General features: G+C 44.6%; 1 protein-coding gene across 1 annotated transcript; it reads left to right on the top strand.

Moving 5' to 3' along the window:
* Positions 1 to 78,277: 78,277 nt before the first annotated feature.
* On the top strand, positions 78,278 to 142,699 carry IYD (iodotyrosine deiodinase). Its single transcript, XM_073672680.1, has 5 exons — positions 78,278 to 78,548; positions 108,151 to 108,348; positions 117,953 to 118,112; positions 123,205 to 123,361; positions 141,623 to 142,699. The coding sequence occupies exons 1-5, from the start codon at positions 78,362 to 78,364 to the stop codon at positions 141,803 to 141,805; spliced, it is 885 nt and encodes a 294-aa protein (XP_073528781.1). The 5' UTR covers positions 78,278 to 78,361; the 3' UTR covers positions 141,806 to 142,699.
* Positions 142,700 to 144,179: the final 1,480 nt, after the last annotated feature.

The following is a 144,179-nucleotide window of genomic DNA, read 5'->3' as shown; positions in this document are numbered from 1 at the left end:
GCAGTACCAGGATCAACCACTACAAAATGTACAGAGCTGAGTCAGCATCCGATTTCTGTACTTTCTATTAATGTGGAATTAGATCAAACTTAATAACTTCAAGTTTGATAATCCTTCTCAGTACTGCACCCCTTGGATTATTTACTATGTCTGCCTATGTACCCGCTTCTATGTCTTTCTTTTAAACGGGTGGCCAAAATATTCACTGGGTGGTCTGTCTAGCGATTTGTATGGAGGTAAAACTATGTTCTTGTTATATGTATTGATGCTATTGACTGATTCTCCTGCAAAAGTAACGCATCTAATGGGACATGCCATGGATTACAAATCTAAGAAAAACTCTATATGCTTCACTTTAAAATTAGAGGCTTATGACTGAGATAAGAGTCTTGTGGCTCAAGATGAGAGTCTTGTGGCTCAGGGATATGGATTCACAATGCAGCTTTGTATATGATGGCTTCCGCACTTAGGAAATAGCAAGCAGCTATGGAGGCGGCTTATTGACTAGTTTGACAATATCACTATATATAGATGTCTCCACAGTCACCACATGTCAGTGGTGCTCTATAGTATCCGTAGACTTAAAATGCTTCGTGCAAGGGATCCACTGAAGTAATGAACGCTTACAAATATAAATAATGCAGTTGTAATGGCCTGTACCAGTGTGCACCCTCTAGTGTAAAAAAATGAAATTGCGGGAAAACAGTTTCTACATTTTTTTGCAACACGGTCATATGAAATCCTGTGGTGGTCATGCATAAGATGAGACAATCGTCACAAACAGAGAGGAGACAATGGCATGAAACAACTCTCTTTAAAAATGTAGTTTATACTTGCACAATATGCATTAAATCAGCCTGCAACATTTTTATCTAAAAATGTTTTAAAGTGTCAACAACTGTATAAGATATGCAGAAAGCATTTTCTGACATTTAAAAAAAATGTAAAAAGTGTATAAGGAAAATCATGTAAATAAAGTAAGTCTGTGTATATTACATACTCTAATGATCCTAAGCCAGTGGGTCCTTTCGCACCACGATTCTGAGCTTTTAGCCAGTAGTAATCATGTAACCATGTTGGACTCTAAAAATGAAAAAAGTGCTGCAATTTTGGTGATATGGTCCCCTCTTAGCTAATATACAGCTAGTACATGCTCTCTGATAACTCTCTGATCAGGGATTCTTGAGGGCTTTTGGGACTTTGATAGGACTGGCTGATGACAGGTTCTCGTGAATAGTTGTGTGTCAGGAAATTATAACCATTAAATTGGGAGAAAGAAAGATGTTCTTCATTTGACACCGGCTGCCTTGTTACATTGCAGAAACCATACTGTAGCACAAGATACAGGGAGCATACGGCCATCACACTAAAGCAGATGACTGTTTTGGGAGATTACATATTACCAAGGACAAGATACAATAATTGAAAGAAGCAACTGAATGCAATAGAACTTATGTGCAGCACTATTCTGGTTCAAACCGCACAAAGAGAACTGGCGTATATGTAGTTAGAATCATTAAGTGTTTTGGACAAATTTCCCACCTTACTAGACAGCTTTAAAAGGTGTTTAGAAAAGAGGAACAAAAATGGTGCTAACTAATGGTCAAAAGTAAGACACTGAAGAGATGGCTTAAGGAAAAGAAGTATTAGTGGAGTGGTCCAAAACTAACATTTAATTTAATCCTAAATGTCTGTCACTTAAACAGATCATCCAGTTTAATTTTGAAACTGGATGATCTGGGGAACGTCTTCACGTCCACTCATTTCAAAACTGTGGACGTGAATAGTTACCTCAGATTTGACAGTGGCCATCTTCCAAGGTGGATAAAGAACATTCCGTATGGCCAGTATTGGCGTATATGGAAAAATTGTACACAGGATGAAGATTTTGGAAAGGAGGCTGATGTCCTTCAAAAAAGATTTTTGAGGAAGGGGTATCCAAAGAAATTGATTAGGGATGCGCATAAAAGAACTAAGCCGCTCAGTCAGGAATCATGTTTGGCTGGGATCTCTGATCCTAAATGTGGGAATCCGAATACAGGATATAGAGATTGGAGTCTAGTGACTACTTTTAATAAATCTAGAATGAATGTACAGAAATTGTCAAACCGCTATTGGTGTGTCCTGTTAGGTGATCCGGTTCTACATAAGCACCTACCATGTAAACCCAGAATTGTTTATAAGAAAAATCGGAACTTACGGTCCTTCATATCACCCAGTAATACGAGGTTGAAATCTGTAGCTTTAGTGCGGAGATCTGAGAAACAAAAACAAGAAGAAGTAGGTTGTTTTGCTTGCAGATCCCCTGGATGTTTATGTTGTAGGACCATTAATCATGGAGCAATATCCTTCTCCTCACAAACCACTGGTGAGCACTTCCACATCACCTGTAAGGTGGACTGCCATTCTGACTATGTGGTCTACTTGTACCAGTGTGGGTGTGGCTTGCAATATGCAGGCCGGACTATACAAAGAATGCAGGCCCGCCTCTATAAACATCGTTCTAATATTAAAAATGGATATTTGTAGCATAGTGTATCCAAGCACTTCCTGACTACTCATCAGAAGGACCCCAGTAGTTTGAGACTGACAATTTTAGAACAAATCCCTGAAAATGTAGCAAATCGGTTTAATTACCTCATGAAGAAAGAGAATTTTGGGATTTTTAAATTAGGTACATTATATCCGGAAGGGTTGAATTTAGCGATTGATAATGTTTGTAGATGATTCATTAGTATCCCTGGCATTAAGAATCAGTAAATCTGTTAGGATTTTATGGGTATGATTCACTAATTTATATATTTTTTTATTATTTATTATTTTTTTGTAGTTATTTTTATTCTGTGATTGAAGTGTAAATGACTATTGTATATCATTATTATTATATTATCGTTAATGTTTACACCTGATGTTCTTATAGTAGGTTTATAATGTGTAGATGTTGGTTTTTAATGTGTTTTTAGGTCTCTTGATTATAAATTTGGACTGTTCATGGTGAATAGTAATCAAGGGGTTAAGGACAAAGAATTTTTCTAGCACCTCCCACCGAGTTCCTTTACTCTGTATATAAAGTGCCCGTTCTGTCATTTCCCCCTAATTCCACCTGGTGAAGGCAGCAGATCGCTGCAGAAATGAGTTGTGGGTATAAGAATATCCAAATAAAGAGGTTCGTTTCTTTTAAGTCATCTGTCCCAGGTGCTCTATTCAGTATCCGGCGCCCAAATTGACCACAACACTTTGCACACTTGCGGGGGCAGGGCTGGTCTCTGTTAACTTGGTTTTCTCCTTACAGTGCACACTGACAGTGCGCTCTCTTGCCAGCTCATCACTTCTCATTTGAGCCGCCGAGGGAGCGTACTGTCACTGTGCAATTGTGCAATGAGAAGAATAGTGCATAGTAAGAAGGAGCTCATACCGAGCATATGCTGGAATTAAGAATTGACGCATGCATGGTACAGCAGGTATAGGCCCAGCCCTTGAAATGGATGTCACTGATGACGCTTCATTTCATGGTGGGGGCATAGTCCTCTGCCCCCTGATGATGACTCATTTCAGCATCAAATATAGCATATTGCTATGTTTGATTTAACTATTGGGTAACCGCAAACACTATTTCTACCTCATTTCAGCATCCCAGCATGCACTGGGGGCTCTCAAACAAAGCATCATCAAACAACAAGTAAGTAAAAAAAAATGATGCAGTTAGATTGCATAATGATAGGAACTTTTTAATTAAAGTATATTAGAAAAGAAATTTGATTATGACATTAAATAGAGATTTAGGATTAAAATAAATGTTAGTTTTGGACCACCCCTTTAACATGTCTCTAGCAACATGCAACACGGTGATAAATTTGGCGCATCTTCTGCCTGGTCTAAATATAAATGCTTTATATTTAAGACTATAATTTTAAATCTTACCAATAGTACTAAATGTGAAAAGTGGCCTACACAATTAATCCCTAAATATGCTTTGTTAACGGCTTATGAGAGCTTGATCATCATGTTGAGATGCATGAATAGTTTATCCAAAAATGTAATTAGAGGTCGCTATTGATTTGCGCTTTTCCTCACTGAGCCATCAAAACAGCTATATGGATTATCAAATGAAAGGTCAACTGATTGCATGGCCTTCTTGGTAGAAATTTCTCACAGACAACAGCTGTTTCTGTAAACCACAGTCACTATGAAGCAGCCAATTAGTGCTACAGGCATCCATGTCATTTCTGCGGTCTCCTCCCTGACCATTGTCTGCCATCCATTGCTAGGACAATGACCTTTTGTCTGACTGCTTCAGTCTGACACACTGAGAAAAAAAAATGTGTTTTGAATGAATGTGACTATAAAGTCCCCAAAATGTAATCCCACTTGTATAATAGCTGTAATCTGAAGCAGGTTACAAACATTACTATCCAGGTCACTGACTATCTGGGCCACAGAGATATTTTCATGCAAGATTATTGTCAATTTTGGCCAAAGTGAGAGGCCTTGGGCAGATGTACTAACCTTAGAGGAGGTGGTCAGACAATGCTCCAAATCTAGCAGAGTATCTTACTGTTTAATACATTTGTTTAGACTCAGTTTCCTATTCTATGCCATCTCCTGGGTGGTACTTTACATAGTTATGCAGAAGAGTTGAGAAAGGAACACGTCCATCAAGTTCAACCGAAGAACAGACCAATACCTTGCACCTTAAAACTGGTGCATGTGAGTAATAAATCTGGCACATTTCGTAGATAGACAAGGTTGGGGGCTTTTTTACAGCCCCTTTAGAAACTATTTAGTGAGCCAACATATGTTCTTTTTGGTGCAAATTGTTAATAGAGTTGTCAGAAATGATTTGCACCAGAATTTGGGCTCAACTAAGTTCAGAATTCTGGCGCAATACAGAAAGTACATCTGCCATATTGTGGTTGAATTAATATATTATTTACACACTCAGTGCTAGAAAAATTGGCCATCTATAGCAACCATATATAAAAGAGATGCCCTCTCCACTAAAGTCTATTGGAATAATAAAGGCAACCAAGCAAGCAAAACTCAAGACTTAAAGGTCCTCTGTCAGTAGGATCAACCCTCCTAAGCCATACAGCCATGTAGGTCATAGTAAGCTAAATAAAATATTACTTTGATAGCTGTGATCTGATGTTTTGTTCCCGAGAAATCCACTTTTTCCTTTATATGTAAATAACCACTTAAGATCTATGGGCCAGCCATACTTCGATTTCCTTGAGACTCTGCCTTCTGAGCTTATTTTAAATGAGGGCATTACCAGTGTGAGGCATGTAATGACTGACAGTCTGCTCTCCTGATCTACATGTCTCACACTGGTAATGCCCTCTTTAATTTAAGATAAAACAGAATCTTGAGGAGATCTGTGTCCTGCCCATAGATCTTATCTCATTTATATATTAAGAAAATCGTGAATTTCTCAAAAATATGACATTATAGATCGCTGATATCACGCTATCATCTTACTCAGCTTGCTATTTCCTACATGCCCATGTAGACGGTTTAGTAGGGTTGATCCTACTGACAGATTCCCTTTAGCATTTTCATAAATCAGTATTGTAAAATCGTGGTGGTCATTACAAGCAGTTTTGAAATTTACTCCTAATATGAATTTTCAACTGTTCTTTTGGTGGCTTTGGAGACTGACCACCACTGCTAGGCAAAAGAACATGAGCAGTGCTTACAAACTCTTTTCTCTTGAGCATGTCAGAACTGTTTTTATTGGTTTTAATAACCAATTTAATAATCAATTCTTTGTGATAGTTTACTAGTGATACTGATATAAACCTCTACCATTACAGCACTAGACCACCATTGATGGTGTCATTAATCATTTCTCTGTCCTAGACCACCAGTCATCCAGACAATAACCTTGTCCTAGACCAGTAGTACCCAACCTTATGTTTTTGGAGAGCCACATTCAGCTCTGAGAGAATGTTGCAAGCCACCTCCTGGTCCCTCCCCCCAGGAGTAGTGACATTCTGCTCTCACCCTCCATAGAGAAGCTTCAAGCACCTTCTCTGACTGGCAGTGTCTTTCTATCTACAGATTACTATATTTAATTTATCTCTAAACCCCAAAGGCCAGTATACAGTGGGGAAAATAAGTATTTGATACACTGCTGATTTTGCAAGTTTTCCCACCTACAAAGAATGGAGAGGTCTGTAATTTTTATTGTAGGTACACTTCAACTGTGAGACACAGAATCTAAAAATAAAAACCAGTAAATCACACTGTATGATTTTTATATAATTAGTTTGCATTTTATTGCATGAAATAAGGATTTGGTACAATAGAAAAACATAACTTAATATTTGGTACAGAAACCTTTGTTTGCAATTACAGAGGTCAGATGTTTCCTATTATTCTTGACCAGGTTTGCACACACTGCAACAGGGATTTTGGCCCACTCCTCCATACAGATCTTCTCCAGATCTTTCAGGTTTCGCGGCTGTCGCTGGGCATTATTGAGTTTCAGTTCCATATCCAAATCAAAAGATTTTCTATTCGGTTCAGGTCTGGAGACTGGCTAGGCTACTCCAGGACCTTAAAATGCTTTTTACAGAGCCACTGCTTAGTTGCCCTGGCTGTGTGTTTCGGGTCATTGTCATGCTAGAAGAGCCAGCCACGACCCATCTTCAATGCTCTTACCGAGGGAAGAAGATTGTTGGTCAAAATCTTGCGATACATGATCCCATCAATCCTCCCTTCAATACGGTGCAGTCGTACTATCCCCTTTGCAGAAAAGCACCCCCAAATTATGATGCTTCCCCCACCATGCTTCACGGTTGGGATGATGTTCTTGGGGTTGTACTCATCCTTCTTCTGCCTTCAAACACAGCAAGTGGAGTTGATACCAAAAAGTTCTATTTTGGTCTCATCTGACCACATGACCTTCTCCCATGTCTCCTCTAGATCATCCAGATGGTCATTGGTGAACTTCAAACGGGCTTGGACATGTGCTGGTATGAGCAGGGGGACCTTGTGTGCCCTGCAGGATTTTAATTCATGACGGTGTAGTGAGTTACTAATGGTAATGTTTGAGACTGTGGTCCCAGCTATCTTCAAGTCATTGACCAGGTCCTCTCATGTAGTTCTGGGCTGATTCCTGACCTTTCTCAGAATCATCCTTACCCCTTGAGGCGAGATCTTGCATGGAGCCCCAGACTAAGGAAGATTGACAGTCATCTTGTGTTTCTTCCATTTTCTAATAATTGCGCCAACAGTTGTTGCCTTCTCAATTAGCTGCTTGCCTATTGTCCTGTAGCCCATCCAATTTTGTCCCTGGTGTCTTTAAACAGCTCTTAAGTCTTGACCATGATGAAGAGGAAGGAGTGTGATTGATTGAGTGTGTGGACAGGTGCAATTAATACAGGTAATGAGTGCAGAGTAGGAGGGCTTCTTAAAGAAAAACTAACACGTCTGTGAAAGCCAGAATTCTTGCTGGCTTGTAGGTGATTGAATACTTATTTCATGCAATACAAATGCAATTTTATTATTTAAGAATCATACATATGTGATTTTCTGGATTTTATTTTTAGATTCTGTCTCTCACAGTTGAAGTGTACCTACAATAATAATTACAGACCTCTCCATTCTTTGTAGGTAGAAAAACTTGCAAAATCAACAGTGTATCAAATACTTATTTTCCCCACTGTATGTGCATCCACATATGCGTGGGGCCACTCACAAAAATCACCATCTGTAGACCTGCTCTTCATAGACCTGTTGCGAAAGTACGAAGCTGGTAGACAGACGCGAGTCACACCTCATGGGTCTGTGAGCCACAGCTTTGGGACCCCTGCCCTAGACCAATAGGGAACCAATATTGAGCAGCGCCACAAAAAATATAAACACTAATAAAGTGAATGGGCATAAACAACATTGTTTTATTAGTATATATCAGTACAAAAATAGAATTGGGCATGATTAAAACTGATAAAAACAATATGTAGTCAAGGCAAAAATACATGATTAGAAAATATCAAAATGAAGTGTAACAGTTTGAACAGTAATATATAGTTTTAACCAGCAGGTGGCAGTACAATGATAAGCAGTACTGTTCAAATAAATAAAGAGCAAGTGCAATCATAAACAATGAATTCATTGATACATAAAATCAGAACAGAGTTGAGACATCGACCAATAGGGATCCTGATAGAAACCCCTTCATTGCTTCGGACCCAGAAATGTTATCATAATCCTATTAACTACCTATACTTAGGCTATCTGGCACTAAACAGCAATATAAATTTCCTGTTTTTTTAGACTATCTACAGGAACAAAACTGAAAATGCTAATTGACCAAATCTCTAGCTACAAAACCTGCCAGGGAACTTTAATTGGGAGTCATTCAATTTATTAAATAGTTAATTGTATCGGCTAATAGGCTAATATATGTGTCAACCATTACAGTTGTCAGGATCTGTCATTTAGCTTTTCAACACTCCTGAAAGACAAAACTGCCTAATAGATAACCTGTCAGCAGGTTTTTGCTACCACATCTGAGGAGACGGAGGATGCGGTGTCTGGATTAGGTGAGCATAGGGATTTTTAAATTTTTGGGCTGAGGGGTACTATCACACTATATAGGGCGCTGTGAGTAGAGATGAGCGTTGTTCTACTCGAACTGTTCGCCAATCTCAAATTCGAGCTGTTTTGGGCGGTGTTCGAGCCGTTCGGCGAACACGAACAATTTGAGAAAAATTCGGCTGTTCGAGGTTATGTTCGATAACTGTTCGTGCACCAAAATCATAACTGGATTTTTTCTCAGTAATGATGAAAATTAATGTTAATACGCAGTTTGAGTGTACAGCGGGGTGGGGGGAGGGGCAGGGGATGGATCTCTGTAGGAACAATGAAGATCTCCATTTTTTTTTCTCTTTCCCGCATTTACAGTGGGGAGGTGCAATCTGTCAGCCTATCAGCAGCGCACACACGGAGCGAAGTGCTTTTTTTCACACAAGCAAGGGCATGTGTCATTGGCAGTGTATGTCACATGTCCTTGCCCTATAAGACCAAGCCATTTTCCCCGTCGCCACCATTTTCTCACTGCTGCAGCTGCGTGTTAGACGGCACCGCTGTTGCTGTGTGCGCTATACCTTGTTAATTTCAAGCCAATTTTCGCACAAATATACAGATAGCTTGGGAGTAGGGAATAGTTGTGATTGCAGTCCTTTTAAGGACTAGGTTACAGCATTTCCTACGACTTTTATCAGGGAGGTCTGTGCTCTTAAATAGATAGGTTGTGGGAGTAAAGACTAATTGTAATTGGAGTCCTTTTCAGGACTAGGTTACATGAGTTCCTATCAGTTTTTGCCAGGCAGGTCTGTGCCAGTGATGTGCAAGTTTTTTTCACAGCATTTGGCTGAATCTAGCAAAGCTAATCCTTTTTGGCCTATTGCAGAGTGTGTTAGTCAGTGGAGTAGCCTATCTGTGTTGCAAGATATAACACCTGTGTATAGAATACCAATTTTTTTACTGCACCTAGTGAAGTAAAATCTTTTGGGCATAGCATCATTCTATTAGTCCATCTATACTGACCTCCATCAGGTTGCAAACTGAATATAATTTTTTTCTGCATCTAGCTCTGAAAAAATATTTGGGCTTCTAGCAGTGTGTGGGACTTGGTCTATTAGTCCATCTATACTGACCTCCATCAGGTTGCAAATTAAAAATAATTTTTTTCTTCATTTAGCTCTGAAAAAATATTTGGGCTTCTAGCAGTGTGTGGGACTTGTTCTATTAGTCCTTCTATACTGACCTCCAGCAGGTTGCAAATTGAATATAATTTTTTTCTGCATCTAGCTCTGAAAAAATAGTTGGGCTTCTAGCGGTGTGTGGGACTTGGTCTATTAGTCCATCTATACTGACCTCCATCAGGTTGCAAATTAAAAATAATTTTTTTCTGCATCTAGCTCTGAAAAAATATTTGGGCTTCTAGCAGTGTGTGGGACTTGGTTTATTAGTCCATCTATACTGACCTCCATCAGGTTGCAAATCAAAAATAATTTTTTTCTGCATCTAGCTCTGAAAAAATATTTGGGCTTCTAGCAGTGTGTGGGACTTGGTCTATTAGTCCATCTATACTGACCTCCATCAGGTTGCAAATTAAAAATAATTTTTTTCTGCATCTAGCTCTGAAAAAATATTTGGGCTTCTAGCAGTGTGTGGGACTTGGTCTATTAGTCCATCTATACTGACCTCCATCAGGTTGCAAATTAAAAATAATTTTTTTCTTCATTTAGCTCTGAAAAAATATTTGGGCTTCTAGCAGTGTGTGGGACTTGTTCTATTAGTCCTTCTATACTGACCTCCAGCAGGTTGCAAATTGAATATAATTTTTTTCTGCATCTAGCTCTGAAAAAATAGTTGGGCTTCTAGCGGTGTGTGGGACTTGGTCTATTAGTCCATCTATACTGACCTCCATCAGGTTGCAAATTAAAAATAATTTTTTTCTGCATCTAGCTCTGAAAAAATATTTGGGCTTCTAGCAGTGTGTGGGACTTGGTCTATTAGTCCATCTATACTGACCTCCATCAGGTTGCAAATTAAAAATAATTTTTTTCTGCATCTAGCTCTGAAAAAATATTTGGGCTTCTAGCGGTGTGTGGGACTTGGTCTATTAGTCCATCTATACTGACCTCCATCAGGTTGCAAATTAAAAATAATTTTTTTCTGCATCTAGCTCTGAAAAAATATTTGGGCTTCTAGCAGTGTGTGGGACTTGGTCTATTAGTCCATCTATACTGACCTCCATCAGGTTGCAAATTAAAAATAATTTTTTTCTGCATCTAGCTCTGAAAAAGTATTTGGGCTTCTAGCGGTGTGTGGGACTTGGTCTATTAGTCCATCTATACTGACCTCCATCAGGTTGCAAATTAAAAATATTTTTTTTCTGCATCTAGCTCTGAAAAAATATTTGGGCTTCTAGCAGTGTGTGGGACTTGGTCTATTAGTCCATCTATACTGACCTCCATCAGGTTGCAAATTTAAAATAATTTTTTTCTTCATTTAGCTCTGAAAAAATATTTGGGCTTCTAGCAGTGTGTGGGACTTGTTCTATTAGTCCTTCTATACTGACCTCCAGCAGGTTGCAAATTGAATATAATTTTTTTCTGCATCTAGCTCTGAAAAAATAGTTGGGCTTCTAGCGGTGTGTGGGACTTGGTCTATTAGTCCATCTATACTGACCTCCATCAGGTTGCAAATTAAAAATAATTTTTTTCTGCAACTAGCTCTGAAAAAATATTTGGGCTTCTAGCAGTGTGTGGGACTTCGTCTATTAGTCCATCTATACTGACCTCCATCAGGTTGCAAATTAAAAATAATTTTTTTCTGCATCTAGCTCTGAAAAAATATTTGGGCTTCTAGTGGTGTGTGGGACTTGGTCTATTAGTCCATCTATACTGACCTCCATCAGGTTGCAAATTAAAAATAATTTTTTTCTGCATCTAGCTCTGAAAAAATATTTGGGCTTCTAGCAGTGTGTGGGACTTGGTCTATTAGTCCATCTATACTGACCTCCATCAGGTTGCAAATTAAAAATAATTTTTTTCTTCATTTAGCTCTGAAAAAATATTTGGGCTTCTAGCAGTGTGTGGGACTTGTTCTATTAGTCCTTCTATACTGACCTCCAGCAGGTTGCAAATTGAATATAATTTTTTTCTGCATCTAGCTCTGAAAAAATAGTTGGGCTTCTAGCGGTGTGTGGGACTTGGTCTATTAGTCCATCTATACTGACCTCCATCAGGTTGCAAATTAAAAATAATTTTTTTCTGCATCTAGCTCTGAAAAAATATTTGGGCTTCTAGCAGTGTGTGGGACTTGGTCTATTAGTCCATCTATACTGACCTCCATCAGGTTGCAAATTAAAAATAATTTTTTTCTGCATCTAGCTCTGAAAAAATATTTGGGCTTCTAGCAGTGTGTGGGACTTGGTCTATTAGTCCATCTATACTGACCTCCATCAGGTTGCAAATTAAAAATAATTTTTTTCTGCATCTAGCTCTGAAAAAATATTTGGGCTTCTAGCAGTGTGTGGGACTTGGTCTATTAGTCCATCTATACTGACCTCCATCAGGTTGCAAATTAAAAATAATTTTTTTCTTCATTTAGCTCTGAAAAAATATTTGGGCTTCTAGCAGTGTGTGGGACTTGTTCTATTAGTCCTTCTATACTGACCTCCAGCAGGTTGCAAATTGAATATAATTTTTTTCTGCATCTAGCTCTGAAAAAATAGTTGGGCTTCTAGCGGTGTGTGGGACTTGGTCTATTAGTCCATCTATACTGACCTCCATCAGGTTGCAAATTAAAAATAATTTTTTTCTGCATCTAGCTCTGAAAAAATATTTGGGCTTCTAGCAGTGTGTGGGACTTGGTCTATTAGTCCATCTATACTGACCTCCATCAGGTTGCAAATTAAAAATAATTTTTTTCTGCATCTAGCTCTGAAAAAATATTTGGGCTTCTAGCGGTGTGTGGGACTTGGTCTATTAGTCCATCTATACTGACCTCCATCAGGTTGCAAATTAAAAATAATTTTTTTCTGCATCTAGCTCTGAAAAAATATTTGGGCTTCTAGCAGTGTAGCAGTGTGTGGGACTTGGTCTATTAGTCCATCTATACTGACCTCCATCAGGTTGCAAATTAAAAATAATTTTTTTCTGCATCTAGCTCTGAAAAAGTATTTGGGCTTCTAGCGGTGTGTGGGACTTGGTCTATTAGTCCTTCTATACTGACCTCCATCAGGTTGCAAATTAAAAATATTTTTTTTCTGCATCTAGCTCTGAAAAAATATTTGGGCTTCTAGCAGTGTGTGGGACTTGGTCTATTAGTCCATCTATACTGACCTCCATCAGGTTGCAAATTAAAAATAATTTTTTTCTTCATTTAGCTCTGAAAAAATATTTGGGCTTCTAGCAGTGTGTGGGACTTGTTCTATTAGTCCTTCTATACTGACCTCCAGCAGGTTGCAAATTGAATATAATTTTTTTCTGCATCTAGCTCTGAAAAAATAGTTGGGCTTCTAGCGGTGTGTGGGACTTGGTCTATTAGTCCATCTATACTGACCTCCATCAGGTTGCAAATTAAAAATAATTTTTTTCTGCATCTAGCTCTGAAAAAATATTTGGGCTTCTAGCAGTGTGTGGGACTTGGTCTATTAGTCCATCTATACTGACCTCCATCAGGTTGCAAATTAAAAATAATTTTTTTCTGCATCTAGCTCTGAAAAAATATTTGGGCTTCTAGCGGTGTGTGGGACTTGGTCTATTAGTCCATCTATACTGACCTCCATCAGGTTGCAAATTAAAAATAATTTTTTTCTGCATCTAGCTCTGAAAAAATATTTGGGCTTCTAGCAGTGTGTGGGACTTGGTCTATTAGTCCATCTATACTGACCTCCATCAGGTTGCAAATTAAAAATAATTTTTTTCTGCATCTAGCTCTGAAAAAATATTTGGGCTTCTAGCGGTGTGTGGGACTTGGTCTATTAGTCCATCTATACTGACCTCCATCAGGTTGCAAATTAAAAATAATTTTTTTCTGCATCTAGCTCTGAAAAAATATTTGGGCTTCTAGCAGTGTGTGGGACTTGGTCTATTAGTCCATCTATACTGACCTCCATCAGGTTGCAAATTAAAAATAATTTTTTTCTTCATTTAGCTCTGAAAAAATATTTGGGCTTCTAGCAGTGTGTGGGACTTGTTCTATTAGTCCTTCTATACTGACCTCCAGCAGGTTGCAAATTGAATATAATTTTTTTCTGCATCTAGCTCTGAAAAAATAGTTGGGCTTCTAGCGGTGTGTGGGACTTGGTCTAATAGTCCATCTATACTGACCTCCATCAGGTTGCAAATTAAAAATATTTTTTTTCTGCATCTAGCTCTGAAAAAATATTTGGGCTTCTAGTGGTGTGTGGGACTTGGTCTATTAGTCCATCTATACTGACCTCCATCAGGTTGCAAATTAAAAATAATTTTTTTCTGCATCTAGCTCTGAAAAAATATTTGGGCTTCTAGCAGTGTGTGGGACTTGGTCTATTAGTCCATCTATACTGACCTCCATCAGGTTGCAAATTAAAAATAATTTTTTTCTTCATTTAGCTCTGAAAAAATATTTGGGCTTCTAGCAGTGTGTGGGACTTGTTCTATTAGTCCTTCTATACTGACCTCCAGCAGGTTGCAAATTGAATATAATTTTTTTCTGCATCTAGCTCTGAAAAAATAGTTGGGCTTCTAGCGGTGTGTGGGACTTGGTCTATTAGTCCATCTATACTGACCTCCATCAGGTTGCAAATTAAAAATAATTTTTTTCTGCATCTAGCTCTGAAAAAATATTTGGGCTTCTAGCAGTGTGTGGGACTTGGTCTATTAGTCCATCTATACTGACCTCCATCAGGTTGCAAATTAAAAATAATTTTTTTCTGCATCTAGCTCTGAAAAAATATTTGGGCTTCTAGCGGTGTGTGGGACTTGGTCTATTAGTCCATCTATACTGACCTCCATCAGGTTGCAAATTAAAAATAATTTTTTTCTGCATCTAGCTCTGAAAAAATATTTGGGCTTCTAGCAGTGTGTGGGACTTGGTCTATTAGTCCATCTATACTGACCTCCATCAGGTTGCAAATTAAAAATAATTTTTTTCTGCATCTAGCTCTGAAAAAATATTTGGGCTTCTAGCGGTGTGTGGGACTTGGTCTATTAGTCCATCTATACTGACCTCCATCAGGTTGCAAATTAAAAATAATTTTTTTCTGCATCTAGCTCTGAAAAAATATTTGGGCTTCTAGCAGTGTGTGGGACTTGGTCTATTAGTCCATCTATACTGACCTCCATCAGGTTGCAAATTAAAAATAATTTTTTTCTTCATTTAGCTCTGAAAAAATATTTGGGCTTCTAGCAGTGTGTGGGACTTGTTCTATTAGTCCTTCTATACTGACCTCCAGCAGGTTGCAAATTGAATATAATTTTTTTCTGCATCTAGCTCTGAAAAAATAGTTGGGCTTCTAGCGGTGTGTGGGACTTGGTCTATTAGTCCATCTATACTGACCTCCATCAGGTTGCAAATTAAAAATAATTTTTTTCTGCATCTAGCTCTGAAAAAATATTTGGGCTTCTAGTGGTGTGTGGGACTTGGTCTATTAGTCCATCTATACTGACCTCCATCAGGTTGCAAATTAAAAATAATTTTTTTCTGCATCTAGCTCTGAAAAAATATTTGGGCTTCTAGCAGTGTGTGGGACTTGGTCTATTAGTCCATCTATACTGACCTCCATCAGGTTGCAAATTAAAAATAATTTTTTTCTGCATCTAGCTCTGAAAAAATATTTGGGCTTCTAGCGGTGTGTGGGACTTGGTCTATTAGTCCATCTATACTGACCTCCATCAGGTTGCAAATTAAAAATAATTTTTTTCTGCATCTAGCTCTGAAAAAATATTTGGGCTTCTAGCAGTGTGTGGGACTTGGTCTATTAGTCCATCTATACTGACCTCCATCAGGTTGCAAATTAAAAATAATTTTTTTCTTCATTTAGCTCTGAAAAAATATTTGGGCTTCTAGCAGTGTGTGAGACTTGTTCTATTAGTCCTTCTATACTGACCTCCAGCAGGTTGCAAATTGAATATAATTTTTTTCTGCATCTAGCTCTGAAAAAATAGTTGGGCTTCTAGCGGTGTGTGGGACTTGGTCTATTAGTCCATCTATACTGACCTCCATCAGGTTGCAAATTAAAAATAATTTTTTTCTGCATCTAGCTCTGAAAAAATATTTGGGCTTCTAGCAGTGTGTGGGACTTGGTCTATTAGTCCATCTATACTGACCTCCATCAGGTTGCAAATTAAAAATAATTTTTATCTGCATCTACAGTACCTCTGAAAAAATATTTGGGCTTCTAGCAGTGTGTGGGACTATTTGTATTAGCCAATCTATACTGACCTCCATCAGGTTGCAAATTCAAAATAATTTTTTTCTGCATCTAACCCAGCCAATAGTTTTGGCCTAATACCACAGTTTGGCCACTCAGCTCTGCTCGGTTACCATCCATTGTTTTTTTGTGCAAACAACTCCAGAGTTGTGAATTAGTTAACCACCAAAATGAGTGGAAAAAGGCCTGCTGCTGGTGGAAAGGGGAATAGGCGTGTTGGGAAGGGGAAAAAAGGTTGTGTCCGTGGGGTAGGTGTTAAAGCAACAGTAACATCTGCAGAAGAAAGACCATCTTCCAGCCAAACTAAAATGTCTACTTCTTTTAGCGGACAATGTGATAAGATCCCTTTCTTACGGCCACGCCAATCGCTACAAATTCCAGATGAGGCACAAAAACAGCAGGTGCTTCAACGGATATCAAGTGCTCCTTTAAGTGGGCTCTCCTCCACATCAACTTCAACATCACAAATACTCCAGTCCTCAAAGGTGTCACCCAAATCGCACTTGCTTCCTCACAGCTCCCAAATCTCCAGCTGCCCGTCTGAGTATGAGGTAGAACAGATGGTTGAGTCTGCAGAGCTGTTTACTCATACTATAGCCTGGGAATCAGAGGTCGACTCCAGCGCTTCTGTGAATCCAGACGAGGAAATGATCTGCACTGATGCCCAGAATCTTTATGAGTCGGATCCAGGACCAGACGCAGAAGGTTCTGACCATAATGTAGACCCTCATTCCCAAACTGTAACTCCTGTTGGTGGAGACAATGAGGAAGACGATGATAAGACTCAAATACCTGATTGGAGCGACAACTTTAGTTTTTTGTCAGGGCAGGAACAGGTTGGCTCTGAGGACGACGGGTGTGATAACGCACAGGGTGATGATGATGAGGTCGGAGATCCCACTTACTGTCAACCCACAGTCAGCCAAGAGATGAGGTCAGCAGAGGAGGTGGAGGAAGATGCTAGTGACGACGAGGTCAGGTTGCGCCTTCCTGGACAGAGATATAGTACTGGAAGCACGTCAACAACTGCATCCTCAAACACAACTCTGCCTCTCACCACAAGTCGTGGTGGCTCTTCAGGTCGCATGGGTGCTAAGCCTTGCATAGCCTGGGCATTTTTTCAGATCGATAAAGATGACCCAACTCGTGTTATCTGTAACATTTGTCAGCAAAAGCTAAGTAGAGGCCAAAAAATACATAGTTTGAGTACTTCATGCATGAACCGGCACATGGACATGAAGCATAAGTTGCAGTGGGAAGCTCAGTGTGCTACAATGCGGCCTAGCCGGCCGGGCCAATCACCGTCTGCCATATCTTGTGCATCCGCGGCCTCTTCATCCTCTGTGACTGGGGGGACAGCAGTCACACCTGTTTTGGGGCGCAGACCTGCCACCTCTTTACCCGCAACAGCCAGCGTGATTGGCAGGTCATCATTTTCTTTGGAGGTGGTAACACCAGCTGGTGTTGAGCGCTGTCCGACATCGATAGCACCACCTTTGGATCAAGGCAACCTAACATGTCCGCCTGCATCTTCCTCACAGACCGGCAGTTTGCCGGGGACACCCTTATCAACCCCGTCTAAGCACAATAGCCAGCCCTCGGTCCCTCAGATGTGGACAAGTAAAAGACCATTTCCTCCTAGCCATGAGAAAGCTAAGAGGTTGAATTTCACCATCTGCAAGCTCTTGGCTACAGAAATGCTGCCTTTCCGCCTGGTGGACACAGAGGATTTTCGAGACCTTATGTCCGTCGCAGTGCCCCAGTACCAGATGCCCAGTCGGCACTACTTCTCAAAGAAAGGTGTGCCTGCGCTCCACCAGCATGTCGCACACAACATCACCGCTTCTTTGAGAAACTCTGTGTGTGACAGGGTGCATTTCACCAAAGACACTTGGACGAGTAGGCATGGACAGGGGCGTTACATGTCGCTGACTGGGCACTGGGTAACTATGGTGACAGCAGGACAAGGGGCTGCTGTCCAAGTCTTGCCGTCCCCACGAGTTGTGCGTCAATCCTCTTTATGTCAAAGTTCCTCCACTGCTTCTGCCTCCTCAACCTCCTCTCGGTCTTCCACCTGCACCCAAAGCCTGTCTGGTCATGCCACAAGCTTTCTAACTGCGCAGAAGGGATCCTGCACACCTCCTTACTATGCTGGCAGTAGGGCTCAACGTCATCAGGCGGTTTTTACATTGAAATGTCTGGGAAATGTGAGTCACACAGCTGAGGAGTTGTGGTCAGCTCTGGAGAACCAATTTCATGAATGGTTGTCTCCACTGGACCTGAAACCAGGGAAGGCCGTGTGCGACAATGCTGCAAACCTGGGTGCGGCCCTTCGCCGGGGCAATGTCACACACGTGCCTTGTATGGCTCACGTGTTGAACCTGGTTGTCCAGCAATTTTTAGCCCACTATCCCAGACTAGATGGCCTTCTGCAGAGGGCACGGTCGCTGTGTGCTCACTTCCGCCGTTCGCATCCCGCAGCTCAGCGACTTACATCTCTACAGAAGTCGTTGGGCCTGCCACTTCACCGGCTAAAATGCGATGTGCCTACCCGGTGGAATTCAACTCTGCACATGTTGCAGCGACTGTGGCAGCACCGACAAGCCCTGGTGCAATACGTTCTGACGTATAGCCTGGGCCAAAGAGATTCAGAGGTGGGGCAAATCACGCTGGAGGAGTGGTCTCAGATCAGGGACCTATGCACCCTTCTGCACAGTTTTGAAATGGCGACGAAGATGTTTAGTGCTGACGATGCCATTATCAGCATGACTATTCCGGTGATTTACATGCTGGAGCACATGTTAAACAGAATTCGGAGTCAGGTGGTGGCACAAGAGGAGGTGGAGGAAGTAGAGGAGGAGGAGTTGTATGCGGAAGGGCTAACATCTGCAAGGTCCAGACGGTCGGCAGCACCAAGGCGGCAGGCATGTGAGGGTGGGGGAGATGGTTTTACCAGGGCGCATGGTAGCAGCCAAACTAGTGAGGAAGGTGCAGGAGCCCAGGAAGAAGTGGAGGACGAACTGATGGAAGACTCATCAGATGAGGGAGACCTTGATCACATTTCTGTTGTGCGAGGTTGGGGGGAGAGGACAGAGGAAGGAAGCATGATTGTTACCTCGCCACCAACACAACAGGGACTTGGTGCTCCTGGATGCGCAACACACATGAGTGCCTTCTTGCTGCACTACCTGCAACATGACCCTCGAATTGTGAGAATTAGAAATAATCCTGACTACTGGGTTGCCACACTGTTAGATCCCCGGTACAAAAGTAAATTTGCAGAAATTATTCCTGCCATAGAAAGGGATGCACGCATGCAGGAGTATCAGCAGAGACTGTTGCAGAATCTTACATGTGCTTTTCCACAAAATACCAGTGGTGCACGTAGTGAATCTCACAGTTCCAACTTGCCAACCGTGGGACCGTCAAGTGTTCAGCACTCAAACCGTAACAGAACCACAGTATCTGCTGGTAACATCAATTTTGCGGAATCATTTCACCACTTTTTTAGCCCATCCTTTGCAAGGCCACAGGAGACAAGAAGTCTGACACATAGTCAACGCCTAGAGACGATGGTACAGGAGTATCTCCAAGTAAACATTGAAGCCACGACTGTGTCACTGGACCCTTGCTCTTTTTGGGCTTCCAATCTGGATAAATGGCCGGAGCTAGCCACTTACGCCTTGGAGATCTTGTCATGCCCCGCAGCCAGCGTTCTGTCTGAACGTGTGTTCAGCGCTGCTGGTGGTGTGCTGACAGATAAGCGCACGCGGCTCTCCACTGATAATGTAGACAGACTCACGTTCATAAAGATGAACAAATCATGGATCCGAAACGACTTTTCTACCCCTGTGTCATCCTGGGGAGAGTAAAAGCTTGATGATTGGTTAAAATCACCCTACCAACCGTTTTAAGCTTTCAAATTACTAATCATGTTTATCTGTATCTTGACTGGAAAATAATTTGGGCTTTGTAGCAGTGTGCAGCACTGATCCTATTAGGCCATCTATACTAAAGCTTCACCAGATTTAAAATTAAAAATAATTTTTAGCTGCATCTAGCCCGGAAAATAATTTTGGGGCTCCGAGATGCGCAAGGCACATAAGTGCCTTCTTGCTGCACTACCTGCAGCATGACCCTCATATTGTCAGAATTCGAAGTAATCATGACTACTGGGTTGCCACACTCTTAGATCCCCCAAACTTTTCGATCAACCTTTTCATTTTAATAAAGACCAAAAAAATGGTCATTTTTGAAATTATAAGCATTAGCAGGTTGTTAGAAACTGAAATCAAACAGTTTTCAACTCAAAACTTTATTCTAGGTGATGTTACATTTTCACATAGGACCCCTTGTTCGAAAGGAGCTTCTGAACTCTCTCGTCCATTGAATTTGTCAGGTTTTGGATGGTTTCTGCTTCAATTGTTTTGCATGAGGACAGAATACCCTCCCAGAGCTGTTGCTTAGATGTGAACTGCCTCCCGCCATCATAGACACTCCTTTTAATGATGCTCCAAAGGTTCTGAATGGGGTAGAGGTCAGGGGAGCATGGGGGTCACACCATAAGTTTGTCCCCTTTTATGCCCATATCAGCCAGAGATGCAGATGTTTTATGTGCAGCATGAGATGGTGCATTATCATGCAGAAAAATGATCTTGCTGTGAAATACACGGTTCTTCTTCTTGAACCATGGCAGGAAGTGCTGTTTGAGAAAATCCACATACATTATGGAGTTCATCTTTAGCGCCTTCAGGGATCCTAAAGGGGCCGACAATCTCTCTCCCCATGATTCCAGCCCAAAACATTACTCCACCTCCTCCTTGTTGGCGCTGTAGCCGTGTTTGCGTGGGGTGTCCATCAACCAGCCATCCTCCACTCCATCCATCTGGACCATCGAGCGCTGCACGGCACTCATCCGTGAACAAAACAGTTTTGAAATCAGTCTTCATGTAATGTTTGGCCCACTGGAGCCGTTTCTGCTTGTGTGAAGTGGATAGAGGAGGTCGACAGGATGGCGCATGCACAGCTGCAAACCTCTGAAGGACCCTGCATCTTGTTGTTCGGGGGACGTTGGAGGCACAAGCAGCTTCAAAAACTTGTCTGCTGCTATGACAAGGCTTTTTTGCCGCTGCTCTTTCAAACTGACGTAATTGCCTGTAGGAAAGAGTCCTCAATTTGCCCTTATCAGCACGCACACGTGTGTACTGTGAATCAGCTACATACTTCTTGATTGCCAAGACACTTCATCCTGATCATCGCACAATGTTGATTGTAGTCATGCCTTGACCTAAACACTCCACAATTTGTTGCTTCTCAGCAGCCGACACATCCTTTTTCTTTCCCATTTTGGCAGAAAATGTAGGCTGCTTAATAATGTGAGAGAGCCTTCTTAAGTAGTCTTGCCTTTCATTGGACACACCTGCCAAACTAATTAGCACAGGTGTCTGCAATTGCTTACAGTGATATAAAGAGCCCTGACACACATCACCATCAATGAGTTTAACTGACAAACAAACAAATTCTTCCCTTATCACTCCTAAACACTTTTTGTATAATAATTTGGAACGCAGTGTACATGTGCTTTTCCACAAAACACCAGTGGTTCACGTAGTGAATCTTACAGTTCTAACTTGCCAACCGTGGTCTGTATGGAGTTGTTCAATAAAGGGCCCAAAATTAAGATAACATAGATGGGAGAGGTCTCTATGAATAGGAATTCCTAAGTATTTGATACCCTGTGAGGGCCAGGCAAAGGGAAAGTTGGACTGGATGGAATCCTATATGGATTTGGGGAGGGAGACATCGAGGGCCTCAGACTTCGCTGCATTGATTTTAAAATTTTACCATGTAACAAAGTGATCTATTTCAGCCATAACAGCATGGATGGATATATGTGATTGAGTGATATATACTAGGACATCATCAGCAAATAGAGAGCACTTGTACTCGGTGCCTCCCACCTCAATCCACCTAATATTGGGGTTATGGCCAATTGATGAGAGCAGGTGCTCCGTCACTAGGATGTATAAGAGAGGGGACAGAGGACATCACTGCCTTGTCCCATTGGTGATTGTGAAAGGTGATGAAAATGTTCTGACGCACCCCCTGGGCCTTGGGACACCCGGAGCCGGACCCTTTTTGGTGGATGCTGGTGGTTGTAGTCTTCGTGGCGGCGACCCAGTTCCGTGGCTCAGGGCGGTCAAACCAGTGGCGGAACTATTTATGTGGTTTTCATGTTTAAATGTCCGACTACGCCACCCGTGGATTGCGGTCAGAGTGAACCGCCGCTACAGGGCAGACCACTGAGGCTGGTGTTGTGGGTGCAGCAGAGCGTAGCATAACTCCCCACGGGAGGAGTATAGCCTCAGGGCAGTGTATGCGGAGGATGGGGGTGATGGTGCAGGGCAGCAGCAGTAACGACACGGAGTCAGTGATGCAGTTCAGGGCCTTTACTCACAGTTCTTATTATCCAGACCACGTCTGCAGGTAACGGCTGCCCACGTCGTACTGTGCTCACCAGGTGAGGGGCTCAGACAACTCCCAGATAACTTTGGAGCACTTCACAGGACCCCCTTTGTGTGTCCTTTGTCTGGCCTTTCTTACCAACACTTCTGTCCGGCTGCCTCGGGCCTCCTCTTGGTAAACTTGGCGCCAGTTTCCCTGACCCTATGTGGTGCCTTCCTAGCGGGTGTAGCGAGGGGCTGCGCCACATAAAATGTCAGAGCCTCCGGTTTCTAGCTGAGGGTCGTTTCCTGCCTCCACTAGTTCGGGGACCGGTCTCCCCCTTTGGCCTGACCCCTCCACGCAGGTGGATTCGGGCGTGCGGTGGCGACTCGCCCGTCCGCACCCCTGGGATCCCTTCATTCCTCGTTCCTGGAGCCTTCTCCGCTCCTCTTCCTTCCTTCTCCCTCTTCCAGGCCTGGGCCTCTGTTACTAGGCCCGCCTCCGGAGCAGAGCTCATGCAGAGCCCCTGCTCCCTGCCACTTCTGCTCAGACTTCTCTGCACTGAACTAAGATGGTGCCCACCTTTTATACTCCCTTCTCAATGCACCCAGGAACTGCTTCCTCCCTGCTCCTGCACTACAGGGTTCCCCTTCCTCAGTGTTCCCTCCCCCCACTCCAGCCAGGGACAGGGACTGTCGTGCCCATCTCAGGGGTATATTGGTCGCCCTGCCCCACGGCAATGTGGTGTAATGCATGCAGGTGTCGGGTCCTGATCCACACTCCATCCTTACCTGAGAGTGAGATATCACACCTCTGGGTGAGGTGCAATACGTCTGTAGCAACCGAGCCCTCAGGGTGCTACAGTTCCATTTATCTTCAGCCTAGGTGACGTATTGCGATACAGGGCCGTGATTTTGGCTATAAAAGGGTCCCCTAGACCCCTACCCCAAGCTTTTTAAGAGAATCATATATGGCGTGCCAGGAGACTTTATGGAATGCTTTCTCAGCATCCAACGAGAGTATCTAATTACAAATTTTTAACTGCATCTAGCCCAGGAAATACTTTGTGCCTAGTAGCAGTGTCTGCTAGTGAGCGGATTATCCCGGCTGTTAAGCAAGCTGCACCACCTGTAGTTTAGACACTTAATTTTTTCAAAGGAAATGCTTCGGGACCATGGGATACTTAGTGAAGAGCATCAGGAGGCACCCCAAGGCATAGGGGCTGGGACTGGCAGTAGGATGCCTTGCGGTGGACAGCCGAGCTCGATCCTTATAAAAGCTTTTTAACTGCAGCAGCTTTAGTGGACGCTACTGGAGCTGGAATTACCGCGGCTGCTGGCATGAGACTTGCCCTCCAATAGATCCTTGTAAATGGATTTAAAGTGTATTCATTCAAATTAGAGAGACAATTTAAATTAAAAAGCTTAGAGCTGCCTCCACCACAGGGGGGCTCGCTCGACCCACCAGCGGACAGGCACCAGTATTGGGAGAGGGGGGCTGGCCGTCAGTGTTCACCACGGCTCTGGCACAAACCCGGCGACACGGAGGTGGCACGGGCAGGAGCGGACTGGCCGTGTCGGCTTCTCACTTTTTGGATTTTAGAAGGGCATGACATGCCTATATCTGTGTCTCCCCCTCCTTTTACTCCTCCACCTCTTTTATTTTCGCATGACTATATGTACTTGTCACTTTTCCATGTGTTAGTTATGTCTTCTGAGCAGTTTGTCAGCTTTTGGACACCTTTGAAGGTGTTTTCTATGTGTTTCTATGTGTTTTTGTTTGCCTGCCATTGGTTTTAACGGTGTTCGAAGGTGTTCGACGAACAGTTCGACGAACAGTTCGGCGAACACACGGGTGTTCGACGAACCGAACCGAACTCGAACACTACGGGGGTGGCTCAACACTAGCTGTGAGTTGGACCATCATATTATTATTTATTATTATAGCACCATTTATTCCATGGCGCTTTACATATGTAAAGGGGTATACATAATAAAAAACAGTACAATAATCTTAAACAATACAAGTCACCAACTTGAGCAGGAGGAGAGAGGACCCTATTCGCAAGGGCTCACAGTCAACAAGGGATTGGTGAAGATACAGTTGGTGAGGCTACAGCTGGTCATGCAGTGGTATAGTGAAGCGATAGTTACTGCAGGTTGTAGGCTTGTCGGAAGTGGTGGGTTTTCAGGTTCTTTTTGAAAGTTTCCATGGTTGGCGAGAGTCTGATGTGTTGGGGTAGAGAGTTCTGGAGTAGGGGAGATGCATGGGAGAAATCCTGTATGCGATTGTGGGAAGAAGAGATAAGAGAGTGTAGAGAAGGAAATCTTGTACGGATTGGAGGTTATGTGCAGGTAAGTACTGGGAGACTAGGTCACAGATGTATGGAGGATTAAGGTTGTGGATGGCTTTGTATGCCAAGGTCAGGGTTTTAAACTGGAGGGAGGCCACAGAGCAGGAGGTTGCAGTACTCAAGGTGGGAGATGATTAGGGCATGCATTAGTGTTTTGCAGATTCTTAATTAAGGAATCCGGGAAAGATTTTTGAGTTGGAGTTGGCAGGAAGTGGAAAGGGCTTGGATATGTGGTTTGAAGGAGAGATTAGAGTCTAGGGTTACCCCGAGACAGTGAGCTTGCAGGACTGGGGAGAGTGGGCAGCCACTGACTTTGATGGACAGGTCTGTTGGGGAGGGGTTGAGTGAGATGGGGAAAAGATTATGAATTCTGTTTTATCCATGTTACGTTTTAGAAATCTAGCAGAGAAGAATGAAATAGAGGATAGTCATTGTGGCATTCTGGTTAGCAAGGAGGTGATATTGGGTACAGAGAGGTAGATCTGTGTGTCATTAGTATAGAGGTGATACTGAAAGCCGTAAGACTCTATCAGCTGTCCCAGCCCAATGATGGTCCTTCCGACAGTCCCCCACATAGTATGATGATTCACCTCAAATCTCCCTATATAATATGATGGCACCATAGTATATAAGGTGCTGTGGGGTGAACCACCATAATATATAGTGTACTGCTGGGGGGACCATCATACAACATAGGGGGCTGTTGGGAGGGAGTGGACAATATACTGTGTGGAGATCTATGGGGAACATTATACTATGTTGGGGACTGTGGTAACCATAATACTGTATAGGATAGTTATGGGGGACATTATACTCTATGGGGGTTGTGGGGTCCTCATACTGTACAGGGGGCTGTGGTGGACATCACACTTTATATACGGGGCAGTGGGGGGACCATCATATGGTATTGGGGCTAAAAGAGATCTTCATAGTGTATGGGGGATCTATCTTACTGTGTAGGGTGGTTGTGATGGACATCATACTGTGTGGGGAGGCTGTGGTGGACACCATACTGTGTTGGGGTCTGTGGTGACTCTCATACTATATACTGAGGGCTGTGGTGTATACCATACTTTATGGGAGGCTGTGGTGACAATCTTACTGTGTGAGGTGCTGTGGGACATCATACTTTCTGTAAGGTTTGTGGGGTAATCATATCATGTAGGGTCATCATACTTTGTGGGGGCATAATACTCCACGTAGGTCATAAAAGGGGTATCATAGCGAATGAGACCACTTAGGGGCTTCAGTAGGGGCAAAATAATTGTCTAAGTGAGTGCTGCAATACATTTCCTTTGCAGTTTCTTAAAATGTTGGGAGATATGCTCTTCTTTGACTGGACGTGATAGGATTTTTTCTATGGGGTGTCTTAATTCTATGTACGCCCCTGCTCAGGAGCATTATTACAATGAAGAGGCACTGAGGTTCATTATTAAAAGGAAGAACAATGGGAGGGGGGATTGTTATCATTTTAGGGGAAGTAAGGAGTTATTAAAAAAAGCACAGGCGATATTTTTATTGTTATAAGGAGGTACAGGATTATTATTATAAGAGGTCAAGGGGGAGCATTAATAAAGGAGGCACAGGAAAATTATAATAACATATCACAAGTTGTGGTTTGTGTAGAGGTGGTAGAATGTGAGGAAGGTCCTGGAAAATCGGTAAAGTGAAGATGTCTGTATGTTACGTTTTGCAGGGACGAGTTATGGATGGAAGAAGAGGTCATGGTGGTCTAGACCGAATGCAAAAGAAAAGGGAAAATGAATGACAACAATCAGTGAGAACGTCATTGGTGAGAACCTGCACAGTACACACATATATGGTCTGCATCTATGGTGGTGATATCAATCTTAGGACAGTGTTTTTGGTTAAAGTAGTTGTCCAACCTTGAAGTTAAAGTCTGCAGTGGGTCTATATGACTGCAGACTTCTGAATCTTCACAGAGCTCGCGCGATCTGAGGATTCTCAGGTGCTGGCTCTGGGAGTTGGGGATCATGTGCGGTGCCGTAACAGCATAGGCCCTAAAGCAAAAGCTCTAACGGGGCCTTCAATTATTGCAAGCCATTAATAACATTGGTCTTTTCATATAGGCCAAAGGGACTTTTGGGACCCCTTAGGCTCCAGGGCCCAGGTGCAATTGCAAGCCTCGCACCTACTGGAGTTATGCCCCTGATCATGTGACCACAAGTATTCAATTTGCATACATGTGGTCACGTGTTAACTAGATGTGCACAGCCTCTCTCAATACAAGTGAAATTAGCAAAGTTGTATACAATTAGTCGGAATGGGGATGGAGGTGTGAAAATTGCATACATTCGGTCACATGACGGCCACACCCAATGCCACCACCAGAGAATCCTCAAAGTGTACACTATGGGGATTCAGAAGTCTGAAGTTACTAGACTTTCACCTCAACCCCTTTAATGATCATTATGGTGGTATTATCAATACTGTATATGCTGGTAATATTTGGTTATGATTTGTTGGTATTTGTCTGTAATATTGCAATATTATTATTTTGATATTAGAATTATTTAATCTTATATAGCAATATTGTTGGTATTATTAGAAAGGGTAATATTAGTAATTTATCTCCATCTGGTCCTCAGGGGCGGGGACAGCAAGGGCCTGTGTGATTTCAAATGCTTTGGCTGAATTTCAGTCACAGTCCGTCCCTGATCAGAGTTCTTAGATTTAGCAATGCAGCAGAGCTGAGAAAGCTAACCCCACCCACACCAGACTCTGTATGTAAAAATTCTATAGACAGTGAGCTGCTTATCACAGGAGGCGGCAGAGTCGGACTAGCATGCACTCACTGCTGTAGCTGATGTAGTCCAGTCAATGATAATCTCAAGGTAATAAAACCTTCAGAATAAGTAAACAACAGCACACAGCTAGACATGTGACACATTGTTGAAATTTGTGTTTTAACCCCTACCTTATGCTATTCTCAGATTACATAGCAAAAACCTGTTGACAGATTCCCTTTAAATATTGGTATAGTGATTGCCACCCAGCTTTCCAAGAATTATTAAAAATTTTAAGGACAACTCGAACACCTCTTTGTACTTGTGAGCCTTTTACATTTTTTTGGGCCATGCTTTTTAAGAAAATGCAAGTATAATATGTTGTCTTTATATTCATAAATTTCATCTTTTACTTTGGAGACATAGACTTTCATTTCAGGTTATTGCTTTTGGAAATAAAGGCACCTTCCTCCCCATTTAGACTCATTTCAATATCTTATGATGATGACTTTTTTTATTTCAGCTCTTTACTTTTATAGGTATTTTATGTCTTGAGCCATATAATGAAATTTGTCATCAAGATGTTGAATATATTATGCTGAGCAGCCGCAGTACTATCATGTCTGAACAGGAAAGGATTTGTTTCTATGTAAACTATTCCTCGTGCACTTAATTGCATACTTTTATCCTTTTCTCAACCCTTGCTTTCGCAGATTTACTGCATTACTGCACCATTTCACTGCATCACCTCCTAAGTGAAATATGAGTGTTCTTTTCCTAAGGCACTGACCAAGCAGAACCAACTTGTGCAAAGTGTATAATACTTTACTGCATCTCCTAGTCTAAGTTACATAGGAGAATGAAGGTCATTTTCCTTCAATATCAATTTTTAGCTATAGTTGATTGTCTTAGTGTTCCCATTTCACAACATAAGCAATATTCATACCCTTCTGTTAAAATAAAATATTACAGTACTAAGTTTGCCTTTCCATGTGTATGCTGTATTCTGTATGAGTGAACTGATTCTTATGAAAATAAATCTATTGTCGGAAAATGAACCGAGTTTTGCTTTTTTTTTTTACAAAAAGTTCAGGACGGATTAAAGAAAAGAAAACAATATGTACCTCATCATTCCCATGCTGCTCCAAACTAAACTCTGCACTGTCCCCACCAGTCTCTACTGCAGTGATGACGACTCAACAAAAGTAAATGTGACTGCTGCTGTTAATTAATTTGCCGAGACATCATTAATACATCAGAAAGAAGGTAGTGACCGATGGGAGACCAGGCAACATTGGAATACAAACATGAGATTGGTGAAGTGATTATTGCTTCTTTTATTTTTTTTAGCCAATTATGTGCCTGAATTTTTATTATCACTTATTTTTTTAATAAAATACCCACCGAACAATACATTTCATTTTTTTAAATGAAATGTTGCATTTCCCACACGGGATTCAGCTTTCAAAAATGGTAACACTTCCTGTTACTTCTTGGATTATACTGTATACACTTGAGTGAAATGTTAAAATCATAGGTATTCTGACTCCATAACTATGCAGCGAGAATAGGGTGCTCTTGAGACACTGTTTCTAGGCTATCTCTATGTACCATTACTCATACAAAGAGATTTCATCACATAGCTTGACTCGACTGCAGGAGACATGTGTGATGCTGAGTCATTAGTCATGAACAAGCCATAAGGCACAGAAGTCAAAAGGTCCGGTGTCAGATACCTAGAAAGCTCATTATAAACAGTGGGGTGAGACAAAGGCTTAATCGGGTCACAGTCTGGGGTCAGAATTCCAAGAAGGTAGCAGATCAAGACAAAAGGGCTAAGCAAACGGGTGGTCAAAGGCAAAGTCCGAGGTCGGGAAGCAAAGATCAGAATGCAAGAACTCAGAGCACAGAGAAAATGCACACCACTGAACAAAGCTCAACAACTCGCAGTAATCAGAAGCAGCCAGCCAGCTAAATAGCCAGGGAATCACTCAGAACAGAAGACACCTGTAAGAAACCCAGCACACCCCAGACCTGACTGTCACTCACAACACTGACAGCTCAGTACGCCCCAGCCTTAGATTGGATGGCTGAGTTGTCTATCATAATGCTGACAGCTCAGCACGCCTCTTCCACAGATTGGATGACTGAGCTGCCACTCACTGAATGGAGGAATCGTGACAGCATGTATGAAGAATCCAAAGAAAGCTTGGAGGCGATAGCCAAGTGTTGACGCAAAGGCTTGATGCAGCCAAGAGTAAAGTTCCATGATCAGCTGGACCCAGGCAAGTGGAGATTTGATGCCACTGCTAGAGTTGGAAAAACTTCTGATGCACTCTACTCTATTGCTTATTGCTAACATAAACGTAGAGTTGTTTTGTTTGGTTATATACAGTACAGACCAAAAGTTTGGACACACCTTCTCATTTAAAGATTTTTCTGTATTTTCATGACTATGAAAATTGTACATTCACACTGAAGGCATCAAAACTATGAATTAACACATGTGGAATTATATACTTAACAAAAAAGTGTGAAACAACTGAAAATATGTCTTATATTCTAGGTTCTTCAAAGTTGCCACCTTTTGCTTTGATGACTGCTTTGCACACTCTTGTCATTCTCTTGATGAGCTTCAAGAGGTAGTCACCGGAAATGGTTTTCACTTCACAGGTGTGCCCTGTCAGGTTTAGTAAGTGGGATTTCTTGCCTTATAAATGGGGTTGGGACCATCAGTTGTGTTGTGCAGAAGTCTGGTGGATACACAGCTGATAGTCCTACTGAATAGACTGTTAGAATTTGTATTATGGCAAGAAAAAAGCAGCTAAGTAAAGAAAAACGAGTGGCCATCATTACTTTAAGAAATAAAGGTCAGTCAGTCCGAAAAATTGGGAAAACTTTGAAAGTGTCCCCAAGTGCAGTTGCAAAAAACCATCAAGCGCTACAAAGAAACTGGTTCACATGAGGACCGCCCCAGGAAAGGATGACCAAGAGTCACCTCTGCTTCTGAGGATAAGTTTATCTGAGTCACCAGCCTCAGAAATCACAGGTTAACAGCAGCTCAGATTAGAGACCAGGTCAATGCCACACAGAGTTCTAGCAGCAGACACATCTCTTCAACAACTGTTAAGAGGAGACTTTGTGAAGCAGGCCTTTGACTCGGCCAGGGGGATATGGGGGACTCGGTACCCGGGCCTTTACCTTCTTGGGAGGTCACGGCAGTCGGCTCCCGGGCCTGTGCTCTGGGGTCACTCTTTAAAAGGAGGCTTGTTACTTGAAGGGATGAATAACAGTTTTGTCTTGTGAAGCCACCTGTGGTTCCTGGTAATGGGTACCAGCGCTGCTGCAGACCTCCGGGGGTGATTGGATGGCAGCTGAGATGCCTCTGCTCCCCACAGGTGGAGCGGGCCCCCCCGGGGAAGGGTTGATGGAAGGGATACAGGTGAGAGGTGGCCCAGCCGGGCCAGGGGAGAATAACAGACACGCACACAGGGGATTCGCTTCAGTACCTTTACTGGTGAAACGGCAGGTATAGTCCAGGGTACTCAGTAAGAAGGGTGCACTTCTGGACTCTCCCCAGTGAGCGGGTAGTAGGCCTCCTGATCCATTTCTTCCTCTCACTCTGAAGCTTCTGACCAGCCTGAAACTAGGCCTAGCTTCTGTACTGTTTCACTCTCCTAACCTGTATGCTTGGTGGTAACAACTTTCCTCTGGATACCACTATCCCTGGATGCTGGGGCCTTCGTGGTTCCTAGTTCTTTAGATGATTGTAGCTTCAGGTTGACCAGGGGTTTAGAATCCTCCTGGTATACCAGTTATTCCTACTGGGCATAGAGGACCCTGTAGGCGCGGACCCGGTGTCCAGCTTGTGTTCTGGGGTGAGCCTAAGATGCTCCTCTGCCCCCATAGCTCCTCTCACTCTTCTCCTTGCCTCCGGCCACGCTCTAGGCCCTGAGGCTTCAGCACGTGCTTTAGGCCCTGGCTGGCCCTCAGCACAGCAGCACACATGCTGCTTCTTCACTGATCTCCAGTGCCAGCACACTCTAACTACCTAACTCCACCCTCCAGTATATATATCTCTAACAGGGCACCCTTTGGTGGTATGAGGTGGAAGGGTGGAGGTGTCTGTTATGTAATGAGGGCCTCTTGTGGAGAAGTCCGTCCGTGCACCCTTTTGGGTCCTGTGGTACCTGTGGTAGCAGGGTGCCACACCTTCATGGTAAAATAGCTACTAGGAAACCACTGCTAAGGACAGGCAACAAGCAGAAGAGACTTGTTTGGGCTAAAGAACACAAGGAATGGACACTAGACCAGTGGAAATCTGTGCTTTGGTCTGATGAGTCTAAATTTGAGATCTTTAGTTCCAACCACCGTGTCTTTGTGCGATGCAGAAAAGGTGAACGGATGGACTCTACATGCCTGGTTCCCACTGTGAAGCATGGAGGAGGAGGTGTGATGGTGTGGGGGTGCTTTGCTGGTGACACTGTTGGGGATTTATTCAAAATTGAAGGCATACTGAACCAGCATGGCTACCACAGCATCTTGCAGCGGCATGCTATTCCATCCGGTTTGCGTTTAGTTGGACCATCATTTATTTTTCAACAGGACAATGACCCCAAACACACCTCCAGGCTGTGTAAGGGCTATTTGACCAAGTAGGAGAGTGATGGAATGCTACGCCAGATGACCTGGCCTCCACAGTCACTAGACTTGAACCAAATCGAGATGGTTTGGGGTGAGCTGGAACGCAGAGTGAAGGCAAAAGGGCCAAGAAGTGCTAAGCATCTCTGGGAACTCCTTCAAGATTGTTGGAAGACCATTTCCGGTGACTACCTCTTGAAGCTCATCAAGAGAATGCCAAGAGTGTGCAAAGCAGTCATCAAAGCAAAATGGGGCTACTTTGAAGAACCTAGAATATAAGACATATTTTCAGTTGTTTCACACTTTTTTTGTTAAGTATATAATTCCATATGTGTTAATTCATAGTTTTGATGCCTTCAGTGTGAATGTACAATTTTAATAGTCATGAAAATACAGAAAAATCTTTAAATGAGAAGGTGTGTCCAAACTTTTGGTCTGTACTGTTTATATATATATCGATATATCTCTCTATATATATCTATATATATATATCTATATATATATATCTATATATATATATATATAGATATATATATAGCGCTGGCAAAAATTAAGAGACCACTGCACAGTTTTCTAAAAATCACCATCTGTACATGTCTGACAGCCATTCCATTCCAGTGTCAGTTGAAGTCCAACCAAAGTACACCGCATTCTACTTAATGTATGTCCGATTAGGTGATCACCTGAACCAAATCTTATGTAACGAGGGAAAGTATAAAAAACACTGCTGTGGTCTTCACAATCCTCTTGCAATAGGACAAGCTGGATGGAAAAAACAAGTGCTAGGAATAGCCCAAAACTAATTTGAATGAAAAAATAACCTTTAACCATGCCAAAGGAGTTGAAAAGAAAAGTCTTGAGTGCGAAAAAGAAGGGCTCAATTCTGGCTTTACTAGCACAGGGATACAGTGAGCGTCATGTTGCCTTCATCCTTAAAATTTCAAAGACAGCAGTCCATTACAACAAGGTCAAGCAGCAGACATTGGGGACAACAAAGCAACAGACCGGCAGAGGGCGAAAGCAACTCTCCACTGACTGGGATGACCGTCATTTTATTCGAATGTCACTCAGCAACCACAGGATGACATCAAGTGACCTACAAAGGGAATGGCAAATGGCAGCTGGGGTGAAGTGCACAGCAAGAACAGTTTGTAACATGCTCCTAGAGGCCTCAAGTCATGTAAAGCTAGCAAAAAGCCTTTCATCAATGAGAAGCAAAGGAGAGCCAGGCTGAAGTTTGCCAAAGACCATAAGGATTGGACCATAGAGGACTGGAGTAAGGTAATCTTCTCTGATGAGTCTAATTTTCAGCTTTGCCCAACACCTGGTCATCTAATGCTTAGACGGAGACCTGGAGAGGCATACAAGCCACAGTGTCTTTCACCCACTGTGAAATTAGGTGGAGGATCGGTGATGATCTGGGGATGCTTCCGCAAGGCTGGAATTGGGCAGGTTAATTTTGCAAAGGACGTATGAATCAAGCCGCATACAACGTTATCCTTGAAAAACTCTTGCTTCCTTCTGCTCAGGCAATATTCCCCAACTCTGAGGACTGTTGTTTCCACCAGGACAATGCCCCATCCCACACAGCTAGGTCAATCAATGTGTGACTGAAGGAGCACCACATCAAGACCCTGTCATGGCCAGCCCAATCTCCAGACCTGAACCCCATTGAAAACCTCTGGAATGTAATCAAGAGGAAGATGGATAGTCACAAGCCATCAAACAAAGAAGAACTGCTTAAATTTTTGTGCCAGGAGTGGCATAAGGTCACCCAAAAGCAGTGTGAAAGACTGGTGGAAAGCATGCCAAGACGCATGAAAGCTGTGATTAAAAATCATGGTTATTCCACCAAATATTGATTTCTGAATTCTTCCTGAGTTAAAATATGAGTATTGTTGTTTCTAAATGAATAAGAACTTGTTTTCTTTGCATTATTTGAGGTCTGAAAGCACTGTTTATTTTTTATTATTTTGACGATTTCTTATTTGCTGCAAATAAATACAAAATTTTTAGCTTTGAATTTCGGAGACATGTTGTCAGTAGTTTATAGAATAAAACAACAATGTACATTTTACTCAAAAATATACCTATAAAGAAAAAAATCAGAGAAAATGTAAATTTTGCCGTGGTCTCTTAATTTTTGCCGGAGCTTATTGTTTTGCTGCAGGAGGGACTGGTGCACTTCACAAAATAGTTGACATCATTAGAAAAGAATATTATGTGGCAATACTGAAGCAACATCTCAATACATCAGCCAGGAAGTTAAAGTTTGGACGGAAATGGGTCTTCCAAATGGACAATGACCCGAAGCATACTGTTAAAATGGTAACAAAGGATAACAAAGTCAATGTTTTGGAGTGGCCATGACAAAGTCCTAATCTCAATCCTATTGAAAATGTATGGGCAAAGCTGAAAAGGCAGGTGCGGACAAGGTGACCTGCAAACCTGGATCAGTTACACCAGTTTTGTCAGGAGGAATGGACCCAAATTCCGACCAACTATTGTGAAAAGCTTGTGGAAGGGTATCCCAAACGTTTTACCCAAGTTATTCAGTTTAAAGGCAATGGCACCAAATACTGATGAAATGTATGTAAACTTTTGACTTTGCAGTAAGTAATAAAAATAACTTAAAACATTCTCTGTCTCATTATTCTGGCATTTGGCAAATATTAAAAATCATGGTAATCCTAATTGACCTAAAACGGAAAAGGTTTATTCTGATTTCATGTCAAGTATTGAGAAAAACATACATATGTGTCTTTTTATATAGTGTATGTAAACTTCTGGTTTCAACTGTATATACATATACAGTATATACAGTATAGACCAAAAGTTTGGACACACCTTCTCATTTAAAGATTTTTCTGTATTTTCACGACTATGAAAATTGTACATTCACACTGAAGGCATCAAAACTATGAATTAACACATGTGGAATTATATACTTAACAAAAAAGTGTGAAACAACTGAAAATATGTCTTGTATTCTAGGTTCTTCAAAGTAGCCACCTTTTCCTGTGATGACTGCTTTGCACACTCTTGGCATTCTCTTGATGAGCTTCAAGAGGTAGTCACCGGAAATGGTCTTCCAACAATTTTGAAAGAGTTCCCTGAGATGCTTAGCACTTGTTGGCCATTTTGCCTTCACTCTGCGGTCCAGCTCACCCCAAACCATCTCGATTGGGTTCAGGTCTGGTGACTGTGGAGGCCAGGTCATCTGGCATAGCACCCCATCACTCTCCTTCTTGGTAAAATAGCCCTTACACAGCCTGGAGGTGTGTTTGGGGTCATTGTCCTGTTGAAAAATAAATGATGGTCCAACTAAACGCAAACCGGATGGAATAGCATGCCGCTGCAAGATGCTGTGGTAGTCATGCTGGTTCAGTATGCCTTCAATTTTGAATAAATCCCCAACAGTGTCACCAGCAAAGCACCCCCACACCATCACACCTCCTCCTCCATGCTTCACGGTGGGAACCAGGCATGTAGAGGCCATCCGTTCACCTTTTCTGCATCGCACAAAGACACGGTGGTTGGAACCAAAGATCTCAAATTTGGACTCATCAGACCAAAGCACAGATTTCCCCTGATCTAATGTTCATTCCTTGTGTTCTTTAGCCCAAACAAGTCTCTTCTGCTTGTTGCCTGTCCTTAGCAGTGGTTTCCTAGCAGCTATTTTACCATGAAGGCCTGCTGCACAAAGTCTCCTCTTAACAGTTGTTGTAGAGATGTGTCTGCTGCTAGAACTCTGTGTGGCATTGACCTGGTCTCTAATCTGAGCTGCTGTTAACCTGCGATTTCTGAGGCTGGTGACTCAGATAAACTTATCCTCAGAAGCAGAGGTGACTCTTGGTCTTTCTTTCCTGTGGCAGTCCTCATGTGAGCCAGTTTCTTTGTAGCACTTGATGGTTTTTGCAACTGCACTTGGGGACACTTTCAAAGTTTGCCCAATTTTTCGCACTGACTGACCTTCATTTCTTAAAGTAATGATGGCCACTCGTTTTTCTTTACTTAGCTGCTTTTTTCTTGCCATAATACAAATTTTAACAGTCTATTCAGTAGGACTATCAGCTGTGTATCCACCAGACTTCTGCACAACACAACTGATGGCCCCAAACCCATTTATAAGGCAAGAAATCCCACTTATTAAACTTTACAGGGCACACCTGTGAAGTGAAAACCATTTCCGGTGACTACCTCTTGAAGCTCATCAAGAGAATGCCAAGAGTGTGCAAAGCAGTCATCAAAGCAAAAGTTGACTACTTTGAAGAACCTAGAATATAAGACATATTTTCAGTTGTTTCACACTTTTTTGTTAAGTATATAATTCCACATGTGTTAATTCATAGTTTTGATGCCTTCAGTGTGAATGTACAATTTTCAAAGTCATGAAAATACAGAAAAATCTTTAAATGAGAAGGTGTGTCCAAACTTTTGGTCTGTACTGTATATATATATATATATATATATATATATATATATACATACAGTGGGTATGGAAAGTATTCAGACCCCTTTAAATTTTTCACTCTTTCATTGCAGCCATTTGGTAAATTCTAAAAAGTTAATTTTTTTCTCATTAAAGTACACTCTGCACCCCATCTTGACTGAACAAAAACAGAAATGTAGAAATTTTTGCAAATTTATTAAAAAAGAAAAACTGAAATATCACATGGTCATAAGTATTCAGGCCCTTTGCTCAGTATTGAGTAGAAGCACCCTTTTGAGCTAGTACAGCCATGAGTCTTCTTGGGAATGATGCAACAAGTTTTTCACACTTGGATTTGGGGATCCTCTGCCATTCTTCCATGCAGATCCTCTCCAGTTCCGTCAGGTTGGATGGTGAACATTGGTGGACAGCCATTTTCAGGTCTCTCCAGAGATGCTCAATTAGGTTTAGGTCAGGGCTCTGGCTCTGGCTGGGCCAGTCAAGAATGGTCACAGAGCTGTTCTGAAGCCACTCCTTTGTTATTTTAGCTGTGTGTTTAGGGTCATTGTCTTGTTGGAAGGTGAACCTTCGGCCAAGTCTGAGGTCCACAGCACTCTGGAAGAGGTTTTCATCTAGGATATCTCTGTACTTGGCAGCATTCATGTTTCCTTCAATTGCAACCAGTCATCCTGTGCCTGCAGATAAAAAACACCCCCAGAGTATGATGCTGCCACCACCATGTTTCACTGTTGGAATTGTATTGGGCAGGTGATGAGCAGTGCCTAGTTTTCTCCACACATACCACTTAGAATTATCACCAAAAAGTTCTATCTTTCTCTCATCAGACCAGAGAATCTTATTTCTCATAGTTTGGGAGTCCTTCATGTGTTTTTGAGCAAACTCTATGCAGGCTTTCATATGTCTTGCACTGAGGAGAGGCTTCAGTTGGGCCACTCTGCCATAAAGGCCCGACTGGTGGAGGGCTGCAGTGATAGTTGACTTTGTGGAACTTTCTCCCATCTCCCTACTGCATCTCTGGAGCTCAGCCACAATGATCTTGGGGATCTTCCTTACCTCTCTCACCAAGGCTAGATGGCCAGGTCTAGGAAGACTTCTGGTGGTCTCAAAATTCTTCCATTTAAGGATTATGGAGGCCTCTGTGCTCTTAGGAACCTTGAGTAATGCAGTAATTCTTTTGTAACCTTGCCCAGATCTGTGCCTTGCAACAATTCTGTCTCTGAGCTTCTTAGGCAGTTCTTTTGAGCTCATGATTCTCTTTTGGTCTTACATGCACAGTGGGCTGTGAGGTCTTATATAGACAGGTGTGTGCCTTTCCAAATCAAGTCCTATCAGTTTAATTAAACACAACTGGACTCCAATGAAGGAGTAGAACCATCTCAAGGAGGATCACAAGGAAATAGACAGCATGCGACTTAAATATGAGTGTCTGAGCAAAGGGTCTGAATACTTATAACCATGTGATATTTCAGCTTTTCTTTTTTAATAAATTTGCAAAAATTTCTACATTTCTGTTTTTTTTTCAGTCAAGATAGGGTGCAGAGTGTACTTTAATGAGAAAAAAAAGTACTTTTTAGAATTTACCAAATCGCTGCAATGAAACAAAGAGTCAACATTTTAAAAGGGTCTGAATACTTTCCGTACCCACTGTATATACATACAGTCATGGCCGAAAGTGTTGGCACTCTTATATTGTTCCAGAAAATGAAGTATTTCTCCCAGAGAATAATGGCAATTACACATATTTTGTTATACACATGTTTATTTCCTTTGTGTGTATTGGAACAACACAAAAAAACAGATAAAAAAAGGCAAATTGACATAATTTCACACAAAACTCCAAAAGTTAGCCAGACAAAATTGTTGCAATTTTTCAGTCCATTTGCCTTTGTTCATGGTTTTTACATTCCAAATTCTGAATCTGATCATATTTCTACAGCTTTTGATCTTTTCTTTCGACCAAGCGACATCAGCACCAAGACATCCTTGCAGCTTTAATTTTGGCACATCATGAGCATTGTTTATACTCAGGTTGACCATCAGCTCTTCTCCAGTAGCTTGTTGAGTGCCTTTTGACCTAGTGGTGCATCTTCCAGCACTATATCAAACTCCTTTTCATCAACTTTCTTGGCATAATATGGAATTAGATTTCCAGGTCTTTCATTCGTGCAATAATGTGGGACCTGTAAAGGAGCAAAACTGAATCAGCATTGTATGTTGTCAATACAATCAGCCTCATCACACACCGTCCTGCTGCCGACGCTGGGCAGTACACGTAGTTTGGCACCTCAGCTGAAACCTGTCAGCCTGGTGGCAAAATACACTGTTGATGGCATAGCTTGAAACATCACTGTGCCCCATGCCCCACCGGTTTGACAAACCGATACTGCCATAAATGGGGCATATCCAATATAGTGGCTTTCAACAAGCCTACAAAGCTGTATAATATATTAAGGTTAAGTAATGATGGTATTAATATATCAAACCCATAATATGGAATCCAAGATAACAGAGAGGGATGTCAGTGGAGAGACCCCACGCGTATTGCTGTTCAGGGCAGCTTCATCAGGGAAAGAAAACCTTAATATACAGCTTTGTTTGCTTTAAAGCCACTATATTATGTACTTTCTACTTTGATTATACATTATGGTATTCCCATACATATATGTACTTGGCATGTGCTCTCTTTACACCGCTTTCCAGATTATTATGCAAATTGGATTTAAGTGTCAAAAATCTGTAATTTTTTGTTTTTCAAATAAACTCATGGATTGTATTGTGTCTCAGGGCTCTTTGGATCACTGAAATCAATGTCAAATACGTGATAATTAGTTTGCCAGGTGAGCCATATTAAAGGAAAACTACTTAAGAAGGACATTCTACATTATTAACCAGGCCTCAAGTTTCAAGCAATATGGAAAAGAAAAGGATATCTCTGCTGCTGAAAAGTGTCAAATAGTGAAATGCTTTGGACAAGATATGAAAACATTAGATATTTCACGAAAATTTAAGTGTGATCATTGTATGGTGAAGAGATTTGTGGCTGATGCAGACCACAGACAGGTTCGTAAAGATAAAGGTATGATGAGGAAGATTTCTGCCAGACAAATTAATCAGATTAAGAGAGGAGCTGCTAAAATACCATAATACAGTAGCAAATAGGTATTTGAAGCTACTGGTGCCTCTGGAGCAGGGCCGGCTCCAGGTTTTTGTGGGCCCCGGGCGAAGGAGTCTCAGTGGGCCCCTTTAACATATACCACGATTCATGATGCACAGATACCACAGAGAAATATATATATAGTACAATGCAAAGATTTCACTTCTTACAATACATGAGTGATATCTATTGTAAATTCCACAATAGCTCAGAAACCGGTAAATCGCTCCATACAGAATATTGGCCCCCATATAACGCTCCATACAGGATACTGGCCCCCGTATAACGCTCCATACAGGATACTGGCCCCCATATAACACTCCATACAGAATACTGATCCCTATATAATGCTCCATACAGGATACTGGCAACCATATAACGCTCAACACAGGATACTGGCCCCCTTATAACAGGATACTGGTCCCCATATAACGCTCCATACAGGATACTGGCCCCCTTATAACGCTCCATACAGGATACTGGCCCCAATATAACGCTCTATGCGGTCACCCCTAAACAGTTCTCACAAATAGAAACTGTTGCAGTGGGGTCAGACATACATAATACTAATTTTAAAACAGTCCTGTTTGCTGATGAGCACCATGCAACTTTGCATGGTCCAGATCGATGGAGTAGTGGATGGTTGGTGGATGGCTACCATGTCCCAACAAGGCTGCGACATCAGCAAGGAGGTGAGGGAGTCATTTTTTGGGCTGGAATCATGGGGAGAGAGCTGGGAGGTCTTTTCAGGGTCCCTAAAGGTATGAAAATGACCTCGGCAAAGTGTATAGAGTTTCTGACTGACCAAATTCTTCCAAAAAGCAGAATCATGCCATTAGTAGGAAAATCATCTTCATGCATGACAATGAATCATCTCATGCTGCAGAAAATACCATTGGGTCGTTGGCTGCTGTGGACATAGTAGGAGAGAAACTCATGGTGTAGCCATCAGCCTCCCCTAACCTCAACCCTATTGAGAACCTTTGGAGTATTTTCAAGCAAAAGATCTATGGAGGTGGGAGGCCGATCACATCAAAACAGCAGCTCTGGGAGGCTATACTGACATCCCGCAAAGAAATTCAAGCGGAAACTATCCAAAACCTCACAAGTTCAATGGATGTAAGAGTTGAGAAGCTGATATCAAAGAAGGGGTCCAATGTTAACAAGTAACTTGGCCTGTTAAGATGCTTTTTTTATTCAAAAAACTTTGGATTTCAGTAAATGTGACCTCTTAATGCTGCAAATTCAAGAAATGAACATTGTCAGTTCTTTACAACCTATAAAATGTTTGGAAACTCTGTTGTGCATAATAATTTGGAACACCGTATTTTGAGATTTTTAGTTTTGAAAATGTGATTTATACTCTAACAGTTGATGATTTGAACATTATGCAGACTAATTTGCATCAACATTTAGGAAAATCAAAGAAAAATATAATTTGAATAATAATTTGGAACGTGTTGTATATTTGTATATATGCATTGGAACTTTATTAGTTTCAGTGATTGCACTTTATAACTAATAGCACATAGATGAACTTTGTTTAACTTACTCTTGCTCATATTTTTGCATTTATCTCATTACCTTATACACATCCAGCTTTGTGCAGGTCTATCATCTTGTCTCTGACATCCTTAGAAAGCTCTTTGGTCTTGCCCATGTTGTAGAGGTTAGACTCTGACTGATTAATTGAGTCTGTGGACAGGAGTCTTTTATACAGGTGACTATTTAAGACAGCTGTCTTTAATGCAGGTAACAAGTTGATTAGGAGCGTCTAACTGGTCTGTAGGAGCCAAAACTCAGAATGGTTTGTAGGGGATCAAATACTTATTTCTCACTGCAAAATGCAAAAAAAATTATCTAATTTATACAATGTGATTTTCTTGATTTTTTTGGATATTCTATCTCTCAATGTTAAAGTTAACCTACTCTTAAAATTATAGACTGTTCATGTCTTTGTCAGTGGGCAAACTTACAAAAACAGCAAGGGATCAAATACTTATTTCCCCCACTGTAAGTATGGGTCCTGGACCTCAGGGTTTATATCTTGTGACAAAGTCACTGACAAAGTACTGGAGGGGAGATATGTAGCACTGAGATTGTTAGCTCCAGTAATATAAACATAGAAAAAATGCACCAGATGTGATGAGAGGGGTTAATCAGTTATGCTTAGTGCTAGGGTGATTAAACACCTGTAGAGAGGGAGGAGTTGAGAGGATAAATTTCCAGCTTTCTAGAGCAGTGTGGGGTGAGTCTGGAGGCACAATCTCTGGAGCTGTATTTCCATGTGAAGAGAAGCTATACCTTGTGTTGTTTGTTCCTGATGCGGGCTGTTTCCCGTAGCAAAAAGGACGTTTTGTTTTGCTTTCCTGTTAGGCCAGGAAGGCCATGTTTGTTTTCCTAACATTGCCGTGGTTTATGCAGTACTCTTAATAAACTCACGGAAGATTTAAAGAGACAGTGTTCCTGTGTCTACCTCTATGTGCAGCCGACTGAACCGATCTACCACGATTTGAACAGACTGTATTTCATATATACTCATATAGGATTTATATTTGAATATATTGAATATATGTTAGTTTCAGGATGTCAGTGTTGTGGATATTGTGGTTTTAATTGCTTTTAATCATAGAATATTTATTTGTGGTTTTCAATAGTATTTATCATTTTAATTTCATATATAGGTGTGTACAGCGATATGATATTTCTTTTCCTCTTCCCCTTTTTTGTGTCTAATATGTAGACTCTATGTGTGTTCTGTATGTGTCTAATGTGTAAGTGATGTGTGTGGTGTATGTGTCTAATATGTAAGCGCTGTGTCTGTGCTGTTTGTATCTAATGTGTAACGGGTCTGGGAGGTGGAACCTCTGAGCAACTATACAAAGGGGCAGTCCTTGTAAGGAAGTGGGTGGCTCCCAGGGAAGGCGGGCAGGTAGTTACGGCAAGTGACAGGAACAGTCCCTGGGTAGAAGGGCAGGAGGTCACGGCAAGTGACGGGGACAGTCTCTTGACAGGCAGATGGTCACGGCAAGTGACAGCAGGATAAGAGTCTCTAGACAGGCAGGTGGTCACGGCAAGTGACAGCAGGGAAAGAGTCTCTAGATAGGCTAGCAGGCAGGTAGCAGGTGAGCGCTCCCAGGTGAGCGGGCAAGAGTCTCTGGACAGGCAGATGGTCACGGCAAGTGACGGCAGAGCCTCCAGATAGGCTAGCAGGCAGGTAGCAGGTGAGCGCTCCCAGGTGAGCGGGCAAGAGTCTCTGGACAGGCAGGTGGTCACGGCAAGTGACGGCAGAGCCTCCAGGTAGGCTAGCAGGCAGGTAGCAGGTGAGCGCTCCCAGGTGAGCGGGCAAGAGTCTCTGGACAGGCAGGTGGTCACGGCAAGTGACGGCAGAGCCTCCAGGTAGGCTAGCAGGCAGGTAGCAGGTGAGCGCTCCCAGGTGAGTGGGCAGGAGTCTCTGGACAAGTAGGTGGTCACGGCAAGTGACGGCAGAGCCTCCAGGTAGGCTAGCAGGCAGGTAGCAGGTGAGCGCTCCCAGGTGAGCGGGCAGGAGTCTCTGGACAGGCAGGTGGTCACGGCAAGTGACAGCAGAGCCTCCAGGTAGGCTAGCAGGCAGGTACCAGGTGAGCGCTCCCAGGTGAGCGGGCAGGAGTCTCTGGACAGGCAGGTGGTCACGGCAAGTGACGGCAGAGCCTCCAGGTAGGCTAGCAGGCAGGTAACAGGTGAGCGCTCCCAGGTGAGCGGGCAGGCAGATCCATAGACAGACTGACAGGTGTTGGAAGGCAGACTGTCGGACCGCAGGAATGCAAGCAGATAGACAGGAATCAGGTAGGGATCAAGCAGAGATCTGGCAGGTAACTGGCAGGTATCTGGTAACGGGACCTCAGGGCTGAAGCAGAGTTGAAAGGCTTTGCAACAACATTGCTCGGGCACCTCCATTTTGGTGGAGGTGCCTTATATATGGTGAGGTCCTCCGGCCATTGGCCGGGGACTCCTTAGGACGGCGCGCGCGGCCCCTTTAAGAGAGGGGGAGCGCGTGCGCGCTCTAAGCACAGAGGCCGGGAAGCAGTGCGCGCTGCCAGCCGAGCGGGAGGAAGCCGCCGGGCACGGAGCGGAGAGGTGTGGGGAATGGCGTCTCTGCCTAGCATGAGGCAGGGACGCCGACGCTACAGTACCCCCCCCATTTAGGCCCCCCCTTTTTTAGGCCAGAGAGAAATTTATCAAGGATGAGAGGGGCATGGATGTTCTCCTGGGGCTCCCATGTTCTCTCCTCAGGACCAAACCCCTTCTAATCCACTAGAAAAAAGGACTTTCCTCTTACCCTTTTGGTGGCCAGAATGTTCTCTACCTCAAACTCGTTTTCAGCGGAAACCGGAGCAGGAGGCGTACCTGTAGACTTGGAAAAAGAGTTAAGTACCACGGGTTTGAGTAGAGATACATGGAAGGAGTTAGGAATCCGCAAATTGGCCGGGAGTTTCAATTTATAGGCCACCGGGTTGATTTGTTTGATGACTTCCAGTGGACCGATGAACCGAGGCCCTAACTTATAGGAAGGAATCTTGAGCCGGACATATTTGGACGAGAGCCAGACCTTATCTCCAGGACGGAATTGTGGTGGATCCAGACGTCTTTTGTCAGCCTGTTTTTTCATCCGCTCGGATGACTGAAGAAGTGCGGATCTGGTACTTTCCCAAATGGAGGAAAATTCGTTAACGAGAGATTCCGCAGCCGGATTGTCCACCGAGGTGGAGACGGGAAACGGAATCCGAGGATGCTGACCGAAGACTACAAAAAACGGGGATTTGGAGGAAGATTCGCTCTCGTGATTATTGTAGGAAAATTTGGCCCACGGTAAAAGATCCACCCAGTCGGAATGGTGAGCATTAACAAAGTGCCAGAGGAAACTGGTTAAAATTTGGTCGATCCATTCTACTTGGCCATTGGACTGTGGGTGATAAGCAGAAGAAAAGTCCAAGGTGACCCCCAGCAGTTTACACATGGCTCGCCAAAAGCGAGAGGTGAACTGAACCCCTCGGTCGGATACGATGTGGAGAGGAAGACCATGAAGGCGGAAGACATGACGGATAAAGTCTTTAGCTAACTCTGATGCAGACGGGAGACCCGGCAGGGGAATAAAGTGAGCCATTTTGGAAAAGCGGTCAGCGACCACCCAAATGACCGTACAACCGGCAGAGACAGGGAGGTCCGTTATAAAGTCCATAGCTATATGCTGCCACGGGGCAGCAGGTACAGGAAGAGGAAGGAGACGGCCGGCGGGCAGATGTCTCGGAACCTTGTTGCGGGCGCAGGACACACAGGATGAAACAAAGTCTATTACGTCCTTGTGCAGGGTAGGCCACCAGTAATGCCGGGTAATAAGCTGGAGGGTCTTTTTCTGACCAGCGTGGCCAGCTAGCTTAGACGAGTGTCCCCAGTGAAGAACCTTCTCACGATCAGGTACAGTTACGAACGTCTTACCGGGTGGAAGACGATTTAGATTCACGGGGGCCACCTGCATTACTTTGGCGGGGTCGATGATGTGTTTAGGCTCCTCCTCAAGATCAGAGACCAAAAAGGATCGGGACAAGGCATCAGCTTTGATGTTCTTGTCAGCCGGGCGAAAATGAAGAATGAAATTAAAGCGGGCGAAGAACAAGGACCACCGGGCTTGGCGCGGGTTAAGTCTCTGGACACTCTGGAGGTAAGCCAAGTTCTTGTGGTCCGTGTAAATTATTACCGGGTGAAGAGCCCCCTTGAGCAGGTAACGCCACTCCTCCAGTGCCAGCTTAATGGCCAACAATTCTCTAGGAAGAATTGTTTGTTGCCGTCCGGACGATGCAGCACAGGGGCGGAGGAAAAAGCTTGTTTTAAGGAAAGGAAGGCGTCCTCTGCTTCGGGTGGCCATTCTCTGGGATTAGCGCCCTTACGGGTGAGCGCCGAGATAGGGGCAGTCCGGGAAGAGAAGTGCGGAATGAAGAGGCGGTAGTAGTTGGCGAAGCCCAGGAACCGCTGAATAGCTTTTAACCCCTCTGGTCGGGGCCATTTCTGGATGGCAGACAGTTTCTCAGGATCCATTCGTAGGCCGGTCTGAGAGATTATGTAGCCCAGAAACGGAAGCGAGGTCTGCTCAAAGAGGCACTTCTCATATTTAGCGTAGAGGTGGTTCTGCCTGAGCCTGAGTAGGACCTGACGAACGTCCTTCCGGTGAGTGAGGAGATCCGGAGAGAAGACCAAGATGTCGTCCAGGTACACCACCACGCAGGAGTAGAGAAGGTCACGGAAGATGTCATTGACCAACTCTTGAAAGACGGCGGGAGCGTTACAGAGACAGAAGGGCATTACAAGGTATTCATAGTGGCCGCCCCGGGTGTTGAATGCCGTCTTCCATTCATTCCCCTGACGGATACGGACCAGGTTATACGCCCCACGGAGGTCCAGTTTGGTGAAGATTCTAGCCCCCCTTAGACGGTCAAATAATTCAGGAATGAGCGGAAGGGGGTATTTATTTTTCACCGTGATCTGGTTAAGGCCTCTATAGTCTATAAAGGGACGGAGTGAGCCGTCCTTCTTTTTGACGAAGAAGAAGCCTGCTCCCGCCTTGGAGGTAGATTTCCGGATAAATCCCCGGGCCAGATTCTCCTCAATATATTCAGACATGGACCGGGTCTCAGCAGCGGACAAAGGGTAAATATGCCCACGGGGAGGAGTAGCGCCGGGTATCAGGTCGATTGGGCAGTCGTATGGTCTATGAGGGGGTAATGTTTCTGCTTCTTTTTTATTAAAGACGTCCGCATAAGACCAATAGGGAACCGGTAGGCCGGGTAGATTGGCTGGGGTAGGAGAAGGACAGGCAGGATGAACGGGAACTAAACAAGTCTTATGGCAGTCCTGTCCCCAGCGAAGGACTTCTCCGGTCTGCCAATCAAGCACGGGTGCATGTTTCTGAAGCCAAGGTAGGCCTAGCAAGAGGGCGTGAGAGAGTCCATGCAGAACATGAAAGAAGATGTTCTCAGAGTGCAGCATTCCCACCTGCAGAGTTATGGATTCAGTGATGAGTTGGATGGGATGTGGTAAGAGGCCCCCATCCACGGCAGCGACAGATAAGGGTACAGCCAGAGGTTTGGTGGGAATGCGGTATTTTTCTACCAGGGACTGAGAAATGAGATTTCCGGCAGCTCAAGAGTCAAGTTGAGCCAGTTCAAAATAACGGTTCTCCCCGCAGATGATAGAGACCGACAGCGTCAGAGATGGAGAGGGTTTACTCTTGTCTAGGATGACCTCTCTGAGCGATCCTAGACACAGGCGTTTCCCGACCTCTCCGGGCAGGAACGGATCCGGTGCTCCTTACTGCCACAGTAGAAGCAGCTCCCCTCGGCACGGCGTAATTCTTGACGGGTTTTGACCATCTTGGTCTGGTCAACCTGCATAGGTTCGGGTGAGTGCGCCTGGGGAGTAACGGAGGAAGTGACGGGTTTCTGGAAGGTAGGGGCAAGGCGTGGAAACCTCCTCTCACGGGTGACGTCTTTGGTGCGCTCCTGGAACCGGATGTCAATCCGGGTAGCAAGTGTCATTAAGTCGTCGAGAGTGGTAGGAATGTCCCGACCGGCGAGTTCATCTTTAATACGGCCGGACAGACCTTCCCAGAAGACGGACACCAGGGCGTCGTTATCCCAGGCAAGCTCCGAGGCAAGGGTATGGAACCGTATGGCATATTGGCCCACGGTGAGACTTCCTTGACGGAGGCGTAGCAGGGATGAGGCGGATGAGGTCTTATGTCCTGGTTCGTCGAAGACTTTCCGGAAAGCCGTGAGAAAGGCTGGCAGGTTGGACACCAGGGGGTCTCCTCTCTCCCATAGAGGATTTAGCCAAGCCAGCGCCTCCCCCGTGAGATGGGACATGATGAAGGCTACTTTGGCTCGGTCGGTGGAAAACTGGGGTGCCAACAGTTCGAAATGCAGAGTGCACTGGTTAATGAAGCCCCGTGCCTGGCCGGGATCTCCGCCAAAACGAGGCGGGGCGGAGAGGCGGGGACCGGGAAGAGATGCCATGGTATTGATGGGCCAAATTATGCGCAAAAAACCTTCATTTTTCAAAGTGACATTAGTCTAGATACAATATTTCTTATATTTTCATGTATGGAGTGCCAAAGTTCTTTTTGCAATTGAGATTACTCTTTTCTTCAGAGCACCCGAATAGACCAGTGAGCGACCCCTCTCTTTTTTCTATTAATCATTTTTGGGATCCCGCTCCTGGAGTATTGCAGCAGGTACGTGTTCACACTATTAGAAGTTTGACAGCCTTTTTTCTGACCATGTGTCCCTCCCATTCAGTCACAGGTGGTTTTAACTAGCTCTACCAGCCCATACATTGTAGGTTAAAAGCCCAAGCTAAGACATATTGTCCATACAGGCTTACAGCCCAAGAGTGGCATATCCAGTGGTAGCGTAGTGTAGTTTCCCATCATACGAAGGTGACCTTGTCGTGGTTGACGGGCACACATAAATTGGCCAAATTATGCGCAAAAAACCTTCATTTTTCAAAGTGACATTAGTCTAGATACAATATTTCTTATATTTTCATGTATGGAGTGCCGAAGTTCTTTTTGCAATTGAGATTACTCTTTTCTTCAGAGCACCCGAATAGACCAGTGAGCGACCCCTCTCTTTTTTCTATTAATCATTTTTGGGATCCCGCTCCTGGAGTATTGCAGCAGGTACGTGTTCACACTATTAGAAGTTTGACAGCCTTTTTTCTGACCATGTGTCCCTCCCATTCAGTCACAGGTGGTTTTAACTAGCTCTACCAGCCCATACATTGTAGGTTAAAAGCCCAAGCAAAGACATATTGTCCATACAGGCTTACAGCCCAAGAGTGGCATATCCAGTGGTAGCGTAGCGTAGTTTCCCATCATACGAAGGTGACCTTGTCGTGGTTGATGGGCACACATAAATTGGCCAAATTATGCGCAAAAAACCTTCATTTTTCAAAGTGACATTAGTCTAGATACAATATTTCTTATATTTTCATGTATGGAGTGCCGAAGTTCTTTTTGCAATTGAGATTACTCTTTTCTTCAGAGCACCCGAATAGACCAGTGAGCGACCCCTCTCTTTTTTCTATTAATCATTTTTGGGATCCCGCTCCTGGAGTATTGCAGCAGATACGTGTTCACACTATTAGAAGTTTGACAGCCTTTTTTCTGACCATGTGTCCCTCCCATTCAGTCACAGGTGGTTTTAACTAGCTCTACCAGCCCATACATTGTAGGTTAAAAGCCCAAGCAAAGACATATTGTCCATACAGGCTTACAGCCCAAGAGTGGCATATCCAGTGGTAGCGTAGCGTAGTTTCCCATCATATGAAGGTGACCTTGTCGTGGTTGATGGGCACACATAAATTGGCCAAATTATGCGCAAAAAAACTTTATTTTTCAAAGTGACATTAGTCTAGATACAATATTTCTTATATTTTCATGTATGGAGTGCCGAAGTTCTTTTTGCAATTGAGATTACTCTTTTCTTCAGAGCACCCGAATAGACCAGTGAGCGACCCCTCTCTTTTTTCTATTAATCATTTTTGGGATCCCGCTCCTGGAGTATTGCAGCAGGTACGTGTTCACACTATTAGAAGTTTGACAGCCTTTTTTCTGACCATGTGTCCCTCCCATTCAGTCACAGGTGGTTTTAACTAGCTCTACCAGCCCATACATTGTAGGTTAAAAGCCCAAGCAAAGACATATTGTCCATACAGGCTTACAGCCCAAGAGTGGCATATCCAGTGGTAGCGTAGCGTAGTTTCCCATCATACGAAGGTGACCTTGTCGTGGTTGATGGGCACACATAAATCGGCCAAATTATGCGCAAAAAACCTTCATTTTTCAAAGTGACATTAGTCTAGATACAATATTTCTTATATTTTCATGTATGGAGTGCCGAAGTTCTTTTTGCAATTGAGATTACTCTTTTCTTCAGAGCACCCGAATAGACCAGTGAGCGACCCCTCTCTTTTTTCTATTAATCATTTTTGGGATCCCGCTCCTGGAGTATTGCAGCAGGTACGTGTTCACACTATTAGAAGTTTGACAGCCTTTTTTCTGACCATGTGTCCCTCCCATTCAGTCACAGGTGGTTTTAACTAGCTCTACCAGCCCATACATTGTAGGTTAAAAGCCCAAGCAAAGACATATTGTCCATACAGGCTTACAGCCCAAGAGTGGCATATCCAGTGGTAGCGTAGCGTAGTTTCCCATCATACGAAGGTGACGTTGTCATGGTTGATGGGCACACATAAATTGGCCAAATTATGCGCAAAAAACCTTCATTTTTCAAAGTGACATTAGTCTAGATACAATATTTCTTATATTTTCATGTATGGAGTGCCGAAGTTCTTTTTGCAATTGAGATTACTCTTTTCTTCAGAGCACCCGAATAGACCAGTGAGCGACCCCTCTCTTTTTTCTATTAATCATTTTTGGGATCCTGCTCCTGGAGTATTGCAGCAGGTACGTGTTCACACTATTAGAAGTTTGACAGCCTTTTTTCTGATCATGTGTCCCTCCCATTCAGTCACAGGTGGTTTTAACTAGCTCTACCAGCCCATACATTGTAGGTTAAAAGCCCAAGCTAAGACATATTGTCCATACAGGCTTACAGCCCAAGAGTGGCATATCCAGTGGTAGCGTAGCGTAGTTTCCCATCATACGAAGGTGACCTTGTCGTGGTTGATGGGCACACATAAATTGGCCAAATTATGCGCAAAAAACCTTCATTTTTCAAAGTGACATTAGTCTAGATACAATATTTCTTATATTTTCATGTATGGAGTGCCGAAGTTCTTTTTGCAATTGAGATTACTCTTTTCTTCAGAGCACCTCAATAGACCAGTGAGCGACCCCTCTCTTTTTTCTATTAATCATTTTTGGGATCCCGCTCCTGGAGTATTGCAGCAGGTACGTGTTCACACTATTAGAAGTTTGACAGCCTTTTTTCTGACCATGTGTCCCTCCCATTCAGTCACAGGTGGTTTTAACTAGCTCTACCAGCCCATACATTGTAGGTTAAAAGCCCAAGCAAAGACATATTGTCCATACAGGCTTACAGCCCAAGAGTGGCATATCCAGTGGTAGCGTAGCGTAGTTTCCCATCATACGAAGGTGACCTTGTCGTGGTTGATGGGCACACATAAATTGGCCAAATTATGCGCAAAAAAACTTTATTTTTCAAAGTGACATTAGTCTAGATACAATATTTCTTATATTTTCATGTATGGAGTGCCGAAGTTCTTTTTGCAAATGGTATTGATGGGCAGCGGCGGGGTAGTAAGTGTGCGAGTGGAGGCCGCTCCCGATGAGGCAGTCAATGTGTCCAGGCGGGAGTTAACACTACGCAGGTGACTCAGGATGGAGTCCTGTTGGGACCTCTGACGGGAAAGTTCATGACATAGGTCCGAGAGCGAGGGAGCTTGGGTGCCACCGGGTTCCATGGCCCGAGCAAACTGTAACGGGTCTGGGAGGTGGAACCTCTGAGCAACTATACAAAGGGGCAGTCCTTGTAAGGAAGCGGGTGCCTCCCAGGGAAGGCGGGCAGGTAGTCACGGCAAGTGACACTGACAGTCTCTGGGTAGAAGGGCAGGAGGTCACGGCAAGTGACGGGGACAGTCTCTTGACAGGCGGATGGTCACGGCAAGTGACAGCAGGATAAGAGTCTCTAGACAGGCAGGTGTTATGATCTGCTACAGGGACTAAGGAAAGACAGGAGATCTGTCCCTACAATAGAACTAAACTAGATCCCTACGATGTAACGGGGAACCTGATCCTGCGATCAGACCCGCTAAAGTCCTCGGCTAGTCTGTACGAAGACCTATAGATGTGAGGGAGGGATCCCTACAAGAACTAGGGACTGGGATAAGTTGGACACCTCCTAGCAGAAATAGTAGCAGTCAAAGACAAACACACAACAAAAAGCATAGAGGTCAGAAGACCTAGCAAAACTAACAGAGAACGGCAACAGAGCACCAAGCTAGCTCAAGAGTAGTAAATACAATGAAGTCCAGCAAGGCCAGGAGGGCGGAGCCGGATTAAATAGGCAAAAATGGTCATGTGACCAGCAAACTAAAAAAAACCTAACAGGAGAGTTCTAACAGTACCCCCTCTTCTAAGAGGATCCTCCGGATCCCCTAGGCCCAGGCTTACCAGGAAACCTCCTGTGAAAAGCTCTGACAAGTCTGGAAGCAGAAACATCATCCGCCCTCACCCATGAGTTATCCTCAGGTCCGAAACCCTTCCAAGCGACGAGATACTGCAAACTCCCTCTATACCGTCTAGAATTTAGGATGCGGGAAATTTCATATTCCCCGTCCTCCACCACCGGAGGAACAGTGGCAGAGGAGTCACCATCCGACACATCAGCTTTTTTCAACAGAGAAACATGAGACACCGGGTTAATCTTCCAGGACATAGGAACCTCCAACCTAACAGCAGATTGGTTAACTATCTGAAGCACCTTAAAGGGCCCTACGAACTTGGGACCCAATTTTTTAGAAGGAATCCTCAATCGCAGATTCTTAGAGGACAACCAAACCATGTCACCAACAGCAAACAAAACCTCTTGCCGTTTCCTATCAAAGTACCTCTTAGATTTTTTGTTAGCCTCCTGAAGATTACCACGCACATCCGTCCAAACTCTCTCCAAATCACCGGAAAAACTCTCCTCCTCAGGCACAGCCGAAACCAATTTGGAGAATGACCCAAAAGACGGATGTCTCCCAGAACAACAAAAAAAAGGCGAACGCCCAGCAGAAGAGGATGTATGGTTGTTAAGAGCAAATTCAGCAAGTGGCAGAAACTCAGACCACCCCTCTTGATTGTCTGCCACAAAACAACGCAAGAACTGCTCAACATCCTGGTTCTTCCTTTCTGTCTGGCCATTAGACTCAGGATGATATCCGGATGAAAACGACAAATGAACTCCCAACCTGTCACAAAAGGCACGCCAAAAACGAGCCACGAACTGAGGTCCCCTATCAGAAACAATGTCAGTAGGAACACCATGTAGTCTGACAATTTCCTTGACAAAGGCCTTAGCGAGTGTCTTAGCGCAAGGCAGTTTGATGAAGGGAACCAAGTGACACATCTTGCTAAAACGGTCCACGACCACCCAGATGACCGTGAAACCTTCAGAGGGGGGAAGGTCAGTAATAAAGTCCATAGCCAGATTTGTCCAAGGTGCACTAGGAACCTCCAGAGGGCAAAGCAACCCCGCAGCAGGAGCATGCGAAGACTTGGATCTAGCACACACAGTACATTGGCGCACCCACTTAATGACTTCCTTCTGCCATCCAGGCCACCAAAAACTGCGACCCACAAGTCTCTTGGTCTCAGAAATTCCTGGATGACCTGCCAACCGAGACTCATGACACTCAACAAACAAATCTCTCCTAAAGGTCCTAGGCACAAACAACCTCCCATGGGAAGTGTTAGATGGGGCATTCTCCTGAGCTTTAAGAATCTCATCCTCCAAAATGGAGTCCAAAGCAGCAATCACAACACCTTCTTGTAAAATGCTCTCCTCTTCCTCCTCAACACCGACCATGGGAGAAAAGCTGCGAGACAAAGCATCCGCTTTAACATTCTTGGTACCCGGGATGTAAGTAACGGAAAAATTAAACCGCGAGAAAAAAAGTGCCCACCTAGCCTGACGGGCATTCAAGCGCTTGGCAGCATCAAGATAGATCAGATTTTTATGATCAGTGAAAACCTGAATGGGAAATTCAGCACCTTCCAAGAGGTGACGCCAGTGTTCAAATGCGAGTTTAATCGCCAGCAATTCCCGATTACCAATATCGTAATTAAGTTCAGTCTCAGAAAATTTTTTTGAAAAAAAGGCACAGGGATGTACTCCATCCTTGTTTTCCTGAGACAACACCGCACCGACCCCCACCGAAGAAGCATCAACCTCAACCAAAAACGGCTTAGTCACATCAGGCTGCATAAGGATGGGAGCAGAGGTGAACCTCTCCTTTAGAAACACAAAAGCTTCAATGGCCTCAGAAGTCCACTGAACCGCATTAGCACCTTTCCTGGTGAGATCGGTCAGCGGTTTGACAATAATAGAAAAATTTTTTATGAATTTTCTGTAATAATTGGCGAAACCCAAAAACCTCTGTTTCGATTTCAAACCAATAGGCCTAGGCCATTCCTGCACAGCTTGAACTTTAACCGGGTCCATCTCAAAACCTTCACTGGAGATAATGTAGCCCAAAAAACTAATTCTCTGTACAGCGAACTCACATTTCTCCAGCTTAGCAAAAAGCGAATTGTCCATTAATAACTGTAATACCTCACGTACGCTCCGCCAATGAGACTCCAGATCAGAATGTCATCCAAATACACAACCACATTTTTGCCGATTAAAGGTCTAAGGATGTCATTAATAAGATTCTGAAAAAATGCTGGAGCATTGGTAAGACCAAAAGGCATCACCAGATTCTCAAAATGACCCACAGGAGTGTTAAAAGCAGTCTTCCATTCATCACCCTCCTTCATGCGCAACAAATTGTATGCCCCCCGGAGATCAATTTTAGAGAACCATTTGGCCCCCACTAACTGGTTAAATAAATCAGGAATCAATGGCAGTGGGTAAGGATTGCGTACAGTAATTTTATTAATCTCACGAAAGTCCAGACAAGGACGTAAACCGCCATCTTTTTTTTTTACAAAAAAAAATCCAACAGCCACAGGAGACTTGGAAGGCCTAATGTGACCGGCGGCCAAGCTTGTCTGTATGTATTCCTCCAAAGCCTTTCTCTCAGGAATAGTAAGATTAAATAAACGACTTTTAGGAAGAGTCGCTCCAGGGACAAATTCAATGGTACAATCATAGTCTCTATGGGGAGGCAAAATTTGTGACTCCTCCTCAGAAAAAACTCTCCAAAAATCCTGAATAGGTACAGGTAATTCCCCTTTTTCCACTGCAGCAATACGTCCGTTACAACACTTGTCATAACACTTAGGGCTCCAGGACTTAATTTCATTGGTAGACCAATCCAGTACAGGATTGTGCAATTTTAACCAGGGTAACCCCAATATTACTGGAGAAGGCAAATTATCCAATACCACCAAATTCAAATTCTCTTGATGAATACCATTAATAGTGAGGGGAAATTCACAGACCTTATGAGTAACACTCTTCAAGGGAGAGCCATCAACAGAAACCACAGCAATAGGGGATGACAAAGTTTTAGGTTCTAATCTAAGTTTTTCCAAGAATCCCCCATCAATCACATTCAGAGTAGAACCACAATCCACAAATACCTGAAATTCAATTAATTCATCCTGAGCAGCGGTAGTAGCAGATAGGAATACTCCCTTAGAATTTAAACAGGCAATACGTGCATGACTGACCATTTTTTTTCTTTCTTCATACGAAGCACACAGTTCTTAATAAAATGACCAGAATTTCCGCAATAGAAGCACAAGCCTTCAGAAAGCCTGCGGTCTTTTTCCTGAGAGCGGGGTGCCATCGCCCCAATCTCCATCGGCTCTCCATTGCCAGCACAGACCCTCTCAGGACTCGGAGCTGACATAGCAGAGGATTTGCTCTCATTAACCCTTGCACGCAGTCTCCTGTCCACCCGTATAGCTAATTGCATTGCCTCCTGCAAGTTTCCAGGTGTGGGATAAGCAATCAGTAAATCCTTAACCCTTTCACCTAGCCCTGCAAGAAACAAGCTTTTCAAAGCTTAATCGTTCCACCCCACCTGGGCAGACCACCGACGGAAGTGAGAACAATATTTTTCCACATTACCTGATCCCTGCCTCAAACGTCTCAATTCAGACTCAGCAGATGAGACACGATCAGGATCGTCGTACAACAAACCCAAAGCAGAAAAAAAACTATCCACTGATCTAAAGCACGGATCACTAGGTTGGAGAGAGAAGGCCCATCCCTGAGGATCTTTGCGCAAAAGTGACATTATGAACCCTATGCGCTGTGATTCATCACCAGAGGATCCGGGTCTCAAACAAAAATACAATAAACAAGCATTTTTAAAAGAAAAAAAATCTTGTTGTTCGCCAAAAAATAAATCAGGCAGACGTACCTTTGGTTCCACAAAATGTGCTCCAGAACAGCTACTCACGTGTTGTTGGAGCTTGGCCACCTCCAGAGAGAGTCCCTGCAAGCGTTGAGCCAAATCTTGAACCGAGACCATGATGGAAAACTGGAGGTCTTTCCTTAGAGAAAATTTTTTTTTTTTTTTTTTCTTTTAGGGCTGGACTTACTGTTATGATCTGCTACAGGGACTAAGGAAAGACAGGAGATCTGTCCCTACAATAGAACTAAACTAGATCCCTACGATGTAACGGGGAACCTGATCCTGCGATCAGACCCGCTAAAGTCCTCGGCTAGTCTGTACGAAGACCTATAGATGTGAGGGAGGAATCCCTACAAGAACTAGGGACTGGGATAAGTTGGACACCTCCTAGCAGAAATAGTAGCAGTCAAAGACAAACACACAACACAAGCATAGAGGTCAGAAGACCTAGCAAAACTAACAGAAAACAGCAACAGAGCACCAAGCTAGCTCAAGAGTAGAAAATACAATGAAGTCCAGCAAGGCCAGGAGGACGGAGCCGGATTAAATAGGCAAAAATGATCATGTGACCAGCAAACTAAAAAAAACCTAACAGGAGAGTTCTAACAGCAGGTGGTCACGGCAAGTGACAGCAGGGAAAGAATCTCTAGATAGGCTAGCAGGCAGGTAGCAGGTGAGTGCTCCCAGGTGAGCGGGCAAGAGTCTCTGGACAGGCAGATGGTCACGGCAAGTGACGGCAGAGCCTCCAGATAGGCTAGCAGGCAGGTAGCAGGTGAGCGCTCCCAGGTGAGCGGGCAAGAGTCTCTGGACAGGCAGGTGGTCATGGCAAGTGACGGCAGAGCCTCCAGGTAGGCTAGCAGGCAGATAGCAGGTGAGCGCTCCCAGGTGAGCGGGCAGGAGTCTCTGGACAGGCAGGTGGTCACGGCAAGTGACGGCAGAGCCTCCAGGTAGGCTAGCAGGCAGGTAGTAGGTGAGCGGGCGGGCAGATGCATAGACAGACTGACAGGTGTTGGAAGGCAGACTGTCGGACCGCAGGAATGCAAGCAGATAGACAGGAATCAGGTAGGGATCAAGCAGAGATCTGGCAGGTAACTGGCAGGTATCTGGTAACGGGACCTGAGGGCTGAAGCAGAGTTGAAAGGCTTTGCAACAACATTGCTTGGGCACCTCCATCTTGGAGGAGGTGCCTTATATATGGTGAGGTCCTCCGGCCATTGGCCGGGGACTCCTTAGGATGGCGCGCGCGGCCCCTTTAAGAGAGGGGGAGCGCGCGCCCTAAGCACAGAGGCCGGGAAGCAGCGCACGCTGCCAGTCGAGCGGGAGGAAGCCGCTGGGCACGGAGCGGAGAGGTGAGGGGAACGGCGTCCCTGCCTAGCAGGAGGCAGGGATGCCGACGCTACAATATGTAAGCGCTGTGTGTGTGCTGCATATGTCTAATATGTTAGTGCTGTATGTGTCTGATGTGTAACCACTGTGTATGTGTTGCATGTATCTAAAACCAGTAAGTACAGTACACATAATGACTTAGTGTATAAAATGATCTTTTTATTAATGTACAGTGGATGTCATTAATCAAATGCCAGAATTTCATTTTATGTAATGTACATTTGGCAGTGAGTGGCTGTCTCCCTTCTGTCCAATGCTGTTTTTAAACAGAACCGGAGTCTACATGAACTTTAAATTTGTAGGTATAAGCCCAACAGAAGTAAGTTTGTTACTTTAGCTTATTTAAGAGGGTACGTATGTGCACGAATTTATAAGTGTGATCTACATAGGGAATTTACATGAAATTTGAACTACTATCAGTATGTCTTGTTGTCCTTTGAACTTAGGACGCCAACGCAGCATTCATAGTTCTTCAATATATAGGGAAATTGCATAATTTTTATGAAACAAAGAACATCGGTCTGATTTTATTGAAAATTTCCCAAGTTGTTGATAAAAGCACTAATGCTATAGTCCTGTGAATTTAACCACTAAAGGGATTTAAGTAATAAATATGCCGGAAAGATTAATAGGCCTCATACTGAAGCACTGGACATCCAATTACTCAGGAGCAGACATCAGTGTTTTTTTCTTTTATAGTCAGAACAATTATTGTAATTTCCCTTGCGAGTGAGACCAATGAAGCTAAATGCTGTGCAGACATTTGATAATTGATGTTTTTTTGCTTCCAAGTGTACTTCGTCCTTTGCAAGGTATTTTCTAATTACCAGTGGCAGGTGGACTTTGCATCTTTGCATAAATTCTATGCCAATTTCTTAGTACATTGCATGTACTGTAGTATCATTGCAGAGCCACATGAAAAGATCAAACCTGTATGGAGTTGAGAACGAAAAGTAAAACTTAAGGATCCATACATATTAGATTTAAGTCACCCGAATCTACTGGGACCATGCCGACCAGCTAATGTGTTTATCGGGATACTTCCTGAGAGTTCCCTGACAGGTTATTTAAATGTATGGTTAATTCTTATGGTTAGTTGAATGCACCTAAGTTATTATTTGTGCACAATTGAAATATAATCGTTGCGCTTCACATAGAATTCAGATACAAATCAGGGAGAAACCACTTCTGATTAATGAGCGTAGCGGACAATTCACACCAACCAATTCCAGTACTAAGCTCCTGTAAGAGGGTTGAAAACGGGTACACTACCACTTTACAAAAATACAGAACTTATTCCATATTAACTCCATTGTTTTGTTCTGAATTGTCCTTTACTGTTTTGTTCAGGACTGCTGTTGGTTACTGTTGACACTGTTATCTAAGTTGCCATATTACTATGTAAATGCCAATATTGCAACATTGTATGTCATGCCTTGTGATCTGGGGCATACATAGAAATCATGGGGGGCCCATAGCAGAAGTTCTAATTGGGCCCCCCTCATAAAAAATTAATAATATTCGGCAGATTCACAGAAGACCATACCCCACAACTTTAATGCCCTTACAAAGTAATTTTGCCCTTATTGAAGCTACTTAATGTTCCCACACACCAAGATACCCCTTCCATGGCCCCCATAAAGTATGATGCCAATAAATGTGCCCTGCCAAACAAATTAAAACACCCCGACAGTGAATTCCTCCACATGCACAGTATCATAACCCTACACTACCCCTTGCAAAGTATGAGAACCCCACAGTGGCCCCACCATAGTATGTTGGCACCCATAGTCCCCCCACCAACAGTATCATGGCCCCGACACAGTCCCCTACACAATATGATGCCCTCACACAGCCCTCCATACAGTAAGATGGTCCACCATACAGTATAGTAGCCCCCACACAACCCTCCACTCTGTATAATGGCCTGCACACATTATAATGGCCTCCACTAGCCCTCCAAACACTATAATAGCCTCCACATAGCCCTCCAGATGGTATAATGGCCCCACACAACCCTCCACATAGTATAATAGCCCCCGCCCAACCCTCCACACAGTATAATGGACCCCCACAGAACCCTGCACACAGTATAATGGACCCCAAAAAAATAGCAAAAATGGCTGTCGCATCCGTAAATAAAAGTCCTCAAGCTTTATTAGATCAAATTAAAAACAGAAACCACCATGGCGGTAAATAAAAACATACAGCAGCTCCACCATGGTGGTTTCTGTTTTGAATTTGATCTAATAAAGCTTGAAAACTTTTATTTACGGATGCGACAGTCCATTTTTGCTATTTTCTTGGATGTTTACCATTTGTCAGCGGTCATGGATTGACGCATGCTCATAATGGGAATGGCAGCCTACTTGTGATGCGTGTACGTGCTCGAATAAGGGGTTATTCAAGCATGCTTGGATGCTTACCGAACTGTTTGTTAGGCAATCCCTTCATGTGTTGCAGCTGTCCACAGCCGTGAGACATGCAGGTGCAGCAACTCAAACCTATTTTTCAAGCACGCCGAAGATACTCAATTAGCACCCAAGCGCGCTCGGATAACCCGTTATCCGAGCATGTTATAGTGAATCACACACAACCCTGTACACAGTTTAATGCACCCCGCAAGTCCTCCAAACAGTATAATTGGTCCCCACTCCCCACACATTCCTCCAGACAATATAATTGGCTCCCTGAAGGACTTTGGAAATGTGAACTCGGACAAAGAGACATCTCCATCGTCCTTATGATTGTGCTATTAATCTTGTCCCTAATGACAAATTACCTAAAGCTAACCTTTACAATTTGATTGGACCCGAATGGACCGCCACAAAAAACTATGTTAAGGGTCATATCCATCCTTCCTCCTCGCTATACCTGCCAAATTTTTCATTGTAAAAAAGAAAGATGGTGGTCTCTGTCCTTGCATCAATTTCCAAGAACTGAACAAAATCACGGTTAAGAATACATATCCCCTTCCACTCATCCTGGCCCTATCAACTTATGGGGGCGGTAATGGTTTTCCAAGCTTGATATAGGGGGGTTTACAATTTGATATGCATCTGGAAGGGTGATGAGTGGGAAACGGCGTTTTTAACGTCTGAGGGTTTATTTGAAAGTCATTTGTGTTATCCAATGCACCTGCTGTATTTCAAAATTTTATGAATTATATTTTCTCTGATGATATTCTAATTTTCTTGCCCAATTTGGACTCTCACAAGGAATATGTCCATGTAGTATTGTAATAGTGGGGAAGGGTGTAGCCTTCCCTTGGTACTGAGATAGTTAAAGGAAGTGTTCCTGAAGTCAGACCTCTCTGAACTGTTGGTAGACCAAGCTAAGGGGTTAGCTTTAGTGGTCCAGTCAGTAGAGTAAAGGGGGAACTCAGTGCCCTGATCAAGCCTTGAGTGACATAGAGCTTGTTCTTGGCATAATTCCTTGTGGGCTGCAGTACCCATAAACAGCCACAAGATGCCACTGTTCTGGGTGCAGATGTCAGGTTGGGTCTGCTAGCAGGGTTGCAGACAGTGATGAGTTAATGCTGTGTGATGACAGCTCACCGAGGGTGGGCACTTTAGGAAAATTCCTGCTTAAGTTTCCAAAAAGCAGGAGGAGTCACTCAGTAAGAGGTAGGATAGAGAATCCTACAGGCAGCCTGAGTATATTGGCTGCTAGGGTAGACGGGAGCTCCATACCCTCAGACAGTGGGATCACCAGTGTGCAAGTCTCCCTATGCAAGAGCACGAGTCCTGTTAGCCAGCCGGAGAAACTCATCAAAGGTAGTGAGGACCCGGGGCACTTCTAGTCTGCAGGAAGCAGAGGAAGATAAATAGGACTCCAGGCTAAGACATGGGGGAGAGATCGGATCCAGGTCACTATCAGTGTTACAGAAGAGTCTCTTGGGCTAGGGATAGAGTCATAGAGATGCTTCACTCAAAGAGGGAACCAGGGCTGAAGATGTTGCCAACGCCTGTGAGAGAGATGATAGCCTGTCGGGCCTTATCCATTATATCTGCCTGTAAATATTGTATATATTCCTCTTCCCCAAGTAAAGTTCAAGTTCTGGTTAAGAACCTCGTGTCCTCTGAATTTATTGCTGCCCTGGTCCCAGATGAGAAATGCCTGGAGACAGCCGCGATCGGATGGCTTGAAGTAAGTGAAGAGCACCACATACACAGCCACACTTCAGAGGGAGTACACGTATTGTCCATAGGGTGCCAGAGTGAGAGGGGGCTACAGCTCGCCCACGACTACCTCGCTGGGGCACGTTACAGTATTACAAAGGCTGAGGAAGAACTCTTTGTTTGCTAAATTAGAGAAATTAGTTTTCCTGTTCAGGAAATTTTGTTCCTAGGGTTTTTTTTGTCAGCAGAAGAGTTTAAGTTAAACACTGAGAAGGTGCAGGCCATAATTAATTGGGTTCAACCTTGTGACCTTAAAGCATTGCAATGTTTTCCTGGATACGCCAACTGTTATAGAAAATTCAAGGGTTTTTCTCAATTGCTAAACCTCTAACTGACCTTACACATAAGGGGGCGAATCTCAAGGTTTGGTCGCCGGATGCTATAAAGGTATTTAAAAAATTAAGAGTATTTCACGTCTGCTTCTATTCTAATCCAACCCGATCTCCAAGAACCTTTCATTGAGGAGGTGGATGCTTTGAAGGGGCCATTTTATTGCAGGGGTCCAAAACTCTGACCAATCTGCGTTCATCTGCATCTTTTCTAAGAAATTCTCGTCGGCTGAAAGAAATTATGATGTTGAGAATTGTGAGTTACTTGCAGTTACACTGGCCTTGCCTTTGAGGAATGGAGACATTTTTTGGAAGGGGCGCTTTATCAAGCTACTGTGGTTTCTGTTCATAAGAATCTAGTTAAAAATTGAATTAGCTAACGATAACCCTCCAGACAGGCCTGATAGTCCTTGCTTTTCACTAGGTTTAATTTACCTATCACATTCAGGCCGAGGTCCAAGAATGTGGAAGCTGACCCCTTATCTCGCAGTCTTGTTTCAGTTTACCCTTCAGAACCTCCAGCTTCCATTCTTCATCAGGGCATAGTCATTCGGTTTCTCTGGTATCCTCGGGGTTGAAAGCAAAGATCCGTAAAGTCCAGTCGTTGACTTCTTCCACCACTCTGGGGTCCAAATTATTTTTGCCTGTTCATATAAGATTGCGTTATAAGAGTTTCATGATTCAGGCTTGAGTGGTCATCCAGGGATCACAGCCACATGGAAAGTGATTGCTAGACCTTTTTGGTGACCATCAATGAATAATGATATTAAAGATTTTGTATCCGCTTGTGAAGTTTGCGCACGCGTTAAAGTCTGTCATAACCGTCTGGTCAGGAAATTGGCTCCATTACCAGTTCCAGAAAGACCATGGGTGGTTGTTGACCAATTCAGCAAACAGGCTCATTTTGTTTCTTTGTCATGTTTATCTAATGCATAGACACTCTTCAGGTTGTTTATTTCTCATATTGTAAGCTTACATGGGATCCCTCTTAACATTGTGTCTGATAGGGGACTACAAATTTGTCTCCAAATTCTGGTGAGCTTTTTGTAGTAAACTTGGGATTGACTTGTCATTGTCCAATGCCTACCACCCTGAAACCAATGGTTAGACTGAGAGGACAAATCAGTCTTTGGAACAAATTTCAAGGTGCTTTGTGCAGCTCAGCAGGAGGACTGGTCCTCATTCTTACCTCTCACTGAGTTCGCCTTTAACAGTTTGGTCAATCAGTCTACTGGAACCTCTCTGTTTTTCTGTAATTATATTTTTCATCCCCATTTTGGAGAATTTTCTAGGATTAGTTCTGAATGTCCTGTGGTGGAGATCACCATGCAGAAACTTGGGGATGTCTGAAGGGACTTTTAAAAGAATATTGGGGCCACTCAGACTCGCCAAAAAAACGTAGAAACTATTCGGTGGGTCCTGTCTTCAACCCATGAGGGTGGTTTGCACGTTAATGACCAGGCCAATTTTTACAATTCTGACCACTGTCAGTTTATGAGATAATTACTCTGGAATGCTTAAACAGATCCCACTGATTCTGAGGTTATTTTTTCATGACATATTGTACTTCATGATACTGGTAAAATTTCTTCAACATCACTTGCGTTTATTTGTGAAAAAAATGGAAATTTGGTGAAAATTTTGCAATTTTCAAACTTTGAATTTCCATGCCCTTAAATCAGAGAGATATGTCACACAAAATAGTTAATAAATAACATTTCCTTACTTTACATAAACACAATTTTGAAACCAAAATTTTTTTTGTTAGGGAGCTATAAGGGTTAAAAATTGACCAGTGATTTCTCATTTTTACAGCAAAATTTACAAAACCATTTTTTTAGGGACCACATCACATTTGAAGTGACTTTGAGGGACCTTTATGACAGAAAATACCCCAAAGTGACACCATTCTAAAAACTGCACCCCTCAATGTGCTCAAATCCATATTCAAGAATTGTATTAACCCTTAAGATGCTTCACAGGAATTTTTGGATTGTGGAAAAAAAAATGAACATTTATTTTTTTTCACAAAAATGTTACTTTAGACCCCATTTTTTTTATTTTTGCAAGGGTATCATTAAAAAATAAACCACAAAATGTGTTGTGCAATTCCTCCTGAGCACGTTGATACCTCATATGTGGGGGAAAACCACTGTTTGGGCGCACGGCAGGGTTCGGAAGGGATTGAGCGCCATTTGACTTTTTAAATGTATAATTTGTTTTGAATAATTAGCTGACACCATGTTGCTTTTGGAGAGCCCCTGATGTGCCTAAACAGTGGAAACCCCACACAAGTTGTCATTAGTCTTGAGTGCAAGTGCTTGCTACTTTTCATCGGGTACTCAGGTATGCACCAAGTATTGCGGGTGCTCAAGTGACATTCTCGAGTCCCCACTAGTTTTTGCATCGCCATATTTTGAGAGCTACAATTTTTCCATTTTTCGTCTGACAGAGTCATGTGATGGCTTGTTTTTTGCAGGACGAGTTGATGTTTTTATTGGTACCATTTTCGTGCATGTGACATTTTTTGCTCGCTTTCTATTCATATTTTTGTGAAGCAGAATAAACAAAAATCAACAATTCAGGAATTGTTTTTTTTTTTTTTTTTTAGGCCTTTCTGCCTCTGGTAACATTGATAAGGCAGTTTTATTCTTCGGGTCAGTACATTTACAGCGGTACGACATTTATATTTCTTTTTTATGTTTTGGTGCTTTTACACAATAAAAACTATTTTATAGAAAAAAAGAATTGTTTTTGCATCGCATTATTCTGAGAGCTATAACTTTTTTATTTTCGGCCGTTGGAGCTGTATGGCGGCTTGTTTTTTGTGGGACAAGATGACGTTTTCAGCGGTACCATTTTTATTTACATTCGTCTTTTTGATCGCGTTTTATTCCATTTTTTGTTTGGTGGTATGATGATAAAGCATCGTTTTATGTTTCGTTTTTTTTTTTTTTTTTTTACCGTGTTCATTAAAGGGGTTAACTAGTGGGACAGTTTTATAAGTCAGGTCGTTCCGAACGCGGCGATACCAAATATGTGTACTTTTATTGGCTTATTTTTTTTTTCAGAAGATTATTTATTTAGGGTACAATATATATATTTTTTTATTATTACTATTTTTTTTCATTTTTTTTAAATATTTTTTCAATTTTTTTTTCACTTTTTGACACTTTTTGATCTTTTACACTATGTCCCACTATGGAACTTTCACTTTTTGCAGCCTGATCGGCTGTATAGCACAGGAATGCAGCACCATCCCTGTGCTATACAGGCTGTTAGTGCTGCACAGGGAGAAGTTACTTTGGTCGCACACTGCTGATGACCAAAGTAACTTCCTGCCTCCTAGTGACCCGGATGTTGTCATGATGACATCGGGTCACCATGACAACATCCGGGACCAGACTCAGACGCCGCGGGACGCCAGAAGAAGGTAAGTATCGCGTTTACCTCCTCTTGCCACCAGACTGCTGCGATTGATTTCGATCACAGCATTTCAGGGGTTAATGTGCAGGGAGAGGTGCAGGACCACTCCAAGCACATAGCACCAGGTGTCAGCTGTGACAATCAGCTGACACCTGGCGGTGATCTCGCCCGCCTGTGTGCGGGCAAAATCGCCAAGGCGTACTAATACGTATCAGGCCCATAAGGCCCAGAGCACAGATACGTATTAGTACACCTTGGGCCAGAAAGGGGTTAAGGTAGGTGATGAGGTTTAGTTGTCATCTAAAAATATTAAACTTAAAGTGTCGTCAGCAAGTTAGGTCCAAATTTTATTGGCCCGTACGAGATTCTGGAAGTAGTCAATTCGGTTGCCTTAAGATTAAAACTTTCTCAGTTTCGTCGTGTTCCTAATGTGTTCCATAGATCGCTATTAAAAGAGTTTGTCCCTTTTGGTGTTGTCTGTCTCGTTCCCGCCTCCTCCAATTTCTGTTGATGGAGGTTTAGAATATGAGTTGCAGAGGATCATGAATTCTCAGAGGGTCCAAAATTCCCTTCAATATCTTGTTCATTGGAGGGAATATGGACCCCAGGAGAGCTCCTGGGCTCCAGCTCATTCTGTGAAGGTCGATCGTTTGGTCAGAGCCTTCCATCTCAGGTTTCCTAGAAGAAGGGGTACTTTCACTATCCCTCCACTTAGTGTGTCAGGGAGGCAGTGAGTGACAGTTTTACTGCCCTATAGAATCAGGGTCATACTAAGCTGTTAGTTTGGTGACAGCTCAGCCGTCCAATCTGAGACTGAGAGGTGCTGAGCTTCCTTCAGGTGTTCCCTGTTCTGAGTGATTACCCAGCTATTTAGCTAGCTGTCAATAACAGATCAATGACAGTCATAGCTTTCAGCTCAGTGGTGTGTTTGCTCTGAACTCTAATATTTTGATCTTTGTAGCCAGACCTTGAATTTGCCTTTTGACTATCCATTTGTATTACCCCTTTTGCCTTGATGCACTCTGACCTTGGAATTCTGACCCTGGACTGTGACCTGACTACGCCTTTGTCTCCTCCCTCTGTTTATGACGTACCCTCCTGGCTCTTTACCTCAGATTCCTTGACTTCTCCGCCTCACTGCTTGTCAGTGAGCAGTGACTCAGAGTTACAACTTCTGACTGACTGTAAGTCAGAGGTAATGGTCACAAGCTCTCAATGTAAGTCTATAAGATCCTCATTCTGGCTCTCATAGACTTACATTGAGTTGTGTCTTCCAGCTCGCCCAGCAAACACTTGTCACAAACTGCTTGAGACCACTCTAGCAGTAAAATAAATAAAACACTGGAGTGGTGCTTCAAAGAGAACCTTTCACTTGATTCCACGGGATGCATGAATCAGAGCCTGCCTGTCACGTTCTGGCAAAAAAAGGTACTAGAACAGCTAAATTATATATTGACTTAAACAAATTCACTTTAAATTATGACAGCCGTGTAATATCTACTATTTAACAGGAGTTTAAATATGATTGGCTAATTCTGAACACAATCACATCCTCAATTATAAAAGGGTGTTCACAATTGTTCAAAATGATAAGAAATGGAATGAGACTGTAAATAGTTTTGAAATGTTTTCAAGCTAACTGCTTCCTAATGGACATTGTAAATAAAACATTGATAACTATTTGCTTGTGTTGGCTTTTTGTTGGGGTACCACTGCAATACTCAGTTTTGGCTTCTGAGGGTGTTGTAATTACAGATTGTGCCTTTACTACTTCATTTAAAGGGAGTGTATCACCAAGTTTTTGCCATATAATCTGAGACCAACATGATGTAGGGGCTGAGACCCTGATTCCAGTGATGTGTCAATTACTGGTCTACATGCTGTCATTTTGATAAAATCACAGTTTTCTCTACTGCAGATCTAGCAATGCTCTGAATGCCCAGCCATTATAACCCCGCCCACACCACAGATTGTCAAATTTCTGTATACACTGTGCATAGGCAGAAAGCTGCTAATCAGTGGTGAAGGTGTAGTTACACAGAGCAGTTGACTAGGAGGCATGAAACATCTAGTCCAGTAGTGATCATCTCCTGCTGATAAAACAGTGATTTTATTGAAATAGCTGTTATGCACACGCCCGGACTGACTGGCGTGTGCGTGTTTAGTGATCCCACTGGACCATGAACCGGAGAGTGCCTGGAGGGGCGTAACTAAGTATCTACCCGATCCGACCAAGGTCGCATGATGGCATACGACGCCTGTGCACCAGGGAGGAACCGAGCAGAGGGACCAGGTGCGACTCCAGGTCAGACCCTGGACACGGCTGTTGACCCACACCGGGGAACACAGGAACAGGCAGGTTAGAGCACAGGCTGGGTAGGGTCCAGTACAGACTAGGAGACGGGTTCAGAGCCGCAGATGCGGTAATCAAGCAGAGTAAAGCGAAACCGCAGATGCGGTGGACAGGGCTGAGCAGAGCGAAACCACAAGTGCGGTGGACAAGGCAGAGCAGAGCGAAACCGCAGATGCGGTGGACAAGGCAGAGCAGAGCGAAACCGCAGATGCGGTGGACAAGGCAGAGCAGAGCGAAACCGCAAGTGCGGTGGACAAGGCTGAGCAGAGCGGGCAGAAACCGCAAGAGCGGTAAGTAAGGCAGAACAGAGATAAACCGCCAAAGCGGTGAGCAAAGACAGAGCAGAGGGGACAGGGCTCTGTTCACACGGAACAGACTGGAAGGGAAAAGCAGAACCAGATACACACAAGGTACTTGCAAAGAAGTAGCGAGTGGACTCCAAACTCACAAACAGAAGTACAGCGACAACGAGTAGGAGTTAGGTGCAGGTTCAGACTCTGCAGAAAAAGAGAGGAAACGGACACAGAGACAAAACAGGTAAGAGGCCAGGAGACAGTTCAGACAGGAACTGTTACTGCAACAGAATACAGGAACAAGCCTAGGTATAGCCAAGCGCTGGTTCAGACACTGCAGAAAAAGGGAGGAAACGGACATAGAGACAAAACAAGTAACAGGTTAGGAGACAGTTCAGACAGGAACTGTTACTGCAGCGAAATACAGGAACAAGCCTGGGTATACGGCCCCCAGAGGCAGCAACGAACAGGCTAGGAGCGTGTTCAGACAGGCCTGGAAATACAGCCTCCAGGAAGGCAGACAAGCAGGGAAAAACAGAACGAGACCTGGCACATTCAGAGTCTAGAAGCACACTGAATGTTAAAGTTGCTCAGGCATCAGCTTCCAAGAGAAGCTGGTTTAAATAGCCAGTGACTGACAGCAATAGGCTGAGGACGCATTAGGGGTGTGCCCAAGCAGCTACAAGAATCAGGAAGTAACCGGGCCGCTGCCCTAAGCAGTCAGAACAGAGACAAACAGATAGCATGGAAAGAAGCCAGGCTAGCAGACTGGACCAATGATCAAGTTTGCGATCTTGCATAGTGAGAGATGGTGCACTATGCAAGCCCACCACCAGGTATGTTACAATAGCAATACAGTCTAGTAAGTAATACATCACTGAAATCAGACTCTTCAGCCCCCATATCATGCTGATATCAGATTACAAAGCAAAAACCTGCTGACAAATTCCCTATAATATGTCATGTTGAAATGTACAGGTTATATAGAGAAATCTTTAAAAAAATTACTATCAGATAAAACTGCATGGTGATGATTTAGTGACATATTATTCTTGTTATGATTACAGGGTATCCATTCTGCCTGAATTAATTCAGCAGTTGCAAACATTAAAATAGCTCAAAGTTAGAAAACAGCTCAATGTTTTATATTGGAGAGTGTTGTTGGCAGGCTCTTTGTCATGCACAGAGGTTACAATACAGAAGAAGGCAGGAGAGACTTAGTTGTGTTCATTTCCCTTTTGATAATGGTGTGATTTTATTTTATCTGCCTTTAAATTTGCTATGAAGTTGTTACCCTCCATTCTAATCCTATTAATCTTTAATATTAATTTTGCACTATTGTAATTTCCCATGACTTGGAATCATACAGTATTGTATTGTTGCATTGCTAATACAATAAGGTTTGCCTTTTAAACGTTTGTCCTACCTCTCTCACTGTCTGCCTCCTTAGTTCTGATGTAAGCAACCCCCCCCCCCCATATTTTTCCCCATTCTGTGTCAGTTCTGGATCAGAATAGTCTTTTTTTTTACCTACTGCAGCTTTATACATGCCTTTGCAGTCCAGATAAATTATCTGATACAATCTCTTTGTGTGAGTAATGTTACACAGAGACATCCTAGAAACAGTGTCTCAAGAGCTCACTACACTCGCAGCCTAGTTAAGTAGTCAAAATAGTAAAGAATACTTCTTCCAGATACATCTGTAATGATGATTACAGCTTCTATATACTGTAGATACAGCACAGACATCAGAACGTCTTCTCCCAGCATATAAGAAATAATCAGTGTGTGTGTAAAGCATGACAGCACAGTCTCACTCAGCATACATCCTACCACAATCGAGCAGTTCACATCACTATACAGATCCATTTTGCCTGTGAAGTACAATGGCTGGAGGACTCCACGGTCTTTGCCAGATGCATGGTCAGATGAAGAATGTGCAGAGTTTAATCTAGAGTCCAGTGAGAAAGCTAAACTCTCTACCAAGCTTATGTGGCGCCCTGCTGTGCATTGGTGCCACAGAAAGCAGAAGGGTGCATGGATGGACTTCTCCACAAGAGGCTCTCACTACATTCAGACACCTCCACCTTCCACCTCAGACCAGCAGAGGGAGCCCGTTAGGGATATATAAAGGGAAGGTGGAGCCAGGCAGCTCGGTGATTCAGCAGTGAGTGTTCAGAGAGGAACACAGCTCAGAGTGAGCGGAGAGCATGCCGACGCTCAGAGAGCGGTGAAGGCGCAGCACGCCAGCTGCCAAGTAGTGAGGGCCCCGAGTGTGGTCAACGGTGAGGAGAAAAAGGAGAGTGGAACTTAGGGAGCAGAGGAGCATAGTAAGCTCACCTCAAAATATATATATACCGGACACCGTCCAGGGAGAGTGATCTCCAAAGAAAAGGCCCTACCACCAGGTTAGCAGGTGCAGAGAGAGACAGTAACCAAGCTAGGCCCAGCTCCAGGCAGGCCAGAAGCTTAGAGAGTAAAGCAACGGATCAGGAGGCCCTATACCCGCTCACTGGGGAGAGTCCAGAAGTGCGCCCTTCACCTGGAGTACCCTGGACCATGCCTGCAGCATCACCAGTAAAGGTACTGAAGCTTACACCTGTGTGAGTGTCCATCTTTCCTCCGGGATCGTTCTGCCGTCTCTCCCCTGCACCACCATCCAGTACATCCCCCACGCTGCCCTGAGGCCCGCTCCACCTGTGGGGAGCTGTCCCATCATTTGCTGCCCTAACATCTGCCTCAGAGGACTGTTGCAGCGCTGGTGATCCTCACCAGACACCACAGGTGGCGTCACGAATAATTCCAAAAATCCCAAATAATAGAAGGCCCCCCATTTCACTGACCACCTGGGTCACGGACCGGCCAGCCACCGTGATATCCCCACGGCCCGGCTGCCGAGTACCCCACGGCCCTGGGGGCGCGTTATGTTTTGGCGTCACGAACAGGATTGCGTGCCCGTTACCACCGGGTACGGTGCGCCTTAAAAGACTGTAACCCTTACTGTGGTGAAGTTTTCCCGTCATTCCTGAAGTCTTCCCGCCATATCCGCCATTTTTCCTGTTGCCGCGCGGGAAGAAGAGGGGCGTAACAGCTGGAAGCGCGCAAAGCCTAAGACCCGCCCTGCCCCGCCCCTGACGACATACCAGGAAGCGTCAGGTCCTGGAAAGAGCGAGAGGATGCTCTGACGTCAGACACGTGCGATGCAAGGTCCTGAAAGAAGACCGTCGCCCGCTGAGCTGCGGCCTACCTGTTGAAGAAGGTAGGCTCCGGTTCACTAGGGGGGGCGCAACAATGGCCGACGACCAGCAAGCTGCCAGAGCACCGGTTAACGCTCCTGATGCCAAATCTGCGCCCGGCGCCGCACAGGCCGGAGTGGCCGCTCCACCAGCAGGGGTCGTAACTCCGTTGATCCCTATGGCCCTGCCGTATATCCCTGGAGGGAAGTGGTTCCCCCAGTATAATGGTAAACCGGACACACTGTCCGGATTCAAGAGGAAAATATGCGGCATACTGGATATGTATTATATGACGGGCAAGCAGAGAGCCGCTGTAGTGTTAGGACAATTGACTGGTGCCGCTGAGCAAGAAGTTGAAACCTGGCCAGCCGCAGACCAAGAATCAGTGTCCATCATCTTTAAAAGATTACAAACAGCGTTTGAAAACCCCACGGAGACAGATCTCCGGATGAGGTTCTACCAGTGTGTCCCGAAACCTGAAGACAGTATCCGGGACTTTGCCTGGCGTTTGCAGGAGGCCCTGCGGGCCCTGAAACAGGTTAGTCCAGCCAGCATCAATGAGGAAAATAAAATGCTGACGGAACTGTTCATCCGGGGGTTGAAGTCTCAGGAGGAGAGCAGAACTGTACGATGGTGGGCCTTAGACCATCCAGATGCCACCTTTGACACCCTTAAGGACATTGCTATAAAGGGCCTGCAGCCCCTGGAAACCACAGACACTGCTATCCAGCGTTACCAGGGTGGGGCCACCCCAATGCCTGCAGCACCCACCGCTTCTTCACTAACGGCCGAAAAAAGGATGCAAACAGTGCCCCCTAACGAGCTGGACAGCCTACGCTCTGAAGTGCGCCAGCTAAGTAAAACCCTGGCCACTGTCATGAGCACCCTGCAGCTACTGACGGAGCCTGAGCCGGAAGGAAGGATCCTGCTAGCCGACAGCCCTGAGGATGTCCCCTGGATGAGAAGAAGAAGGAGGACAACGCCACCCCGTAGGAGGACAACGCCACCTCATGGGAGGACCCACGACCAACGTCGCCCTCCAGGAGAGTTCATCTTCTATCACTGTCAGAAGGCAGGCCACACCACGCGGACCTGCCCTTTAAACGAGGAAACCCTGGGGCCGAGGGCCGACACCCAGGAGTAGACCAACCAGGCCCATCAAACTGGTACCGCCGGTTCGTGGGAGGAAGACCTTTCCTGTCCATTGTGCTGGACGGCATCGTGACACCTGCCCTGCTGGACACAGGATCTCAGGTAACCATCATGCCTGATGTCCTCTACAAAAGGTCCTGGTCCATAGACTAACTTCACCCGCCAGATCCAAACCTTTCCATTTATGCCTCTAATGGCCTCCCCCTTAACCTAGTCGGGGTTAAGGATGTGGCAGTAAAGGTGGGAAGAGTGGAACTGAAAGACCAGGGACTAATTGTAGTAGAGACTAATCCTGATGATACAGACTTGTATATGGTACTTGGCACAAATATTGTTAGTAACTGTTTGGGAGAAGTTTTGTTCATGCTCCAACAGATAGCTGACACCGCCAGACCAGGGCAGAGGAGGGTGCTCCAGAAAGAGATTCGAGCCCTTATGTACCAGCAACAGGTAAAGCTATCAGGTGGTGAAATTGGTAATGTACAGGTGACAGACCCGATGCCCATTGTGATCCCCCCGATGAGTGAGATGCTGATTTCGTGTAGAGCAGCAATAGGTCTCAAAGGATGGAGCTACCAGGCGGTAGTAGAGCCTCTTAGCTCGGAGCATAGACCTACACTCTTGACTGCCAGAGGGGTAGTGGATGTACGCAATGGGAGGGTGCCCGTACGCCTCCTAAACTATGGGGAGGACGAGATTAGATTACCACGCTACGCCACTGTTGCCAAACTGTACACAGTAGATAACAACTGCATACACACGTTGGAGTCCTTAACCTCACCAGACGAAGTGGAGGATAATGACCCGGGAACCCAGGTGGAGGATTGGTGTCAACAGCTCCATGTTGGGACAGACACCACTCCTGCCCATCAGAAACAGGGTGTACACCGGGTGGTTCAGGAATACGAGCAGGTATTCAGTAAACACCCACTTGCCATTGGGAGGATTTAAGGGGTACAACACCATATACCCACAGGTGACCATCCACCCATCAAAGAACGTTACAGGCCCATACCACCAGCACACTACCAGAAGGCGAAGGAGATGTTGCACGACATGAAGAAGGCAGGGGTAGTAAGGGATAGCTGTAGTCCCTGGGCAGCTCCCCTGGTCCTAGTCAGGAAAAAGGATGGAAGCATGAGAATGTGTGTAGATTACAGACAGGTAAATTGCATAACACACAAAGATGCATACCCTTTGCCCCGTATAGAGGAATCCCTGGCTGCATTAAAGTCTGCAAATTACTTCTCCATCCTTGACCTCACTAGTGGGTACTGGCAAGTAGCTGTTGCTGAGGAGGATCGGGAGAAGACGGCCTTTAATACCCCGATGGGACTCTGCGAGTTCAACAGTATGCCGCTTGGACTCTGCAACGCCCCCGGAACGTTCCAGAGATTGATGGAGTGCTGCCTGGGACACTGCAACTTCGAGACTGTACTGCTATACCTGGATGACGTGATAGTGTACTCCAAAACATACGAGGACCATTTGAAGCACCTGGCAGAGGTATTTGAGTCGCTGTCCCGGTATGGGATGAAGCTGAAGCCCTCCAAGTGCCACCTGCTCAAGCGGAAGGTACAGTACTTGGGGCACATCGTCAGTCCAGAAGGAGTAGCACCAGACCCGGAGAAGGTCACTGCCATCCAGAAATGGTCGGAGCCGAAGAGCCTCAAGGAGGTACGTCAGTTCCTGGGACTAGTCGGGTATTACCGGAGGTTTGTGAAGGACTATACCAAAAAAGCGGTGCCTTTGCAAGATCTCCTGGTAGGACAGTCCGAGAGAGGCAGAAACCCCCCCTTTCCAGTGGGGCAAGGAGCAAGCTGAATCCTTTGAGGTGATGAAGGGGATCCTGACCGGCAAAGATATCCTAGCCTACCCTGACTACAGCCAACCGTTCCTGCTGTACACTGATGCCAGCAACGAAGGATTAGGAGTTGTGTTAACTCAGAAGCAGAATGGCAGAGAGAAGGTGATCGCCTATGCAAGCAGGAAGCTCCGCCTCACCGAGAGGAACCCAGAGAACTATAGCAGCTTCAAGTTGGAGTTCCTGGCCCTGGTCTGGGCCATCACCGAGCGGTTCAAGCACTACCTAGCCTCCAGTAAGTTAACTGCCTACACTGATAATAACCCCTTGACTCATCTAGAAACAGCCAAGTTAGGAGCCATGGAACAACGATGGATGGCTCGGCTGTCAAACTACCAGTTTACCATTAAGTACCGGGCAGGCCACAAGAATGCCAACGCCGATGCCCTGTCCAGGATGCCTCACAAGTCGGACACTGAAGAAGAAGTGGATGACCTGGAAGAGATTGAGCTACCTGCCTTCCACAGAAATGGGATGGTCCACGAGCAGCGCACCTCCAGGAGGCATCGCGGTAAGACGTTAAACCCTTTGCCTCACCACAGCTGGAAGGAGACCCAGGACAGCGACCCGGTTGTCAGCCGTATCAAATAACTGATAACCCAGGAAGGTTCCTCCCAGGAGAAGGACGCATCTCCACAAGCCAAGCAACAGTGGAATGAGAGAAGCCGGCTGTTTATCTATAGAGAGAAGCCGTGCCAAAGGTACGTCAACCCGAGGACCCATGAGATGGTATGGCAGATCGTAGTGGCTAGGACGGACATCCAGATGGTGTTGGAGGCCTACCACGATCAAGCGGGGCACTTTGGCTGGAAGAAGCTAGAAACTCTGCTGAAAGGTCGGTTTTATTGGGTTGGAATGCGCAGTTCCATAGAGAGATGGTGCCGGGATTGTGGACCCTGTAGCCTCAGAAGAAAAGACTACAGCAGCCAGAAGGCACCCCTGCAACCCATCAAGACAACTCGACCCTTGGAGATCGTGGCCCTGGATCATGTCAAGCTGTCACCCAGCAGGTCAGGATATTCCTATGCCCTGACCATGGTGGATCACTACTTCCAGTTCCTGGTAGTCGCCCCCATCAAGGATCTGACAGCAGAAACTGCGGCGAAGACATTTCAGGCGTACTTCTGCAGGCCCCATGGATACCCGGAGCAGGTGCTGAAAGATCAAGGCCCTGCCTTTGAAGCCGAATTGTTCAAGGAGTTCTGCCATCTGTACGGGTGTAAGATGATCCGGACTACACCGTACCACCCCCAAACCAATGGGTTATGTGAAAAGATGAATAACATCGTCATCGACCTGTTGAAGACCTTACCGCTAGAGGAAAGAAACCAGTGGCCAGACAAGCTACCTGACCTGGTAGATCTGTACAACCACATACCTGTGAGTTCCACCAATTGTACTCCAGAATATCTCATGCGAGCAAGACCCGGAAAGTTGCCCATGGACCTGGAGCTTGGTGTAGTAGAACCCGAAGCAGATATGTCCACTGAGGACTGGGACACGACTCGACAGGAGCAGTACAGGAGAGTACAGGCCTGTATCGAAGACAGTCTGAATAGGGTAAGAGACAAGCAAGAAGCACAGTACAACAAGAGTGCGCCAGCAGAACCCTTAGCACCTGGAAAGGTCGTGCTAAAGAGAAAAAGAAGAAACCACAAACTTGACGACCAGTGGGAAAGGGAACCCTACACTGTGTTAAATTCAAGATTTGATAACAGGACGACCTGCCTAATTAGTAGAGACAGAGGAAGAACAACTGCGACGGTATCAAGAGACCACCTGAAGTTGTGTCCAGGTCTTTTGAAGCCCCAGGAAGAAGTCACCGTTCTGGAGGAGCCTAAAGAAGAAGTACTCCACACTGAATTAGGAGATTTCCCGGCAGATTGGCCTCAATTGGATGGAGCAGTGATAATACCTGTGATCCTCTTCTACCAACAGCCAGAAGACCCTCCACAGCAAGTAGAACCTGTAAGTGCCCCAGAAGAGCCTGCTCAAGAAGAATCCCCAGTTGGAGCAGAGCAAGAAGGCACAGCCAATGGTACACTTGCCAGTCCCATAGAGGTTAAGGCAGTTTTACAACCTACCCACACGTAGAACTGACAGGGTAGCAGATGGTGCAGACACAGATACCATCCACACTCCCGTACTACGCAGATCAACACGTAGCACCAAAGGCCAGGCCCCTGTCAGGTTCAGTGAATAAGTAGAAATACCTATAGTATAAATAGTTGCCCTTGGGGTATGTTATTCTTGTGTGATTTTCATGTATTTATTTATTGGTTTCAGCTTATGGTGGACAATTTATGTGACATGGACACTTAGCTTTGCATTTAGTTACCCGTAAGGGTATATATATAAAGACTTGTAGGCTGAGGACTGTGAGCAGCCCAAAAACTGTCCTGTAAATAGTTGCACTCCCTGGAGTGTCTTGTAAATGACCACTGAACAAAAACCCGTTTGGCGTGGCCGAAGATGTGGTCCGTCACCTGGATCACTTATGCCCTGCAGCCACGCCCAGGGCCTACGTTGAGGGTTTACGGACGGGTCCCTCATGCTACTTATCTACTTTCGGTGAAAAGGACACCAGGTTATGGAACTTGCTGTAATCTTTATATTGTTGTTATTATTGTAATTTTTATTATTATTGTTGTAACCTTTGTATTACAAAATGCTTCAGTCCAGGAGTACTGAGTTTTACTAGGGGGGAATGTGGCGCCCCTGCTGCGCATTGGTGCCACAGGACCCAGAAGGGTGCATGGATGGATTTCTCCACAAGAGGCCCTCACTACATCCACACACCTCCACCTTCCACCTCATACCAGCAGAGGGAGCCCTGTTAGGGATATATAAAGGGAAGGTGGAGCCAGGCAGCTCAGTTTAGTTTAGTTGGTGATTAGACTAGTTACAGTGCAGTGTGCTCTGAAGAGGGAGCAGCACACAGGCTGCTGTGTGAGGCAAACTAGGCCTCCAGCAGCCCTGAAGCCTAGTGAGGGCCCCGAGTGTGGTCGACGATGGCGAGGAGAAAAGGAGAGTGGAACCAAGGGGGCAGAGGAGCATAGGAAGCTCACCCCGTTATATTTACCGGACACCGGGTCCGCGCCTACAAGGACTCATTATACCCAGTAGGATCAACCGGAATCCCAGGAGGACTACAAGTCCCTGGCAAATCTGAAGCTAGACACACACAGGATCAGGAACCACAAAGGCCCTGACGCCCAGGGAAAGTGGTTACCAACTAGAGGTCCGACTTCAGAGCAACAGGTGAAGTAAAAGCAGGACACATAATCTAGGCTCAGTTGCAGGCTGGCCAGGAGCATACACAGAGACAGACACGGATCAGGAGGCCCTATACCCGCTCCCTGGGGAGAAGTCCAAAAGTGCGCCCTTCACCTGGAGTACCCTGGACCGTACTTAACAGCTGTACTAGTAAAGGTAATGAAGCAAATCCCATGTCTCTGTCCGTTACTCCTGCTGCGCCATTGTTCTCTCCCTGCACCACAACACCCAGCGCAACCTGCCTCGTTTCATACAGCCCTGAGGCCTGCTCCACCTGTGGGGAGCCGAACCATCTATAGCTACCCTGACACCTGCCTCAGAGGACTGTTGCAGCGCTGGTGACCTTCACCAGACACCACAGGTGGCGTCACAAACTTTTCTATTCATTTTATTTCCCCTCTTTGCACTGACCGCCCTGGGTCACGGACCGGGCCAGCCACCGTGATCTCTCACCCGGCAACCAGAGGCCCGGCTGCCGAGTATCCCACGGCTCTGGGGGCGCGTCAAATTCTTTGTGCAATTTATTGGAAAAACGCATGGCAAGTATGCAGGCAAAAAACACACAAAAACACATGAAAAAGCAAAAAAACGCATCAAAACGTGAGGAATTTCTGCAGCATTTTTGCTGTCAAGAGGTACAGAAATGCTGCAGAAATTTCTGCAAGCAAATACTGATAGTGCGCACATACCCTGATACTGAGCTTTTCCCACATATAACTCAAGGTGCAGTCCCCACACTGTGATACATGCACAAGTACGCACTCACACCTTCTCTGATGGCAAATCTTTCCTCTATTTACTATATGTTGCCACTAATATCGTATTAGGATCTCACCTACTTCAAAAAGTAAATTACATAAAATAAACAAACCCCCTCATCTCTCTTCACTGAGCCGTAAAAAGTTAAGAGTTCAGTGTTACACTCTCAACCAAGCTGAACATATTGTGAAATCTGAGCAACATTCCTCCCCTTCCTGTTATCTTTGCATATAAAGCAAAACAAATGGTAAAGAGATTTAGTTCTGTGTGAATGTGAGGGAAGAAACCATGGCTTTTTTCTCATTTTTGAGCCCGTTTTTTCTTGCTGTTATATGTGTGTTAATAATTATAATTTTACAAAGTATGAAGAAACCAGATGGGCAAAAAGAAAAAGCAAAGATGACTAAAGCAGAATCTCGTCCATGGGTAGATGAGGATCTGGAAGATGGCACAGCGCTCCCAGCAGAGGAAGATGGTAAGGAACGGCAATGTGGGCCAGTTGTTATGTAGTCCTGTGGCTTTGTAGGTTTTTAGTGAAGTGACCCAGCGAAGCTCAGACAAACTAGATAAAAATGTCTACATCAAGAATGAAAAATTATGCTTTAGGACTTATTCAGACTTCAGTGATTTTTCACATACGCAAAAAAAAAATGGTACAAGTGTCATCAGTGTTTTGGACCTGAGTTTCATCAGTGTTTGGTCAGTGTCGGTTTTCACCATCAGTCTTTAATCAGTTATTTTCACATAAGGATAAATAAACTACAAAGCTTCTCCTATTCACTGTAGTGTTAATCACAGACAGCAGACGGACAGCACACTTGTAGACTTGTAATGCTACTTTTCATCAGTGATAAAAAACAGACATGTTCCCGTGATTTTTGCATAGACACATGGTCTGCAAAAAACATAGACATCTGAATAGCCCCAGAGAGTACATTGGGTACATGTTGTATCTGTGAAAATCACAGAAAGAACACGCACGTGAAACATAGGCATCTGATGAGGCTTTAGACTATATTCACAGGTTGCGTTTTTGCTACATTTGTTTTTTGAAGGCAAAACCTTCTCTCTTGGCAGTAAAGAAACTGCTAATAAAAATCTGGTTTTGCTGCTTTTTGTTACATTTTTTTGTTATGGAATATATTTGTAATTTGCCTAGAGTACATGTTTAATAAAGATACTTTCATTCACCAAAAATGCAGCAAAAACGCATGGCTACATTTTGTGCTGCTTTTTTTAGCACTTTCTCATGGCTTTCTATGGTGAAAAAACTCTGCAAAAACGCTGAAAGAATTGACATGCTACAGATTTTAAAAACGTAGCAATTTTCCAATTCAGTCAGAAAAGAAAAACAAGCGTGTGCATGAGATTTCTGAAATTTCATAACTTTTGTTGGTAGTGTAAAAAGTAGCTTTTAATGTGCATAAAAAAAGATGTTGCAAAAACGCAACGTGTGACCATCGCCTTATAGGGGTTTACTACACTAATGGCATATCACCTAGCATTCCACAAGATGAAGTTGCTTTAGCACCCAGGCTGAGATTCGATGAAGAGGTGGCCATATAAATCAAACTGCATACTCGCGGTCACATGACCGCCCGGTCACACTGTAGACACCAGAGAATCCTGACAGAGTGCGGTGCGCACACTGTTAGGATTCAGAAGTCGGCAGCCACAAAGAATGACTGCACGCTTTTAGCAAAAGACCGGACAACCCCTTTAACCCCTTTACAGCTCATGACGTATTAATACGCGTCAGTGCCCTGGGCTTTAAGAGCCTGACCCGTATTAGTAAGTCATCGCGATCGCTCGCGCACACAGGCTGTCACAGCTGACACCCGGTACTATGTGCAGGGAGCGGTCCCGCACCGCTCCCGGCACATTAACCCCCGCAATGCTGCGATCGAAGTTGATCGCAGCATTGCGGTGGCAAGGGGAGGTGATCGGTATACTCACCTCCTCTTCCGGCCTCCAGCGCTGTCTGCCGTGGCTTCCCGGGTGTTGCCATGACGACCCGATGTCGTCATGACAACATCCGGGTCACCAGGCAGCAGGAACATTGTTTGCTCATGCGCAGTGCACGACCACACAATGTTCTCACTGTGCAGCGCTGACTGCCTGCATAGCACAGGGATGGTGCTCCATCCCTATGCTGTGCAGGCAATCAGAATAAAAAAAGTTAAAGTCCCAGAGTGGGACAAAGTAAAAAAGTGTAAAAACTCCCAGAAAGTGAAAAAAAAAAAAAAAAATTGTAAAAATATTTTTAAAAAAAATAAATAAATAATCCACCAAAAATAAAAATATAATGTACCCATCAATAAATATTATTATGAAAAAAAAGCAAACAAACAATAAAAGTACACATATTTGGTATCGCCGCGTTCAGATCGACCTGACCTATAAAACTGTCCCACTAGTTAACCCCTTAAGTGAACATGGTAATAAAATAAAATAAAAAACAAAGCAAAAAACAATGCTTTATCATCATACCGCCAAACAAAAAATGGAATAACACGCGATCAAAAAGACGAATATAAAAAAAAATGGTACAGCTGAAAACGTCATCTTGTTCCGCAAAAAACAAGCCGCCATACAGCTCCATCATCCGAAATATCAAAAAGTTATAGCTCTCAGAATAAAGCAATGCAAAAAAATAATTTTTTCTATAAAATAGCTTTTATTGTGTAAAAGCGCCAAAACATAGAAAAACAATATAAATGTGGTACCGTTGTAAATGTACTGACCCAAAGAATAAAGCTACCTTATCAATTTTACCACACGCGGAACAGAATAAAAAAAAAAAAAAAAAACAATTCCTGAATTGTTGGTTTTTGTTTATTCTGCCTCCCAAAAATCGGAATAGAAAGCGATCAAAAACTGTCACGTGCCTGAAAATGGCACCAATAAAAACGTCAACTCATCCCGCAAAAAAAAAAACATCACATGACTCTGTCTGCCAAAATATGGAAAAATTATAGCTCTCATAATATGGCGATGCAAAAACTAGATTTTACAAAAAATGCGTCTTTTAGCGTGTGACAGCTGTCAATCATAAAAACCCCATATGATTCTGGTATCACTGTAATCGTACCGACCCGAAGAATAAAGTCGTCTAATCACTTATACCACACGAGGAACGGCGTAAAAAATAAACTCTCGGGTTAGGGTTGTGCTAGGGTTAGGGTTGTGCTAGGGTTAGAGCTGGGGTTGGGGTTAGGGTTGGGGTTGGGATTTTTTTCAAAAGTAAGAAAAAAAGATAACGATATGGCGACTAGTGTTGAGCGCAAGTGCTCGCTACTTGAGTTTGCATCGGGTGCTCTGGTATGCATTGAGTATCGTGGGTATTTGAGTGACATGCTCGAGTCTCCGCCCCATATGCTTCACAGCCAAAACAACTTTGCGGGGATTGCCTGCCATGCACGTGCGATCCCTGCATGTTTTTTTTTTGGTGTCTAATAACCGTGAAACATGCGGGGCAGGGACTTGAGCATGTCACTCGAGCACACGCAGTACATGGTGCATACCTGAGTACCCGATGCAAACTCAAGTAGCAAGCACTTGCGCTCAAGACTAATGACAACTTATTCAATATGATGATCTAATGTTATCAAATTCTCTGTCGTACCTCTGGGTTCAAAATGTTCACTATACCCCTTGATAAAATCCTTGAGGGGTCTAGTTTCCAAATTTGGGTCAATTGTGGGGGTTTCCACTGTTTAGGCACACAGGGGCTCTCCAAACGCGACATGGTGTCCGCTAACAAATTGAATGGAAAATCGGCTCAAATTGTTAGCGGACACCATGTTGCGTTTGGAGAGCCCCTGTGTGCCTAAACATTGGAGCTCCCCCACAAGTGACCCCATTTTGGAAACTAGACCCCCCAAGGCACCTATCTAGATGCATAGTGAGCACTTGGAACCCCCAGGTGCTTCATAAATTGATTCATAAAAATGAAAAAGTGGGAAAAAAACCCACTTTTTAATTTTTACGGATTAATTTGTGAAGCACCTGGGAGTTCCAAGTGCTCACTATGCATCTAGATAGGTGCCTTGGGGGGTCTAGTTTCCAAAATGGGGTCACTTATGGGGGAGCTCCAATGTTTAGACACACAGGGGCTCTCCAAACGCGACATGGTTCCAATTTGTTAGCTGACAGGGGCTCTCCAAACGCGACATGGTTCCAATTTGTTAGCTGACACCATGTCGCGTTTGGAGAGCCCCTGTGTGCCTAAACATTGGAGCTCCCCCACAAGTGACCCCATTTTGGAAACTAGACACCCCAAGGCACCTATCTAGATGCATAGTGAGCACTTGGAACCCCCAGGTGCTTCACAAATTGATTCGCAAAAATGAAAAACTGGAAAAAAAAATACTTTTTCATTTTTACGGATTAATTTGTGAAGCACCTGGGGGTTCAAAATGCTCACCACCCATCTAGATAAGTTTCCAGGGGGTCTAGTTTCCAAAATGGGGTCACTTGTGGGGGTTTTCCACTGTTTAGGCACATCAGGGGCTCTCCAAACGCAACATGGCGTCCGCTAATTATTCAAGCAAATTTTACAATCGAAAATTCAAATGGCGCTCCTTCCCTTCCGAGCCCTGCCGTGCGCCCAAACAGTGGTTTTTCCCCACATATGGGGTATCTGCGTGCCCAGGGGAAATTGCACAACAAATTTTGGGGTCCATTTTTTCCTGTTACCCCTGCGAAAATAAAAAAAATTGGGTCTAAAGTAACATTTTTGTGAAAAAAGTTAAATGTTCATTTTTTTCTTCCACATTCCAAAAATTCCTGTGAAGCACCTGAAGGGTTAATAAAGTTCTTGAATGTGGTTTTGAGCACCTTGAGGGGTGCAGTTTTTAGAATGGTGTCACTTTTGGGTATTTTCTGTCATAAAGACCTCTTAAAGTGACTTCAAATGTGATGTGGTCCCTAGAAAAATGGTTTTGTAAATTTTGTTGGAAAAATGAGAAATCGCTGGTCAACTTTTAACCCTTATAGCTCCATAACAAAAATAAATTTTGGTTCCAAAATTGTGCTGATGTAAAGTAAACATGTGGGAAATGTTATTTATTAACTATTTGTGTGACATATCTCTCTGATTTAAGGGCATAAAAATTCAAATTTTGAAAATTGCAAAATTTTCAAAATTTTCGCCAAATTTCCGTTTTTTCACAAATAAACGCAAGTGATATCGAAGAAATTTTACCACAATCATGAAGTACAATATGTCACGAAAAAACAATCTCAGAATCAGGGGGATCCGTTGAAGCGTTCCTGAGTAATTACCTCATAAAGTGACAGTGGTCAGAATTGTAAAAATTGGCCTGGTCATTAACGTGCAAACCACCTTAGTTTGTAAAGGGGTTAAACTAAATAAAATTCAGAAATTTGGCCTCACTGTAATTATACTAACCTGGAGAATCATGATGACAGGTATATCATACAATGAATGCTCTTGATAACATCCCCCTTCTAGCCCCCAAAAATGGAGAACTTGCATTTATACACTTCTTGTTTATATTGCCCTGTGAGGATGAGGAGGGCAGGAGTGACATCACACACGTCAGCAGATCCTGCCCACATTTAAAGCAGTTGTAATGCGAGTTAGCAGTGCACTAGGTGTTCATGGCAAATTTCAGCAACTGCTACCCCTAGTAACTTTTCATATTTCATACCATTAAAAATAATATTTAAAAAAAATTAAAACATGAATGTTACATTTTTCAATTGTTGATTTTTTTTATGACACATTCTTTTTAATAATAGCAAACTGCTAATGTGCAAATCTGCAGCATTATGAGATGTGAATAATTTACATTGCCGTGTTGGGACCAAGTAAAATGCACATTTATGTCGACTAAAGGTGCCCATTGGTGTTGAGCGAGCGTGCTCGATTAACCCTTTAATCGAGCACGCTCGGGTGTTCGCCAAGTATTTTCGGCGTGCTCAGCATCTATGTTTGAGCTGCCGTGGCTGCATATGTCACGGCTGTTAGACGGCTGAGACACATGCAGGGATTGCCTGTTTGTTAGGGGTTAAAGGGGTTGTCTGCTCAAAAGTGATAAGTCTGCAGTCACTCTGTGTGATTGCAGACTCATGAATCCCTCCAGTGCAGGCACTGTGTGCTGCAGGGATTTACTGGTATGAGACCCGGTAACGGAGGGTATGTATGTGTTATAAATACCCCCGGCCAGTGGGCGTGGCTTTACTCTTCATACACTTGTATTGAGCGAGGCCGCACCTTCTAGTTGGACTCGCCCATTGGCCGTCCACATCACTAGACGGGGCGTGGCCTCGCTCAATACAAGCATACAAGTACTGAGCGAGGCAGCGCTGAATGGCCGGGGGTATGTATAATGTATACATAGCCTCCGGTCCCGGGACTCATAGTGCCTGTACTGGGGGGATTCATAAGTCTGCAGTCCCACAGAGTGACTGCAGACTTAGCACTTTTGACCAGACAACCCCTTTAATAATAAAGACCTTCATTTAAAAACTGCATTTTCTGTTTACTTGTGTTTTCTTTGTCTAATATTTAAATTTGTTTTGTGATCTGAAACATTTAAGTGTGACAAACATGCAAAAAAATAAGAAATCAGGAAGGGCAAACACTATTTCACACCACTGTATTTACTGCTCAGCGAATGCTGTAAATATGTAACCCAAAAAACATGGCAGAATTGCTGTTTTAATTTAATAATACTCAACAAAGAATTTCTTTCCATTTACCAAGACGTTATATGGTAAATTAAATTGAATTGTTGAAAAATAACTCATCCTGCAAAAAACATGATAACACCCATAGTAGACCCCCAAACACTTTCATTCCACCACAGCCTTCCCCCTAACAGTATGATGACCCCATACACAGTATGATAACACTACAGTGAATTTTCCTCAATACAGTATGATGTCCCCACAGTTACCCCACATAGTAATATATTCCAACAGCCCATCACACATGGTATGATGCTACCACAGCCCCTCAACTCAGTATCATGCCCCCACAATACCCCCAACACCGCATAATTCTCCCACAGCCCCTCTGCACACAGTATAATACTCACACAATCCCTCCAGACATTATGATGCACCCACAGTGACCTCCATATAGTATGATAACCCTCCATGACATATTGATGCTGCCAGTTCTCCCTCACAGTATGAGTCTCGCCACAAAGTATTATACCCCCACAATTCTCCCACAGTATAATGCACCCCAAAGTTTCTCCCACACAGTATTATGTCCTCTACACAGTATGATGCCCCTAAGCCCTGACACACAATACTGCTTCACACAGAACACCCCAAACAGTGTGATGACCCCCCACCACAGTCTCTTAACACACAGTTTGTCGTCCCCACAGTGGCACCCACATAAGCATATCACTTGTCTGCTTGTCTTGTCACATCCCTGATCCTCTGCTACTCACCTGGTTTCTGACGCACAGTCACCTCACCTGAGAATGTCACATGACCTGAAGGTCCCTGCAGGTCTTCCAGTCTGTACCTAGACAGAATGGTGGTGAGGGATCTGATGGTCCCTTGTTCCTCAACTGTATTGGGTCCTGAGGACACTGATGTAATTGAAGTCAGGACATAACCCCGACCTCCAGGGACAGCAGGACTGCTCCATAAATCTGGGACTGTCCCATGGGATCTAGGACGATTGTATTGACACTTTACATCCATGAGACTGGAGAAAAATGGACATGTCTCTGTGAGCTTGCACGGAAATAACAGTCCGTGAAAAAACATGGAGATATGAATAGCACTGTAGGTTATCATGGGTACGTGTTCTATCTGTGAAAAGCAAAAACAGATAAAACAAGTATGTGCAACACGGACATCTAAATGGGGCCTAAGGCCACGGCCCCATTATCAGTATTTGGTCAGTATTTTTTCTCAGGAGTGGGAGCCAAAACCAGGAGTGGGTGATAAATGCAGAATTGGTGACTTGTTTCTATTATACCTTTTCTCTGATTGTTCCTCACCTGGTTTTGGCTCCCACTGCTGAAAAAAAATACTGACTGAATACCGATAGTGGGTCCATTGCCTAACTCTAACATGCTGCAGCACTGCTAACTGTCATTCACCTAGTGGGGGGTAGAGTTAGGCCAACGCTCCACTATCAGTATTTGGTCAGTATTTGGTCAGTATTCAGTCAGTATATTTTCTCAGGAGTGGGAGCCAAAACCAGGTGAGGAACAATCAGAGAAAAGGTATAATAAAAACAAGTCACCAATTCTGCATTTATCACCCACTCCTGGTTTTGGCTCCCACTCCTGAGAAAAAATACTGACCAAATACGGACCAAATACTGATAGTGGGGCCGTGGCCTTTGGCTGGTTTACTGAAAGAGTGGCTACAGGAAGAAAATGATCCTCCCTGCAGCAGTTCGCTTCCAATCATCGGGACGGTGCAGGGAGCTGTAACAGTCACCACTATACAGTGAGCATGCTGTTATCACACCCCCTGCATCGTAACTCACAGCGTGTTCTGCACACACACGCTGTGGAGCAAGCTGTCAATCAAGGTGCAGAGGAAATAATAGCAGCATGCTGACTGTTGCAGCCCCCAGCTTCATCCCAATGAAGTGAGTGGCTGAAGGGAAAATATAACTTCATTTTCTCCCTGTAGCCACTCTTCCAGTAAATCAGCCTAACCTGATTTAAAGCGGACCTGACACCAGATTTTGCTCTTATTTTATTCCCGCTCCTCCTTTGAGTATTCCATTTTTTTTGGTTGTTTTTTCTCTAAATCCACCGTATGGTTCCAGAGATATGGGACTCTTTATTTAGTGCTAATTTTCATGGTCTTTATCAAGAGGCTATGTCTTTAGGCTGCTCCCCATTATTACCCTGTGAGCCATGCACCTCTTGGTAAATACCATAAAAATTTGCACTAAATATAAAGACATATATTTCTGGAACCATATGGTGGATTAAAAAAAAGGTTGAATACTGAAGGAAGCAGGGGGAATAAAATAAAAGCAAAACTGGCCAATTTTAACCTGATGACAGGTCCTCATTAAATGATAATTACATGTAGATTTTACCATGTCTACTGGTAAAACGTGTTTTTGAAGGCGACCGGTTCTCTTTAAGAAGAATCTGTCATGACTCACAAGTTTTATGCTGCCTTATCTTACAGCAACAGAAAGTATAGAAAGACAATCTTGAATATCAAAAAGTGCATACTAGTGCCCCGCGGGCACCTGACATACAGTAAGTGTCAGCCACAGAATACCTTTAACTGTTCATTATAACACACCACATGGAGACTGTAATGAAAAGCCCAGTAACAGTCTTGACTCTATTAATATACCTTTTTTTCTTACCTGATTTTGCCTTTTTTGTCCACCTTTACTCTCTTTGAACTGTAATTCAATAAAAAAAATAGTGATTGCTTCTTTATTATAGAGGGAATATTTTGTATTTACCTGTTTATTTACCTGTTTTTTTTACAAGTATTTTTTGTACCTGGTGATTGAATTTCTCTATTTTTGACTTGTGTTTTTCTTATCTGTGCTATGATAGCGCCCTCTACTGTTTTTTTGTCTCAAAACATCTATAACAATAATTTATAGCAGTGCACAAGAAGCTTCTGATGCAAGATTGTGATAATTATACTGCATAAAACGTAGCTGCAGCTTTAGTTGAGACTTTCTTCTGCATACAGAAAAATACAGGTGTAAACTTAGAATGAACTTTGGTGCTGTACTTTTGTACTTAGTTATAAGATTGGTTTACAGATAGTGACTAATATAAAGTAATAAATGACTCTAACAGGCAGAAGCTGAATGGATTTTCTTTTTATATATTTCCATAGTGTTCACCTATAATTACCTGCAGATATTGCAGTGTGGTCCCAGCACCAGCCATTATTCCCTATTCAATGCATAGAGGATAACTTGCAAACTTCAGAACACCTATTAAGTTTGGTGTTTGGATTGGAGGGCATCAAAAATAAAAAAGAAGTCAAGTTTGTGATAACTTTTGTCATATAGCACAGAAATCTAAAGTCCCTTATTTATATGCTTGAGTGCTTCTGTGTCACCCTACCTGGATGCCACAAGTGTAATAAAGCTGTGTCTGAGAGCAAGGGGGAGGTTCTCTGGTCAGGGGAACATTAGCATGCAATGCCTCCTGTCTCAGGCCAGTAGGGGGAGCAGGCTGCCCCTATAAAAGCTGGTACTGGGGACAGGGTTAGAGAGAACTGGATTGCCTGTCTCAGCTTTGAGACGTGTCCCAGAGTGGAGCAGGGACAGACAGTTGTATTGCACCCTAAGAGGAAGTGTGGCAGGAGGAGAGAGTCACCAGCCAGAGACAAGAGGCGAAGAGAGCCTGTCTTGGCAGAGAAAAGACTTAATTTTACCAGACTTTGGTGTCTGAGGCTGGAAGGATTCCACATCCCCCAGCAGAGAACCAGTCCGCAAGGGACTGTACATTCCTTGGCCTAAGAAGCCTGGAGGCCCTGCCACAACCGAAGGGACCAGTAAAGCCGTACAAGGCTGGGAGCAGAAAGGAACCCACGTCGCAGGCCATACAGGCGAGAAAGCACGGAAGCTCGGAAACGTGGGCTGTTATCCTATCAGGAGGAGATAGTCAGAAGGAGCGCAGAAAGCACGGTAGGCCTACACCCTCACCCTGACCAGGGCCAATTTCCCCGTTGCTCTCAGACATCCAGGTCCCCTCCTAGCTGGGACTGTGACTGTTTGTGGGTCAGTTTACCTGTTTAGTAAAGACCCTGGACTGCAACCTGTTGTCTGTGTGCTCCTTGCTCCTTCAGCACTACCATCACTCCCACCATCCACTATACTGCCCTGGGGCCGCACTCTTCCCGTGGGGAGTCACACTACCATAGCTGCACACCTCATCAGCCCCAGCGGTCTGCATGCAGCGGCGGTTCCTAATAACCGCAATCCACGGGTGGCGTAGTCGGACATAATCAATATAACGGACTACCACTGGCCTGACCACCCTGAGCCACGGAACCGGGTTGCCACTACTACTCCCATCGTTCCCCCGATTCCCCGGATCCGAGTGCCCCACGGCCCAGGGGGCGAGTCAGCTTTGGCGTAGTCGGCAGGATTTCGTGCCCGCAACCACCGGGTACTGCGTGCCTGAAAAAGACTTTTGTAACTTACCTGTGGCGAAGTTTCCCGCCGTCCGGAGTCGTCTCCCGCCATCCGGAGCCGATTCCCGCCATCAGACGCCATCTTGGACCGTTTCCCGCCGTCTTCTGCCGTCTTCCCGCCATCCGCAGCTGCTTCCCGCCATCGGACGCCATCTTCAGGACGCCGCGCGGGAAGAAGAGGGGTGTGGACGTCAAAACCGCGCGAGATCCGAAGCTCCGCCCCACGCAACGACGCTGCGCAAGGTCCTGGAAGGAAGAGAGAGCGACGCTGACGTCATCAGGACGCGACGCCAGGTCCTCGTCCAGAGCAACAGCAGCGGAGCCGCGGCCTACAGAAGAGGATCGTCGGAAGGTAGGCCACGATTAACTAGGGGGGAGGAAGATGTCGGACACAGAGGCGCCCACTACCACCAACGCAGCTGCAGCAGCGGTTATGCCCTTTTCCTTACCCTACATCCCGGGAGCGGCCTGGCTGCCCAAGTACTCAGGGGAGCCCCATGCCCTAACTGACTTCAAGGAAAGGCTATACAGTTTGTTCCAAGTTTACCCCCTGACAGAGGAACAGAAGGTCAGCATATTGACAGGGCAGTTAACTGGCGCAGCCCAAAGGGAGGTAAAATCATGGCCCATTGAGGAGAAAGGGACTGTGAAGGGTATTCTGGCCCGGCTGCGGGGTACCTTTGATACACGTACCTCCGCTGAAATTAAAATGAGGTTCTATGGATGTAAGCAGCGGGCACAGGACAGCATCAGAGACTATGCCCTAAATTTACAGGAAGCCTTGAGGGCTATTCAACAAACTGACCCTGGCAGTGTGCAGGAAACCAATAAGCTGCTAACAGAACAATTCATAGAGGGTTTGCTGTCCAGCGCCCACAGGGCCCAGCTGCGCCTCATGTTTTTCCAGAACCCCGACCTGACCTTTGCCCAATTTAAGGACAGGGCCATAAGGGTGCTCCGTGAATCTGCAACCAGTGGCGCTATAAACCCCCGGCGCCCTGCTATCACCTACCACCAGGAGGCGGCGCCCTCCTCTATGGACTCCGTGGAGGCTGATGCACAGGCCCTGAACCAAGCCCCGTCGAAAGGCCTGCACCACCAAGTCCAGGAGCTGACCAGGAGCGTCGCGGCGTTGACCAGGACCGTCCGGGCGTTGCAAGTGGACTCGTCAAGACCCATCGAGCTGGCTTCAAGTCCGGAGGATGTCCCGTGGCGTCGACAGAGGAGGATCCCGTCCTTCCGAGGGAGGCCTACAGACCGCTACGCAGAGGATGGACAGCCCATTTGCCGTCGATGCAACTAGCCCGGACACATTTCCAGGTACTGTAATTTAAACGGGTCCAACCTGGGGCAGAGGGCCGACCCCCAGGCATAAGATCACCAGGCCCTTATAATTGGCGTGATAAGTACGTTGGGGGGCGCCCGGTTTTACCCGTGGTGCTGGACGGTATCCCCATGAGCGCCTTGCTGGATACTGGGTCGCAAGTAACCACTATCCCTTATGTACTTTTTAAGCAGTATTGGACTGATGCTGATATCACACGGTATCCAGACAGTAACTTGAGCATCATCGCCAGTAATGGCTTACCCGTGCCGCAGATGGGGTTCAAGGAGATGACCATTAAAATTGGTAAAGTTGAACTGCCGGCACAGGGAGTGATTATTGTGGACATTGACCGTCATGAAAGTCACCCTAAAATAACTGTGGGTACTAACATAATTGAAAATTGTCTTTCAGAGGTAATTGTAATTCTACAACAGGTGGCGGTGAATGCTAGTTCCAGCCAACAGAGAGTCCTCAACAAGGAGATAAAAGCCCTGATGAGACGGCAGCAGGTAGAACTGTCTGGTGGTGAGATCGGTAGCGTAAGACTCAGTGATCCATTCCCCATTTCCATGCCTCCCAAAAGTGAAATGATGATCTGGTGTCGGACTGCAATCGGGTTGAGAGGTAGAGACTACCAAGCCATGGTAGAACCCGTGTACTCAGACAGCAGGCCCACCATTTTGACAGCCCGGGGGGTGGTTGATGTCCGTCATGGGAGGGTGCCCGTCCGCATCCTCAACATTGGGGAGAGGGAAGTACACTTACCCAGGTACGCTACACTCGCCAAACTGTTTGTCGTCGAACACCAAGCTATCAGGGCCGTGGAACACTTGCCTCCATCTCCACAGGCGGAGGGTAATGGCTCCTAGAAACAAAAGGAGGACTGGTGCCAGAAACTCCACGTGGGTGCTGACTCCACTCCCCTGCACCAAAAACAAGGAGTCTACCGGGTGGTACAGGAGTACGAGAGAGTCTTTAGTAAGCACCCGCTAGACTTCGGCAGAGTAAAAGGGATAGAACACCACATCCCCACAGGGAGCCACCCACCAATAAAAGAGAGGCACAGACCTGTACCCCCTGCACATTATCAGAACGCCAAGGGTATGCTAAGGGAGATGAAAGAAGCTGGGGTCATTAGAGACAGCTGTAGCCCCTGGGCAGCCCCCTTGGTTCTGGTCAAAAAGAAAGACGGCACCATGAGAATGTGCGTGGACTATAGACAAATCAACCGTATCACCCACAAAGACGCATATCCGCTGCCTAGAATAGAAGAGTCTTTAGCCGCACTAAAATCTGCTAGCTTCTTTTCTACTTTGGACCTTACTAGCGGGTACTGGCAGGTTCCTGTGGCAGAGGCTGACAAGGAGAAGACCGCCTTCACCACCCCGATGGGACTGAGCGAATTCAACTGTATGCCTTTCGGGCTCTGCAACGCACCAGGGACCTTCCAGCGGCTGATGGAATGCTGTCTAGGGCACCGAAACTTCGAGACGGTCCTCCTTTACCTGGACGACGTGATCGTCTATTCGAAGACCTACGAGGACCATCTCAAGCACCTGGCTGAGGTGTTCGAAGCCCTGGCAGGCTATGGCCTGAAGGTGAAACCATCGAAGTGCCACCTGCTGAAACCAAAGGTCCAGTACCTAGGGCACGTGGTAAGCGCGGAAGGAGTGGCCCCCGACCCTGACAAGGTCACGGCAATCAAGAGCTGGCCAAGCCCCTCGAACATCAAAGAGGTGAGACAGTTTCTCGGGTTGGTAGGCTACTACCGAAGGTTCATCCCCGGGTTCACCAAAATGGCAGCTCCTATGCAGGACCTCCTGATCGGACAGTCTAAGTCCAGGAGTCAAAAGCCACCCTTCAAGTGGGATAAACCGGAAGAGGAGTCCTTCCGCCAGCTAAAGTTGGCCCTTACTGGGGATGAGATCCTGGCCTACCCTGATTACGGCCAGCCTTTCATTCTCCACACAGATGCCAGTAATGTGGGACTGGGAGCCGTACTGTCCCAAAACCAACAGGGCAGAGAACGGGTGATCGCATACGCCAGCCGGAAGCTGAGGCCCACCGAAAGGAACCCGGAGAATTACAGCTCCTTCAAGCTAGAATTCTTGGCGGTGGTGTGGGCCGTGACGGAACGCTTCAAGCATTACCTGGCCTCCGCAAAGTTCACCGTGTACACGGACAACAACCCGTTGACACACCTGGACAATGCAAGACTGGGTGACCTGGAACAGCGGTGGATGGCCCGTCTCTACAACTATGACTTCGTGATCAAGTACCGGGCAGGCAAAACCAACACCAACGCGGACGCCCTATCAAGAATGCCTCACTTACCTGAAGGTGACGAAGACCCAGAAGAGCTGGAAGAGGTAGAACTCCCCGCGTTTCACCGGTATGGAGCCGCTCAACACTCTCACCGCGTGAAGGAGGAGGATCTAACGACGGTGATGATGAATCCCCTACCTCACCACAGCTGGGCCGAGACCCAAGATAGTGACCCTGCAGTCTGCCTGGTGAAAGATCTACTGACCAGGGAAGACGCCCGCCTAGATCCAGATGCCCCAGAGGAAGCCAAGCAGCTATGGAAGGAGAAGAGCAAGCTGTTCCTCTACGAAGGCAAGTTGTGCAGAAGGATTGTCAACCACTGGACTCACGAGCTGACCTGGCAAGTCGTGGTCCCAAGGCGAGATGCAGCTATGGTCCTGGGAGCTTACCATGACAGAGCGGGACACTTCGGTTGGAAGAAACTGGAGTTCCTACAAAGAGGAAGATTCTTTTGGGTCGGCATGAGAGGAGCTGTAGAAAAGTGGTGCAGAGACTGTGGCCCTTGTCACCTGAGGAGGAAGGACCGCACCAGCCAGAAGACACCCTTGAGGCCCATCGTCACCACGCAGCCTCTTGAGCTGGTAGCTCTGGACCATGTCAAATTGGCTCCCAGCCGGTCAGGATACATCTATGCCCTGACAATCGTGGACCACTATTCCCGTTTTCTAGTGGTGGTCCCGGTAAAGGACTTGACAGCCCAAACAGCGGCCAGAGCCTTCCAGCAGTACTTCTGCCGTCCACACGGGTATCCGGAACAGGTCCTGATGGACCAGGGTCCAGCGTTCGAGGCTGAAATCTTCCAGGAGTTCTGCAACCTCTATGGCTGTAAGAAGATTCGGACAACGCCTTACCACCCCCAAACCAACGGGATGTGTGAGAAGATGAACAATATAGTCATTGATCTCCTGAAGACGTTGCCCCTGGAGGAACGCAGCCTGTGGCCAGAAAAATTGCCGGACCTGGTAGACATGTACAACAACATCCCGGTGAACGCTACAAACTGCACCCCGGCTTACCTGATGCGAGCTAGACCAGGTAAGCTGCCCGTAGACCTGGAGATGGGAGTCCTAGTACCTGAGGACACCTCCCCGGATGCGGACTGGGATACGGAAAGGCAACTGCAGTACAAGAAGGTACAGGAGAGTGTGGAGAAGAGCCTGGCCCAGGTGAGAGAGAAGCAAGAAAGACTCTTCAATCAACACGCCCCTGCTGGTCCCCTAGAACCTGGTGAGCAAGTCCTAAAGCGAAAAAGAAGGCTACATAAGTTGGACGACCAGTGGGAAAGGGAACCCTACACCGTACTGCAGTCTGACCACGACAACCCAAAGGTGTGCGTAATCACCAAGGACGGAGGAGAAACCACTAGTGTCGTCTCCAGAGACCACCTCAAAAGGTGCCCCGAGCAACTCCGTAGTGCAGAAGAGGATCAGAGTGACCTTGAACCCGCAGAGGACAAGGAGGAAATGATCAGCACCGTTCTCGGAGAGTTCCCTCAGTCCTGGACTCGCATAAATGATGCCATAGTGGTACCCGTCCTGCATTTCCTGCAACCGGCACAGCAACAACCAACACCAGAGCCGGAAGGTGAAGAGGAGCAAGCAGTTCTAGAGGCAGAAGAGCCTGTTCCAGCAGCCCAGGAGAGTCAACCCTCTGCTGACAGTGAGCCTGCCATGCCTGCGGTAAGCCAAAGAACCCGCAGACAGCTGCCTGCCTTACCTGTACACCCAGCTGGTAGCTGTACCCCTAACGCTAGTGGGGAAAGCCAAGTCAATCCACCACCAGACAGTGGGTTAAGGAGGTCAACCAGGAGCACAAAGGGGCAGATACCCGCTCGCTGGAGAATATAGAGTGTACTAAATTGTAAATAACCTTGTTGCCAAATGTTGAATTGTTTGCCAAGTTACATGCATGTTCGGTAATTCTGTGTTTCAGTCTCTTGCAGCTACCGTAAGGATTCACAGGTTATGGACTTTTTTATAACCGGGACCTTGTATGGACTGCGTTCGGAGCCTAACCCAGGAATGAACTAAGACTGTAAAGGACTTGGGGTAGGACAGATCCCCACCTGGTTAAGGCTCCCCGTTGTTTTGGTGATATGGACACCCGGTCACAGGCCACACTGTGACCTAAAGAACTCAATTTGTGCGCCGTCTGTCTATTAATATTTTATTGTTATGCATATTGTCTTTGTTTATTGTTTAGTCCCGGAGTACTAAATTTCACTAGGGGGGAATGTGTCACCCTACCTGGATGCCACAAGTGTAATAAAGCTGTGTCTGAGAGCAAGGGGGAGGTTCTCTGGTCAGGGGAACATTAGCATGCAATGCCTCCTGTCTCAGGCCAGTAGGGGGAGCAGGCTGCCCCTATAAAAGCTGGTACTGGGGACAGGGTTAGAGAGAACTGGATTGCCTGTCTCAGCTTTGAGACGTGTCCCAGAGTGGAGCAGGGACAGACAGTTGTATTGCACCCTAAGAGGAAGTGTGGCAGGAGGAGAGAGTCACCAGCCAGAGACAAGAGGCGAAGAGAGCCTGTCTTGGCAGAGAAAAGACTTAATTTTACCAGACTTTGGTGTCTGAGGCTGGAAGGATTCCACATCCCCCAGCAGAGAACCAGTCCGCAAGGGACTGTACATTCCTTGGCCTAAGAAGCCTGGAGGCCCTGCCACAACCGAAGGGACCAGTAAAGCCGTACAAGGCTGGGAGCAGAAAGGAACCCACGTCGCAGGCCATACAGGCGAGAAAGCACGGAAGCTCGGAAACGTGGGCTGTTATCCTATCAGGAGGAGATAGTCAGAAGGAGCGCAGAAAGCACGGTAGGCCTACACCCTCACCCTGACCAGGGCCAATTTCCCCGTTGCTCTCAGACATCCAGGTCCCCTCCTAGCTGGGACTGTGACTGTTTGTGGGTCAGTTTACCTGTTTAGTAAAGACCCTGGACTGCAACCTGTTGTCTGTGTGCTCCTTGCTCCTTCAGCACTACCATCACTCCCACCATCCACTATACTGCCCTGGGGCCGCACTCTTCCCGTGGGGAGTCACACTACCATAGCTGCACACTTCATCAGCCCCAGCGGTCTGCATGCAGCGGCGGTTCCTAATAACCGCAATCCACGGGTGGCGTAGTCGGACATAATCAATATAACGGACTACCACTGGCCTGACCACCCTGAGCCACGGAACCGGGTTGCCACTACTACTCCCATCGTTCCCCCTATTGCCCGGATCCGAGTGCCCCACGGCCCAGGGGGCGAGTCACTTCCAATTTCATTCATAGCTTTTTTCTTATGTATTGATATGGAATCCAAGAGAAAGCAAATTTTGTCATGTTCTATCACTTGGTGATTTATGGAGGCAATGCTTATTGGACTTATAGAGACGTAGTGGGTCACTATTTGTCCATACAGTATAGTATTTTGCTCTCTAATTTAACCTATTCCAAAAGCTATATATTTTTTATTTTTGGCCATAAATTAAGTTATATGTAATAATGAGAAATGACACAGGGGAAAAGTATTGAACAGATGAAGCAAGAGAGGTGCAAAAAGCCAGTTTGCAAAAGAAGAGTGGTCCAAAATTCCCATTGAGAGGTGTAAGAAGCCTGTTGATGGTTATAGGAAGCGATTGATTGCTGGTATTTATTCCAAAGGGTGTGCAACCAAATATTAAGTTGAGGGTGCCTGCAATTTTGTCCTGCCCATTTTTGTGGTTTTGTGTGAAATGATGTTCAATTTGCCTTTTTATCTGTTTTTTCGTGTTGTTCCAAGACACACAAAGGAAATAATCATGTGCATAACAAAACGTGTGTGATTGCAATAATTTTCTGGGGGAAATACTTCATTTTCTGGAAAAATTTCAAGGGTGCCAAGACTTTCAGCAATTACTGTATATACAGTATATGCACACATATACACACATAAAAAATTGACACCCATGCACAAATAAGAATATACAGTATGCATACATGCAGATACAAATACATGTATAGCAAAAATACACACCTGCATATTATCTGTACAGAAGTTCATCAGATATTATGTATAATATATGTCGCCCACTGAAGAAGCTAGGGTGCAATGCGCGCAGGGGCGTCAGGGCCACACAGCAATTAAGTCTTGTCATCATCACATGATGAAAGTGATTTTGTTTACTTTGTTTTTGTATTTTCCACTGTGATACATACTACAGGCCCTGGGAAACATACTAAACAACTTGTAATTCTTTTATATACATTTGCATATGTGGTCCTTCATTGTGTTACTCTGCTTTTTATCTCAATTTATTTTTTTTAATTTACTTCAATATAGGATCTAGTTCTTATGAGACTTTAGTGCACCATCCTGTTACTTTTTGTTAGTATAATCAGAAGCTTTGGTTTGTGTTCTCTTCAGTATCATTCTGGCAATCGTGGTCCCAGTTATTTCTATAACTCTCCCAACTAGTGATGAGCGAGCATACTCGCAAGTACTCGGTACTTGCCCGAGCATCTCTGTACTCGAGATGCTCGGAGCTCGCCGAGTACTTGCGAGATGCTCGGGCGGATGCTCAGGTCCCCTCCTTGCATGTTTGGCGCTCTTTAGAGCGCCAATCAACAAGCAGGTATTGCCTGTCACTCACTGTAATGCCACAGCCATGGTGGTTGTGGCATTACAGTGACTGGCTGGCCGCACAGCGTCATCAGGTCTATATAAGACCTGGCGCCGCTGTGCTCGCCAGTCTACTCCACAATCAGGCAGTGTAGGGAGAGGTGCTGCTGAACTAGGGAGAGATTTGGTTGTGTATTAGGCAGTGTAGGGAGAAAACAAGTACATTACACATATCCATCTCAATAAACAGTCCTTGTGAGGACTAATCCATCTGCAGAGATATCAGGCAGTCAGTGTATATAGGCAGGCAGCCAGTGTATATAGCAGACTGCAGTGCATATAGCACAAGAGGCCTCATTCCAGTTCGGCCTTCTGCTGCTGTTAGATATTTCTAGACAAAGGCCCAGGTCTCAGTGGCCAGGAATAATTTTTTTTGGATCTTAATCCTCATTATTTGCTTAAAAAGCAATCCAGAGAACACCGGGCAGGTAGAAACAGTGTGGTGGCAGCAGACAGAAGGCAGGCAACCGTTCCCCGTAACACCAACACGAAGGAAGTTGCCAGCACAACTGTTATGTCTTCCCGAGTCTGGTTGTTTTTTAAAGACTCTGCCGATAACCCCAAAAAGGCCATTTGCACCACCTGCCAGGTCAGCATCAGCAGGGGTGGCAAAACTGGCAGACTGACCACCACCAGCATGATCAGGCACATGGCAGCAAAGCACCCGACTTTGTGGGCCGAACCCCAGGGTCCAGGAACAGTGTCTGCGGGTGGCACCATTGCTTCTTCCGCTGTTGTGCATGCAAGCCAATCCCCTGTCCATAGTGCATGCGAAGATGCCTCCTGCCCTGCACCTGTCATTGCACACTCTCAAGTAGCAGCATCAGGAAGCACGTCCACGTCCTTGTCCCAGCGCAGCATTCAGTTGTCCCTACCCCAGTCCTTGGAACGCAAGCGCAAATACGCAGCCAACGCCCCACAGGCCACACTACTAAATTCCCACATTTCACGACTGCTTGCGCTGAAAATGTTGCCTTTTAGGCTCGTGGAAACAGAAGCATTCCGCAACCTGATGGCGGCGGCCATCCCTTGGTACTCGGTCCCAAGCTACCATTATTTCTCCCGGTGTGCCGTCCCCGCATTACAGAAGCACGTGTCCCAAAACATTAGCCGTGCCCTCAGCAACGCAGTTACCGGAAAAGTCCACCTAACCACGGACATGTGGACAAGTGCTTGTAGGCAGGGATGGTACATCTCGCTGACAGCATACTGGGTTAACATAGTGGAAGCTGGGACCCAGTCAGACCTTGGGATGGAACACGTCCTCCTAAAGCCTAGGATTGCGGGCCCTAGGTCAATCAGGGTTGCCCCCACAGTCTACAGCTCCTGCACTTCATCCTCCTCAGCCTCCACCTCCTCTTCAGCCTCCATCTCCGAAATGACCACATCAGTCACAAGCTGGAAGCACTGCTGCCTTGGCCAAGCGGCAACAGGCTGTGCTGAAGCTAATGTGCTTATGTGACAAACCGCACAATGCTGAAGAGTTGTGGACAGCTCTGAAAAAGCAGGCAGATCTGTGGCTCACACCATTGAACCTACAGCCAGGCATGGTCATGTGTGACAATGGCCGGATCCTGGTGGCGGCTCTGAGGCAAGGCAAGCTCACACACGTACCATGCCTGGCCCATGTGCTTAACCTCGTGGTTCAGAAGTTTCTCAATCCTACCCGGAGCTGCCGGATCTGCTTGTTAAAGTACGCCGCCCGTGTGCCCATTTTAGAAAGTCACCTACAGCTTCTGCTGCTCTTGCCGTATTTTAGCAGCGCTTGCATCTTCCGACTCACAGACTGGTGTGTGATGTCCCAACGCGTTATAACTCTACATTGCAGATGTTGGGAAGGATTTGTGAGCAGAAGATGGCAGTTGTTGTGTACCAGCATCAACAAGGCCGTCGGTATTCAGTTCAGACTCCACACATAAGACCTCAGGAGTGGACATGGATGTCAGACATATGTACCATCCTCCAAAACTCCACCAAGATGGTGAGCTGCGATGACGTCATAATTAGCACCACCATCCTGCTTCTCTGTCTTCTGAAATGCTCTCTGCTCACTATCAAAGAGGATGCATTGCAGGCGGAGCACGATGAGATGGAGCAAGGAATCATACAGGGTGATTCCACACAGCCCAGACTCATCACATCCCAATGTGGATTGGGTGACAATGAGGAAGAGGAGGAGGAGGAAGAACAGGAGCTAGTTTCATGCGCTATAGTGGGTACTATCTGCACAACTGTCATACGGTCTGTTCAGCGTGGATGGCCAGAGGACAGAGAGCAGGAGGAGGAGAGCATGGTCCGTCATCCTCTTGGTGAGGACACGGAAGTCTTGCTTGTTAGCAGTCTGGCATGAATGGTTGAATTTATGTTACGCTGCCTTTGCCATGACCCTCGTGTTCTCAAAATTTTGGGTGACAGTCATTACTGGTTCGTGACATTTCTACACCCACGCTACAAGGAGAACTTTATATCTCTTATTCCTGAGGCAGACAGGTCTACAAAAATGGGGCAGTACCAGAAGGCCCTTGTTGCATAATTATTAAAAAAATTCCCATCTGAAAACACTGGCGGCAGAGGTCACAGTTCGTTGGACAACCAAGGAGTACAGGCGAGAGAGACACAACTTCAATCCAGCAGAGGCAGGGGAACACTGTCAAAGTTCTGGGACAGTTTTCTCAGCCCCTCCCATCGCACAAGCCCTGAGGCGCTGGGTACTCTCACAAGGAGTGCAAAGTTTGGGAAGATGCTGAGGGAGTACCTTGCCGACCGTACTAATGTCCTCCGTGATACCTCTGTGCCTTATAATTATTGGGTATCCAAGCTGGACACGTGGAATGAACTGGCTCTCTACGCCTTGGAGATCCTGGCCTGCCCTGCTGCTAGCATTTTATTGAGTGGGTTTTTAGTGCCGCTGGTGGAATTATAACTGATAAGCGCATCCGCCTGTCAACTGAAAATGCTGACAGGCTAACTCTTATAAATGAACAAGGGCTGGATTGGGCCAGACTTCTCAACATCATCGAATGATAGCAGTGTAACAAACTCAAATCCAGTGTCTTTTTTTGGGAGGTGTATTCCCATGCACCTCTTCACACCCACACATGGGTATACGCTTCCTGATTTTGACTATTGCTCTTGTCCTCCTCCTTCTCCTCATCCTCCACCACTATATCACCACATCAGGGTTACCGTGGTCCGTGATGCAACATCCACATAATTTTATTAAAGGGTGTTTATGATGCCTGTAAAAATTTTTTTTATACAGTATGTTCATGTATACCCCCAGGGGTAAATGTTTGCCAGCCCATATGCTTAGTGCATGGGCATTACAAGTATAGGAGACCCGCTCCTTTCTAATTGGAACATTTTTTTATGAGGCCCTCCTCCACGTCTCTTCCAAAGGGCATTGGAGTGCCTCCAAGTTTTTGGCAACCCTTACATTCACTGCTTAGGCAAACACAATGGGAGACCTACTTCCTAATAATGTGAACATTGTTTTCAGGAGGCCCTCCTCTAAGTCTTTTCAAAGGGGTATTGGGGTGCGTCCAAATTTTGGGCAGCCCTGCCACTCACTGCATACGCAATAACAGTATATGAGACCCACACTTTAGTAATGGGAACAATAAAACATAGCTGGCTGATGGCTCTCTAAGAATAGTAAAGGCTGCCTGATGACCCTATAAAAATAGGCTTTGTGACTTTCAGAGTCCCTTCTTCATAAATGAAACACAATGTGTCGGATGATATCTCACACACCACATGGCCAGATAAGGTTGTAAAATGTTAAAATGACATTTCCCGGTGAATGCATTTGTCACGGTTCAAAGCAATGCAAAAGTGCAAAAATGCATCAAAAATACTACGTGTTAACATAGCCCAAGGTGTCGGGGAGCATTTTTGTTTTTGGTTATTTATTTTGCTTTATATACAAGTCATGACCCTATAAAAATAGGCTTTGTGACTTTCAGAGTCCCTTCTTCATAAATGAAACACAATGTGTCGGATGATATCTCACACACCACATGGCCAGATAAGGTTGTAAAATGTTAAAATGACATTTCCCGGTGAATGCATTTGTCACGGTTCAAAGCAATGCAAAAGTGCAAAAATGCATCAAAAATACTACGTGTTAACATAGCCCAAGGTGTCGGGGAGCATTTTTGTTTTTGGTTATTTATTTTGCTTTATATACAAGTCATTACCCTGGAAAGGATGTTCCTTAACATATTTCCCAGGAAAATCCATTTTGGTTTAGTTTTTGTATGTTTTATTGTGAGTCCGTAAAAGTGGCGTAATACCTCTGACAACGTTGCTGACAGAAGTGACCTGGGAGTCAGAAATGCTTCCATGGGTCTTCCCCATGCTGTTCCCATGTCATTTGAGCACTGTTCCCATCGATTTGGGCAATTTTTAGGCCCTCTTCAGACCGCCGGGGGGAGCCTCCTGAAAAATGCTCGAGTTTCCCATAGACTTACATTGGGCTCGTTGCTCGGGTCGAGCTCCCGAGTATTCCAATGTGCTCGACCCGAGCATCAAGCACCCGAGCATTTTAGTGCTCGCCCATCACTACTCCCTACTGGTGATGAACGAGTACGCTTTGTTAACCCTTTCGCCGAGTATGCTCGGCCGAGCACCGAGTATTTATAGCGTGCTCGGTGATATCATAGAATCATAGAATCATAGAATGGTAGAGTTGGAAGGGACCTCCTGGGTCATCTGGTCCAACCCCCTGCTCAAAGCAGGATTCACTAAATCATCTCAGACAGATGTCTGTCCAGCCTCTGTTTGAAGACGTCCATTGAAGGGGAACTCACCACCTCTCGTGGCAGCCTGTTCCACTCATTAATCACCCTAACTGTCAAAAAGTTTTTTCTAATATCTAATCTGTGTCTCCTCCCATTTAGTTTCATCCCATTGCTTCTAGTCTTTCCTTGTGCAAATGAGAATAAAGATGATCCTTCTACAATGTGACAGCCCTTGACATATTTGTAGACAGCTATTAAGTCTCCTCTCAGTCTTCTTTTTTGCAAGCTAAACATTCCCAAATCCTGCAACCGTTCCTCATAGGACATGGTTTGCAGACCAGTCACCATTCTGGTCGCTCTTCTCTGAACTTGCTCCAGTTTGTCTATGTCTTTTTTAAAATGTGGTGCCCAAAACTGTACACAGTATTCCAGATGAGGTCTGACCAAAGAGGAGTAAAGACCGATAATGACTTCACGTGATCTAGACTGTATGCTTCTGTTAATACATCCCAGAATTGTATTTGCCTTTTTTGCTGCTGCATCACACTGTTGACTCATGTTCAGTCTATGATCTATTAGTATACCTAAGTCTTTTTCACATGTACTGTTGCTTAGCTCTATTCCTCCCATTCTGTATATGCTTTTTTCATTTTTATTGCCCAGATGTAGTACTTTGCATTTTTCCCTGTTAAAAACCATTCTGTTGGTTGCTGCCCACTGCTCCAGTTTATTTAGGTCTTTTTGAATCCTCTCTCTCTCTTCTCTAGTATTAGCTATCCCTCCTAGCTTTGTGTCATCAGCAAATTTAATCAGTTTACCCTCAATTCCTTCATCTAAATCATTGATAAAGATGTTGAACAATACAGGTCCCAGGACGGAGCCCTGCGGTACCCCACTTGAGACATTCATCCAGCTGGATGTGAAACCATTTACAACCACCCTTTGAGTCCGATCACTAAGCCAGTTATGAATCCACCTAACAGTTGCCTGGTCCATTGCATACTTGGTCATTTTTTCAATAAGGATGGTGTGAGATACTTTGTCAAATGCTTTGCTGAAGTCAAGATATACTATATCTACAGCATTTCCCTGATCCACCCAGTCAGTGATTCTGTCATAGAAGGAAATTAAGTTAGTCTGACATGACTTGTTAGTTACAAACCCATGCTGACTCTGGTTAATCACTTCATTCTTATCCATGTACTTACATACATGTTGTTTAATAATTTGTTCAAAGATCTTTCCTGGTATAGAAGTCAGACTCACCGGCCTATAGTTCCCTGGGTCCACCTTCTTCCCCTTTTTGAAGATAGGAACAACATTTGCTCTTCTCCAGTCTTCTGGGACTTCTCCTGTTCTCCAAGAATTTTCAAAGATTATGGAGAGTGGTTCTAAAATTTCTTCTACGATCTCCTTCAGTACTCTGGGGTGTAATTCATCTGGACCTGGAGACTTGAACTCATTTATGTTAGCTAAATATTCCCTCACAATCTTTCTGTTTACAGATAACTTGGATTCCTCTATTCCTTTAAAAGGACAGTGAAGATCAGTTGATGTTACATTTTTTTTCTGAGAGAAAACAGATGCAAAATAGGAATTAAAAAGTTCAGCCTTCTCAACATCCTCTCTTACCATTTCTCCATTTTCATCCTGTAAAAATCCTATAGCATCTTTGACTTTTCTTTTACTTTTGACATACCCCCAAAATCCTTTTTTATTGCTTTTGACATCTCTTGCAAGCCTTAATTCATTGTCAGCTTTAGCTATCCTGATACGTGCCCTGCAGGATCTGCAGACTGCATTATAATCTTCTTTAGATATGCCTCCCTCTTTCCATTTAATAAACATTTCTTTCTTTCTTTTTAGCATGTGTTTAAGTTCTGTGTTCATCCATCCTGGTTTCCTTAAATGCTTCCCATTCTTCCTACTTTTCGGGATTGTTAACGATTGTGCTTTGAGAATCTCATTTTTAAAAATTTCCCATCCTTCCTGGACATTTTTGTCCTTAAGGACATTCAGCCATTGGATCCCTCCTATTCTCTTTCTGAGTCTCTTAAAATCTGCCTTTTTAAAATCTAACCTTGAAGTTTGAGTCTTCACATGTCTTCCTCCTCTAGTTATCCAAAATTCTATAATAGCATGATCGCTGCCTCCTAGGGTCCCAGCCACCTTTACCTCCTCAACCATTTCCTCCCTGTTTATAAGGATTAGATCCAAAGTAGCAGATCCCCTTGTTTTCTCCCCTACCTTTTGGAAGATAAAGTTGTCAGCAAGAGAAGATAAGAATTTGCTTGACCTGTTAGTTTTACTTGAGAGAAATTCCCAACAAATGTCTGGATAGTTGAAATCTCCCATGACCACTACGTCATATTTTTTGGAGAACTTGGTCATTTGATACATAAAGAGTTCATCCATATCTTCAGCTTGCCCAGGTGGCCTGTAGTAAATGCCTACAATGGTGTCCTTTCCGTTGTTCTCTCCTTGTATTCTTACCCAAACAGTTTCCACAGAACTCCCAGTCTCTGAAGCTTCAATCTCTGTGCAGATATACGCTTTTCTAACATACAATGCGACACCTCCTCCTCGTTTATCAAGTCTGTTTCTTGCAAATAAGTTGTATCCTTTTAGCCTTTTATTCCAATCATGTGTATCGTCCCACCAAGTTTCAGTGATTCCAATGACATCATATTCCTTTTCCTGCATTAGTAGTTCCAATTCTCTTTGTTTGTTGCCCATGCTTTGTGCATTTGTATAAAAACATTTTAGTTTGTGATTGGTTTCTCTTCCTCCCATATTTTTATTATTTAAATTGTTTTGTCTTTGTTCTTCCTTTCCACTTCCAGTAGCAGAGATCTCAATAGTATTTGTCAGCTGTATGGCTTTTTCTGGCCTTTTGCTTCCCTTCCCACATTGTTCTAGTTTAAAGCTCTTCTGATGAGTGTAGCAAGGCGACTTCCAAATACATGTTTTCCAGTCTTCGTAAGGTGCACCCCATCTCTAGCAAGTAGTCCATCGTATAGGTAATTCATTCCGTGATCCAGAAATCCAAATCCTTGTTGACGGCACCATCGACGTAGCCAGTTGTTCACCTGTAGAATCTTATTCCACCTCATTGTTCCATGGCCATCCACTGGGAGGATGGATGAGAAGACCACCTGCGCTCCCAATTCTTTCACTTTCTTGCCTAAGTCTTCAAAGTCACTGCAGATGGTTTCCAGGTCCTTTCTTGCGGTGTCATTTGTCCCCACATGTATTAGCAGGAATGGGTAGTGATCTGTAGGTCTGAAGAGTCTTGATATCCTGTCAGACACATCTTTAATTTTTGCTCCTGGAAGACAGCACATTTCTCTTGAGGTTATGTCTGGTCTGCAGATAGCGGCCTCTGTTCCTCTTAACAGGGAATCCCCCATGACCACCACTCTCCGTTTTTTCTTCACAACATTCTTCTTTCTCCATCCAGGAGGATTCTGAGGGCTTACAAGGTTATTCATTGCTGGCAAAGTCTTATTTTGCTGTATTTCTTCATGGTTCTCCTGCGTGAGAGCCTGGTACTGGTTCCTGAGCAGTATGGGTGCTGACTGCCTCTCGATCCTCCTGCTTCTGTGGGTCACATGCTTCCATTCCTCTGTTTCGTCAGGTGCAGTTCGAATTTCTTCTCTTTCTGAATCATGAAGAGATAATTCTGCTCTGTCTAAGAACTCTTCACCTTCCTTAATGATTTTCAAGGTAGTTAACCTCTCTTCTAGATTTCGCAACTTTTCCTCCAACAGGGACACAAGCTTGCATTTCTGGCATGTGAAGTTTGGCTTTTCCACTGGCAAGTCTGTGAACATGTAGCAGGATATGCAGCTCACCAAATGGCTCCTGGACTCTTCCATGTTCTTACTGTTAATGTTCTGAAAACAGTGAAAAAAGTTTAAAAAAAAGCCTCAAAGCCTCCCCTGGTTTACCGATGTCCTCTTTTCAGCTCCAACAGCCAAAATCCAGTGTTCTTTGAGCTCGCGGAGACTGTTCACTTACCCCAAAATGCAGTGGGAATATGCAAATTATCTCCTCAGGACTCCTCCCCTGGTTTTGTTTGAATGATATGTTTGAATCACTTCCGTGTGCATGATTTGCGATGGTTTGACAGCTTTAATACATATGAGGAATGTGTAAGAAGCAGACATTCCTCACATGTATCAAAGCTGTCAAAAAGTCGCAAATCATGCACACGGAAGTGATTCAAACTTATCACTGAGCACGCTATAAATGCTCGATGCTCAGGCAAGCATACTCGGCGAAAGGGTTAACAAAACATACTCGCTCATCACTACTCCCTACATGTACAGGTGCATCTCACAAAATTAGAATATCATCAAAACGTTAATTTATTTCAGTTCTTCAATACAAAAAGTGAAAGTCATATATTATATAGAGTCATTACAAACAGAGTGATCTATTTCAAGAGTTTATTTCTGTGAATGTTGATGATTATGTCTTACAGCAAAAGAAAAACACAAAATACATTATCTCAGTGAATTAGAATACTTTATAACAACAGCTTGAAAATGTTTTTAAAATCCGAAAAATATTGGCCTACTGAAATGTATGTTCAGTAAATGCACTCAATACTTGGTCGGGGCTACTTTTGCATCAATTACTGCATCAATGTGACGTGACATGGAGGCGATCAGCCTGTGGCACTGCTGAGGTGTTATGGAAGCCCAGGTTGCTTTGATAGCAGCTTTCAGCTCGTCTGCATTGTTGGGTCTGGTGTCTCTCATCTTCCTCTTGACAATACCCCATAGATTCTCTATGGGGTTAAGGTCAGGGAAGTTTACTGGCCAATCAAGCACAGTGATACTGTTGTTTTTAAACCAGGTATTGGTACTTTTGGCAGTGTGGACAGGTGCCAAGTCCTGCTGGAGAATGAAATTTCCATCTCCAAAAAGCTTGTCGGCAGAGGGAAGCATGAAGTGCTCTAAAATTTCCTGGTAGACGGCTGCCCTGACTTTGGTCTTGATAAAACACAGTGGACCTACACCAGCAGATGACATGGCTCCCCAAACCATCACTGGTTGTGGAAACTTCACACTAGACCTCAAGCAGCTTGGATTATGTGCTTCTCCGCTCTTCCTCCAGACTCTGGGACCTTGATTTCCAAATGAAAATTGGAACTCTGGGACCTTGTGGAGTGTGTCAGTGACTGCACTTTGGACATCTGTCAAGTCAGCAGTTTTCCCCATGATTGTGGAGCCTACTGAAACAGACTAAGGGACCTTTTGAAATGCTTAGGAAGCCTTTGCAGGTGTTTTTTTAATTACTTTAATTTGCTGAAATAATGACTTTTGTGTTTTCATTGGCTGTAAGCCATAATCATCAACATTAACAGAAATAAACACTTGAAATAGATCACTCTGTTTGTTGATGTATATAATATATGAGTTTCACTTTTTGTATTAAAGAACTGAAATAAATTAACTTTTTGATGATATTCTAATTTAGTGAGATGCACCTGTATGTCAATGTTAATCGCAGAAACACACAATGACAATGTCAAAATGACTGTACCAATGGCACACAGTGCAGACATCAGCAGAACCGATCTGTACTGCCAACATCAATGCTTGACACAGGGGTCTAGGTATCAGAGGTATAGGGGTATTGTAACCGTGTCTTGATGTTTTAAAGGGCCCAAAAACCCCTATGTTACATAGGAACACATAGTATTAAAATTGATGTTAGGTGTTGGCCCTGTTATACATTTTGTAGATCTTCGTGTCATCCTTAAGTATCCTTCATGAAAATATGTTATATATTTTTGTAAGAAAATTAAAAAGGAGGTTAATAGTGATAGCATAAAGTACATTTGTTGTGTTTCTATTCCACGCCATGCACCTTTATTCCGTTTATTTTTCAGAGGGGAAAGATGACTTGCAAGATATGGATGAACAAAACCTCTTACATGTTCCCTTTAGCCCAAGACGCTACATTGAACAGGAAATGTTAGAAAGATCAAAGGAATTTTATGAATTGCTGAACCAAAGGAGATCTGTGAGGTTTATCAGTGATGAAGCCATTCCAAGAGAAGTCATCGACAACATCATCCGGGCAGCAGGTCATTAATTTTACATTTTTACTGTAATATTTAGTGGACCTCCAAGCACACAAACACAAATGGCCTCATTTCAGGCCACAATGTACAGTAATTGGTTTAGTCTTGTAGATACAGTGCATTGTAAAAGTATTTGGCCCCCTTGAACTTTTCTACCTTTTGCCACATTTCTGGCTTCAAACATAAAGATATAAAATTCAAATTTTTTTGGGGAAGAATCAACAACAAGTGGGACACAATCGTGAAGTGGAACGAAATTTATTGGATATTTTAAACTTTTTTAACAAATTAAAAACTGAAAAGTGGGGCGTGCAATATTATTCAGCCCCTTTACTTTCAGTGCAGCAAACTCACTCCAGAAGTTCAGTGAGGATTAGTGTTGAGCCACCCCCGTAGTGTTTCGGGTTCGGTTCGGTTCGTCGAACACCGGGATGTTCGAGGAACTGTTCGTCGAACTGTTTGTCGAACACCTTAGAACACCGTCGAACACCGTTAAAACCAATGGCAGGCAAACAAAAACACATAGGAACACATAGAAAACACCTTCAAAGGTGTCCAAAAGCTGACAAACTGCTCAGAAGACGCTTTCTTTAAAAAAGCCGGCCGGCAATTCAGCAGCGGCATACACCGGTACCCGACAATTTAGACATGAAGGAATAGAGCATCACACATAGATTAGATAGATAGAAACATGTCAGTCACATATATATGAAGCACAGTGACAGTGTTGCTTACTGTACTTGTCATTTAGTGTAAAGGATTTATTAAAAAATATAATAGTGTTTTCGTGCACCGTCTCTTTAAAAAAGCCGGCCGGCAATTCAGCAGCGGTACCCGACAATTTATAACAGACAGAATAGAGCTTCACACATAGATTAGATAGATAGAAATATGTCAGTCACATATATATGAAGTACTGTGACAGTGTTGCTTACTGTACTTGTCATTTACTGCAAAGGATTTATTAAAAAAAATAATAGTGTTTTCATGCACCGTCTCTTTAAAAAAGCCGGCCGGCAATTCAGCATCTGTACCCGACAATTTATAACAGACAGAATAGAGCTTCACACATAGATTAGATAGATAGAAACATGTCAGTCACATATATAATAAGTACAGTGACAGTGTTGGTTACTGTACTTGTCATTTACTGCAAAGAATTTATTTAAAAAAATAATAGTGTTTTCATGCACCGTCTCTTTAAAAAAGCCGGCCGGCAATTCAGCATCTGTACCCGACAATTTAGAATAGAATGAATAGAGAATCACACATAGATTAGATAGATAGAAACATGTCAGTCACATATATATGAAGTACAGTGACAGTGTTGGTTACTGTACTTGTCATTTAGTGTAAAGGATTTATTAAAAAATATAATAGTGTTTTCGTGCACCGTCTCTTTAAAAAAGCCGGCCGGCAATTCAGCAGCGGTACCCGACAATTTAGAATAGAAGGAATAGAGAATCACACATAGATTAGATAGATAGAAACATGTCAGCCACATATATACGAAGTACAGTGACAGTGTTGCTTACTATACTTGTCATTTAGTGTAAAGGATTTATTAAAAAATATAATAGTGTTTTCGTGCACCGTCTCTTTAAAAAAGCCGGCCGGCAATTCAGCAGCGGTACCCGACAATTTATAACAGACAGAATAGAGCTTCACACATAGATTAGATAGATAGAAATATGTCAGTCACATATATATGAAGTACTGTGACAGTGTTGCTTACTGTACTTGTCATTTACTGCAAAGGATTTATTAAAAAAAATAATAGTGTTTTCATGCACCGTCTCTTTAAAAAAGCCGGCCGGCAATTCAGCATCTGTACCCGACAATTTATAACAGACAGAATAAAGCTTCACACATAGATTAGATAGATAGAAACATGTCAGTCACATATATAATAAGTACAGTGACAGTGTTGGTTACTGTACTTGTCATTTAGTATTAAAATAAAGGATTTATTATTAAAAAAAATTGGCGTGGGGTTCCCCGTAATTTTAGTCTCTAGCGGAGGTTAAGCAGACAGCTGGGGCAGATGTTTGAAGCCTGGGAAGGGGGTAATACCCACGGAGCTTCCCAGGCTACTAATATCAGCCCCCAGCTGAATACCTAGCCTTTACTAGCTATTAAAATGGAGGACCCCCCCAAAAAAATGACGTGGGGTCCCCCCTAATTTAATAGCTAGCAAAGGCTAGGCAGACAGCTGGGGGCTGATATTAATAGCCCAGGAAGGGAGCCATGAATATTGGCCCCCTCCCAGGCTAGAAACACCAGCCCTCAGCCGCCCCAGAAATGGCGCATCCATAGGATGCGCCAATTCTGGCACTTAGCCTCGCTCTTCCACGCTGCCCTGGTGCGGTGGCAGGGGGTAATAGGGTTGGGGTTGATGTCAGCTTATAATGCCAGCTGACATCAAGCCCAGGTTAGTAATGGAGAGGCGTCTATAAGACACCCCCATTACTAACCCCATAGTCAAAGTTAAAAAAAAAACACAAACACCCAGAATAAAGTCCTTTAATTGAAATAAAGACACAATTCTTTATTGTTCTAAATTAAACCATACTTACCATCACGCCCATTCCAGCTGAAGCCAACGATCTCCTGCAATAAAAGAAAAATAATAAAGCAACCTCATCCTTACCTTTCCATGGTTCCCAGGACAGCTTCAGCTCTGCTACATCGAGATGACAGGCTGGACCGCAGCAGAACGCTGCCATCCAGCCTGTCATCCCGCACACACTGAGAAGCGCAGGCATGCTTGCGCTCCTCAGTGTCTGACTGTGACGGCATCCAGATGAGCCGACAATGAACTCGGCTCACCTCATGTACGTCACTGACAGCGTGGGAAAATTCTCCTGCACTCAGCGCTTCAGCGTGAGAATTTTCCCACGCTGTCAGTGACGTGCATGAGGTGAGCCGAGTTCATTGGACATGACCTCGGCTCATCTGGATGCCGTCACAGCCAGACACTGAGTAGCGCAAGCATGCCTGCGCTTCTCAGTGTCTGCGGGATGACAGGCTGAATGGCAGCGTTCTGCTGCGGTCCAGCCTGTCATCTCGATGTAGCAGAGCTGAAGCTGTCGTGGGAGCCATGGAAAGGTAAGGATGATGTTGCTTTATTATTTTACTTTTATTGCAGGAGATCATTGGCTTCAGCTGGAATGGGCGTGGCGGTAAGTATGGTTTAATTTAGAACAATAAAGAATTGTGTGTTTATTTCAATTAAAGGACTTTTTTCTGGGTGTTTGTGTTTTTTTAAAATACTTTACTAGAAATTCATGGTGGTCATGTCTAATATTGGCGTGACCCCATGAATTTCGGGCTTAGGGCCAGCTGATAATGCCAAGCTGGCCTTAACCCCTTTATTACCCAGTGAGCCACCGCACCAGGGCCCTGGATGAGTTGGGTACAGCGCCAGAAGATGGCGCTTCTATGAACGCGCCATTTTCCGGGGCGGCTGCGGACTGCAATTTGCAGCGGGTGGGGCCCAGAAAGCTTGGGCCTCCCTGCGCTGCAGATTCCAGCCCCCAGCTGCCTAGTTGTACCTGGCTGGACACAAAAATAGGGCGAAGCTCCACGTATTTTTTTTTTAAATTCATGAAATTCATGGAATAATTAAGAAAAAAAGGACTTCCCTATATTGTTGTGTCCGGCTAGGTACAAATAGGCAGCTGGTGGTTGGGAGCAGCCCGTTCCTGCCTGCTGTACCTGACTGGACACAAATATAGGGCGAAGCCCCACATCAATTTTTTTTTCATTATTTCATGAATTTCCTGAAATAATTTAAAAAAAATTGACGTGGGGCTTCGCCCTATATTTGTGTCCAGTCAGGTACAGCAGGCAGGAACGGGCTGCCCCCAACCACCAGCTGCCTATTTGTACCTGGCCAGACACAACAATATAGGGAAGCCCTTTTTTTAAAAAATTATTTCATGAAATAATTAAAAAAAAATTGACGTGGGGCTTCGCACTATATTTGTGTCCAGCCAGGTACAGCAGGCAGGGACGGGCTGCCCCCAACCACCAGCTGCCTATTTGTACCTGGTTGGACACAACAATATAGGGAAGCCCTTTTTTTCTAAATTATTCCATGAATTTCATGAAATAATTTAAAAAAAAAATGCGTGGGGCTTCGCCCTATTTTTGTGCCCAGCCAGGTACAACTAGGCAGCTGGGGGCTGGAATCTGCAGCGCAGGGAGGCCCAAGCTTTCTGGACCCCACCCGCTGCATATTGCAGTCCGCAGCCGCCCCGGAAAATGGCGCGTTCATGGAAGCGCCATCTTCTGGCGCTGTACCCAACTCATCCAGGGCCCTGGTGCGGTGGCTCACTGGTTAATAAAGGGGTTAAGGCCAGCTTGGCATTATCAGCTGGCCCTAAGCCCGAAATTCATGGGGTCACGCCAATATTAGACATGACCACCATGAATTTCTAGTAAAGTATTTAAAAAAACACAACACCCAGAATAAAGTCCTTTAATTGAAATAAACACACAATTCTTTATTGTTCTAAATTAAACCATACTTACCGTCACGCCCATTCCAGCTGAAGCCAATGTCTTCTGCAATAAAAGTAAAATAATAAAGCAACCTCATCCTTACCTTTCCATGATTCCCACGACAGCTTCAGCTCTGCTACATCGAGATAACAGGCTGGACCGCAGCAGAACGCTGCCATCCAGCCTGTCATCCCGCGGACACTCAGAAGCGCAGGCATGCTTGCGCTCCTCAGTGTCTCGCTGTGACGGCATAAAGATGAGACAAGCTCATGTCCAATGAACTCGGCGCACCTCATGCACGTCACTGACAGCGTGGGAGAATTCTCCTGCACTCAGCACTTCAGCGTGAAAATTCTCCCACGCTGTCAGTGACGTACATGAGGTCAGCTGAGTTCATTGGACATGAATGAGCTCACCTCATGCACGTCACTGACAGCGTGGGAAAATTCTCACGCTGAAGCGCTGAGTGCAGGAGAATTTTTCCACGCTGTCAGTGACGTGCATGAGGTGAGCTCATTCATGTCCAATGATCTCAGCTCACCTCATGCACGTCACTGACAGCGTGGGAAAATTCTCCTGCACTCAGCGCTACAGCGTGAGAATTCTCCCACGCTGTCAGTGACGTGCATGAGGTGAGCTCATTCATGTCCAATGAACTCAGCTGACCTCATGCACGTCACTGACAGCGTGGGAGAATTGTCACGCTGAAGTGCTGAGTGCAGGAGAATTCTCCCACGCTGTCAGTGACGTGCATGAGGTGCGCCGAGTTCATTGGACATGAACTCGTCTCATATTTATGCCGTCACAGCCAGACACTGCAGAGCGCAAGCATGCCTGCGCTTCTCAGTGTCTGCGGGATGACAGGCTGGATGGCAGCGTTCTGCTGCGGTCCAGCCTGTTATCTCGATGTAGCAGAGCTGAAGCTGTCGTGGGAACCATGGAAAGGTAAGGATGAGGTTGCTTTATTATTTTTCTTTTATTGCAGGAGATCGTTGGCTTCAGCTGGAATGGGCGTGACGGTAAGTATGGTTTAATTTAGAACAATAAAGGAATGTGTCTTTATTTCAATTAAAGGACTTTATTCTGGGTGTTTGTGTTTTCTTTTAACTTTGACTATGGGGTTAGTAATGGGGGTGTCTTATAGACGCCTCTCCATTACTAACCTGGGCTTGATGTCAGCTGGCATTATAAGCTGACATCAACCCCAACCCTATTACCCCCTGCCACCGCACCAGGGCAGCGTGGAAGAGCGAGGCTAAGTGCCAGAATTGGCGCATCCTATGGATGCGCCATTTCTGGGGCGGCTGACGGCTGGTGTTTCTAGCCTGGGAGGGGGCCAATATTCATGGTTCCCTTCCTGGGCTATTAATATCAGCCCCCAGCTGTCTGCCTAGCCTTTGCTAGCTATTAAATTAGGGGGAACCCCACGTCATTTTTTTGGGGGGTCCCCCATTTTAATAGCTAGTAAAGGCTAGGTATTCAGCTGGGGGCTGATATTAGTAGTCTGGGAAGCTCCGTGGGTATTACCCCCTTCCCAGGCTTCAAACATCTGCCCCAGCTGTCTGCTTAACCTCCGCTAGAGACTAAAATTACGGGGAACCCCACGCCAATTTTTTTTAATAATAAATCCTTTATTTTAATACTAAATGACAAGTACAGTAACCAACACTGTCACTGTACTTATTATATATGTGACTGACATGTTTCTATCTATCTAATCTATGTGTGAAGCTCTATTCTGTCTGTTATAAATTGTCGGGTACAGATGCTGAATTGCCGGCCGGCTTTTTTAAAGAGACGGTGCATGAAAACACTATTATTTTTTTTAATAAATCCTTTGCAGTAAATGACAAGTACAGTAAGCAACACTGTCACAGTACTTCATATATATGTGACTGACATGTTTCTATCTATCTAATCTATGTGTGAAGCTCTATTCTGTCTGTTATAAATTGTCGGGTACCGCTGCTGAATTGCCGGCCGGCTTTTTTAAAGAGACGGTGCACGAAAACACTATTATATTTTTTAATAAATCCTTTACACTAAATGACAAGTACAGTAAGCAACACTGTCACTGTACTTCGTATATATGTGGCTGACATGTTTCTATCTATCTAATCTATGTGTGATTCTCTATTCCTTCTATTCTAAATTGTCGGGTACAGATGCTGAATTGCCAGCCGGCTTTTTTAAAGAGACGGTGCATGAAAACACTATTATTTTTTTTGATAAATCCTTTACACTAAATGACAAGTACAGTAAGCAACACTGTCACTGTGCTTCTTATATGTGTGACTGACATGTTTCTATCTATCTAATCTATGTGTGATTCTCTATTCTTTCTGTTCTAAATTGTCGGGTACCGGTGTATGCCGCTGCTGAATTGCCGGCTTTTCATGTTTCACTGTGAGCACTGTTCCCATCGATTTGGGCAATCACTGTAATGCCACAACCACCATGGCTGTGGCATTACAGTGAGTGGCAGACAATCCCTGCATGATTGGTGCTCTAAATAGCACCAGACATGCAGGACACGCTTTTGGTGCACGAACAGTTATCGAACATAACCTCGAACAGCCGAATTTTTTGCAAATCGTTCGGGTTCGTCGAACAACTCGAACACCGCCCAAAACAGCTCGAATTTGAGATTGGCGAACAGTTCTAGTCGAACACCGCTCATCTCTAGTGAGGATCTCTGAATGATCCAATGTTGTCCTAAATGACTGGTAATGAAAGATAGAATCCACCTGTGTGTAATCAAGTCTCCGTATAAATGCACCTGCTCTGTGATAGTCTCAGGGTTCTGTTTCAAGTGCAGAGAGCATCATGAAGACCAAGGAACACACCAGGCAGGTCCGGGATACCGTTGTGGCAAAGTTTAAAGCTGGATTTGGATACAAAAAGGCAGAGCAGGAGGAACCGCCGGAGCTGTGAGCAAGGCAGAGCAGGAGGAACCGCCGGAGCAGTGAGCAAGGCAGAGCAGAGAGGAACCGCCAGAGCGGTGAGCAAGGCAGAGCAGGAGGAACCGCCGGAGCGGTGAGCAAGGCAGAGCAGAGAGGAACCGCCGGAGCGGTGAGCAAGGCAGAACAGAGAGGACCCACCGGAGCGGTGAGCAAGGCAGAGCAGAGGGGAACCGCCGGAGCGGTGAGCAAGGCAGAGCAGAGAGGAACCGCCGGAGCGGTGAGCAAGGCAGAGCAGAGAGGAACCGCTGGAGCGGTGAGCAAGGCAGAGCAAAGAGGAACCGCCGGAGCGGTGAGCAAGGCAGAGCAGAGAGGAACCGCCGGAGCGGTGAGCAAGGCAGAGCAGAGAGGAACCGCCGGAGCGTGGAGCAAAGCAGAGCAGAGCGAAACCGCCGGAGCGGTGAACAACGCAGAGCAGGGAGGACAGGGATCTGTTCACACTGAACAGACTGGAAGGGACAAGTAGAACAGATACACACAAGGTACTTGCAATGAAGTAGCGAGTGAACTCTAAACTCACAACAGAAGTACAGAGAGAACGAGTAGGAGTAAGGTGCAGGTTCAGACACTACAGGAAAAGGGAAGGTATGGACACAGAGACAAACAGGCTAGGAGAGAGTTCAGACAGGAACTGACACTGCAACAAGATACAGGAGCGAGTCTGGGTATACGGCCCCCAGAGAGGCGGACAAACAGGCTAGGGGAGTGTTCAGACAGGAACTGACACTGCAACAAGATACAGGAGCGAGTCTGGGTATACGGCCCCCAGAGAGGCGGACAAACAGGCTAGGAGAGTGCTCAGACAGGCCTGGGAATACAGCCCCCAGGTTGGCGGACAGGCAAGAAACAGAATGGGACCTGGCACATCAGAGGCAAGGAGCCCTCTGAAAGTAAGAGTTGCTCAGGCACCTTCTTCTGGGAGAAGGGGGTTTAAATATCCAGTGACCCACAGCAATAGGCTGGGGACGCATTAGGGGTGTGCCCACAGCTGCTACAAGAATCAGGAAGTAACCGGGCCGCCGCCCTAAGCAGTCAGAACAGAGGCATCCACACAATATGAACAGGAGCAAGATTTGCAAGCTGGACTGAAAGGTAAGATTGTGATCTTGCATAGTGGGAGATGGTGCACTATGCAAGCATGCCGCCAGGGATGTTACAATACCCATAAGTAAAAATGGAGTGTGTTACCACATCGGCCTCCACCTCAGACCCTGATGTGCGCTTCAACCCTATTTCATCTGGGGTTAGACCCAGATTGGTTAGACCCCCAGATGAAATAGCGTTGAAACGGTCTCATGTGGAACCCAATGTGGTGACACATTCCATTTTTACTTAAAGAGGTTGTCCACTATTTTTGCATTGATGACCTATCCTTAGGATAGGTCATCAATGTCTGATCGGTCGGGGTCAGACACCCAGCACCCCTACCGGTAAGCTGTTGTCGGTGTCGGTGACTGCAGCTACCGGCCGAAAGTACTCACTTGCACAGCTAGCCATCTTCTGCTAGTGAACACCTCAGGGTACTACACATTCACCGCTTGTTGATTTGAATAGGAGGCAGATGTAGTACCCGACCAGTCAGACATTGATGACCCATCCTTAGGATAGGAAATCAATACCAAAGTTGTGAACAACTTCTTTAGTGGTATGTCTTATTAAAATGCCTCTGTATTTACTCACTATTGATTCAAATTTGTGTATAACATAGTACTAATTGTTTGCATGACACTGCACCAATCCTTATAGGTTTAACTTTTTGAATTATATTGCTATTAATTCTGTGAATATACATATATGCATTTTTACACATACATATCTGTTATCATCATTTTTTGGTATTCTGCCATCTGGTGGTTACTTTGTGTATTATCTGCATTATTTTGTGTCTCTCATTGGTCTTCCCTTATTTTCATTGTTCCTTCATTTTAATTATCAGTTTTTTTCAAAAACATTTTTTGTGTAGTTATGTACATAATATATTTATTGTTTATATACGCTTGTCTGATTCATAGTTATTATGGAGTAACACTGATATGATTTTCTATGTTTATTCTGTGTGCTCTTAATTACATTGGAATTGCTTTTTGAATTATAGGCTTCAGTCATATTTTATAAATAGTCTGTTTTTCCATGATATCCAGGGACTTCTCCTAGTGGAGCGCATACTGAGCCATGGACGTTTGTGCTCGTAGAAGATCCAGAAGTGAAGCATAAGATTAGAGAAATTATTGAAGAAGAGGAAGAGATAAACTACCGAAAACGAATGGGAGACAAATGGGTTAATGATCTGAAAAAATTAAAGTAGGTTGTAATAAAAGGTGTATTTTTGTAATCTTTAATGTTGTTACCATCTTTAATGTTTATTCCGTACTAGATGGAGGCCATCTGGAGGGCGGTAATGTCATGATGGGGGCAGGCTTTGCAGCATTGAGAATCTCTCCCCCCCATGTGTTCACCCACCTATCCACTCTCTCTTTCTCCCATTTGCTAACTTCTCCCTCTGTGCTCTCTTCTTTGACCTGTCTACCCCATGTGCTATCCCCCTTGTCTGCTGTCTCTCTCCTTCCTGAGCTTTGTTCTCCCCTCATGTGCTGTCCCGTTTGAGCTGTCTCCCCCCTGTGCTCTGTCTCTCTCCCCCTGTGTGCTTTCTCTCTCCCCCATCTGCTGTCTTCTCCTTTCATGTGATCTCTTCTTTGACCTGTGTATCCCATGTGCTTTCCCCCTAGTCTGCTCTCTCTCCACCCCTGTGCTGTCTTCTTCCCTCATGTGTTCTCTCGTTTGAGCTGTCTCCCCCTGTGTGTCCTCTCTTTCCTATGTGCACTCACCCCTCCCCCGTGTTAAAATGAAAGCAAAGTAGGTAAAGGTAACATTTTATTAACATGGAAAAATTTATGACAAAGGTGCTTTATTTTACATTGTATCCATATAAGGACAAAAAAACACATTTTATTCTATAATCTATGTCTTTTTAGGTCCGTGACATGCTGCAATGTTTTTTTTTATTCGGTCCTTGACACGCTGCATCGTGTTTTTTTTTGGTCCGTGACACGCTGCAACCTGGTTTTTTTGGTCCGTGACACGCTGTAACGTGTTTTTTTTGGTCCGTGAGACGCTGTTTTTTTTTTTTTTTTATTTATAATTTTCACCTATTCATTTCATTCAAATTTTTACTGATGTAGTTAATTCTTATGTTCACCGACTGAGGCTGCTGGCAGGCTGCCGGCACATCGCTGCATCTGTCAAACACTAACGTTGCTGTGACGCAGTTCAAAAATTAACAAATGAACTGTGCATGCACTCCTCGTTTTCGCGCATGCGCAGTTAATGTGACCAGCTTCCTCTGCCTGGAGACACGTTGCACATCTGCCGCCGGGATCAGCCGAATGATTCACTGCGCTTGCGCGGAATTCGCACAAGCGCAGTAAATCAGACCGCCGCCATCTTTGTGCAGGCAGATAGCAGCGGTCACATTAAAACTGCGCATACGATCCTCCTGTACAAAGATAACGGCGGTCAGTGAATCATTCGGCTGATCCTAGCGGCGGCGTGTGCGGGGTGTACGGCGTGTTCGCGAAGGTGTGCCGCTGGTGGTACCGCGTAAGAGGCTGGTACCACCAGCAGTTTCCATATTGAGACACTCATCATTTGGGTGTCCCAATATGGCGGTCGACGAACTTCCGCCGCTTGGAATTCTGGGATCCAGACACATCTGGACGGAACAGGATGTGAAGACATTACAAGGTAAGTATATATTAAGATACTTTTTATCGTATATACAGTGCCTACAAGTAGTATTCAACCCCCTGCAGATTTAGCTGGTTTGATAAGATGCAAATAAGTTAGAGCCTTCAAACTGCAAACGAGAGTAGGTTTTATGAACAGAAGCATAAATCTTACAAACCAAAAAGTTATGTTGCTCAGTTGAATTTTATTAAATTTTTAACATAAAAGTGTGGGTCAATTATTATACAACCCCTATGTTTAATATTTTGTGGAATAACCCTTGTTTGCAATTACAGCTAATAATCGTCTTTTATAAGACCTGATCAGGCCGGCACAGGTCTGTGGAGTTATCTTGGCCCACTCCTCCATGCAGATCTTCTCCAAGTTATCTAGGTTCTTTGGGTGTCTCATGTGGACTTTATTCTTGAGCTCCTTCCACAAGTTTTCAATTGGGTTAAGGTCAGGAGACTGACTAGGCCACTCCAACACCTTGACTTTTTCCCTATTGAACCAGGCCTTGGTTTTCTTGGCTGTGTGCTTTGGGTCGTTGTCTTGTTGGAAGATGAAATTACGACCCATCTTAAGATCCTTGATGGAGGAGCGGAGGTTCTTGGCCAAAATCTCCAGGTAGGCCGTGCTATCCATCTTCCCATGGATGCGGACCAGATGGCCAGGCCCCTTGGCAGAGAAACAGCCCCACAGCATGATGCTGCCACCACCATGCTTGACTGTAGGGATGGTATTCTTGGGGTCGTATGCAGTGCCATCCAGTCTCCAAACGTCACGTGTGTGGTTGGCACCAAAGATCTCGATCTTGGTCTCATCAGACCATAGAACCTTGAACCAGTCTGTCTCAGAGTCCTCCAAGTGATGATGAGCAAACTGTAGACGAGCCTTGACATGACGCTTTGAAAGTAAAGGTACCTTACGGGCTCGTCTGGAACGGAGACCATTGCGGTGGAGTACGTTACTTATGGTATTGACTGAAACCAATGTCCCCACTGCCATGAGATCTTCCCGGAGCTCCTTCCTTGTTGTCCTTGGGTTAGCCTTGACTCTTCGGACAAGCCTGGCCTCGGCACGGGAGGACACTTTCAAAGGCTGTCCTGGCCGTGGAAGGCTAACAGTAGTTCCATAAGCCTTCCACTTACGGATGATGCTCCCAACAGTGGAGACAGGTAGGCCCAACTCCTTGGAAAGGTTTTTGTACCCCTTGCCAGCCTTGTGACCCTCCACGATCTTGTCTCTGATGGCCTTGGAATGCTCCTTTGTCTTTCCCATGTTGACCATGTCTGAGTGCTGTTCACAAGTTTGGGGAGGGTCTTAAATAGTCAGAAAAGGCTGGCAAAAGAGATCTTTAATCCACACATGTGAAGCTCATTATTCTTGGTGCCTGAACTACTTCTTAATACTTTAGGGGGACCAAACAGAATTCTTGTGGTTTGAGGGGTTGAATAATAAATGACACTCTGCATTAACTTTTTACGTTTTAAAAAAAAACAAAAAAACAAAACAAAAACAAAATTTGCTGCAGTGCATTTCCCACTTCCAGGCTGATCTACAGTACAAATGTCACAATGCCAAGTTAATTCCGCATGTGTCAACCAGCTAAATCTGCAGGGGGTTGAATACTACTTGTAGGCACTGTACGTACTAACAGTGTTCCAAAGTGTCTTTGGATAAATTGAGCTCTACAGCACACATTTCCAGAAGACAGCTTATACTGTAGATGATATACTTTATACTGTGCACCTATACTACATTTAGTACCCACATAATGTCATCATTTTCCCACATCGGATCAAACACTGCTAAAGTGCTGTAGTTTGATTCTTATTGTGCCCACATGGTCATTAAATGAGCAGAGAGCGCCATATTGTGGCCAAATAGTGCCAAGCAATTCACACATGTTGTCTTAAAACAGTGCCTAAAGAGTGTCATGCAGTGCCTATAGTCTTTAGTGACTGAGTGCATCATTTAAAGTGAATCTATCAAGAGGAACAACCTTCCGACCACAGGCTGCAGCGATCACATGGGATTATATTTCATCACTGGAGGTGAATATTTGAGCAGATCAGCAGCATAATTATCAATTCTGCTACATGTGAACATACAGTGGTGTGAAAAAGTATTTGCCCCCTTCCTGATTTCTTATTCTTTTGCATGTTTTTCTTATATGTAAATGAGCTGTTCCAGGCTATGGGCCAGAAACTGTTCTGCATTAGAATCTGCCTCTAGAGCTTATTTTAAATAAAAGGAGGCAATACCAGTGTGAGACATTTAGATCAGGAGAGCAGACTGTCAGTCATTACATGTCTCACACAGGTAACGCTTCCTTTCATTTAAAATAAGCTCTGGAGGCAGACTAAGGAGGAAATCTGTGTCTGGCCAATAGATCTTAGCAGCTCATTTACATATATATAAATATAAATAATTTCTCTGGAATAAGACATCAGATCGCAGATATCAATGTATCGTCTTATTCAGCTTCCTATGACCCACAAGGCCATTTAGATGGGTTGATCCTACTGACAGATTCCCTTTAAATCAATTATCTCCATCTACTTTATGTGCTTATTATACAAATGCTATACATCTCAAGTTTTCTTATAGGGAGCCTGCCATTAGGATATTATACCCCTAATGACATATGTAAATGCACTGCAATGCTGAATAAATCCATACCTAGAGAAATCCAGCATTTAAATGTTATGCCAACAATGCACAAATGCAATTAGCGGCAGCTGCACTTTCAGCCTTCCTGCGTTCTCTCCCTTTTCTTCACCTACCTCTGGCCTCCAGTCTCTGACACACAGGTCCTTCTTGTGTCAATGTCATGCATTCATTGCCCCAGATTTAAGGCCGGTGCCCTGGGTGATCTCCTTAGAGGAGGCAGTGCATGCACAGTAAAGTCCTGATGACATTGCGAGAGATGGACAATCGATCTGCGCATGCACCACCCCCTCTTAGGAGACAACCCCAGGCAATGCAGGCACTTGAGCAAAATCTCGGGGGAAGTGGGAGGGCTAGATCAGTGAGACAAGAGTGACCTGTCAATCAGAGACCAAAGTCGAGCGACCAGTAAAAGGGAGAAAGTGAAAGAGAGATGTAAGTGTAGTATCCGTCCCGGTGCACGTGTGACTCATTAGTGCAAAATTGAAATGTTAGATTTCTCTAAAACATCAAAATTAAATTCTACAAGTAAGGTAAGGATTAATTCACCATTCCAGTGCTTTTACACACATGCCATTAGTTAGGGAAGGAATATCCTTATGACAAGTTCCCTTTAAAAGGTTAGTCAATGAATTATATTACTATTTGATTTTCCACATTGTTTGGTCCACATATTACCATATGCCGTATACACATTGTAGTCTGCCCCATTACCTAGAGAAAGATGTAGTCCCTTCCCTCTGGTTTCTTACATACTAGGTATTAGATACAAATCTACTACAAGTTAAAGCTCATGTGATCCCCTCATTCTTGTAACCAGTAGGGTCCCAGTGGATGGACACGTTGCAACCACATAATGAAAGTATATCACTATTTCATCATCCATTTTAGGTTTGGGTATTTTTTTTAGATTGTCCTTCAAAATATGTTGCCTTTTTATTGACTTCATAAAAAATTGGTGCATGAATTGGTTAATAGTATATTTTTTTCATTTTAGAACAGACTGGGTTAAGGAATATTTAGACACCGCACCTTATTTAATCCTGATCTTCAAGCAAGTATATGGAATTCTTTCTAATAACAGAAAGAAGACCCATTATTATAATGAGATCAGTGTCTCCATAGCTTGTGGAATTCTCCTGGCCGCCATTCAGGTACAGAACACTTTATATTTCTGTTTTTTTCTCATCTGTCTATCTTGTCAGTAATTAACTGTAATTCATGTTTTGAGCATAATTATATATATCAAAGAAAAAGTAGTGTTACAATAGGGCAACAGTCACTTTCTCGTTATTTACACCTTATTTGCATCCAGGTCTTTTGTTCATAGACTTGGATATTCTGCACCCTCCCTCATCACTTGGATGCCAAAATACACAGCGTATGGAGCTGGAATACCACAGCTTCTTGCACTAGTAGTGGCCATTCCCAAGTATTGCAGCTCAACTATCATTTAATGCGAAAGTTAAAATCTGCAAAAAAACTCCCTAATTGTCATAGATTTTACTGCAGGTTATCAGCAGATCCACATGCTTTATAGGGAATTTGTCAACAGAGTTTTGCTATGTAAACTAATGACAGCATGAGTTAGGAGTTAAAACACTGAATTCAGGTTGTGTGCTTTTGTTTACTTACAATGAAGGTTTTATCACCAGGGTATTGTCACTGCTGTGAATAGCTGCCTCATGCCAACTCATCTGACTCTGCCCCCTCCTGTGATAAGCAGCTCACTGTCAATATACAATGTACATAGAAAGCTGTGGTGTGGGCGGGGGCAGCTTTCTCAGCTCTCCTGCATTCTATATCTAAGAATTCTGATTGTTTCACAACTGCAGCACCCAGTAAACTAAGTGATACATCGTTGGAATCGGCATTTCTTTTCCTACATTATGCTGCTCTCAGATGAGATAGCAAAAACCTGGTGACAGATTCTCTTTAAACATAGCTTTTTTTTCTTCATTTAAATCCCTATATCCACCTCCTAATTGTGCTACATTGACTCCCTTTTTTGGTGCTGGACTCTACAATCTGGTCACATCTTGTCCGATCCCAGGCTGCAGCGGTCACATGGGATTATACTTCATCACTCGAGGTGAATATATGAGCAGATCAGCAGCATAATCATCAATTCTGCTACATGTGAACATACAGTGGTGTGAAAAGTATTTGCCACCTTCATGATTTCTTATTCTTTTGCATGTTTGTCACACTTAAAAGTTTCAGATCACAAAACAAATTAACATTTTTGACAAAGATAACACAAGTAAATACAAAATGCAATTTTTAAATGAAGGTCTTTATTATTAAGGGCCCTGTGTGAAAAAGTGATTGCCCCCTAAACCTAACTGGTTGGGCCACCCTTAGCAGCAACAGCTGCAATCAAGCGTTTGCGATAACTGGCAATGAGTCTTTTACAATGCTCTGGAGGAATTTTGAACCACCTTTTTAAGGTCATGGCACAGCATCTTAAAATTTGATTAAGGTCAGGACTTTGACTAGGCCACTCCAAAGTCTTAATATTATTTAATTTTGTTACCACAGCAAGTCTTCCAGGTCCTGAAGCAGCAAAATAGCCCCAGACCATCACACTACCACCACCATATTTTACTGTTGGTATGATGTTCTTTTTCTGAAATGCAGTGCTACTTCTACACCAGATGTAATGGGACATACACCTTCCAAAAAGTTCAACTTTTGTCTCATCAGTCCACAGAGTATTCTCCCATCTTCGCGATCATCAAGATGTTTTCTGGCAAAACTGAAGCGAGCCTTTATGCTCTATTTGTTCAGCAGTGGTTTTCATCTTGGAACTCTGCCATGCATGCCATTTTTGCATAGTCTCTTTCTTATGGTGGAGTCATGAACACTGACCTTATCTGAGGCAAGTGAAGCTGGCAGTTCTTTGGATGCTGATCTGGGGTCTTTTTTGACCACTTGGATGAGTTGTCGCTGTGCTCTTGGGGTAATTTTGGTCGACCGGCCACTCATTGGGAAGATTCACCACTGTTCCAAGTTTTTGCCATTTGTGCATAATGGCTCTCACTCTGGTTTGCTGGAGTCCCAAAGCTTTAGAAATGGCTTTACAGCCTTTTTCAGACTGATAGATCTCAGTTACTTAGTTTCTCATTTGTTCCTGAATTTCTTTGGATCGTAGCATGACATCTAGTTTTGGGGATCTTTTGGTCTACTTCACTTTGCTGGGTAGGTACTATTTAAGTGATTTCGTGATTGACAACAGGCATTAATCAGGCCTGTGTGTGGCTAGAAAAATTGAACTCAGCTTTCCAAAGATGTGATAAACCACAGTTAATTTATGTTTTAAGAGGGAGCAATCACTTTTTCACACAGAGCCCTGTAGGTTTGGATTTCCTTTTCTCTTAATAATAAAGACCTTCATTCAAAAACTGCATTTTGTGTATACTTGTATTACTTGTGTTATCTTTGTCTAATATTTAAATTTGTTTTGTGATGTGAAACATTTAAGTGTCACAAACATGCAAAAGAATAAGAAATCAGGAAGTGGGGAAGGCAATGGGCATCTAGCTTTGCTTTATTGGTACAAAAGAAAGTGTAGACTACTGGGTCTGCTGAATATATATTTTTGCACTCATCTAATAAAGAGAACTTTTCACCAAATGTGTCATGTTGAGTTGAAGACACGATGTAATAGTGGCTACAGAGCAGAATAAAACTTTTTTTTTTTTATTTCGCCTCTCGGTTGCGGAGATATTAGCAATCAAAGGTGAAAGGTCCTCTTTAAATGAAAAACTTAAAGGAGTAAGACCCTCCACTTCTAACTGCACAAATGGACTTGTAGGTCTTTGAAATGTAAATCCATTGTCACTTTAAGATGTTCTATCTGTTGCTGCATTCCCTGCAATTTTGGAGCCTCTGCTTCCCCATACAGGACCAAACTCTTCAGTTTGATTGATAGTTCACTCTTTGATTTCCTTGCTTGATGCTTGATGACATACCTCAGAAAGAGAGCTAACAAATACAATCACGCTAAAGAGGCGGGTGCTGGGCAGGGGAACAACCTGGGGAGGCAGTAATTTCTTAAAGGGGTATTCCCATCTCCAAGATCCTATCACAATATGTAGTAGATGTAATAATAATAATATTAGCAATTACCTCCAATTAGAAATGTAGTATAGTTTTTCTGATTTGCTATATCTCTTTCCTCATGTGCAGGCATGAGTTACGAGAACTAGCAACTAACTAACTAACTGTCACTTTATCAGTGGTCACAAATAGTGATGAGCGAACGTGCTCACCACTGCTCGGTACTCGCTCGAGCATCACTGTGCTCGACAAGCTCGGCACTCGGTGAGTATATTCGGGTCGCTCTGGCCGGAACTCGGGTCCCCTCCCTGCATGTTTGGCGCTCTTTAGAGAGCCAATGAACATGCAAGGATTGCCTGCCACGCACTGTAATGCCATAGCCATGTTGGTCGTGGGCATTACAGTGATTGGCTGGCCGCACAGACGTGATCAGGTCTATACAAGACCTGGCGCCGCTATGCTCATCACAGTCTACTCCGGAATCAGGCAGAGTAGGGAGAGGTGCTGCTGCGTCAGGGAGTGATTTGCTTCTTTATAGTTAGTATAGGTATTCCACAACATATATATATATATATATATATATATATATATATATATATATCCTTCTGAGGACTAATCCAGCTGCATATATTCAGTGGTGATAGCAGGAGTTAGGCAGGCAGGCAGGGTATGTGGCAAACTGCAGTGCAAGATACAGCACAAGAGGGTCCATTGAATGTCCTGTTACTATAGGTATTCCACAACATATATATATATATGTATATATATATATTCATCTGAACTAACAGTCCTTCTGAGGACTAATCCAGCTGCATATAATCAATGCTAGGCAGGCAGGCAGTGTATGTGTGCAGACTGCAGTGTATGATACAGCACAAGAGGGTACATTGAACGTCCTGTCTGCTGCTGCTGTAATAATTAGCAGCAGATATTACAGACATAGCCCCAGATATCAGGGGCAGGGCAATTTTTTTTTTTATCTAAATCCTGGTCATTTGCTTAACCCCTTCGCAACCTTGGGTTTTGTCGTTTTTGCTTTTTCGTTTTTGCTCCCCTTGTTCCCAGAGCCATAGCGTCTTTACTTTTTGGACAATTTGGCCATGTGAGGGCTTATTTTTTGCGGGACAAGTTGTACTTTTCAACGCCATTACTAGTTTTACCATATCGTGTACGGGAAAATGGTAAAAAAATTCCAAGTGCGGTAAAATTGCAAAAAAAGTGCAATACCACAGTTGTTTTTTATTTTTATTTTTTACCACGTTCACTGAATGCTAAAACTGACTTGCCATTCTTATTCTCCAGGTCATTACGAGTTCGTAGACACCAAACATGTATAGGTTATTTTATATTTAAGTGGTGAAAAAAAATTCCAAAATTTGGTAAAAAAAAAAAAAAAAAAATAGCACCATTTTCCGAGACCTGTAGCGTCTCCACTTTTCGGGATCTGGGGCTGGGTGAGGGCTTATTTTTTGCGTGCCGGGCTGACGTTTTAATTGATAACATTTTGGGGTAGATCCGATGTTTTAATCGCCCGTTATTGCATTTTATTGCAATTTTGCGGCGACCAAAAAACGTAATTCTGCCGTTTAGAATTTTTTTCTCGTTACACCGTTTACCGATCGGATTAATTCTTTTTTTATTTTGATAGATGGGGCGATTCTGAACGCGGCGATACCAAATATGTGTATGTGGGTTTTTTTTTTTTATATTTTATTTTGAATGGGGTGAAAGGGGGGTGATTTAAACTTTTATATTTTTTTTATTTTTTTTATATTTTTAAAAACATTTTTTTTTCACTTACTGCATGCTTCAATAGTCTCCATAGGAGACTAGAAGCAGCAGTTGTCTGATCGGCTCTGCTACATACAGGGGACCAGCAGATCCCCTGCATATAGCAGAAATGGTCCTGTGCTATGAGCGCCGACCACTAGGTGGCGCTCATAGTGACGAGATCATGACAACCACAGGCATCTGCTGCAGACCCTGGGTTGTCATGCACGCCCATCGGTGACCCGTGATCATGTGACGGGGTCGCCGGTGGGCGGGGCTTATGACGCGCAACCCGGAAGCGCGCGTTAAATGTCGCTGTCGGAGATTGACAGCGGCATTTAACATGTTAACAGCCGTGGGTGGATCGCGATTCCACCCGCGGCTGTTGCGGGCACATGTCAGCTGTAAGAATCAGCTGACATGTGCTTGGTTCAGTGCGGGCTCAGCGCCGGAGCCCTTACTGAACCGGGGGTACGCAAATGTGCGTACTAATACGGCAAGGGTTGGAAAGGGGTTAAAAAGCAACCCAGAGAAGACCATTTTTCTGCTCCATTTGCTTGTTCTCACTGCAGAATAAAGCCAGATCTGTTCCATATTTCAGCGATAAAAATCCAGAAATTTAAACTGAACGTGGAAAATATTGGCCTCCTTTTCCATTCTGTTGCAGTGTGTCAGTCACACTAGGTTCTGTGAAGAATAATATTAGTAAATTACAGGCCTGCTATTTAAAACCGTGATTCTCTGTCAGATAAATGTCACCTATAAGGCTGTTCCAAAATCAAACATTTCTTCCATTTTCATTCCGTTGCAGTGTGTCGGTCAAGCTATTCACACTAGGTGTCTGTGAAGAATAATATTAGTAAATTACAGGCCTGCTATTTAAAACCGTGGTTCTCTGTCAGACATATCACCTATAAGACTGTTCCAAAATCAGACATTTCTTCCATTTCCATTCTGTTGCAGTGTGTCGGTCAAGCTATTTACACGAGGTCTCTCTGTAGAATAATATTAGTAAATTACAGGCCTGCTATTTAAAATCATGGTTCTCTGTCAGACGTATCACATATAACTGCGTTCCAAAATCAGCCATTTCTCGTGAACATGGAAAATGTTGTCCTCCATTAAAAATGGGCAAGGTGCGTGGCAAGGGACAGGAAGTGGATGTGATGGTGATGGTGCATGCAGAGGCCAATGACGTGGCCGTCGGCAAGCTGAAATTGTGCCACAACAAACACCCACATTTTGTCGCTCGACCTTCCTGTCCCAATTACTAGGGGACCGCAGAACATCGCTATTGAACATAGAGCAGTGTCAAAAGGTTGTTGGTTGGATAGCAGATAAAGCTTCCAGTCATTTTGCCACCACCACCACCACCCTGTCTTCCACATGGTCGAGTCTCAGTAGCCGTGAGTCTGGACTGCATATTCCTCACCCTGATCTTCCTTCCTTCCACCATGCAGAGTGCCCGGAGACAATTGATCCCACACTTGAACACTCCGAAGAGCTTTTCACTTTTCCATTTGTAGATTCGGGCCTCTCACCCGGCCAACTTCAAGCAAGTCAAGAGGAGATGCGTTTAGCGATGCCCAAACATTGGAGAAGCCACGGTCACACAAAGGCGACGGAGGGAAAGTGGAATTACTGTCGCAAGAGGTGGATGATGATGATGATGATGATGAGACACAATTGCCAGAAAGTCAGTAGGAGGACTAGGGTGTGGAAGTGGAAGACGAGGTGGTGGATGATATAGTAACTGACCCAACCTGGCAGGGTGACATACAGAGTGAGGACAGCAGCACACAGGGGGAGGGAGGCATAGAACCACAACAGGCAGGAAGAAGCAGTGTAGTGGCTGCAGACACAAGGCGGGAAAGCATTCCTTGTAACGCCAACATGACGGAAGTTGCCAGTACAACTGTTAAGTCTTCCCAAGTCTGGTTATTTTTTAAAGACTTTGCAGATAACCCCAAAAAGGCCATTTGCACCACCTGCTAGGCCAGCATCAGCAGGGGTAGCAAAACTAGCAGCCTGACCACCACCAGCATGATCAGGCACATGGCAGCAAAGCACCCGACTAAGTGGGTTGAACCCCAGGGTCCAGAAACAGGGTCTGCGGGTGACACCACTGTTTGTTCCACTGTTGTGCGTGCATGCCAATTCCCTGTCCATGTCGCATGCCAAGATGCCTCCCGCCCTGCACCTGTTGTTGCACTCCCTCAACTAGCACCATCAGCAAGCACGTCCACGTCCTTGTCCCAGCGCATCGTTCAGTTGTCCCTACCCCTGTCCTTGGAACGCAAGTGCAAATACGCAGCCAACACCCCACAGGCCACACTACTAAACTTACACATTTCGCAAATGCTTGTGCTCAAAATGTTGCTTTTTAGGCTCATGAAGGCGGAAGCTTTTCGCAACCTGATGGCGGCGGCCGTCCCTCGGTACTAGGTCACCAGCAGCCGCTATTTTTCCCGCTGTGCCGTCCCCGCATTACACGAGCATGTGTCCTACAACATTAGACGTGTCCTCAGCAATGCAGTTACTGGGAAAGTCCACCTAACCACGGACACGTGGACAAGTGCTTGTGGGCAGGGACGGTACATCTCGCTGATGGCAAACTGGGTTTATATAGTGGAAGCCGGGACCCAGTCGGACCTTGGGACGAAACACGTCCTCCCGACGCTGAGGATTACGGGCCCTGGGTCAATCAGGGTTGCCCCTACATTCTACAGCTCCTGCACCTCCTCCTCCTCTTCAGCCTCCATCTCCGAAATGACCAAATAAGTCGCAAGCTGGAAGCACGACAGCACTGTCTCGGCCAAGCGGCAACAGGCTTTGCTGATGCTAATATGCTTAGGTGACCAACCGTAGAATGCTGAAGAGTTGTGGACAGCTCTGAAAGAGCAGGCAGATCTGTGGCTGACACCGCTGCCCCTACAGTCAGGTATGGTCGTGTGTGACAATGGCCGGAACCTGGTGGCGGCTCTGAGGTGAGGCGAGCTCACACACGTACCATGCCTGGCTCATGTGCTTTCAGCGGTTTCTCAAAACCTACCTGGATCTGCCAGATCTGCTTGTCAAAGTACGCCGCCTGTGTGCCCATTTTAGAAAGTCAGCTACAGCATCCGCCGCCCTTGCCGTGCTTCAGCAGCATTTGCATCTTCCAGCTCACCGACTGATCTGCGCTCTCCCCACGTGTTGGAAATCTACATTGCAGAGGTTGGGAAGGATTTGTGAGCATAAGAGGGCAGTTGTTGACTACCAGCATCAACAAGGTCATCGGTATTCAGTTCAGACTCCACACATAGGACCTCAGGAGTGGACCTGAATGTCAGACATATGTACCATCCTCCAAAACTATGAGGACTCCACCAAGATGATAATTAGCATCACCTTCCCGCTTCTCTGTCTTCTGAAACGCTCTCTGCTCACAATTAAAGAGGATGCATTGCAGGCGGAGCACGATGAGATAGAGCAAGGAACCATACAGGGTGATTCCACACAGCCCAGCCTCATCTCATCCCAACGTGGATTGGGTAAAAATGAGGAAGAGGAGGAGGAGGAAGAACAGGAGCTAGTTTCCTGCGCTATAGACGGTACTACCTGCACACACAACTATCATACCGTCTGTTCAACGTGGATGGCCTGGTCAGTCGTCCTCTTGGTGAGGACACAGAAGTCTTGCCTCTTTGCAGTCTGGCACACATGGCTGAGTTTATGTTACGCTGCCTTTCCTATGACCCTCAAGTTGTCCAAATTTTGGGTGACAGTCATTATTTGTTGGTGACACTTCTAGACCCACGCTACAAGGAGAACTTTCTGTCTCTTATTCCTGCACAGGACAGGCCTAATAAAATGGGCAGTGCGAGAAGGCCCTTGCGGCAGAGGTCACAGTTCGTTGGACAACCAAGGAGTACAGGCGACTGTCAAAGTTCTGGGACAGTTTTCTCAGACCCTCCCATCGCACAAGCCCTGATGCGCGGGGTACTCTGCCAAGGAGGGAAAAGTTTCAGAAGATGCTGAGGGTGTACCTTGCCGACCGTACCAACATCCTCTGTGATTGCTCTGTGCCTTATAATTATTGGGTATCCAAGCTGGACACGTGGCATGAACTGGCTCTCTACGCCTTGGAGGTCCTGGTCTGTCCTGCCGCTAGAGTTTTGTCAGAGCGAGTTTTTAGTGCCGCTGGTGGAATTATAACTGATAGGCGCATCCGCCTGTCAACTGAAAATGCTGACAGGCTGACTTTAAAAATCAACAAGGGCTGGATTGGGCCAGACTTCGCAACACCACTGAATGATAGCAGCGTAACATAAACTCAAATACAGTGTCTTTTTTTTGGAGGTCTAACTCTATTTCCATGCACTTCTGTCTTCACACCCAGACATGGGTATACGCTTCCTGATTTTGTCTATTTGCTCTTGTCCTACTCCTTCTCCCCATCCTCATCCCCCACCACCATATTACCACCATATGTACCATATCACCATATCTACGTCTCTTGCAAGGGACATTGGAGTTCCTCCAAATTTTTGGCAGCCTTTGCTTCACTTCTGTTACGGATCCGGGTGGTGGAACCTCTGTGCTGCAGAGCAAGGAGGGACCAGAGGGGCGTAACTAGGTATCAACTCAGACTGACCAAGGTCGCACGGCGGCTCAATCGACTCCGTGAACCAGGGAAGGACCGAGCAGAAGGACCAGGTGCTACTCTAGGCCTGTCCTTGTATGAGAGTAGGTGACTCCCACGAGTAACAGGCAGGAGCCTCCGGGTAGGCACGGCAGGTAACTGGTAGGAGCCTCCAGATAGGCTGGCTGATAGGCTCGGCAGGTAACTGGTACGTGATCTGGGTAGGCAGGCAAGCCAGGCCCATAGACAGACTGGCGGGTTTGTATCGTAGGCAGACCGTCGGGCTGGAGAGTACACTTGGCCGGTGAAGACAGGTAGTCAGACTGGACTGGTAGTCAGGCTGGCGAACTGGACTGGTAGTCAGGCAGGCGGACTGGACTGGTAGTCAGGCAGGCGGACTGGACTGGTAGTCCGGCTGGCGGACTGGACTAGTAGTCAGGCTGGTGGACTGGACTGGTAGTCAGGCTGGCGGACTGGACTGGTAGTCAGGCTGGTGGACTGGACTGGTAATCAGGCTGGCGGACTAGACTGGTAGTCAGGCTGGCAGACTGGACTGGTAGTCAGGCTGGCGGACTGGACAGGTAGTCAGTGTTCTGTCCCCACTTAAGGCAATTGAAGGTGCGCAGTAAAATTATAATATGAGAGGTGTTACCTTCATATCCTTGAAGCGAGGCAGACAGGACCAAGTGCGGCTCCAGGTGGATGGAGTCAAACGTGGAAACAGAGAGATGAATCAGCGGTGGTTTATTTGAACCATACCCGAAGACAGTGAGGTAATACAGTGCAGATGATACAAGTAGCCAATACTGTAATAGTCTTGTGGGTGTTCACCTTTGGAGCCGCTACTGAGCTGCGGAAGCTGCTGCTGGTCAAAAGACTTTGCTTTCTGCAGCCCAAAGGGGATGTGTGCCTCTCACGCTGGTGGCTGAGGTAAAAATGGATGCCAGGAAGTGAGGTAGTACACAGAGCTGCAGGACATTCCCACATTCTAGAAAAAATGTAAAAGGAGGAGCGAGGGGGTGACACAAAGCTTCTGGTCAGCAGGGGGCAGCAGACAAGCTTGATCAGGTAACAAGAGAACAGTAGATTGAACGATAAGAAAGAGATATTAAGGGAACAGCACAGTCAGACTAGCAGCGGGACCTGAGGGCTGAAGCAGAGTTTAGGACACAAAGCTACAACCTTGCACGGGCACCTCCATTTTGGAGGAGGTGCCTTTTATATGAGAGGTCCTCTGGCCATTGGCCGGGGATCCCTTAGGATGGCGCACAAAGCTTCTGGTCAGCAGGGGGCAGCAGACAAGCATGAACAGGTAACAATAGAACAGTAGATTGAACTATAAGAAAGAGATAATAAGGGAACAGCACACTCCCCATCTGAAATTCACTTTGGGGATTTCACTACTAGAGTCCTTAACTAAAAACAACCTGTAAAGAAAAGGCATGTTAAAATGCAACGTTAAACATAAGTCAAGTCCGTATCGAAGAAGAAGACTCAAAGGTTCGACTTGTACTGCTCATTCAGTAGGGATGCTCTCAACAGGCAACAACAGAACAAGTTCGTGGATGGGTCTTGTAAAAGTCTTTGGCTCGCCTTTCCTGACGACCTTCAATTCCACCTTCCGAACCTTGCCATCCTGGCTTGGGAGTGCTTTAGTAATTAGTCCCATAGGCCAATCAGACCTTTCTGTGGGTTGATCTTTCATGAGTACTAGATCTCCTTCTTTGAGGTTCGGCTTGGGGTGTTGCCACTTCCTTCTCCCTTGCAGAATGACGATGTACTCCCTTATTTTGGGCTTGTTATTCATGGTACGCTGAAGGGAGTTAAACCTAGACAGAACTTGTTCCCGATTGTTTGGGAGTCTTACCCTGGTAGCTCAGAAGGGTAATGGAGAAACCCAGTGGTTTGTTTTGTCTTTAGAGAACTCACAGTCCATTATTTTGATAAATTCTTTGTCCTCTACTGACAGGGCTACCTTGTCGTCGTCCTTAGTTGTGTGGAAGACTGATCTTCCCAAGTTGCTGATACATAGAGATGCAATGCCAGTTGTCTGTGTGGGGCCTGGAGACTTCTCTTTCACTCCATAGTGATGAGGACATGGCTTGATAAAGGTAGTGCGTCCATCTCCCTGCACGTAAGTCTTGAAGGAATTAATCTCTGAATGATTTGCACATACATTTCCTATGACCACCCATCCTAAGTCCAGCCTCTGGGCGTATGGTGCATAGTCAGGTCCATTGCACTGTTGACGCACCTTGTGTACCCTTAGATTGTCTCTACCGAGCAGGAGCAGAACCTCGGCGTTGATATTCATAGGAGGAATAACACTGGCCAGGTGCCTTAGGTGTGGTTGATGAAGTGCGGCTTCAGGAGTAGGAATCTCGTCCTTGTGATAAGGTATTTGGTCACATTCAATAAGAGTTGGTAGGGGTATTTCGGTATCTCCATTGATAGGAGAAGCAATGAATCCTCGCGCTCTCCTGCCGCTAGTCTCTATACGGCCTGAACAGGTATTTAAGGCGTAGGGTTCTGATGGACCTTTAATTCCGAATGCTTCAAAATACTTGGGTCCTGCCAAGGACCGGTTGCTTTGGTCATCTATTATGGCATACATCTTCACTGCCTTTTCTGGAAGCCCTTCCGGATAGACCTTGATTAGACATATTCAGGCACAACACTTCTCCCTTTGACCCTCACCACATACCTCAGAGCATGAGCATGAGACGGCTGTGGCGGTGTTAGACTGATTCTGGGGCTCCCCGCCATGACTTGGAGTGGGAGTTATGTCGGAGACTGCAGTCGGTGAATCTCTGGCGAGCGGGGTTGGGTGCATAGCTGAGGTGTGTTCTTCGCTATTACACTCCTCACACTTGATGACAGCTTCACAGTCTTTGGCCATATGCTCGAGACTGCAGTCGGTGAATCTCTGGCGAGCGGGGTTGGGTGCATAGCTGAGGTGTGTTCTTCGCTATTACACTCCTCACACTTGATGACAGCTTCACAGTCTTTGGCCATATGCTCCACTGAAGCGCAGCATCTGAACCATACCCCAAGCTCGGTGAGGACTTTCTTGCGCTCCTGAAGGGCCTTGGACCTAAACCCTCCGCACTTGCTCAGTGAGTGAGGTTTCTTGTGAATGGGACACTCCTGATTGAAGGACTTGTCTCCTGATGATGCGGTGTACTGTGTACCGGTGGGTACTGCATGTGATGGGAGATTAGTCTTTCTAACACTCACAGTGTTCTCAAAGTCTCTACGTTTCTGTATGACACCTTCATACTTCGATGATGGTGTAGTTGAGGTTGCAGTGTTAAGCTGTAGGAAGTCGAGGCTGGGGTCGTTCCTCATCTGGGATTGCTCGTCGATGAACCTGCAGAAATGAATGAATGGGGGGAAGGTGACGTCGTGCACTCTCTTGTACCTTGTGACTGACGTTGCCCACTTCTCCTGCAAACTGTACGGTAGCTTCATCGCGATTGGGTTCACTCCATGTGCTGTATCCAGGTAACACAGGCTGGACAGACGAGGGTCTCTTTTGGCGAGCTCCAGCTCCATGACCAAATCACTTAGGTCTTGAAGCTTGTGGACTTCCTTGAGGTTGATCTTTGGGATGTTCTGAAGTCTCTTGAATAGGGCCTTTTCTATTGCTTCTGCACTGCCAAAGGTGCGTTCCAGTCTTTGCCAGGCAGCAGCGAGACCTGCTCCTGCTTGTCCCACGTAGACAGTTCTAAGGTTCTTGATACGGTTTGTAGAATCTGGACCCAACCATTTGATCATGAGGTCAAGCTCCTGTTCTGCGGTGAGACTGAGGTTGGCGATTGCAGCCTTGAAGGTTGCCTTCCAGGCCCTGTAGTTCTCTGCACAATCATCAAATTTGGAGAGACTGGTGTTGATTAGCTCTCTGCTCACCATAAACCTGGCAAACTCTGACATATCGGATTTCTCACTGCTTGTTGCCACGACAAATTGTGATGTCCTTTGGGTGTATGAGTTGCCTGGCGTGAAAGGTTGAGATGTTTCCGGGTAGAATGATGTTGCGGCAGGGTTGAGCTGTGGTTTAGCCTCTGTAGATTCTGATGACTGCTTCTCGAGCTGTGGAGGTGGATGAAGAAATGCTTGGTAGCCAGCTTGCTGTAGTGACTGCATTTGAGAAGGCACCTCCTGGTGACTGTCATTAACTTGCTCAGGTACTGTGGAAGGCTTTGGTGCTGCCGGTGGAGCTGACTTGGAGATCTCAGTGTTGTTGGCTTGGACGGTGATGCAGCCTGGGGTTGACTCAGATAACTGGTTCAGCACATAATCTCTGGTGCGATCAATCGGATAGTCTATTTCCTGTGGTGGAGAGCAAACTGGATCAGGACCTTGCCTCAACGCTTGTTCGAGTAGCTTCACTTCAACTAACGCAACTTCCTCTTCCATCTGTGAATGAAGAACCTTTATCCGAGCCTCCGCTTCTGCCCTCTTATTCTCTGCTTCTACTTATCTTTCTATGAAGTAACGTCTCACCTTGGATTGTTCTGCTCTTATGCGGGCCTCTAGTATTCTGTCACTCAAGGCTAAGCTTCTTGAGGATGATGCTCTTGATGACCGAGAGGAGTGTCTAGATGAGGTTGTTCTGTGAGATCTAGTTTCTTGCTGGTGAGAAATACGGTATTCTGCTTCATCTTTGACATTTTGTATCTTGGCGTCTCTTTCTCTGCATACCAATTCTGCCTTGCTCAGATCTGAAAGGGCTTCGTCAAGATTGGAGCCTTTTAGAAAGGTAGTGTACCTCGTAAACAGCCTCTGGTATTTTTCTTGAGCTGTGTTCAGTCGTTCAATGGCAGCTTGTAAGTTTGCAGTGTCGCCTGAAGAGGATTGAAGTTTTGACATGTGGTAAGAAACCCGTTCCCATAGTTCTTCAAGGTTGTCACATAGTTCGTCATTTGCATTGCGATAGTTCTCAATAGCCTTTATTGTTGGTTTGACAGAGCGTCTTTGTCGAACAACTTGATCTGCTGGGAGCGTGGTTTCTGCTTCCCGCTCTTCATCGTGGACAGTATCAGGTTGTATTTACTCTGTTTCAGCAGTGGGGAACTGTGCAAGGTCTTTTTCGGCCATTTCAGTTTAAGGTGTGCCGTCTCTTTAAGAAACTAAACTTTTGAATTGGGGGTTAGAAATCGCGGTGCAGCTTTGTTAAGACGCCCTGATAAGATCCCTAAGGTGTTTTGTAGAGAAATGTGGGTTTTTTGTTTGTTTTTCGGTCCCACGATGAATAGCGATCTGCTATAATATGCTGCAAGAGTATATCAGGGTATGGGTGGAGGGAAACCTCGGGCATAGATGTGAGGGCTTCCTCTTAGGCTTACCCAGGCAAGTGCTGTTGCTGGGCAGATTCCAGAGTGAGGTGCTGGATTCTTAGGGGGTCAGTAGCCGGATAATGATCTTAAGGCACTGTTTTTGCTGGGCTTAAAGTAGTCTTTTGACTGTTCTGTCCCCACTTAAGGCGATTGAAGGTGCGCAGTAAATAAGAGGTGTTACCTTCTTATCCTTGAAGCGAGGCAGACGAGACCAAGTGCGGCTCCAGGTGGATGGAGTCAAACGTGGACGCAGAGAGATGAATCAGTGGTGGTTTATTTGAACCATACCCGAAGACAGTGAGGTAATACAGTGCAGATGATACAAGTAGCCAATACTGTAATAGTCTTGTGGGTGTTCACCTTTGGAGCCGCTACTGAGCTGCGGAAGCTGCTGCTGGTCAAAAGACTTTGCTTTCTGCAGCCCAAAGGGGATGTGTGCCTCTCACGCTGGTGGCTGAGGTAAAAATGGATGCCAGGAAGTGAGGTAGTACACAGAGCTTCAGGACACTCCCACGTTCTAGAAAAAATGTAAAAGGAGGAGCAAGGGGGTGACACAAAGCTTCTGGTCAGCAGGGGGCAGCAGACAAGCATGACAGGTAACAACAGAACAGTAGATTGAACGATAAGAAAGAGATATTAAGGGAACAGCACAGTCAGACTAGCAGCAGGACCTGAGGGCTCAAGCAGAGTTTAGGATGCAAAGCTACAACCTTGCACGGGCACCTCCATTTTGGAGGAGGTGCCTTTTATATTAGAGGTCCTCCGGCCATTGGCCGGGGACTCCTTAGGACGGCTTGCGCAGCCCCTTTAAGAGGGAGGGAGCGCACGCCCTAAGCACAGTGCCCGGGAAGCTGCGCGCGCCGGCAGCAGCAACAGCAGGAGAGCCGGAAGACGCTGGGCCGGGAGCGCAGCATTAAAAGGGACGCCGTCTCTGCCTGTCAGGGGGCAGAGACGCCGATACTACAACTTCATAGGCAAACAGTATGGGAGACCCGCTTCCTAATAATGGGAACATTATTTTCAGGAGGCCCTCTGACCTCTACGTCTCTTGCAAGGGGCATTTGAGTGCCTCCAAATTTTTGACAGCCATTGTAGTCACTGCATAGGCAAACAGTACGGGAGACCCTCTTCTTTCTAATGGGAATATGTCGTTACTGTGGCCCAGCTCTATGTGTCTTTTAATTGTTAGTGGGGTTTTTCCTAAATTTTGATAGCTGTTGGACTCACTGCATACCCTTTAACTGTATAGCAGACCCTCTCCTTTCTAATGGTAACATGTTGTTACTGTGGCTCAGCTCTATGTGTCTTTAAATTGTTAGTGGGGTTTTTCCCAAATTTTGGCAGCCCTTGCAGTCACAGCATGGGCATTACCACTATAGGTGACCTGCTCCTTTATAATGGGAACATTTTTTTTTTTACTGAGACCCTCCTCTTTGTCTCTTCAAAGGGTTATTGGGTTGTGTCCAAATTTTTGGCAGCCCTTGAAGTCACTGCATACACAATAACATTATAGGAGACTAACTCGTTAATAATGGGAGCAACAAAGCATAGCCGGCTGATGGCTCTCTAACAATAGCAAGAACCGATTGCTGGTCCTTTAAGAATAGTAAGGGCCTTCTGATGGCCCTATAAAAATAGGCTTTGTGACTTTCAGAGTCCCTCCATCATGAATGAAACAGGATGTGTCTGATGATGTCTCACACACCACATGGCCAGATAAGGTTGTAAAATGTTAAAATTTCATTTCCTGGTGAATGCATTTGTCTTCGTTGAAAGCAATGCAAAAGAGCAAAAAGGCATCAAAAACGCTACGTGTGAAAATAGCCCAAGGTGTGGAGGAGCATTTTTGTATGTTTATTTTGCCTTATATACAAATCATTACCCTGGAAAGGATGTTCCTTAACATATTTCCCAGGAAAATCCATTTTGGTTTTGTTCTTGTATGTTTTATTGTGAGTCCGTAAAAGTGGCGTAATACTCTGACAACATTGTTGACAGCATTGACCTGAGAGTCAGGAATGCTTCCAGGAGTCTTTCCCATGCTGTTTCCTTGTCATTTGAGCACTGTTCCCATCGAACTGGGCAATTTTTAGGCCCTCTGCAGACCGCCGGGAGGGGTCGCCTGAAAAATGCTTGCGTTTCCCATAGACTTACATTGGGCTCGTTGCTCGGGTCGAGCACCCGAGTATTCCAATTTGCTCGACTTGAACAACGAGTACTCGAGCATTTTAGTGCTCGCTCATCACTGGTTGTAACCATGGACACCTAAGGTCCTACAATGCCAGCACAAGAGGAAAGAGACATAGTGAATCAGAAAAAAAACTATACTACATTTCTAATTGGAGATATTTGCTAATATTATTATTAGTATTATTATTCCTACTACATGTTGGAGATGGGAATACCCCTTGAACTGCTCTGTCACAACCAGAGCACTTAACACCTCATTTGCACATGAATGACAATGCTAATTACTCAGGAATGCAACAAGAGATAGAAGATTATTACTAAATAACCTAAAATCATAATAATACCTGGCACATCAATCCGTACTATGGGTATGAACCACTACTAAGACACCACTCCAAAGCATATAGAATGACAAAAGAGAAAATGGAGTTTTGTTGGAAAAATAAATAAAATCAATAATTTTATTAATCACATATAAATTCATAAAAATACAATACATAAATGACAGACGTGTGTAGGAGGACAGGGATGAGCAATCACATAATGGCAGCCAGGACGTCAGCAACCCAGGGAGCCTTAAGAGGGTTTATGAGGTTAGGTAACATGAGTATAAAACAGAAAAAAAACAAAAAGAGTTAACTAACAGCTCAGAAAAATCCCATGACCCAGGAAGGTAAAGGCTGAGGGAAGTAGTGTGCCGGGGTCAGGAATTCTCAAGACATTTCTGAGGGGAAAACCTGAAAAAAATAACTCAAAATAGTTCAGAGACTCATCCTGGGAGAGACTGAAGCCCAAGGTAATGGGTAAGACCCGTGCCGCTTCCTGACGCGCATTTCGTGTGGAGCGTATCCTGCTTTCTCAAAGGAAGATGTCATGGGATTTTTCTGAGCTGTTAGTTAACTCTTTTTTGGGTTTTTCTGTTTAATACTCATGTTACCTAGCCTCATAAACTCTCTAATGGGTTCTTAAGGCTCCCTGGGTTGCTGTCGCTGACGTCCTCGCTGCCATTATGTGATTGCTCATCCCTGTCCCCCTACACACGTCTGTAATTTATATATTGTATTTTTATGAATTTATATCTGATTAATAAAATTATTGATTTTATTTATTTTTCCAACAAAACTCCATTTTCTCTTTTGTCGTTCCAAGAGATGTAAGATATAAAGGTGTAGATGGATTTACATTTCGAGGCCCTGCATGCTCATAAATGTGGTTTGTGGGGTTTATCTTACTAACAGATTTAATTTAATGGATGCATTTTACATCGATTACAATAAATAGTTTGTATGAGATTAGAAGAAAAACTCTTCTCAGTGAGTCTCTGCACCATCATCTGTGTCTGATATATTCCAGCCCAATTCAGATGTGAAAAATTTTTTTGTTCTTACATATAGATATATGTAATGACAACCGATTATTATTTGTTCCAGAATGCAGGTTTGGTGACAGTAACCACAACTCCTCTCAATTGTGGCCCTCGGCTGAGATTACTGCTTGACCGTCCCGTCAATGAAAAATTACTCATGCTGCTTCCTCTCGGTTATCCAAGCAAAGACGCCACTGTGCCAGACTTAAAAAGAAAGCCGCTGGAAGACATCATGGTGGTTGTTTAAAAATATCATCTCTACCTACAGTCTTTAACAAGTCTTCATTTCACAGGACCCACATCAGTCATGTCACGTCTCTATTTTTTGTTTGTTTTTTGCTATTGTATTTGGACATAGAATATTCAATACCCCCAAAAAACTTGGCATCCAAATAATACAGCGATACAATGCCTAAAAAGAAAAGGGTTAACAGTAAAGTTCCATATTGTCCGAGGCAGTGAAAGGCCAGTTTCCCCCACCCCTCCAGAAACCAACAGCAGGTGGAAACAAGACGCTTGTAGAGTGGGGTCACTAGATTTGGAGAAGTGAATTAATTCCTTTGCAGCTCTTGTGAATAAATCCTTGGAGGGATTTAACGTTTCAATATTAAAGTGGATCTTTCATCAGATTTCACATTATAAACTGTACACGTTATTAAAAAGATCTCTTAGACCTGGTGTACTTACTTTAAAAAACAGTCCATATTTGAATGTCTATGGAGAATCCGTCTCAAAAGATATTATTATTATTATTATTATCAGGCAAGAAGACATTCAAAAAGGATTTTACAGCCACTCTGAAATCTATTTCCATCCTCATCTGGCTATTTAATACTGAATGCAGTTTGCACGATGAAATCTGGTGACAGATCTGCTTTAAATTTCCTCCCAGAACACTGTAACAATAGAGCAGGATAGTGGTGGTAATCAAATCCCCCTACAATACCAGTTTTCCTCATTTTTTTTTTACTTTGTATTCTCCTATTATTAAACACTATTTGCCTTCTACTGTATAGTGGGTCTAACATAATAATGGACCCCAAAGATTTCGGAGAAGACAGCCCCATTTGATGATGACTTTGAATCCAATCACTTGTCACTAGGTTCTATTTGTGATGGTTTGATTAAAAAAATCCTATTAGATATTATTGTTCTGATTGCATAGTGATCACAATAGAGTTTACAATTACAAATAGATACCCTCAGTTCTGTATATATAGAGGTTGGACTCTCACAATTTTGAGCTGGGAAACAAATAGCGTTAAAAGCCAAACAGTGCAAAGTTTTTAATAAAATCCAACATAAAAAAATAATTTGTAACTCATGCATGAAAGTAAAATAAATTGTCCTCGAAGGTGTTCATATCCTTTAAACACAAATCAAAAAATGGTCCAACACCAGTCACTTTTTAATTTCTAAAAGTACTGCAGACAATTGTACAAGGACATATGAATAAACATGCACAAAATGCATATAATATTGCCTAGATTAAAGAAATCCTATAGAGATAACTGCACAGAATTCCCATTATTGAATTTGTTATTTTTATATTACGCCACTAGGTGGCAGTATTTAGCTTAATATGATTCTGTCATTTCTCCTGAATGCTGAGGTTTACCACACAGTCCTAAAGAATTTGGTAATAAAAACAAAAAAGAAATCTCTCTATTATAAAGTCACTGAATAATAAAAACAACTCTATGTTTTATTAAACCAGTGAAATATTGGATGACATTTTAAGATTAGTTTTGATCATTTACAGCTATATCTACAATTTATCCTGCTGTCCTGGTGTAGTATTCACTAGTGTTGAGCCACCCCCGTAGTGTTCGAGTTCGGTTCGGTTCGTCGAACACCCGTATGTTCGCCGAACTGTTTGTCGAACTGTTCGTCGAACACCTTCGAACACCGTTAAAACCAATGGCAGGCAAACAAAAACACATAGAAACACATAGAAAACACCTTCATAGGTGTCGAAAAGCTGACAAACTGCTCAGAAGACTCAACTAACATATGGAAAAGTGACAAGTACATATAGTCATGCGAAAAGAAAAGAGGTGGAGGAGTAAAAGGAGGGGGAGACACAGATATAGGCATGTCATGCCCTTCTAAACCCAAAAAAGTGCGAAGCCGACACGGCCAGTCCGTTCCTGCCCGTGCGACCTCCGTGTCGCTGGCTTTGCGCCAGAGCTGCGGTGGACCCTGACGGCCAGCCCCCCTCTCCCAATACTGGTGCCTGTCCGCTGGTGGGTCGAGCGAGCCCCCCTGTGGTGGAGGCAGCTCTAAGCTTTTTAATTTAAATTGTCTCTCTAATTTGAATGAATACACTTTAAATCCTTTTACAAGGATCTATTGGAGGGCAAGTCTCATGCCAGCAGCCGCGTAATTCCAGCTCCAGTAGCGTCCACTAAAGCTGCTGCAGTTAAAAAGCTTTCATAAGGATCGAGCTCGGCGGTCCACTGCAAGGCGTCCTACCGCCAGTCCCAGCCCTTATGCCTTGGGGTGCCTCCTGATGCTCTTCACTGAGTATCCCGGGGTCCCGAAGCATTTCCTTTGAAAAAATTTAGTGTCCAAACTACAGGTGGTGTAGCTTGCTTAACAGCTGGGATAATCCGCTGACT

This window comes from Phyllobates terribilis, unplaced genomic scaffold, assembly GCF_046119375.1.
Source record: "Phyllobates terribilis strain yellow unplaced genomic scaffold, ASM4611937v1 Scaffold_3__8_contigs__length_932513732, whole genome shotgun sequence".
NCBI lineage: Eukaryota > Metazoa > Chordata > Amphibia > Anura > Dendrobatidae > Phyllobates > Phyllobates terribilis.
The sequence above is the reverse complement of the archived record's forward strand: the minus strand, read 5'-3'. Positions and strand labels throughout refer to the sequence as shown.

What these genes read in the sequence shown, in the direction of transcription:
- IYD (XM_073672680.1), top strand. Translation starts at nt 78,362, where the DNA reads ATGGCTTTTTTCTCATTTTTGAGCCCGTTTTTTCTTGCTGTTATATGT. An exon ending in CAACATCATCCGGGCAGCAG is followed by an intron (nt 108,349 to 117,952) that starts GTCATTAATTTT and finishes CATGATATCCAG; the next exon opens with GGACTTCTCCTAGTGGAGCG. An exon ending in TTCTCCTGGCCGCCATTCAG is followed by an intron (nt 123,362 to 141,622) that starts GTACAGAACACT and finishes TATTTGTTCCAG; the next exon opens with AATGCAGGTTTGGTGACAGT.